Raw genomic sequence first — 142,365 nt, forward strand, 5'->3', positions numbered from 1 at the left:
ATGTTGAATTGACAGGGCTTAGCTCAAGTCAAGTCAAGTCAAGTCTCTCTTTTAACCGAAAACATTGAACAATTTATTTTGGAGAATTTATCCTTCTAGTATCCTTCCCGCTCTGGCATAGGGTCATTCGTTAAACATGCTATCCTTTGTTGCATTCCGAGACCATGTAATACTCGCTCAAAGGGAAAGAATCCTAATACCATACACTATTTATCATTTTTGTCTTTTTTATTTAAATACACATTTAAGCATTAAGATAGAATAACAAAAATAACAAATCACATGTTACTTAAATAGATATGTGTAGTGTAAGACTTCCATATAAAATTTCTCCTTGCTCAAAATGGCAAAAAGTGTTTAAAAGATAAAAGTTCACAAAAATTTAAAAAACACCAAAAGAAAAATACAACATAAGGACGGTTGGAGGGGAAATTCTCTCCCTTTGCGCCTCTCTAGGAGAGCGGCCAGCCATCTCATGAGGGGATGGCCTGCAACTCACCGGATGGTTCGCCACCCCATGGATGGTTGGCGTGTCCATCCCTCATTGGTTGGCTAGTTCCTCCAATTTGGTGTCTTTTTTTAAAGATTTTTTCTTCAATAAAGGTAATGTGAAGATTTTTTACCCATTTATTCTCTATATATTAGCACGTATTTACTTGGTCAGGTATCGTGCGACCTTGGGACACATTGAAAACTATTTAATTAGTTTACACAATAGACTATGGACGAAATGAGCTTATCGAAAATTCAAAACACCCTGGATAAGCAGGGAGTAATTAGATAAAAGTAAAACTCTAGGGGATATTTTGATAACAACGTAAAAATCAAGTACTACTTTACTATTTTTAACGGTTACATTGCTAAATGAGAAGTCTGCAAAATGAACTGACCAAAGTGTACGCATAAATAGGATTTCTCTACAAAAGCATTGAAGTGCAACATAAGTTCACCGTGCTCTGATTTTTCTGTTCATATTGTTGATTTGTTCATAAGCACAACATCCTCGACTAAATTTTCAGTTAGAAGTCCATCAAAATGTCCAACTTTAATCTACCTTGTCTCCAGGTCCATATTCTCTACTTTCAGCCTCAGACACTGAACTCCTAGCATGATCAACTTGGTCTCCAGTACCAACCCTGAGAGGTTCCTCTCCTCTGATGGTTTGGATGAGCATCACGACCACAACCACAAAAACAAGCATGTACACAGTGTTGATTCCAACTAATGAATTGATATAACCGAGAAGCGATGGACCGCGGATTCTTTCCTTCAATGTTCTTCCTTCCCTATATCCTATAATGAATCTTGAGATTTGAGTTGCCTGATCCTCCTCATTCATCATTTCTGAACCGAAAACCTAATAGAAAAAAAGGAACATCTGGTGTAAAAAAAGTCAAAGGACAAGAAACCGAGGATTCAGAAACACCCCAAATGATGTCATATAGGTATGTATATTATGATAAATTCTACAGTACAGGCATTAAAAGGATTTAGCTGATTGCATACGCAATGTAAAACCAAAACTGCATTCCATTAGCCATTAAATTCAGACTTGATACACGACAAATAGTTTGTGGTGAAGCGTCTAGGCAAGGAAGAAGATGACAAAAATACTGCATTTCCAAAACTCGAAGATCAATAGTGATATTCATCATTCCTTATCTTTTTCAAAACAGGGGTAAGTAGTAAAAGAAATAAGTTCAAAGATAGAAGGAACACAAAATCAATAATGGACAATCTAAACATAGACATACCACAAATAGGTAATATGGCCAACTGCCATGCGATATGCATTACGGAAAGGGCATAGAATACACTCCTCAATAAAGAAGCATTTACACGTGATTTGATGATGCAAGTAACATGAATTGAATCAACATAGCCCAGATGTATTTTTCTATGATAAGTTTTTGATTGGCACGGGGTGTCCAGGAACAGTGTCCCAACTAATCTTGAGGGTGCACAGGCACTCGGTAAGGAGTTTCCCGCAAATACATCTCAGGTAATTCAAGGGAAAAATCCCTCAGTCCGATGGCTCCTAGAGATTATTTGTACCCAAGGGGATTTGAACTTTAGACCTGGGGGAGCATACCCCCAAGCCCAAGGCCTTTACCACTTGAGCCAACCCCTAGGGGTTTTTCTATGATAAGTTGATACTTCCTTGTTGAAAGAAACAAATCCTACAGAGTTGATAAAGTTATCCGATAAAGTATATATCATAATAGTCATAGAAATTAGGCTGAATATGAAGTAATATAGTTTAATATTAGCAAAAAAGAGTATAAACATAGATTGAGGCTAGAAACTCATGTATTTAAGGGAAATGCTTTCAGAGTAATGAGAAAAAGGGAGTCATTGAAGGCAAAACACGAACTTTACAACAAGAACCTTGAGAGGTTGGTTGCAAGCCAATAAAGGATTTAACTGATATAAATGTGGGGAACATGATAGTGAAAAAGGGGAATTATTACGTATTTAAAATCCCATGTTGAAGCAATATAAGCACATACATGATCGAGAGTTAAGCATGGCAGTAAACAATGTCTTGCTGCACCCATGACCAGCAATATATTCACTCAAACTTATGTCATGTTATACATTTGACACCTAAGATAACATGTAAATTATGTTAACAGATGCGACCAAATATTCTCTGCAAGCTAAAACTAATCAAAAAATTTCCAGAAAAATTAAAACTTACTGAGAAGTACTCCTCATCTCCATCCCAAACCACCATTTTTGGTAGCACTGTCTTTTTGTTAACCCCAAATGTGTCAGTGAAGTCCTCATACTGTTTGACACCAACATAACCAAATACTAAGTCACGATTTGCAGATGCAGCAGCCTTCAATAAGTTTATAATTTTCTTTGACTTCTCCTCTGTCTCATCCTCCACAATTGTCAGGACAATTTTCCTCTCATCTTCTTCCAGGGACTTTAATGTGTCCGGGTTTATTGGTATGGCCAAAGGGAACAAGTTTAATTTAATAAATTCCTCCAAAAATTCCTCTGCAAAATGAAAACAGGAAGGTATAAAGAGCCTTTTCTTTTTAAGGCCAATAATAGATATACAGAAGATGAATGAATACTGAAGCATTTAAGCATTATAATTTGATGAAATGCAGAAGAGATCCATAAAGAAAAAGGAATATGGAGTTTTCATAATATACAACAAGAAACATCCACTGAACATTTGGTTGCTCACGGTTGCTTGATTAATCAGATTAATGTTCAAAGTTCGAAGGCCTTACAGAAATCTAAATGTCAACCCTTAAGCTAGGATGGCATTTATCATGTCAAAACATAACTGATATCCTTGAGCCAAGCCAGGGGCATCAAGCTCAGTTCATTTAAAAGCTTATGTTATTGGCTCAATCTGCCGTGATCATGCTGGAATTAACTTGAACAAGCTTATAACAAGCTAACCCAAAGAAAATCTGCATGGTCTGGTTCTACTTAGATAATTTGTAGCTGTTAATTTAAATTCAGAACCTTACAAAAATTAGAGTGTACGTCAGACTATGATTTTGGCTGGCACAAAACTAACACATCCTTTCAAGAGCAACAAGATCCCAACGAGCAAGCTAATTATTGATTCTTTGTGGTAACCACGGGAAAGGTGAAAATGCACAGTTGTTGATACTAGAATAAATCCTACACATTAGCATTCAGGTTAATTTCAGAGGTGGATGCCAACTATGCAGTAGAGAAGTAACAATTACAAAAACCGAAAGGACAGAAGCTTAAGATTACTTCAAATCTCTTTAGGAGCTCAGATAGCTAAAATATACTTCACTTCAAGTAGTCCCATGAAGTTAGTAATGTCCCTTATAGATACTGACAATCTATTTCTGCTTCAGACAGCATTCTGTTTTAAAGGATGCTATGAATCAGGCTACTAAATCATGCTAAACAAAGTTATCAAAACCTATACGGCGGGTTAGTATATTTATTTGAATTGAAAATTAGCTATCTTGTTTTTGTGGTTTGCAAGTTTTAAGAACCTTTAAAAGGCTTTTCTTGACGAGTATAGATAAAATACCACAGAATCCCTGAAACTTGCTGGTTTGGATGTTGATTCTCCACTCATCCCATTTCATCTCAACATCCAAACATCACTCAAACAAAAACACTTTTCAATTTCAAATTCTCAACTTTTTCATCTAATCATTACTACTTTCTCAAACTTCCAAACAAAACAAACAAAAATCAATTTAACTTTTTCAAATCTCAAAACAAAAATAATATTAAAAAATAATATTATAACAATATTATAACTTTATAATATTTTTATTCAACTTTTTTTCTCTCATTTTCCAAAATCCCATAAAACGTCATAATTCAAACCATTTCACTACTATTCACAAACCATCTCATCTCATCTCAACATCCAAACGAGGAGGCCTTAATCTACCATTGTGTCTGTAGACGGATACTATTTATCGATATGCATCCTTATGACTAATAGGTAAACGAATGTAAACAATGGCTCTAATAGATCAATTGTACCAATCTACCACAAAGGATAAGCACACACAAACGGTTCTCTTCCCTTGTATTCCAAGAAGGATCTTAACCTCTAACAAGTAATGTGTACTAGAACAGCAAAGAAGGTGCACCACCCTAGCACATGGATTGAATACAAGAGAAACACAACAAAAATCAGATCCAGGTAACACCTGAGTTTAAAAATCCAGAAAATTGGAAAAATCAACAAGATAAGGGCATTTTGGTTTTTCCAAAATCAACAATATGTTGCTTCCTTCTCAATCCTTCCAAACAATATGTTGAATTTATATTCTGTGAAGCTCAATAGACTGCAAGGTGATAGGATGTGGTGGACTCCAGCAGGTAAGGGCATTTTCTCAATTCGATCATTTTATAAGTCTCTTTCCCAAGCCGCAAACATTCCCTTCCCATGGAGGAGAATTTGGAGAAATAAGGCGCCGCCTAAAGCGGTCTTCTTTACTTGGACAGCAGCGTTGGGGAGGATCCTGACTACCGACAATCTGAGGAAGCGCCGGATAGTTATTCTTGATTGGTGTTGTATGTGTAAGAGATCTAGCGAGACAGTGGAACACCTCTTGCTACATTGCGAGACATCTAGAGCCTTGTGGGTGGAAGTCTTTAGCCAGATTGAACTATCTTTAGTTATGCCTGCTTTTGTGGTAGATCTTTTGGCCAGCTGGACACTTCCAAGTGGAGTTCAACAACTCAAGACGGTATGGAAAATGATCCTGATCTGTATTATGTGGCGTATATGGAAAGAGCGCAATGAACGGACTTTCGAAAACAATGAGCGGTCTCCAGAGGAACTTCGAACCCTATTTTTCAGCACTTTATTTCTATGGGCCATTGCTTTAGATTTTAATGGCATGAATTTTCATGACTTTTTAGTTTTCCTTATTTCGAGCTAGATAGGTCTTATCTCTTGTATACTATCTTGTGTACTTGGGCTTGCCTATCTTTATTAATATATTATTGATTACTTATAATAATAATAATAATAATAATTGAAATACAAAATTTTTAAATTAATCATTATAACTTTTTCAAACTTTCAAATAAAAAATAAAAAATAAAAAATAATTCCAACTTTTTCAAATCCCCAAATAAAAATAATATTATAAAACTACATTATTACAATATTTTAACTTTATAATATTTTTTATTCAACTTTTTCTCTCTCATTTTCCAAAACTCAGAAAATACTCAACTCAAACTATTTCACTACTATTCACAAACTATCTTACTACTATTCACAAAATTTTCATCTCATCTCACTCCCCAAACAAGCCAGAATATCTCAAAATATCTATGAATAATAGTGAAATGATTTGAGTTAAGATGTTTTATTGGATTTTGGAAAATGAGAGAGAAAAATTGAATAAAAAAATTATAAAGTTAAATATTGTTTGAATATAAATTTTTAACAGTAGCTTTGTTTTGAAATTTGAAAAAGTTGTATTGTTTTTTGTGTTTTGTTTAGAAGTTTGGAAAATTTGTAATGATTAGGTAATGATTCGATGAAAAAGATGAAAATTTAAAATTGAAAAGAGTTGTGTTTGAGTGATATTTGGGAAAGAAATATATGAGAATGCTTGTTACACAAACAAGGCCATAATGTTCTTTGCATATTTAGCATTAGACCCAAAACCCCCTTTTTTTTTTTTTTTGCTTTCTATGGGTAGCTTTAGATCCAAAACTGAGGTCTCAGTAGGATATTTTCTAAAGAAATGGCTTAAGCAGCCAATAGTCTTTGGATCAAATGGTATATATCCCCATAAGAATTAAGGATGGAGGGAGATAAGGGTTCCATTCCCCTTCAGTGCTGAGTCGTATATTTCAATGGGGTTAGGTGACCACCTCTCAGCCACCTTTTTGATAAGTAATAAAATTTTATCTAACCAGGCTAAGTCTGTTTTTCACAGATGTAATCCTCTATAGGGACAACAAAAGCTTGAATACAAAGCAAACTCTCACAGAAAAGGGGGGGAAAACTACCAAGTGTACGACAATCATCAAAATATCGTATGCTATGGAAAAAAGTTCTGAGAAGCACCAGGATCAACGTGCACAAGCATGAAGGAAACTGAAAAGGACTAAAATATCTTTCACTTTTAAGAATTAGCAGCAAACTGGACTAGCTAAACACATTAAAAACTTACCTTCAAAGGGGCCGTAAAAAATGTTCCGCTCACTGTAAACTGGATGAAGGGATACTAAAGCAGGAACCTTGTCAAAATCATATGATACCATGATGTCCTCAGAGAAATCCTTTGCCACAGAAAACCATGCCTTTTTCTTGTATTTTACAGCTAAATTTGATATCATCGACTCTTTCAAGCCAAACCCTATATATATGGGAAAGAAAGTGCCAGCTGCTTCAACAAAATCACTGATGGCAGAGTCTGAATCAAGAACCGAAACATCAGAAGTAACAAATTTTTTCAGATAACGAACAAGCAAATCTGCTTTCCTCGGTCCATTATATTCTACAGGGACGCCATGCATAAAGATCTTGAGGGTGGGATATCCACTACATCATAGAAATTCGATAGTTAGCAATTACATAAGAACCATTAGCTATATTTGCAAACTGAAAATAATGTTCTTTTGGAAAATGGGTTATGAAACATATTCTGTGCAAAATTGGACTACTACCACACTGTAAGCATCAATATGGTGTCCTAAGTCAATCCCAAAGGAAACCCCTATCTCAAACAACTAGAAAAGTAGACAAGTATGATTAACATCAAAGGGGATGGGGATGAAGTCCCAGGAAGCATACTCAATATCATGTTTTCGAGCCAAGCGGGTATATTTATCAGCATTTACTTTTGCTATGACAATGGGCTCTTTCAAGCTGGCAAGTATGGGGGCAGCTTCATCCAACTGCAATGCAACCATTAAAGTTGTTAGTGTTCCAAATTAAAATACCGGCTGTGATTAACAAAAGGTCAAAGATTCAAATGAAAATGAATATTGAAAGAAATTCCAACAATCCATTCTAAGTCTAGGGTCTAAATATATGATCAACTTTTAACAGGATTATCGGTGTAAATTACAGAATTTTTTTTAAGACAATGACTCACACCTCCAGCCCAACCCTGATAAGAAGGATGAGATTATGGGTGACGTCAAGAGTTCAAGTCCCATGGGGTGAGTGAGTTTCTCAACAATCATACAACAAAAGGCCCATTTCTTTCACAAGCATTGGACCATATTCTCCAAAATCTTACAAAATAAAAAAATATCCTCATAAAATAAGGCAAGATGCACACTCCAGCAGAATTCAAGTCCCATGGGGTGAGTGAGTCTCTCAACAATCATACAACAAAAGGCCCAATTTTTCATAAGCATTGGACCATATTCTCCAAAATCTTACAAAATAAAAAATATCCTCGTAAAATAAGGCAAGATGCACACTCCAGCAGAGTTCAATCTCCAGAGAGTTGGAAAAGGATAAAAATAAAATTTAACCAAAAATACCCTGATGAGTATAAGTTATAACCCAGACAATGGTTTTGGCTAGTATTGTGATAGTTTAGAGAGAAAAAAATTTAAGGCAACGCTTATATCTTCGACAGTATGAAGTAATATTTTCCTTACTGTTACATATCATTTTCTTCAGTAGATGTATTATCAATTGAACATGCTGTCAAGTTCTTAGGCGGGAATTCAAAATCTAATCCGAGTCTGAGTAATCGACAATCTTTATCCTCAAGCCCAAAAAAGATTAATGATAATACGAAATCACAGATCTATAATTACCATCGATGAATTAAAGAGAAGACAAGATTGAAAACGCAAACAATCATTTATTGAATCAAGGTTTCAAAAGTGAAATCAGTTGAGAGAGAAAGAGAGAGAAGGACCTGGGGAGAGAGACGCTTGCAGTGGCCGCACCAAGGGGCGTAGAAATCAACGAGGATGAAGTCGAAGGTAGAGATGGCGGAATCGAAGTTCGATTCATCAAGTTCCAATACCTTCCCATTCGCCGTCAACGACTGCTCGCCACCAACAGAAGAAATCGGTATTATAAACATAAAAAAACACATGAACAGCATCATTAAAACACGATTCGTCATCCTATATTACGAAGAAGATGATCCGAAGAATCTGGTGTGTGTTTCTTTGTTCGTTTCTCGTTACGTTGTTGAGCTGCGAGTTTTGTTTCTGTTATGCAAGAAGCAGTGCTTTTCCATGAATTTGTATGAGGACTTCTCACTTTCAGTAGTCAGTCCTCTCCTTTGAACTTTTGCGTCTCACACTGTATAACTCTATTTTATATTATTTAATTTGAAAGATTTAAATTTTATTTTTTATTTTTTAAATTAAATTAAATTAAATAAATATTTTATTTAATGCGTTATATACGCAAATTTATAAATAAAATTTTTATTAAATATTTTCTTAGCTTGGAGTCAGAGATAAGTTGAAATGATCTGTGAATAATAAAATAAAAATTAAATTATTTATTATATTTTATGTGAAAATTTGAGAAAATTATTTTGAAATTTAAAAAAATTTAATTATTTATTATATTTTGTATGAAAATTTGAGAAAATTGTAATGATGAGATGAGATAAATTGATGTGAATTTTGAATGCAAACAATAAAAAACTAGGTCTTAGACTCTTTATGCTATTATTGAACATATATCTATCTATATATATAAAGTGGTCTAACAAAAAAATCTTGTTTTAATAGTTTTTTATTGTTTTTCTATTAAAGTTAATGTTGTCGTCTATAGCTATATTATCTAAATGCAGTAATTAATTGTGGGAGCCCCTCCATGCCGGACGTGGTGTAGTTGGAGAATGTTCACCCTCCAATAGGAGAGTAGTACGTGGCAGGTGTACTGAATTTACAATAGATGCAAAATACATAAGCATATTAAATAATTCGCCCAGTTCCATTCTCACTCTTTCTCCATTCTCTCTGTCTCTCTCTCTCTCTCTCTCGACAATCGACAACGGCCCCATTGCCTAATTGCAAATAGGGATAAAGGATTCCGCTAGAAACGAAGGAATTAATCAAACAAAGCAAGCTCTTGAACCATCGATTTTCCAAAACCTCAGAGTAACAAATCAAAACCAAAATCATTGCCCCGTAAACTTACTAAGTAAAACACTTTTTTCAAAGAAGTTTTTCCAAGGAAAAATCTTCCTAGATAAACAGAGATGAAGAACTAACTATAAAATAGAAAATAAATTGAGAAAAGTCCCTAATATGAAATTTTGAAAAAAATGACTAAACAACCTCCAAAAAATAAGCAAATGCATTCAAACCCTAAATCTATAAAATTACATAACAAAATTCAAAGAAAATAGTGAAAAGACATTATAAAAAACAAACAAAAAACCTTCGAGAGTTCAAGGCCTGAGAGCGCTTAAGATTGGCAATAGATGAAGCAGCAGCAGCTAATGACGCATTGGAGAGGGTGAAGTTAAATATAAGAGGAGTGAAGTGGCACCCTGTCAATAGAGGGTGAGAAAAGAAAAATATTTATATCAGCCTACTATTTATCACACACTCAACACACTTAATGTATTGAGTTAAAAAAAAAAAAATTGAATGCATGGTGTGTGAAGAGTGTAGGCTGATGCATAGAATTACTCGGGTGAGAAAATCCAAAGAGGAATAGAGTGCGAGGCAGTTCACGGTAAGTTTGATAGAATTATGAAGTGGCACCCTGTCAATGGAGGGTGTAAAACGTCCAAAGACACCACGTCCTGTTTTAAGATAAACTCATTAAGTATAAGGTCAAGCAAAGTGGGCTAGATTCTTGATGAATTTCGTGTCCAATTAAGTTTTGTCTATCTATCAAGAATTAATGTACGTCATAAATAAATGTGGCAGGCATGTAGATTCTTGAAATTCTCACAATTAAAACTCTTCAAATATATGCATGCCATCAGTTTAAGCAGGTAATTAATTAAGTGGTCGGCATGAAATTAGTAGCCTCATGCATGTATTATATATATATATATATCTTAAAAGTACTATAATGTGAACAATAATAAACAGTGATTGAAAAAATTAAGATTTTAGATTTTAAATTTTAACCATTCATCTTGAATTTTCAGAATTGATCTAATAGTAAATGTTAAAATATTAAAAATAAACAAACTTAAAATAGATAATTAAAATATAAATTTAACTTTAATTTATAAAATACTAATCTTTTATCATTAAATAAAAAATAGATTTTTGTTAAATATTTTTAAGAGAATAAAATCATATAAATAATTAGAGTTTTTAATATAATTTAAATCTCATAATATTCTTAATTAATTAAAATCATTTAGATAAAATGATTTTTTAGTGCTCCTTGAGTAGTGTGGTTAAATTCTACAATTTATATATTTTGTTAAGAAACTATTGCTAAAATATCCAAAATCTTTTAATTTTTATATTACTCATATTATTGTAACATTTTGTTATCATTATGATGCTTGTTAACATTTATTTTTCTACTTCTGTATATTAAATTATTGACTAATTAATTTTATTTAAAAAAATATATTATTTTTACATTTTGTGAATATTAGTCACTAGGAAAACGTGCATTGCACGTCACTCACTGTTAGTATATACTATATATATATATTTGATGAAAATAAACAGGTTATTAATCAAAAACATTAATTTTAATAATATCAAAAATATTATTCATTAATTTTCTATATTTTTTTGTGATATCAAATAATTGAAAATAATGATGATTATCTCACTTATATATCATTAGTTTAATTATGCAGAATAATTAAATAATAATGGTTAAAAGAATCACTAGTAAAATCACTTACTTGACGCTATTTACAGCATGAAGTCATAGGATAATTAAAAAGAACCAGAAGTTCGTCCCGTTGTTTATCAAATTACATATCATCGACTCAACGCACCGTATCAAGGCTCATTAATGTGAATGACTGCAGCCACAGCCGTCTGCATGGGAAGCCCCATATCCTGAGGTGAAGAATACATATATATATATATATATATATATATATATATATATATATATATATATATATATATACGCCGTTTCCCCTTTAACGTCTGTACTGCTTCTGTCCATCTCCTTTCTGAATTCTCTGCATTATTTGCTAGAGGGAGAGCCTATGGTTTTCGTGGGAGGAGAAGAAAAGCCTTGCATACAAGGAGGAACAAGACCTACAGAAGAAATAGACGATCTTAGAAGAATTGGAGTTTCTTAGGCTTGCCCATTTTTGAATTTCGTGAGCAAAATTAGAGAAGGTAAGGGAAGGAAATAACTAATTTCTTGGCAGGCTGAGATTATGTGAAAACCAACCATATCAGATGACATAGATGAAATGTTTTTTTATTTTTTTACGGCATATATAGTCTCACAGTAAGTTGTGAATTGATGAATGTTATGCATCAATTATTATTCACTTTTACATTCTATATTTTAATTTTTTTTTATAGAATGTCGATGGGTGTTCTCTTGGTAATCCAGGTCCTTCGGGTGCTGGAGGTATCATTCGTGATGATAAAGGTGATTTGATTTGCAGGTTTGCTGAAGTCTCTGGGCATAATTCGAACAACTATGCCGAACTGATGGGTCTTCTTCATGGTCTTCGGTACATTGGTTTGTTGGGTTTTTTATCGGTGGAGATTGAACTTGATTCTATGCTTGTGCTTAATTGGTTGAGGACTCAGAGATGTGGCCTATGGTACATGGAAGATTATTGGGATGAAATCCAGAGTCGCATTGCTAGTCTTAATGTTTCTTTAGCTCACTGCTATAGAGAATGTAATTCGGTTGTTGATGGATTTGCTAAAATGGGTGCTAAAGGTCATAATGGCTCTTGGTTTTCTTTATCTGAGCTGTCTGTTAATATTAGAGGTAATATCCGGTTGGATAAAGGGGGCCTTCCCTATCTCCGGAAAACTCGAAGACGTTGATAGTTGAGTCAAAGCGTTGGTTTCTTCAGGTATGTTTCTTCCTTTGCTATCAGTTTAATTTTTTCTTATTCTATGCTTGTGCAGGTTTCTTTTGCAGGTTTTGGTCTTGTGTTTAGCTTTTATGTTTGTCTCTTGAGGCCTTATGTTTTGTGTTTGAGTTTTTGTGGTTTTTTTGGAGACCTGGTTTTGGTGTTTTCTTGTAATCCCAGGTTTCGGGCTGTAACCACGGTATTCCTCCGCCACAAGTGAGGGTTTATTAATAAAATTGGGACGGGGCTGCTATGTGGGTGGCTTCCGGCTCTTGATAAAAAAAAAAAAAAAAAAGTAAAGAAATTTTTCATTGAGTATGAAAGTATTTTTTATAAGATGTATGATGTGGGATATTAAATAATAACTAATGACATGAATAATGTGTAGATGGAAAAGTGGAGTAATTTTTTTTTATTTAGTGATTAAAAAAATATTATTTAATAATATTGTAAATTTTTTTCTTCTTTTAAAAATAGTTTTTTTTATTTTTTTTTCACATAATTTTTTTAACACTTTTAAATATTAAAAAAAAAAAGAAAAATTTTACAATATTATTAAATAATGTATTTTTAATCACTAAGTAAAAAAAAACTAAAAATAAAATAAAAAAAGAAATCGATTTTTCTCCGCTAATATAAAAGAGCGGTGCTACTATGCTGCCCGAGTAGCATCGCTTGGTGTTACCGTTAGTTGCAAAAATAACTTTTTTTTTTCATTTTTTTTATTTACATTTTTTTAACATATTTAAATATTTTAAAATATATATATATCAATATATTTAAAATTACTTTCTTCATCATTAAGTAAAAATAAATAAAAAATATTTACCGAGCGGTACATTCGGGGCCGCAGACTAGTCTTTTTCATTGGATTGGAGCGTTCATTTTCTTCTGGGAATTCAATTTGAATTGAATGTGTCTATTGCAACATTGAAAATTTTCATCGCATGCATTGCCTAAGCTTTTACTTGACCAAAAATCAAAAGAGTACCTCTTGAATGTAAATGGCACAAGAATCGGCTTCTTATCCTATTGCATTTCTCCCACCTCTTCTGCTCACAGTCTCACACAATCGGCATGGCAATGTGTCCAGGCTCAGTGCACGGGTCTTTCCATAGTTACCCAGCACGCCACATCTTCTCCAAGCATGGTACTCTGAATAGGCAACTGGGTCATTAGCAAGGGTCTTTACGTAAGAAGCCAATCTCTCCAAGGAGCTGAATTTAGAGCCATCTATTATCGAATGCGGAGGGACAAAGTCCCAGACATTGGGTGCACCGAAGTAGATTGGCACCGCACCAGAGCCCAGTGCATAAAATAGCTTCTCTGTCACGTAGCTCTCTGTCATGGTGTTTTCAATGGCAAGAACAAACTTGTAGTGTGACATGGCACAATGTAAATGGTCCCACCATTTCGGGGTGGCGCTGCCATCGTAGGCGCATTCGGGGTAGAAATATCGGGCCACGTCCGAGCCGCCAACATTGTTCAAGCACTTGCCAAATGAATGGTGAGGCAGCAGGCTGAGAAGCTGCTTGGCCAGCTGATTTCTTTGAGGAAGACAACGTGACGAAGACCAATACACTAGCGTATCCTTGAAATGAAAAGGCCTCATATTACAGCTTTTTTTTTCACCTCCACAATGTTTTATGGACAAAAAATAGATGGAAGGACAAAATTACTGAAGTGTCGTATATAAAAGCATCAATACTTACACTGTTCTTCAATGAAGACACATGATAATTTCGACTATTACGAAACAGCCCACCCGCATAGGTAGACTGAACATCATCATTGGCATGATAACTTATAAATATATCCTCTACTCCTGACCGCTTTCTGCCAGCCTCAAGATCCATGTATACACGAAGTGGATCTCCAAAGCGTCTCTGACAAACGTAAAAGGAGGTTTACAATGATGCAGGCCAACATGGAGTTGTACCAAAACAGAGAGGAATTAGGCAAAGAAGAATATACCAGGAAACAACCACAAAGTATTTACAAATCATAAGATCAAGAACTACAATCATTACGTCAAATGAAAATCATACATAGGAATCAACTTGAAGATTATCAGAAAGCACAAAGGAATCAAATAGAACTTTTGTTTGATTCAATTCAAATAAAAATAATAGGAAAAAAAACCTTGTCCCATTGAAATTCCCAAAACAAATAGTTTGTGCTGAAAAGATGAGCAAAAATATATTACCTGACTCGGAGGAGTAACGGTCTCGAACAACAATGCATCAGGCCTGTCAGCAAGAACAGAAGACTTAGTCCACAAACAGCTCAAGCCGCAGCCGCATGAGTATAGCTTGTCCAAATTATCAGGAATCCACGTCCACTCTTTCACCAAAACGCTGACATGCTCCATTTTCAGCTCACCACATTTAAATTCATAATCTTGCAAAGCAGAGGACCCATTTGACTGAATTGGGAGCAACGCTATGTGCTTCTCCCTGAACCGGACACAACCCACCTGAGAGTCCCACTTCCGAAAGACACTGATCAAATCGGTAAATGGGTCGGGTCCGGATATTGTCTCCGACGAAACTGTTTGGGTGATGAGTTGGATGGAGTTCGATACAGAAGGAAATTCGAGGATGCCGGAGAAGAAGAAGAGGATCATGAACGTGAAGCCCAACAAAAACGCGACGGCGAAGGTGTTGAGGGGCTTCCATGGCATGGTGGGCGCCGAATATCAGAATCCTTGTATCAGAGAGAGAGAGAGAGAGAGACTGAGGGAGTTAATAGGTTCGAACTTTGAAGCATCAGAATCCAAAAGTCGCGACTTTAGACTTGGTTAGACGACAAACAGGCAAAGTTCTTCCTTTCTAGCATTCTCCGTCACATAGATCATTGATGGATCGTCGGAAAAGGTACAAAAGTTGGGCAGTTAAGAGCATCAATTATGCTGGGTAACGGTAACCTGAAACTGAAAGCCCACCCGAAGACACCCAAATTAGAGAAATGATACTTGCAGTTAGAGTGTGTAAATACTACACAGTTGATTTATAAAAAATAAATAAATATAAAATTTATATAAAAAGAAATTAATTTTTTAATAATAAATTCTATTATTTTTTAAAAAGACTATATGATATTTACGCACTCTACGACTGTATGTAGAATTACTCTTCAAATTAATGGTTTTGGTTTGCCTCAAAAAAAACTTTCGTAAAAGTTTTAGGTATCTAATTTTTGTGCACATATTTTTTTAAAAAAAATGTATAAATCTGAGAGCACATAAAAAGTTATTTTTTTAATAATAAACCACATTTTTTTTAAATGAATGTGTGCAGCTTGCAATCTTAAAATTGTATTTAACATTACTTTTTATCATAAAATTGATATTTTTTTTAACAATTTGAGCAAGTAAAAATATTGCTAATGTATTGAGTTTTGTTACACATAAACTAGAGTGTTAGTACACTATTTATAGTGGGACTCATTATAACTTTAAAAAAAATCAATCATTTTTTAGCATAATTGATGTGAAAAACTTCTAATCAACAGTGTGCTGATTGTGTAAAATATAAGGTTTCTAAATAAATTTTCTCAATGTATTTCATTTCTGACTTGTACTTGTTTGTGCAATTAAAAAATGGAGGATAAGTTACCAAGAGCACTGACTACCTGTATAATTATTCCAAATTATTTTGACAAATAAACATATTTTCCATCGAGCTGCAGTTCCACTTCCATATACTACATGACCCCTTTTCCCTCTCGGCTTGCATTACATTTTTTTTTATGTCGACTCACATTGCATTGATATGAATAAATTTCACACAATAAAGCACCTCTTCCTTTGTGTGTGTGTTTTGCTTACAGAAAATAAAGAAAGATAAGATTATATGAAAGTATCAGGACAAAAGATTACACAAAACTCTGTACAGTAACAGTGGAATATGCATTCTCTTGTTTCCCTCAATTTCACCTTTGCTCCATCAGTCACAGATTTCCATTCAGAATATAGGACCAGCTGCAAGGATCTCCTCAGTCAGATTGTTGTCCTTTCCAATCTTGTAGTTCAAAAATCCCTCAAAATTCTTCTTGAACAGACCCCCTAGCTTTAATAATGTATCTTTGTAGGCCTTCTTATCTTGCCACTGCAATTCAAGAGAATCGTGTGCCTCATTAAAACAAATCAAGTGCATGCCAAAAAATATCAGCAGCATCATAATTGAAAGAAATTTAAGAGCTAACTAACTGTGTTTATTGGATTTAGGATTTCTGAAGGCACGCCCTCAATTTCAGTAGGGATATCAAGTCCAAATACTTCAGTCTTGGTGTGGCTTGCCGTCAAAAGGGTCCCTGAGTGAATGGCATCAATGATCTTCCTGGTATAAGCTAACTTGATTCGGTTACCTGATCCAAAGCTGCAGAAAATGTAGATGTCCATATTTACTTAATAAATCAGATGCATCCATAAGACAAAGCATTACTACTTATCCAAAAAGGAAAACAAAATGCATCTTAATAGAATGTTTACTGTCATTTAGCTTTTACAGAAAGTGTTGATTTATCACTAGATAGTGTATCATACCTCCCTCCTGACCAGCCTGTGTTAACTAGCCATCCTGTAGCCCCATGTTTTTGCATCTTTTCAGCCAGCATTGCTGCATACTTTGTGGGATGCAGCATTATAAATGCTGCACCAAAGCAGGCTGAGAATGTAGCCTGTGGCTCCTTGATACCATCCTCTGTCCCAGCCACCTATGTTCACATGCAAAGTTTGATAAATAAAATCATGAATATCTCCATATATAAGTATACTAAAATCATTTTCTCGAGAATGTTTGAAAGAAAACAGTAGGTTTATGTAGTACCAGAGCGGTGTAGCCGCTGATAAAATGGTACATGGTCTGAGCCAAGCTCAGCTTGCTCACAGGTGGGAGCACACCAAAGGCATCACAGGCTAGAAGGATGACATTCTTTGGATGGGGTCCAACACACGGTAATTTAGCATTGGGAATGTACTCTATTGGATATGCTGCACGTGTGTTCTCTGAAACAAAGCATATATAAGTCGAATCAGCATGAATAAGTTTGTATCTTTATCACATTAGCGGTCAAATTCTACTTTCTAATTCATGGGATATGGATGTTATTGGTTTGTTCTTTGTCGTTGCAGAAGTTAATCTTGACATGCTCTAACTGGTAGATGTAGATCCTAGTTACTACCTATTTTTATCATATTATGTTGTACAAAATTACCATACAAGTAGAAAAAATATCAGCCTCTTGATTGGCAGGTTCCAAACATGGAGCTTATTCAAATACGTGTAATCTTTACCTGTAACAGACTTGTCTGAGTAGTCCACTTCCCTAGTATGCTCATCGAACACGACATTCTCCACCACTGCCAAAGACGAGCAATAATAGAACTACTTGACGCGATTCTCTTAAGATTTAATAATATAGCTTTCAACTTTTCAAAAGAATTTTAAAGATAATCCCAAAATAAAGTATAAACTTAGAATAATGTTACGTAGAGTCATGAAGTACGTAAGTTTCACGTAGTCGTTTTGAAAAATGGTGAAGTTAACGATTAAAAAATTAGTTTTTTTATATAGATTCCGTATTTACTCACATTTTTCAAAATGATTATTCGGCACTTGCGCATTCCACGATTATAAATATAATTTCTCATAAAACTTAAATATAAATAAAATGCCAGAATGTTACCGGTCCCAAACTTGATAGCATTCCAAATATCAGGCTCCTTTTCCCTCGACAAATCAATGCACTTTGCGTAGCAACCACCTTCAATGTTTGACACACCATTCTCACTCCAGCAGTGCTCATCATCTCCGATTAAAAACCTGTTATGATCCGTGGATAGAGTTGTCTTCCCAGTACCTAAGACAGTCACAAATCCAAAGGTTAACATCAATGGCATGGTCATGCGAATATAATCTTAAAACACATTATGGTACTGATCTTGACCTGATAATCCAAAGAAAAGGGCAACATCACCATCTTTGCCCATATTGCAACCAGAGTGAAGGGAGAGGATTTGACGCCTAGGCATGAGATAATGCATTACGCTGAATAGACCCTTCTTCATTTCCCCAGCATACTGAGTGCCAAGGATGACCATTTCCCTCCTAGCAAGATTGAGGTCTATGCTGGTGGAGGAAGTCATGTGGTGAGTGTAACGATTGCATGGGAACTGCCCTGCATTGTATATCGTGAAGTCCGGAGTACCAAAATCCTCCAGCTCTTCAGGAGTTGGCCTTATACACCTGTCATGCACATGAGGTTTTATATGTATATGTATTCTGTTTCAACCATTCCATGTATCCTCCAGCTTAATATAGCATTCGTCAGGACAGATTCTGGCAATTACTTTTAGTTAGTACTTACATGTTGTGCATGAACAAGGAATGGTAAGCCCTGGCAGATACAATTCGGACTTTGATACGGTGTTCTGGATCCCAGTTCAAAAACTGATCATTCACGAATACCTGAAGCATGAATTTACCATATCAGCCTACTGTTCCTCACAAATTTGTGCTGATGATGAAGGTAATCATGAGATTTTATAAGATCCTTAAACAATATTGGAATCTGATCAAAGTTTGAAGCCATGTAATCATCTTAATTAATTGGTTCTCTTGAAGTCTGGGAGTGGTTAGGTTTCTAGCAAATTACTTTCAAGTTAATGGCGAAAACGGTCACTACTTGAAATGTTACAAACATTTGTTGTTGGAGAATGAAAAAATTGGTCTAAATCGATGTATCTCATCAACAAATCCAAGTGTATGGTTGGACAGTTTTATTTCTAAGTATGGAAACCGGCTCCATTAAAAATGAAAAATCATCTTATCATTATAATCTTTTTAAATTCACACATAAAATATAATAAATAATTTAATTTAAATTTAAATTTTTTAAAATTTAAAACAATAATAATTTTATAAAATAATCTTACGCATACTCGAATTATAATTTGCTTCAGGGAAAAAGGACAAAGTGGGCCCATATTTGTGTTTGAAATTTTGAATTTCGCCACTTCGAAATTTTTGCCTACCCCTAACTGCCCAGCTGCCTAATATATATGGGAAGTGCAGTCATTTTTATATATTTTTTTAATATGATTGATTACATCACTTTTTTTAATATAAAATAATTAATTTAATCAATCACATTAATAAAATATATAAAAAATATATAAAAATAATTGTATATAACAAAACTCTATGAAAAGAGAGTCACAATTTTCCTTCTATATTAATTATTGAGTTTTGCTATTAACAAAAAAATATCTTTCTTCACATATTATATATTATTTATTTTTAATTTTTAAATTTTATTCTTTTTAAATTAATTAAAATTTTCTATTTATTATTCATAGATCACATATTTAATAAGAGAAACAAAATTAAAAATTAAAAATTATGTATAATATATAATCTGAAGATGATGAAAATAAATTTTTTTAATTATTCTATTGGAAGATTGCACATCTTTTGCTTCGATCTTGGGATATTGAAACTTCGGACACTTGTCCATAAACCCTGCGTAGAAATAAATCTAAAAAAAATAGAGATGGGTGAGTCTAACCTGCTCACGCTGGAAGTCTCTCTTTAAAATATTAATTTTATTTTAACATGATGTGATATATTAGAAATTATAATAAAAATAATTTTATAATTTAATATTATATTAAATTACGTTAAGCTCTTATTAGTGTACGCACGCACCAATCACTAAAATATACGTATTTAATTAAGCTGTCATAAATTGACACGTCCACCACACGACCATCCATATCCAGAATAGACTTGGAGGAAGGCCACCTGTGACTTAGCAAACAGTTGACATTTTGTATTTATTTAAATGTTTCTGATGACTTTTGACCACGAGAAGAGGGAATGATCGAAATACCTTATCCAACGAGTTCAAGTAATCGACAGCTCTCTCTCTGTTAACTAGGAAAGTATGCTCGTCCATCTCGATGTTGGGTGAGCCACTAACATATTATATGTAAACTCATCGTCAACTTCCCGTAGATAATAGCAAGAAATTACGGGAATTGAGAAGGATATAATAACAGCGGGGAAAAAAAACAAGAACAAAAGAATCACTTACCTTCCCCACCAAAGCTCATCTTCAGTGGTTTCGTCCCTGACTACGCGTTTGTCTCTCGGCGCCCTACCTGTCTTTGCTCCGGATAGAGTTGCCAACGCACCGGTTGATGTTATAAATGTTCCTTTCTCATACTTGATAGCTTGCTCGTACAGTTCTGTACACGATAAATTTGACTAATTAACGTAATGTTTTTTTTTTATTGGTTTAAAATGGCTTTGAGCAATGACGTACCCAAAATCCTAACGATAAGGGCATATAAATTTAGTTACCAGCGGGTGAGAGGTTGTAGAGGATGTGTGTGAACTTGAGCGCACTGTCACTTATGCCGAGGGAGGGAGCATAAGTGTGGTGCCCAACATGCGTCACCCTCGGGCTTTCTGCCATCCTCGCCGGGTCCCCTTTCACCACCTTCGGTCCTGTCTCCCTCGTCAGCGACGCCAGCGAAGCGCTACACATGCCCAGCAGCCGAGTCAATATGCGATCGATATCCAAGCAATGAGCAGCTAGATCAGTCAACGAGATCGTTCGGTCATTACCTGATGGATTGGAGTTGCTGTTTATGGCGTTCTTCTTCGGACATGGCTGCAAAAGCTCCATGAGTTCCTCTTATCGGAGTTGCCGGCGCTGACTTCTTCTTCTGTAGAGAATGAAGCTCGTCGATCGTCTGAGCTCTCACCGGAGATGCACTGTCGTCGTGGCACACCTCCTTGGTCTCCTTCTGCGTCTGGATCTTCGGCAGCCCGTACTTACGTCCGCCGGTGCTTTCGCTTCTAGCTAAGCTGAACGCTCCGTTTTCCGTTCCCTTGTTATCCATCTTTTCTTTGCCTACAAATATTCTATATTGTTAACGTTAGAGCCCAACCAATATGCAGAAAGCGGACAAACTCAAAAATATCACAAACAACTGAAAGAACAGAAAAGAGAGAGAGAGAGAGAGATGTCGAACGGAACTTTTTAACTGTGAACCCAGATCAGATGAGGATCTGATGGAAGAGAAAGGCGGCCAGCTGGGAGAAAACGAATTTTTATGGCAATAAATGCTTCGAGATCCGACTCCAAGAGTTAAGAAGCAGGAATGAATACATAGACTAAAGTAACGGTAGAAATGAGTGGGGTGTGGATTCAGGGCACCCAAGGCTCCCTTATAAAGGCTTCATTCCAAAACCGAAGCTTTAGGACCCTGCCTTCACTGCAGCGTGCGTAACCCAGAGATATGATCCACTAAGTTAGGACGGTGCCCGGCCACGTTTAAATTCAAAAATATTTATCTACTGTGTGTTATCCAATATCCAGGAAAAAGCTTTTAATTAATTATTTTTAGGTAATAAACTAATTAATCCATTTAATATACAGAATCCAGATTTAAAATTTTATATATTCTTTTAAATTCTTATTCGAATTCTGGTGTAAATCAAGTAAAAGATAAATAATATTATAATAGTGAATCTGCAACATTTATTATTATATAAATAAAATTTTAAGACAATATTAAATTTTCTTAAATGAGACAAAACCTCCTAAATTACGAATTTATCTCTGTTTTACTTTTACTTGTATTTAAATTTCCAACACTATTTCTGTTGATCAACAGGAATAAGTACTTATCTTTTCTCGTAGTGGCCATTAGTGGATCAGCTACTATTTTCTGTCCGAAATATCATTTATTTACAGTGTATGTGTCATGTATATATCATATATAACATATATATATATATAAACAACTCGTTTTGTTTTGCCGTTTAATTATCTTTTAAAGACTTGGTCAACACAATTTTTTTTTTTATAAAGTAAACAGTCTGTTTCAAACTCTTTCTCAAAAAAAAAAAAAAAAAAACTGTTTCAAACTCAAGGGAGAGCTGCGTGTGCTTTCATTTTGCCAACGTCCTTAGAAAATCTTGAAAAAAAAAAAAAAATTTGTCCTCATTACATTCCGTACAACCGAATACTTCTATTTAACAAATGAATTAGAATACTCCGGACACGAAAGAGACGACTTTAAAATCTGCAAAATTACGTTACATTATTATTCTGCCAGAAAATCATGGGCAGTGGTTAGATTTTAGGGACCATTAATATATGTTTTCCATGATATCATGGCCATGATATAGACCGGCTCGATCGTAGAGTTGATGGTCCTAAATCTACTTTATTTTGTGTCAACATTTTCCTGTTTTTCATTTGTAGAAACAATAGCGGTCAAGTTATATAAATCCACGATCCATCTAGTGGATGCTGATCTAACCATCAATTAAGACCGACAAAAACTACGTACTAAATATAAACTTTTTTATTTATTTATTATTTTAGTGGCAAAGAAGATTGTAATTATCATCATCATCAGCACCAGCACAGCCACGACAATCTTATTGGCATAGTTCGTCAAACAGATGGCCTCCTTGATTGATTAAGCAATGTCAAAGAAGCCAGCCAACCAGCCACGTCCTCGATATATAATAGAAAAATGCTATATCTCCCGCTGGGAGCTCCCGCTGCTGGAGATTAGTATATTTTTTATGTGTTTTTTTTTTAAATTATTTTTTATATAGATTTTTTTAATAATTTTAACTATTTTTAAAAAATAAAAAAATTCAAAATATTATTAAAAAATATTTTTTTTAATCACGAAGTAAAATAAAAAATCATATTTCTTAATCACGAAGTAAAATAAAAAATTATAAAAAAATATTTTTTTATTTAAAATATTTTTTTATTTTACTTCGTAATTAAGAAAGTATATTTTAATGAATTTTTTTTTACTTTCTAATTAAGGAAGTGTTTTTAATGATGTTCTAAATTTATTTTATTTTTTTAAAAATATTTTTTATAATTTTTTATTTTACTTCATGATTAAGAAAGTATTTTTTAATTTATATTTTTTTACATTCTAATTAAGAAAATATTTTCTGAATGATGTTTTAAATTTATTTTATTTTTTTAAAATATTTTAAAATAATAAAAGATCTATATAAAAAATTACTTAAATAAAACACATATAAAATAACACTACACTCCAGCGGGAGTTGTAGCATCACCCTATATAATATCTATATCCCGGAAATTGCTCCTTTTTTTTTGGGATAATATCCGATCGACCTCGTCCATTTTTGTTTAGCAGCGCCCAAAAAACTATTTAAGTAAGAAGCTATAATTGTATAATAAATGCACGGGAAACAGTGCTCCATCACCATGCAAAAATGAAAAAAAGACTGCAATAAATTTCCATCATTTTGTCGCCATAAATGCTGATCCGATCCCTAACTCCGATCCGGCGGTGCAACCAGTACTGACCCCTTAAATTATAGGCATTTAATCCCAAAAGTTAAAGTTTAACTCTTACTATTTATGCTCACTAGATATATATATATATATATATATTTATATATATTTTAGTAAAATGATACCTTCCAATTGGTTAACAATCACTTTACAACTGAGATAATAAAATTATTTTATTTATAAAATTATAAAATATATTTTACATCGCTTATTATTATTATCTTTAATTGTTTTTATTATCTAAATTGTAAACTGGTTGTCAACCAGGGTGTCATTATTCTATATTATATAGTACTACTGGATCTAATCCTTCAGGACTTTTTGGCAAAATACGTATACAATATTCCAAGAGAAGGACTAGATCAAAATTATGATGAAAGCCAGAAATTAAGGTTATAGTGGTAGCTAGGTGATGGGATAGGATTAGGATAGCATCTTTGATGCCATTATACAGATATGACTTTGTCGCATTCATGACTTGATCCGTCGGTGGATGAGTTGGATTGACATGGTTTGGGATCATGCTTTGAGGCTGATTGTCATTGCACTCTCTTTTAAATAGGCCAGCAGCATGTGCCGAGAAAATGATAATAATAATAATGATATTAGTACGAGATATTAGTATGAGATATCACGGAGATTTGAGATTGAGTATGTCCCTCTACTCCCTCGGAACTTTTGGCACTTGATTCAGGTTCAAGGGATTGGAATTCACTTAATTTTACACAATAAATGATAGCAAATCCCAAAGGGGAGCATTAAGGCCCATAATTGTGTTCAACGTCGCTTAAAAGGAAACGATATATATATATATATATAATAATAAAATAAAATGATTAAAGGATAAATTAGTAGTATTTTATTTCTCTCTGGTATAGTGTATCATCTTAACATATACGTGGATGGTCCTTGTGTCCGCCATGTCAATTGCCATACTCTGCTACAGAGTTCAGCTCAATCTATAATAGTCTAGCCCAGTCCTGCATAATGTGGGCTTCGGATATATGGTAGCCCAGGTTTTACTTTTGTCTCATCTTGGGCCTAACACTTTACGATTCAGGCTTTTGAATCACAGCGCACAGCTCGCCTAGTTAAATTAATTTACAACTCTCCAGTAAATGCAGGATACTTTTGTAAAATTTAATTCATTTTTAATTAAGTAGCAAATTTGCATTGATTTATTGTAATATAAGTTATAAAATAATTACAACAGAGTTGTAGGTGTATTAATATTATCTGTGAGTCTCACATGCTTACACGTAGTAGTAATATGTAGAATCAAATGACTGTGAGGTTTGAGCGTCTTTATCATTCTCTTCTTCAAGCTGGAGGACGCGAGTGAGACCTGCACCAGTTATGCATGCATTAAATCCTTTGAATGAATTATATAAATATAAACACAGCTGAAACCATACTTAAAGTTTGAACTATGCCAGGAACTGCTTAATTAACAAATTTCCAGAAAGATCACGCAAAAGCATTAAAAAACACAGTTAATTTGCGACAACATGGCAATCTTTACTTTATTTTTGCAGAAATATAGTGATTTTCTACGCGTGGGATAGTGGTTACACCAATCACAATGTCCTCATTGGTTGGAAATTGGAATAACGTAGCTTTTTGCACTAAATTCAACTCCTAATTCTGAATAGTACTGTTTGGAAGAAAAAATAATTAATAACAATAAGACAGGGACGGCCATAGCCCAAGAAAATGCTGGCCTGGAACAAGTTGTGCTGTTATCTTGGAATGCACCACAGTCATGTACTGATATGGAAAGGATAAGAATTTAAGTCAAAGATTGTCCCATGCGAAAACCCTAATCCTAGCGTTGTGTTAACACAAATTAAGGTGAGAAACTAGCTAAACCGAATATCTGTCAGACACATGCTCTAGTTTGTCGTTCTTTCATTGTAATTCACAATGGAGATCATGCCTACTCGATCCATAACATTAATTAATTAAAAAAAATTAAAAAAAAAATGTAGCTAAAGCCTAAAGCTGATGCTCTTCTAGGCATTATTCAGCATCACGGCAAGATTACTATTGCTTGTATGTTTGATAATTGAAGTACTGCACAACCGTTTCCAACTGATGTATTTCATTTTTTTATAGTTCTTTTAGAACGTAATTGTTTTTTGTTGATAGTTTGGTAATTTTTCTCGACTAACCAGATGAAGTAACTTGTAATCCAAATCAGGATAAATAGAGCAAGATATTACAAGGGCAAATTGATCTCCTTTATACATAATTACTAATTTTACTAAATCTCGAGACATATATAGAATTATTTATATCGAAGGATTACATTTACAGGGTGTAAATAAAATGCAGTAGCAAAAGATAACAACAAAAAGGAGTAGCATGAAGCAGTACTCATATCTTAAAAACCATAGACAGTTGGATCCATATCCTAAAATGTGGGTGTATTTCTTCTCCACGACCATCTCATCAAAGTTTGTGGCGAACAGAGGCCCTGAAATCTTAATAGGCAATCTCTATCACAAGATTCACGTCCCCACCTCTTCCCACCTTATCTCTTTTTTGACTTCACCTTTCACTTTTTTTTCACTCAATTCTTTTTAGAACATAATATATATATATATATATATGTATATTCACATAAATATTTTAATCATAAAAAAAAAAATCTAGACGTGTCTTGATGTAATATATTAAATTATAAGATAATTTTTTATTATAAAATAGATTTTATCTTATAAAGTTATGTCAGTTTGTAAATTTACTTTTTAAATTAAAAAATTTGTGTGGTTATAAGTCTTTGCATATTTTGAATCAAATACCAGAGACTCTATTTACAAACGGTAACAGAGCCTGGTCTGTGGCACTCTCAGGACCACTATATTAGGTTTTGTCTACATCTCTTTAGAAATCTAATGGACGAGAGAGGAGAGACTACCGTAAGAATAATGAAGGGAACATTTGGTATATAGTTTGATACTCTCATTTGATTTTAACAGAAGTTGATCTGCATATTAACTGTTACCTACTAATAATTAATATATCTCAAATAAGATAATAAATATATTTTTACTAAATTTATTAATGAGATTCATACTCTCTCTGTATTATGAAAAAAAAAATTGAATAAAAAAGTTATAAGATGATCTAAATATAAGAGAGTTTATTTTGCCGTTATTGAAGTCTATGATTTTTCCATTCTTGAAGGAAGAAAAATTCAAAAAAAAGCACAAAATCTTTCGGACTCCATGAATGATGAAGTGGGGCCGAAGGAAGACAAAGGACAGGCTGACATTGAGAATTTGAGAGAGAGAGAGAGAGAGAGAGAGAGAGAGTGAATTGGGGGAAGGGAGTGTGGATAAAACGTGCGCTTCCATTGGCCAATCAGAACTCGAAGAGATCACAAACTCATCTCCCCCCAAAATCCCATTAATATTTCCCCGTTTTCTTCTCATATTTTTCCGTTTTGGACCATCATTAGGACCAGAAACTAGAGAGAGCGCATTCGCAGTTTCGCACCAAGTCCTCTTCAATCTCGCGCTCTTTCTCTGCGAATTCTAGGGTTAGGGCTTGGCCTCGGATTCCTAGCGATGGCTGTCTCTACCACCAGCTTTGCGGCTGCCAAATTGGAGGCTCCGTTACTGAAAGCTTCGCCATCGTCCAGGGCCTCCTCGCCTGCTTCTCAGCTTCCAATTCTTCTGAAGCCCATTCGGAGCAGGAAGATCCTGATTCAAAGAGGAGTCAGGTGCGAGGTTGCAGCCTCCGATGCTTTGGTTCAGACCGAGAAGCTTTCCGCTCTTGAACAGCTCAAGACATCCGCAGCTGACAGTACTAGCCCCCGTTTCTCCTTTCTTCATTTCTTATTTATAATATCTGTTTTCTGGATCTTTGCTATTATATAATTTCATTTTTTTTCCTTTCTTTGTTTTTTTTTCCTTGAATTGTTCTCTTTTCTGTTGCTTTAGTCAACTGCATTTCTTAATATTTGAGCGTTTTTTAACAAGTTGCAAGTGGGTATACTTGTTATATTTGTTACTTGTAAAAAAAAGTATACTTGTTGTATTTGTTAAACATGAATTTCGGAAAAAAAATAAATCTTCTCTAAGATTGAATGCTCGTTCACAAACATCTACCTTTGCCTAAAATTATGTAGCGATATTAATATAGGTAACGGTCATTCTTTAGATTTTACAAATGAAAAAAACATAGGTAACAATTAGGGAAATTGATGATTATATTACTTGTGTAGAAATCATTGGGATGCTAATACTTTAGGCAATTAAATATAGTATACTTCTGCATCCTTCTCGGTTGCTGATAACATTAAACATACACATTATATTTGCCTTGTTATGCCCTCAGATTAAATATAAAGCCGAGATGGAGGTGCATGGAAATGAGTTAAAAATCCAAGAATTTTTTGTAAGCACTTCCAATGTTTGTGATGAGATTCACTAAATATATTATCTCTTTCAAAATGATCAATGGGGCTATGGTGCTTAACTCTTAATACGAGATTCTTTTTGTCCCAAAGGCGAGGCTGATTACTTTTTATTTTCTAATTTTTTATTGTGAGTTTCATAGTGTTATTGGGAATACAATATATTAAGAACTTTTTAATTATGTACATTTTCTGAACTGCCCAATTCGTTTTTCTTTCCAGGATATACAAAAGAGAGGAGTAGCATTGTGGTTATTGGACTTAGTGTTCACACTACCCCCGTTGAGATGCGTGAAAAGCTTGCCATTCCAGAAGCAGAGTGGCCTCGGGCCATTGGGGAGCTGTGTGGTTTAAATCATATAGAAGAAGCTGCTGTTCTTAGCACCTGCAATAGAATGGAGATATATGTTGTGGCTCTTTCACAGCATCGCGGTGTCAAAGAAGTGACTGAATGGATGTCAAAGGTGCTCTCCTTCTCTTGATCAACACTAGGATTGGTTTATAGACCACCGAAATTGTTTCTTCTTAGGGGATTTCTGTTGAATTGTCAATTACCTGGTGGTTAGTCTCTTAACTGAGGTTGTTGACTTGCATTGGTCAAGTTAAGAATGTTGGTAGTGAAAGACTAGTTGTTGATGGATTTCTGATTGAGATCTGTCATGCATTTGGTCTATTTAATCCAATTTTCCCTAGTTCTTTTTTTCCCCAAATCATATTATTTTTGCTATTATTTTTTTCCTCTTCCCAGTAGTGATTTACTGTTCTGCATGTTATTTGTAGTCTTTCATGCATTGAATTTGAGACAAAGTGTAAACACATTGGTTGTCACGTGACTCTGTTCTGTAGTAATGTTCCATATCCTAACATATTTTCATGAACGCAATTATATTTCTCAAAAATATTCTTGCTTCTCCTTGGCAGACAAGTGGGATCCCAGTTTCAGAACTTTGTCAACATCGGTTTCTGCTTTATAACAAAGATGCTACACAGCATATTTTTGAAGTTTCAGCAGGTCTCGACTCTCTTGTCCTCGGGGAAGGCCAAATTCTTGCTCAGGTTAAACAGGTTGTAAAAGTTGGGCAAGGAGTTGTTGGCTTTGGGAGGAACATTAGTGGGCTGTTCAAGCACGCTATAACTGTGGGAAAGCGTGTTAGGACTGAGACTAACATTGCTGCTGGGGCAGTTTCTGTTAGCTCTGCTGCTGTTGAACTGGCCTTAATGAAGCTCCCTGAATCCTCACATGCTTCAGCAAAAATGTTGGTTATTGGAGCAGGCAAGATGGGGAAGCTTGTGATCAAGCACTTGGCTGCAAAAGGTTGCACAAAGATGGTGGTTGTAAATAGAACCGAGGAGAGAGTTGCAGCCATCCGTGAAGAGTTGGCGAATATTGAGATAACATACAAACCCCTCACAGAAATGCTAACTTGCGCTGCTGAAGCAGATGTCGTGTTTACCAGCACTGCATCAGAAACCCCATTATTTTTGAAAGAGCATGTTAAGGGCCTGCCCCCTGTTGGCTCAGAAGTTGGGGGCTTGAGGCTCTTCATCGATATCTCAGTCCCACGAAATGTAGGCTCGTGCGTTGCAGATGTTGAAGCTGTGCGAGTTTACAATGTTGATGACCTTAAGGAGGTTGTGGCTGCCAATAAAGAGGATCGCCTTCGGAAAGCAATGGAAGCACAAGCAATTATTGCCGAGGAATCAAAACAATTTGAGGCATGGAGGGATTCATTGGAGACTGTTCCTACAATCAAGAAATTGAGGGCTTATGCTGAAAGAATCAGAGTTGCGGAGCTAGAAAAATGCTTATCCAAGATGGGTGATGATATACCAAAGAAAACAAGGAAAGCTGTGGAGGATCTTAGCCGAGGAATAGTGAACAAGCTCCTTCATGGTCCGATGCAGCACCTGAGATGTGATGGGAGTGACAGCCGGACCCTGAGCGAGACCCTTGAGAATATGCATGCTCTTAATAGAATGTTTAGCCTCGAGACAGAGATATCTGTGTTAGAACAGAAGCTTCGAGCTAAGGTAGAAAGCCAGAAGTAAGATCCTTTGTCAAATTTCATTCGGGACACATCTTTTACGTCCTCAAATTTGAATAAGGGGAAATCTCCTCATACTGTCATTTCATTAGAGTGTTGGCACTGTTGTAGCCCTCCAATTGGGTAGATAAACAGTGTTGTTTGCTGTTGGCTGACCCTTGAATTCATTCATCAGCATAAGGCAATGTCTCAGCCTCTTCTTTAGCGGCCATTCGGCTTTTAGGATACAAATTGAGGGATTATGAAGTGAGCTTAATCCATGTAACGATTGTTCTCCTTAGAGTTTATGGTCTGTATCCGAAATTCAGTTAATCCTTGTAATTAATATGTTGATTATTTCAATATGGATACAACCTTGTAATTGATGTACACGTTGGGGGGTCTCTATTGTGAATGTGATTTACATTTTGCCATAAGATGCCTTTACTCTATCATAAATATTGTGATAACTTGGTTGAGACTTGAGGTTTCCTTCAGCTTGCAAATCATGAAGCTCTGATTCTATACAACAAATCATCATTTTTTATTTTATTATTATTTTGCTCTACAAGGTCATGGCTAGAGACAACAGGATGGCCTTCTCAGACTAAGCCCATAAATCAGGGCCCATAATCGCCATGAACAAGACCCTCTACATTTGATGGGCCTGAATTTCGTAAAATGGTCAATATTTTGCACTTAGCTTGACATTTGGGCCTCATCTTGGCAGTGAACAAGACCCTCTAGACTGGCTGAACCTTGTCAGGTCAACCTTGAGATTATGATTAAGGTGGCCTCAAGTCCATGCAGCAAGGCAATTCCAAATTATTCTGATGCTCTTGGCTGTCCTTAATAAAAACACTGATCTGTACATGGATTGAGACGTGACATGACAAAGAAAATAGACTGACTTGTCACTTGCTTCGTTGGCAAATAGTGGAACTTGAGAGAAACCATGAAATTATCTAACAACGGACAAAAGAGACAAACAAGTATTGGTAGGGAAGGAAGCCATAGGAATCCAGTTGTTAAAAGTGACAAGTCCCTTCTCTTCAAGTGTTACTACAATAAGAAATACAATTAGGGATGCCCGGAACCATGGCTTGGGAGCAAAATTAAAAAACAAAAAATGTATTACAATTATTATTATGTTTTTTATTAATAAGGAAAAATAATTGAACACGAGGGTTTACCGTTTGGGGCAACCGAGCAATTTCGATAAGAGAGTAATGATAAGGTGTCTCTCTTCTGTAAGAGGTGTTCTCAGTCTCAAGGAAGATCATCAGCTAGCTATCTCCCAAAACCCAAACAACTTATTAGCCTCTTTCCTGCCAGGCATATTGGCCCCATTTCTAGTGCTTGAAGTTGACAACACCTTTCTTTTATTTATATGACACCTTGAGTCAATGCACGACACGAACCAAACCTTTCTTCATGTTGTTTGTGGCCTCAGGCATTCTCCACAAATGTGTTGTTAACAAGCCGCATGCAAAGGTGGACCTCTTTCCTCTCCCCACATGTGGTGAAGACTAGCTCACATCATGCTTCACCATTCCTTCACAAGACTTCATCTACATTTGTGCCTCTCTCTCTCTCTCTATATATATGTCTGAATTTTGATCCTTTGGATGTTGTATCCCCATTGTTGGTCGGTGCAGTTTTTGATTGATGTTTGTGGGTCATGTACTGGGACGTGGACGAGACGATCACTCACCTGCTTTCAGTACAGCCGAGAGAGAGAGAGAGAGTGGCAACAAATACATATAAACAGCTAAAAACTGGTTGAGAGCTGATACAGAACTAGTTAGGCCCAAGCACTTAAGGACGGGAACGCATCAACTGAGAGATGCCGATGCATGCCTGATAGAGTGGACAACAGAACAAATTGAGCAGGACTACTATCGTCTGCAATCCCCCATATCGAATTGCATACGATTCAGACAGAGACGAGGGGGCATCTTCTGCTGAGATGGAAGTTGGTACGATGTAAGGTCCGCATGTGCTTCTGTACGAGCACCTTCTTTCGTGTCCCTGCCAGCTCGGATCCTTCATATATGATCATGCCCATCGATTGTAACCCTTTATGCCCTTAGAATTGATCGGACGGCTGTGAATAGCCTCGAATTAGGCCTGATCATAAACTCCCAAGGGTTTTAGTTCTTTATAGGTCACATAATTGGGTGAGAATTGCATGCAATGCGTCAGTGGACTAACAACAATGGTCAGTAATTCGATGAATGGATTTTCGAACTAACATATATTTTAACATCACCACCGCGAATTATCGCGCAAGAGAAGATGGTCATCCATCCACACCGGCCGTGAGCATTTAACCGTGACCCGAAAATGCATCAACATTATTCATGTTTGTACAAATCCCATCGAAGGAAATCCCCTTATTTTTGTTTTCCTTACAAAGAAAAAATCATCACTACAAGAAAACTGCTTATTTGCGATAAGTTAATTCTAGCAAAATGATTATTTACAAATAAAATTAGTTGCGAATAATCTTTTAGTTACAATAAATTAATCATAATAGCATGTTTTTCTTGTAGTGCGATACAATTCTTCAATTGACTTGATGACCATCTAGTTGGTCCAAGAATAAAGCAAGCTTTCAACACACATTTCTGTATAAACGCAAATTCTTACATTGTTTTTCTAAGCCGTCTAGATTCTAAACTGAATAGAGAATTTCATTAATAACTTGTAGTCTTGTACAACTCAATTTATATATATATATCCTCCCTCGTCCTAGTCCAACAGAAACAAACATGAATAGTCCAGCCTTCGAAATAAGAAAGAGACATCATATAAGTTTAAAAATGTGAATCTTTGGAGTGCCAACAACAACAAAAGTAAAACAAACGTGATAGTACTACAAGGATTGACCAAACTATATTATTTGATTTTAATTACTCCAATCATGGCTAAGCCAATTACAAAATTAAGCTCACCATGCAAATCCTGATCCCCTTATAATTTATCTCTAAATTTAAGAACTTCTTAGATTAAAGGGATTTAAGTATACATGGAGTGATTTCTAAAATGTTTAAGAAAAGGGACTTACATATATATATATATATATATGTTATATAATTAAGATTATAGTACTGGTCCCTCACATGGGGGCTAGATTGCAAAAATTTTGATACTCGGTAATTAGTACAGACTGGCAACTCAGAACAGAGCCAAAACTCATCAAGGACAACTCATCCAAACATTTGACTACAGTGCAAGGGTGTCTTAGGCGTAGCAGACATTAGAGCAGCAGATTTCTTTTAGCAAAGGGACAAAAATGTTGAATCCTGCGATCGAAATTCTAGTGAAACAAAGGTAAAGCGCACCCAAGAGGTATTTCTAAAGATACGTATTCATGGCATGCATCGAGGAAGGATCATCGATCTAACAAATACTCAAATGCAGCAACTCATATCAAATGAATACAATTATATATATATATATATATAAATTAGAAAATAATTCATCCAAGTCAGTCTCAAAGTTTTCAGCCACTTTTGTTGAAATTAAAGTTGAAAACTATACTGCTGCATGCAAAACTATACATCCCCCTCTGAATCAAACTCATATATATTCTTCAACCCAATAATATTCACGAACGGATATATAATTCAACTCCTTTGATAAATAGAAAAAAAAAAAAAAAAAAAAGAGGGAGGTAATTCATCGAGTAGGACTACATTAAGCTATTAAAATGTTATATATAGTTATATACTGCATGTCTCCTATTTATTTCATTCCTAGCTATATATCCTACTCAATATCACGTTAATTAATATAAAATTATTTTAAAATTAATTATTAAAAAAAATAGAAAAAGAGAAACAAGACATTAATTAACGAGGAAATAGTAGGAAAATACAGTACAAGTTATCCAAAAGAAAGGACACTTTTGACGGGATGAGAAATGCAAATGCATGAATATTAGTTACAAGATATCTTATCACGTACTCTGGCTCCTTACACTGCTTCTGGCTATATTATGGTCTATTCATAAAGTAAATGTGTACAGAAGTGGCAATGCTATGCCCACTCTACTACTCTACTTCTCTATCACCTCACTCCTTTATTGACGTGATTGATAGCATATGGTACCACTTCAGATAAATTCTTATAAAAAGATAGATTTTTATAAAAAAATATAAAAAAAAAATTATTCTTTATAAGTATTCCTTGATTTTAAATATATAACATCTTTATTTTATCCTAATTCACTTTTTATAAAAAACTAGGCGTAATTACATTACTCTTTCCAATATATTGATTTTTCAAGACCCTCAGCTCTGAACAAAATCTTTTATCTCGCTCATTCAATGCACAACGATAGGCTCGATCGTTCTCTAAAAACTAGGTGGCTCTATTGTTTGAGGTTTAAATAATAATTTCAGATGGGTCCGCTTCCCACCCACCATTAATTAATTAAATTAACGTGGAGGAGAAAGAAGAAGGGAGAGAGGGAAAAGAAAACTGAAAAAGGAGCCCATATACCTGTAGCCGTGGGTGCAAGCTTCTTCGAAATCCTCAATTGATCTAAAGATGCTCGTTAAAACTATAGAATAACCAAAAGGATATTGATTTGGTCATCATTCAAGTCCTCCTACCTAATCCATCATGCTGTCCTACTCTCTTTTTTTTCTTTTTCTTTTTTTGTATTTCCTAGGAACAGTAAATTTATTGGGCATCCATAATCTCTATCCTATTCCTCTCACTAGACCACCCCACCTATCAAAACCTAAAAGAGCATATGGCAATAAGTACTGTAATAATACTTCTATGTACTCACACGTGAAAACATACAGGGCAAGGATAGAATGTCATTTTTCATCCAAACATATATTGAGGAGGAACTCCATTAAAGCTAGCATTTACAACCTTTTTTGTTTTTCCAATTTCTGGGTCATGTTTGTTCATCACAAATCCCTACCAAACTCCGAATGGGAGAGTCTCTCCAAAACAAAGAGATGTGGATTCATAAACAGTTGAATTGCGCTAATTAAGACAAAAAAAAAAAAAAAAGACATGCATGCTTCAGCAAAATCAATCCCAACCTACTAATCAACTGTTCTGATATGATCTTCCACTGCAAAAGGGGCATCGCCGTCTGCAACCTGCTTGTTCCCCAACGCCACCCACTTCTCCTCTCTCGATTCCTTTTCTTCTTCTTTTTTCGGAGTAAAACATGTATAATTTCTTTTAATACTTGGCATTAAATTATTAAAATCTGGCGTTTTCGAACCCGTGCAAATCACTGACTCGATTCAACGACTTCTTCATGATGGCTACTTTAGCCAGCTTCTCAGCCGCTCTCCAAGCCGACGTCGGCGTCAGCGGCTCCCCATTCTCGTCCACTATAGCGCCACCCATCAAGTCCCTCTCGTGGCCTCTCTTTCGTTGAATCATCATCAACATCTGCTGCTGTTGCTGATGCTGCATCCTCCAGAGAAGCTCTGCCAGCTCGGCCTCCAAGCTGCGAACGTACTCTTCAGCCCATTCGGAATTCGACTGCAATAACAATGCTCGAGCCGACGCGAGCAACTGATGGGCACTTGAAAACTCGTCGTGCTCGATTAGTCGCCGGGACTCGGCTATGGCCCGTGTGGTGATGAAGACGTTCCTCAACCGTTCGATCCTGGGAGCCGATGATCGAACGGCTTGCGGACTGGGTACAAGCAGTGCCTGTTCTTTGCCGTACACAACCTCTTGTGACGCGGGGTCCTTGTAAAGGCACCGAACGGACATCACGAGGTGGGCACCTAAAGCTACCGAGGACGGAACCCTCAGCTCTACGAGTAGCTCCCTCTCTTCCTCCGCGTACAAGTCACCCAGCCGAACAGAACCGGAGCCGAGAACTGTGGGCCGTCCATTGCAGGAATAGATGGCTGAGATCTCCGCTGGAGAAGGAAACCTAAGCTGAATCCTCAGGTCCTGCACCACTACGCTCAATAACCCGCCAACGCATTTGACCAAGGCGGCCTCGTCCGGCTCGTGCTGGTGGTTCCAGAACCCGAACTTATGAACCGGGATCTCAATGTGAGCGAAACGGGTTGAAGACACGTGGCTGGAAGCTTGGCGTTGATTTGCGCGGACCCTACCATCCTCCTGATCTTGACCATCGGATAACAAAATGATACTGGCAACGGGATTTCTCTCCCTCCGATCTTCAAGCACCTTGGTAGCTTTCCTCAAAGCTTCTCCCACGCTAGTCCCTTGACCACAGGCGAGCCGGTCAACGATGCGCCGAGCGGCGCGCTGACCTTGAGCCGTCATTCTCCTCAGGGGCAATAACCTTCTGGTAGTAGCTGAAAAGGCCACAATGGAAAGCCGATCGCCCGAACCGAGCGACGAAATGACTAGACGCATGGCGCGCTTCAGCATCTGCAGCTTGGCACCGGTCATACTGCCACTGACATCGAGCACCGTCACCAAGTCGATGGGCGCCCGGTCAAGACGCGTTGACGCTCCCGAATTGCGAGCCGGCGGAGCCTTCACTCTCAGAGCAACCACGTAGGTGTCGTGGGACCTACCGGACGATACTAGTGCAGACTCGGGTAACAATCTCACCCGGACGTTCCTCTGATCCCTGCCGTTGATTGGCGCTTCATCGGAATACTTGATGGATGAAGATGGAGGGTTGGGATTATTGACGAAGAACCCCTGAAACTCTTCTTCCGCGTCGTCGTTTTCGTCCTCTACGGCATTCTCATCCGCCTCGGGGATTGGGCTAATCCGAGAACCCGCTGTGGGAGATAGAAGCGGCTCGTCGTCATCGTAGGATGGTTTTGATTGCTGCTGTAGTATTTCGGGCTTGGGTTTGAGAGTTCTTGGGGACGATTCTAACATTTTCTTCTCTTCAATCTTTGGTTTTGCTGTGAGGTCGTGACTTTTGTGTTTGTTAGTGTTCTCCTCCACTTCGTTCTGTTGCTGGGATTGGGAGCCAAGGTGCTTGTGGACGGCGAGTAAAGGTACGTCTTTCCAGGTGGTGTTGCAGACAGGGCAAACAAGGCTGCCATTCTTGCGCACATGGTCAGCGATGCACGGGAAGTGAAATGCGTGTGCGCACTCCGCCGTGTAAATGGCTGTTCCCTGACCCGTCTTCACACTGTTCAAACAGACTCCACAGCTACTCTGTGAGAGGAAAAACCAGAAAAAGAGTCAGATTTCTGCATGATGATTAATACCATTCTAGTTAGTATTTCGGTCTTGCTGCGATTGATTCAATGGTACTTACTCTGAATTTGAAACTGTTCTTGAAGAGTGACAGCTTGAGAGGGGATCGTGGAGAGGTCTGGTTTGAGCCAAGCAGTGTTCTTGGGCTCTTGGAACGGGTCTTGGGAGTGCTGGTATTGCATTCAAGTCTCGGACTTTCGTTAACATTAGGCGTTTGAGAAGCCTCTGATGTACTTGTTCGGCAACGCAGGCTTGGGCTTTTGACTATTGCTTGAGACTGTAACCGAGGCGTGGAAGGGTTGCTTCCACCTCCACCGGAGAGGAACCCCAATCTGGTACAGCTTCTGGGGCTTGGGCTGGAACTAGGACTTCTTTGTTGCTTGTCAGATAGTGAAGAGGAATCTGAGTCTCGCGGGATCGTAGTGCAAAAGGCTCTTCTCCAACCAGTACCCATTTTCAGAGACCAAATGATAAGAACGACGCGTAACGTACTGAAGATACTTTCTGTGGTTCTTTATCTTTCTATGTATCCACTTTGTTTATATTTTTCAGAGATGAAGAAGATGAAGAAAAAAGAGGTTTTGTTTTGATGGATCTGAGGAGGCTGCCACGGAAGACAAAAAGGCACAGGATTGGAGATAGCGAGAAGAGCATGGGATCAAATGAAACAAAGCAAAGTGACAAAGTTGTGGTATTTAGAAGGATAGAGCCCCAGACCACCCAGACCTTTCTCTGTTATCCTTACTCTCTTCCTCTATGGCTCCCATTCCCATTTTTTCACTTTCTATAATACTCTCTATCGATAACCCCGAAAAGATCTCTGCAACAAAAAGGCTTGAGATCTACCGCCTCTCTCTCTCCCGTTGTGAGATACAAGGAGATCCTTTCTTGCACTGGATATTTATATTCATTGGAAAGGTAATTTGGGAATTTACGTTGGCAACCGGCACGTGTTTCTTCTTTGTTGATTCACCGATCTGTAACCTCATCACTACCATTTTCTCTACTATAAAACAACGTAGAGAACGGATGAGGTACTTCCCATGCTCACGAAACATAATTAAGGTAAAAGAAGAATTTTAATGACATGGCATAAGTGTGAATAATTCAAAATTATCTAATACTTAATAATAAGAAATATTTGTAGCCAGATTTCATAAAACTTGGCAAAAAGGGAAAATTGTTAGAAATAGATGAAAAAGGTCTATACTCATTGAGATGTTATCGGTGTTATCGGTGTTGAGGAATGATCTTACATCGTTTGTGGATAAGGTATTGAGTATGTTTATAAGGAATAAATTATCATATTTTGTAGAACCGATTTTATGATATGAATTAGACCTATCAATTTTTTCATGGTACTAGAACTTGCCACAAGATGAATGGAACCCACACTACTTATTCCGTGATAAGGATTAAGAAAAATACTGGTCTGCACGTGAAGGAGGGTGTTAAGGAATAATCTCACATTACTTATAGATAAGGTTTTGGGCATGTTTATAAGGAATGAACAATCATTTATTGTAGAACCGATTTTATAAAATAAGTTAGGCTCGTGAATTTTTTCAATCAGAACTATTGGTCGCTGCCATAGTTCAAGACAGAGATTGTGTTATCGACCATGAAGGTTGACAACAAATAAATATAAATATAATGTAAGGTGTTAGTTTAAGGCTGATAATTATAGCTATGTCAATATTGGTGTTAAACAGAAAGGTTGAGAGATAAGTAGAAATGGTTCAATTAAGTACTGTTGGGTAGCAGTCAGTAGTTCACAAGTTCCTGCACTAGTTTGTGTGATAGACGCACACGTGAGAGAGGAGAGGTGGCGGTTGGATTCGGAAGAGTCGAGGCCAAGGACTTATACAATACAACGCGTGCTATATTTGGCATGCAGTGCGAGGGCATGGTTGCGCATGAGATTCCATTGCTACCTCTGATCCCTTCCTTTATCCAAGCATACAGATCAACAACTTGTGGTTCAAGATTGCTGCATGTCGTGCAACTTAGAGGTAGCCAACATACAATAGATTGGGCATTCATCATCCCTAAACTTAGAAAAAAATATATAAGACAAAACAATGAGACGAGGGAGAAGAGGCCGGGGCCGTTGAATCACATCACATTCATCATGCAGTTTTGTGGGAAAGCTTCGAGAGAAAATTTCTCAACGTGTACATGTAGAGCATGGTTCAATTCATTTGTGATGGCTTATTTCTCATCACCCAGTTTTTTTTTAGTCCTAAAATTCAAATGAAAAATAGTCATGTCTTTTATGGTCCACTCTTAATTAATAATGTTCTAACACGTATTATAATTTAAATCCAAACTCTTGACCGTATATATATATAATATCATTGGGTAATTTTATTGAGGTAATGTTTTTATTTTCAATCGGATTGTGATAGGCTTACTACTTTATTACTATTCATTCACTATTCAAGTATATTGCAAAGCTTTTTATTTTTTTATTATTATTTTTTAAATATTTTTTTAACATTTTTAATCATTAAAAAATATATAATTTTATTAATATTAACTTTTTTAATCATTAAATAAAATAATAAATAATAATAATAGAATAGTAACTATATGATTATTCTTTTCGATCACTGGAAACATCAAAGAAAACTATTCTTTTACCCACGCGTTTACAAGTAGCGTGAGATAAACGGTGTCGAAAATGGGTGCAATGCAATTCTGTCAGTGCTATTAGAGAGGGGTATCAGAGCGTACTTGAAATTTGGTTAGTGATAGCATCATTAGCCGTGGATTAGGTAGGTCCAGTGCGTCATGATAGTCCCAATCAACCGCATGTACGTTCACGGGAATCTTATTACTGTACCCAAAAAAAAAAAAAAAAAAGCGTGGTCAATTACGAGCACCCAAATTTCCATGCAGTCGAAAATTTTGCGGCATGGGAAGTAGGAACCAGATAGGACTGCAGCCTCCCTACCTAGACTGGTAAATTTTCACTTACTGGCTCGGTAAATTCTCGAGCTACCAAAAAAATAATAATAAGTAATGAAATTAAGATCGATGGATGGATGGATAGGTCAGGGTCCAGCTCTGCATATCTGGTGCTGTTAATTACGGTATCATCAGATGTGCGTGCAAAGCCGAAGGCAAATTAAATGTGGAGGAATTAGGGGATCCAGAATATAAGAGGGCAAAGGGGGCTCAGACTCCCACATGAGGGCTCCTTTTCCAGTTGTACATGTCAGTGTTTCGGAGACCACCATGCACGGTCCCTCCCTCCTCCTCCTCGCTGCTTCAAACCACATATCATGTCCCGCCTTGAGTGTCTAGTACTGTTCCCAACTTCCGAGTGGTTTTGGCACTTTGCATTGCCTTGGAGCTGAAATGAAAGTCCCATTTCACTAGACTTACCAGTCCAACCTCTTCACTTTGTGCACCGTGGTTTGCATGTTCTGCTAAGTGTGACTTCTCAAGAAATTCTTTAAAGATAGTTAGGAAATACGATTTATTATGATTCATCATGGCATTCAATCACACGTCGGTTTGTAACATTTATTTTTATATGTTTTTTCTTATCAATCTAACAACTATTTGATGTATGGGAATTCGAGACTACTGAGGCTCAGCTAATAGATGTGATATTAAAAGTACTAGACTACTTCAAAAAGGTAGATCATTACAAAATTGACAGGAATAGATAAATATTCTTAGAATTTGGATGAGAAACGATAGATTTAGGGCGATGATACTTATTCCTAGGTTGGGCGAATAGACTTGCACCTTGGTTGAGCGAGGAGACTTATTCTTGAGTTGATCGAGGAGATGTGACGACATCATTATTTTAATTATAATTTTAGTTATAGGTGTCAGAATCACGCATATTACCCCAATCTGAAAAGCTCTCTTCAGCGTACATGTTTTGGTCACCACGCTTCACCAGGTGGGCCCCTTGTCAACCCCAAAATTAATCGTTTTTACCTCTAAATCGTCAATTTTAGCTAACTCTTTCATTTTTTGTTAATTTTCTTTTACAGTAATGTTTATCTTTAGTAACGATTTTATTCTGAATTTTTAGACTAGATTTTAACCATAGTTATCTAATTATATATTATATTGTTTCGCCTTAATTAGAATTTAGTCATTTTGCATTAGCTATTTAAGCCTGGCTTGTGGGCTTCAAAAGAGGATGATTAATTTATTTTATAGTAAAACCTTAATCTCAGAGTTTATCTATGTTTACGATTTTTCTCAATCACAATCTCTAACTTCCGTTGTTTAACTAATTGTCAAAATAATTTTATATTCTGGTCTGGGGTCACTATCTTTATTTAATTATATTTTTTTATTTTCATGTCTAAGTCCCAACTAGCAAGGATTAACACACTACGAAATATTGTCTGTTCTATGATACATTTGGTTTTTTTTCCTGTTCATTATGTCATGATTCAAATAGTCTAGTAATAAACTAATTTTAAAAGCTTCGTAATTGAAAGCATACAAAAACAGTGTGCTCAAACTTTGTCACATTACTGAACTAATTATTTAGTAATTATGTGAGTTATATACTATATAGTACACTACAATTTGAAAGAGGATGGGGATAAAGACAAAGCAAGAGCATGGCTCCTAGCTGGCTAGCTCCTTGTTTTTTTAAATTACAAGGCCAACTCCCCTCGTTGAAAACCTACAGCAAAGCTTTTCCATACTCGACCCAGTTTGAATTGCAAACCCAATTTCAAAAAGATGAATTGGGAGATTCACACGGCTATGGTACCTTCCCGAAAAGAGAATCAACAGAGTTGATTTTGACAGCAATTAAGCTGCAGCGAGAGTCCTGTCTCTCTGTGTGTGTGTGTCATCAAGTCAATAATTCCGACACTCACGTGGGGTCCTTTATTTTGGGTAGGTTTCTGATTCTAACGCCGTTACCTAAGCTGTGCTCCCCATGCTGACGTTTTTCACTCATAGGGAACGGCCACTGCTGAACTGGTTTTTCTGAAATGTCAACTCCATCCGCGAATAAAGTATGGAAATTATCGGCCTAATCATTTTTTAATTACTAGCTCTATGACTTTCTTTTTTTCGTTTAAGTTAGGTTAGGCAGAGTAAATCCGCTTTAACTTCCCTTTTTTTTTACTAATTTCGTTAATCTTTTGGCTTCATCGGAGAACGTGGGTAGAAGAAGTAGGATTAGGCATTAGCTCTGTTTTTCCAATTTTTCTTCTAATATTTTAAGAGAAATGATGGTTATAATAATAAATATATAAGCACGGTATAATCACATAAAAAAATATATAAAATTTTAATTTATTTTAAAACGATTATATAATATTTACGTACTTCATAACTCTATATAGTATTATTTATATTTTTATATTTTAAAAGGCAACACTCAACTTCTTAAAAAGACTTGCTGCAACAAGTTTTATTGTCGTTATAACTCAAAACAGTGATTTGTAAAATGTCATTAAAATAAATAAATTCTAGCAGTTTGTTTCCCTTTAATTAAGTCCAAATAATAATAAAATAAAACATTAAAAAGGAAAAGAAATAAAAGTGGGCAGTGGCCAAGACCAGTGATTAGACTGGACTGAGACTGGGTAACCATTGGGGATGCATGAAAATGAAGGAATTTGAGATGGTGGGCACTTACGCATATATAATGTGGCGTGGTCAACTAATTAATACGTGCATCAACAGTATTGAAAGTACCGAGGTTGCTTTGTCATGTGGACCCTTCTGTTTTGCCAACGTGGCCCTAACATCCCATGTGGGATGCCCATGTCACCATCTTCTCGGTTGTTTCACCTCCACGTGGCACCACGTACGCCGTTTAGTCAAAGGTGTCGAATGAGGCGAAATTAAGGAAGAAGAGGAAGATTCTCTAAGAAAATCGTGGGATGTTGCATTTTTATATATATATATATATAAATATATTTTTTTTCTGTGATATGACCTGATGCTATCCAAAAACCTTTCTTCAACACTTGAGCGAAGAAAACGGTCCTGTACAGTAATCTCTACGAGTTTTATTTTTAATTGTTTTTATTTATTATTGGAATTCAAAGAAGGTGGAGCTATTAAAAAACAAAAAATCTACTCAACCTCCTACTATTCACACAACCTCCACACTCCACATTATTTTTAATTTTTATTATTTTTTTCTTTTATTAAATATTTATTATATGAATAATGAATAAAAAATTTGAAATAATTTAAAAAGAATAAACTCAAAAAAAAATATTAAAAATTTAAAAAAGTGTGGAGTGTGGAGTGTGGTGGAGGTTGTGTAACAAAACTCATTAAAAAAACGGATTTTAGGTTTCTTAAAAAAACCAAAATAATCATTTTCATTTGAGTCTTTCTCATAAAAAATTTTGGACAATTTGTCCAGTTTTGGTACCTGCCCCCTTTTTCTTTACACCGGAACTATTTTTTTTTTATCCTAAATTTTAGAAAGAAAAATTATATTTTTTTCATAGAGTGCGTAAGTACCCGCACTTTTTTTTAAAAAAAATAAATATGAGATTTCTATAAAAATTTAATTTTTTAATTCATGATTTTATTCTTTTTTAAAAATAATAATATGCGACACTTGCACATGAATTCATGACTGTATCTAATATTATTATATTTGTTTCTAAAAAAAATCATATATAATTTATAAAAGACAAGGTTGTAACATGTAAAATAAATATGTCTTTCGAGCCCCTCATTTAGTTTGAAAAATCAAGCCGAGCAAAATACTAGTAATTAACTAGCATCTTCAAAGTTTGACATGATAACAACAATATCTGATCGATCCAACACTTTTCATAACATGGTACACAACCAGTTCCGTGCAGCCAAGTTATCACAACATTGGATGATTTGCAGACTCAAGCTTCACATCCCTCATCAATTGTAGCCTAGCTTTCAAATAAAAATTCAAACCATCTATGAAATACTTTACTTATCCATGTTATTAGTCCCTGGCCTCCTCATAATGAGAAACGTACGGCACTATAAATTGTCCATGTCCATTGCATATCACCTCATCCCTTGCACACAGTCCCCCCATGCATTTGTCAAAATCGCTATCATCCATGCATATAATCGAGTTTCAAGTTCTAAGCTTCAAGTCTTACCAACAATATAAATGACACGGTTGATGGAAATAATATCAGTACCAGTACTTATCTACAGACAAGCTAGACAGCCTTAACTCTAATAATTATTGAGATAGTCTCAATTTATCCACAATCAGTAGTATCTTTTTTTTTTTTTTTTTTAAGAAGAGGACGGTACTCCAAATTTATTGATTGCACTCACTTGTAGTGGAAGAAAACTGTGCTTACAACACAACACTTGGTGGGTACATAAATCCAGAACCCAGACATCAAAAACCAAACTAAAGGAACAACATTGAGTAAAAGGACAACACTTTTGATAACCTGCAATGGGAAACACAACAAAACAAAACTAGCCAAGTACATGGTAACCAGCAAAACAAAACAAAACAAAACACAACCAGTAGTACCTGATCTTAAAACATGACGTTGCTTATTTATTTATCCTCAGCTTTTGCTCTCTATGCTTCAAATATCGTATAAATTCAAGTATGTACTTGAAATATTTTCATGCAAAACGCACAAATTATGTTTAACTAAGAAGTATGAAAATATTTAGTTCAAATTTATTTTTGTTACAGATTTATTAATAATTGTTGAAATGGGTCTGATTAAAAAGTATTGATGTTTGAATATTTTATAATTATAATAAATCCTACAAGTATCGACGTACCAAATTTATAAATAGCAAAGCTAACGATTTCAAAGGGCAAATTAATTAACGATCATATATATGAGATCAGATACGTACCCCCATGCAATTATATGAACCTCAAAGGGTTGTTAATGGAATTCCAATCGAGTGGTGGGGAGAGCGGTTCCTATTTAAATATCATATATAGGGTCGTCCCCATCCAATCAGCACCCTTAAAATTTAGAAGTACGTAGTTTGATCACCATGTTTCAATTTTTTTTAACTCAATACACTCGTTTGTATTTGTAATCCATCTCAACCCACCTCAACTCATCTCTTCTCATTATTATAATTTTTTTAAATTTTTACATAAAATATAATAAACAATTCAACTTTTTTAAATTTCAAAACAACTTTATTAAATTTTTATATAAAATATAATAAATAATTTAACTTTTATTCTACTATTCATAAATTATCTCAATTTATCTCAACTTAACTCTAAATCTAAACCATTCCAAAATTTGTTGAGATTGATATTATAAATAGTAAGTTGATGTAAATAATTATATATATATATATATATATATATGTCAGCCTTGGAGGACGTTCGGAATTAGCATAATATGATAATGAATAATATTGGGGCAGTTCTAAGGTGGGGTCGGCCTGTTGTTTTGATCCATCACAGGTTCACTGCGGGACCCAGTGAGTGAACATAAATCATAGTCGTTGCCGGCCCTTTGGTTTGGGAACCCATCCCACGTCCCAGGGCAGACCCCCTTCCCTCCCTAACCCATCCACATGCATTATTAATATATATAAATCCTTTTTTTTTTTGTCTGTTTATTTATTGTTTTCTTATTGATCGTATCTTTATATAATTCAAAGAACTTGTTTCTTAAATAATAGAAAATGAATCAACATTCAGAACAACCATTTTATATTCAGTACTCATCATCCTCAATATCATCATCATCATCATCATTATTATTTATCGATCTGACAAATAAACAATCTTTAAAAGCAAACATGGCCAACCCTTTTTGACCAGCATGCATCAAGAAATTTTTGGTAAAATTATCTCCCTTCTGACAGTGCAAGCAACAAGTAAGACAAATGACTAATAGATTGAACACATGGCGCTCGCTGGTCATGCATTAATCAAAACATATTAGCTAGTTTTGAGAAGAAATTTATGTTTATTTCTTTTTAAAAAATAATAAACACACCATACTTTTTACAATATATTTCACAATCATATAAAATGAGAGGTATTATTATAAAATATTATATAAAAGTAACATCACTCTACAAAAATACCATATGATCAGTGATATGGTACTATATGATTAATTCACATAAAAAATAATTTTCAACAAAATAAAATAATTATAACAAACAATTCTCGTAGAGAATTAAGCAATCGCAAAAAGAAAAAAAAAATTTAATTTAGAAGTCCGCTTGATCGATGAATTAAAGGTTTGTTCAAAAATACTGATGATTTAATTTGTAAATTAATGACTTTGATCTGGAGTTTAGGAGATGCCCGCGCAGAGCAAGCACATGACATGATGAATATTTGGACACCCCATATGGAAGAGATCATATCGATCCCATCAGGGCATTGATCACTATATATGTTAAAGTACTACAAGTTGAGGATTGTTGCAGCAATTTGATAATCATTAAGATATATATCGCCTCAAAATGTGTCCATGAATGAACATGTGAAGCAAGCTGCAGAAGCCGGCCAACATATGGGCACGTAGTGCTATCACATGATAAACTGATTTTTTATTTATTTGTTTTAATGAATTCGATGATCTTAACTGTAATTAACAGTGTTATCATTTTATTGAGCTTTAGTTTATGGGATGCTGAATCTCATAACCCATTTGTTAATTAAGGTAACTCAGATTCGATGATGTCATCATGATGAGAAATTTTTGACATTCCTTTTTGTTCAATAATTCAGATCAAGGAGGATTAATACAGATTACTCCCCCTAATAATGCATGTCCAAATTTATTTAATTATGACAAGTTGAATTTTAATAACAAGAAAAGCATGCAATAAAAATAAGCATATATATGATCATAATATAAAATAATAAATAGATCAGGTTATATATAATTAGGAGATCATGTATAATTTTTCGTCCAAATTACGTACTAACATTAATTGGTGGGTGAGCTCACATGGGTGATGAGGCTTAGAAAAAGGAAATTAAAAGGAAATTGGTTCAAAACATGAGAGAATATCCTTAAAAAAGGCTTAAAACAATAATAAATAAGGACATTAATGGGCACGAAAATGAAAGCCTTCCTTCTGATCATCGATCGAATGGTCGTTGAGATGTAGCCATTATTGGGGCACAGGCTCTGAACTGATTAACTGCTAGAAACCCTAACGACCATATATTATATTTATAACATAGCGTGGCTAACATGGCCATATTACTTTCATGATATTATTTTATATATATTGTTGTCAGTCGAGAAGTAGGAGTCATTTTAATTAGTGTACATAGAGGGGACATGATGTACATACCAACCATTTTGCACTTTGCAAAAGGCCATGAGTCAGATCAAGAAATTGAGATTGATTTATTTATTTCCTTTGAAAATGAAGACTGCCCTCAATTAATGGATATGGATTGATGAGGATAATGCATGGATATATTTTAATTATATGAAATAGATACAAATATCAGCACTTAATTAGCTTCAGGGAAATTAATGTGACCAATCAGTGTCATGTCTGTTCAAACGACGGACAGAAGGTCAAATTAGCCTGACCAATCAATACAAATGCCATGAAGTTTTGTTCACAACTACATGCACTGTATATATATATAAGTGGTGATGTCAATATTAATAAATGGTGGTCCAAAGCCGGCAATTTAACGGCAATATTTTGTCGTCGCGCGGCAGATCGATACGATGTCGACGAGCGTGTCGTGATCAACCTTGACATTGGCTAGCTAGCTAGCTGCACTCTTGACGCTATATTAATGCATTTGCTGTGTTCTATTCGATCCAAACAAAAGTTGGAAAGATGGATATATAGTACTTGACGTTTGGTTAATAAGTAATGCTCCATCTGCAGGAAAGCAGGCAGGCATCCCCGCAACTCTATATATATGTATATTTAGAGCTAAAAAAAGGTAAATATATATTAGCGAAAGACAACGTGGTTTTAAACTCATGTGAGAAACTTATTTAACCTGATCAGCCCTTTTCCAGTACCTCTCTATCGCCTGATGATGATCACCACTAGACAGAAAAAAGGACAACTATGTATGGCTCTTCTCTAGAACCAGAATGTCAAGTGTATTCTAGTGTGATGGTGACGACTGAGTACTTATATATATAATGCAATATAATATAAATTATATTATATATTATATATATATATGGTTGTTAGAATTTTGTTTGAAACCAGCTCAAGTCAAATAATACATGCTTCATTTGTCAAAAACTAGGGGGAAAATCATATACCTTTTTTTAAAAACTAAAAATACATAATTAATTGTTGCGTTTAAAAATAAACAATCGAAAAATTAAGAAAGGCCAGCTGAATTAATTTATCACGAAACAATGAGAAGGGAGATTGAAGAGTTGATCTATGGGTCAAAAAACCATGTCGATCGATTTCTGGCCCACTACGATTGGATCATATATATATATATATGTCAGTTCCACATGGCAGCTCGTGTTTTGATTGGATAGAGCACAAGCCTGCAGTCTTGCAGAGGATTTACCAGCAAGATTGAACGTACGGACGTTTCTTGCAACCATATATGAATATTCCAAGCTGTGTCTGCCCGACAAAACGATCGAGTAGTTCTACATAACTTGTGATTACTGTTACTCCCAAGCTGGGAGCCTTTTTGTGTTGCTACTGTTAGAAGATAATTAAAATAATTAAAGTTTATCTCCTTTTTTAATTTTTTAGGACATGCAAGTCCTAATTATTTGACTTACTAGTGCTAAACTAGCTAGTTACGTTTCTGTGGAGGGACCAGAACCAGTGCATGTTCAAAAGTAATGACTACTTTTAGACATAAAATAAAAGTGAAAAGATAAGGCTCTGATGCCAATCTACTACTCAATGGTAACGTGTTCAAGAACTACAGCTTGCTCTTCCCACCACCTTTAATTTAGTCGTGAAAACTTGACATGCTAGTCATCATGGATCATGTGTTGGATGATAGGGACACGTCTAAGTTTGTCTTGGAATGATTAGAGTAATTCAGACTAGTAGCAAATAATTTATGAATTAGTAAGCAACTGTTTGTAAATAGTAATGAAATAGCCTAAAAATATTAATAGAGTCAATTATGCTCCCAAACAGAGCCTAAGCTTATCTGGGATTGACAAGAGTGAATTACTATGTGTAAAATATATGAAAAGGCGACAGAAGAAATTAATTAATGAATAATTGTATATACCTTAATATATCGATGGGATGATTGCTATAAGAAAGGAGAAAACAAGCTGATACAGTACTACTACTGACACACACACACACACATAAAGTGAATACGCTCCAGATTAGGTTTTTGTAGCTTTCTCACGAAAAAGTATATTAATTTATTGGTAGATCTATTGACCTGATCAGGATGTAATGTACGTTGAATGTACATTCTCATAAAATATACCTACGTTCAAGCATATCTAAATATCACTTTAAATATTTCACTTTATTCCTTGCTTCCTCCTTTCTAATCTTGCAAGATTTCTTCTGTAGTACCCGTCCATTGTAGATATTTTCCTATTTTAATTCAAACACAATAAAAAAAAAAAAAAAAAAAAAAAACAAAAACAACAACAACAACAACGATATCCAATATGAACGCGCTTTAATTATGCTTCTTAAGACTTGACATTATAATCTCATGCACCTAATAATATGCAGGACATGATAGCAGAAGGTTACAACGAACAAGCTGCATGGTCATGTGGAATGTTTTTGTAGACTGATTAGGGTTGCAGACATGATGCATAAAACAAGTCAAGACCCCATTCATGCATGTTATAATATATAGTACCACTACTTTGCCAGCTTTGGATTGAAAATCGTTTTTGCACCGAAAGCTAGGGTAAATTAAAGCTTCATAATATACAAAGGTCCATGTCGATCTAGTTAATTTAATAGTAGCTTTGTGTTTTGGACTTTGTAAAACTTAAACAGACTACAATTGTCCTTATCTAGTACGTACCTCTGTTTACAGGCAAGCGTGCAACGTGTCTTCTAAAGAGCTAGGTCGTTGTTCACATAAAATTAGTCGCATGCATGCATCGATCATCGATCAGACCCATCATGCAGGAATGTAACGAGTTGGGGGGGAATTTTGTCTTTCCTAGCTGGTAATTAATATATTATCTAGACGACTTGTATAACATATACAAGTTTCATGTTTTTCAAATCCACCAAAAGCAACTACCCCACTATATATAAATATATATATATATATATATATATATATATATATATATCCACTCCAACTTATCCAAGCGTTACAGCAATTCCAAATCTTAGAAGTAATTTATAGTAAAAGAAGAACACAAAAAAAGTAGTTGCGTGTTAGCCTAACTATTAGCATGAGTACTCCTTTTGATCACACACATGCAGATCATGCACATATATATTCGTTCATGCACTTCTAAAACTAGGGCATCATGTGTTTGAGTGATTGAAGGGGGAAGAGAGTTGGATTAATTTGTAAAAGGTTAAGCGATTTATCAACGTAGTTTAATACGTATAGATAAAGTGAATAGGTTAAATCATGCATTCAAACAAGTTAGTTTATGTTTTTCCTTTACTGGTCTTTTCAAAGATTGTTATCTCCTCTGCTTTCTGGTCACTGGAATTGTTTCATCGACACTAGTTTTTGAGAAAGTTATTCCACTATAGCCATTCCTTGCTGCTCACTCTGTTGCAAACTCTCTATCCGCTGCCACTTTAGCAGGAGATTTTCCGCTTTTTGAGGAGAGTAATTGAAGGAATGGGCATAGATTTGGATCGGAGGCAGGTCATGGGTTTTGATCCCAGTAGGTATGATGCAGAGAAACAAATGTCTGCATTTGGCTGGGATATATGCATTGCACGCAGAAGAAAAGAGGACGAGGCAAAATCCAAGGACAGAAATGAATAAAAAAAAAAAACAGGTTAAGAGCTACAACCAAGTCGTTCCCTAAAGCAACCGATCGATAAGGTTCCAGTTCCATATTCGAATGTCACATTTGCAAGTTCAACTGTGCATGCAATAATTTGCAAAAGAAATAGTCACACGAAATTATGCATATTCAAAAATTTGCATAATTATAAACATTGTTTCTACAAATTTGAAGATACACTCATGTTCACTCTCCAAATCTTCTTTTACTATCATTTTTCTCTTATCTCTCTCTCTCTCTCTCTCTCTCTCTCTCTGCCAATGGAAACAAACCCTCTCTCAAAACATTTATTTCTCCTTGCTCTCACTCACTCTCTCCACCAACGGAAAGAAATCCGAAAGAAAAAAAATAAATAATAATAAAATAAGATTATTATTATTCGGCTCAAAGATGCATAATCCAATATATGTGTGAGTTTTTCTTGATATGTAAAATTAATCTCTAAAAAAATATGATATTGTATATGCATATAGAGAAAACAATGTTAGTGTTCTAAGGTCACGACAAATCATGTTTATAAGCTAGCTAGCTGTACCAAAGGGATAATAAGTCGATCGATGCCAATTAATGTCAACTTAATTAGGTGATACGAATTTCAAAGGCCTAAAACTTGGCAAACTTTGGGTAGGGATATGGGGACCAATAATTTACAATGATTTATTAGTATCTGATGACGGGACCAAGATGATAGTGGCGTTGAAATGGCTAATCAATAAGACAGTTTAAAATCATTGCTCTCACCTGCTTAGATTGCACTTTGGATTATAAGGTTTATAATAATACTGCCATGCGTTAGAATTTTGACTAAAGAGAGATCTAGAGCCTTTAAAATAGGCTTTGTAGACATTAAAGTTGATTCTAACTAAGACTGGGAGCTGATTCGTTCTGGCGAGGAAAGAAATTGTTAAGGAAACAACAAAAGCAAGTCTGGATACCTCGGGAAAGTTGGTCGCTTAGCACGTTTATTGCTATCATCATTTGAGCTGCTATAACATGCATGATTGCCATTAATAAAATAATAAATGTATTTATTTATTTTTCATTGATTCTATTCAGAAGCTACCTTCCTCCGATCGAATCGCACCCATACACGTACATATTTAGGATGCCCTGCTTCATCTAAAAGATGTCTACAATGTTGGGTAATAATGATATGATACATGTAAGGATGAATAATTGTCAATAATCATGAAGTGATATTGACCAATAATGCCTGCTATTGACAGATGAATCTAAATTGATCCTCGTAGGCATAGACTGCCAAAAAAAAAAAACCCAAAGAAAGATTTAAATTAACTTATCTTCAGCAGCAATGCTTCAATTTGTTAATGTGACAATAAAAAATAATTAGCTTTTAGCTGTAGAGGCGATTTGATAAGTAGAAGGTATGCAAAGTTTATGGCACAAGGGTTCGGGGTTAAGATTGGTTTTAACTTTTAGTCTTTTATGGCTTTCTTGAGTTTTAATTTTTTTTTAAGTGTGTTTAGTTACACACTTCAAACTATCTCATCTCATATAATCATATTACAAGTTTTTTAAGTTTCACACAAAATTATATTCTAATAATATTTTATTCAACTTTTAACTTTTATCTCATTCTATCTCATTTAGGATTGAAAATCAATGGGTTCGGCGCGATTTCGATGCCAAACTGACGTCTACCATAAGAGGAAAGAACTGGCCGAAACTGGTCGATTGGGAGAGAGAAAACCGATAGAGAAAACCTTAGGATCAATTGGACTTATAACCCACAAAAAACAGCCCCCAATAGTGGATTGCCACGTACGCTGCACATGTTACTTTATGTGAAACCGCACTACATACAATCTCCAGCCATTCACTTCGCCCCCCCTCTCTCTCGCACGAAAGGCCCCGACCAACCCCCTGATGCGAACTAGATCAATACTTGAGAAAAACCCTTATCCGTGAAACAAATTCTCAATTTCTAAAAACACATGAGTAAAGTAAACAGAAAAATGGAATTGGATTAGATTAGATTAACAAAAGAAAAAAGAAGAAGAAGATGATGATGGTCTCCTGAAAAATTTCTCAATTTCTCTGTTTCTATTTTGATGGATTGAAGTATTAGGTTTTATGTTGGAGGTATGAAGGTTGGTTGTTTGTATCAAGGAAAATGATGATGGAAATGTAGAAGACCTGCTGCAATGGAGAATGCATTGTGCATGCAAGGTGTTTGCTAAAATGTAGAAGAGAAAATCTCAAGTGTGTTGTTTTGCTACGGGATCTGAAAATGCCATCGATTATCTTCCCCTTCCAATATCACAAGTGCAGAAGCAAGACTTGGTCGTTCTCTTCCCCTTCCAATATTAGTCTTGTCGATTTTTTTTTTTTAATGGAGGGCGGAACCTCTGAATACTATATAGAACCCCTCACTTTTGACGGAGGAAAACCATCATACATAATTCAAAAAGTAACAAACTATCTTTTCCTGCCTACACTTTCCAAGCCTATACAGTATTCCAAAAAAACTAGCCAGAAAACTATACAATGACTATCGCTTGCTTCTAACGTAAGCTGTGCCCAGTATATCCAATCTCACTAAGCCTCTCATCAATCTTGGAAGCTGCGACCATACCAAGCAGGTTAAGGACTCGCCCAATGCCCCTCGTCTCGCCAGTGAATTTGCCACTTGGTTTCCTTCTCTGTATTGATGTGCTATGGAAAAATCAAACTCCTGTAATAGACTTTGTAATTGATCCCAGTATTTCCAAAGGTAACATACCGTATAGAAAACTATATAGATGATGTAAATGCAAGTTTACAAATAAGAAAATGAAGCATAAACAAAACATAGAAGACGAAAAGGAAGTCGTCATGATTTTAAAGGAGAAGGAAACTGAGTCAAGCCCAAAATCTTAGAAGAAATCGTACAAAAAGGTTTCAATCTAAGTTGCAAAATCTCATAAATTTGTGAGGGACTTTTACTTTAATTCTTTTTCTCATAAGTTTTTTTTTTTTTTTTTTTTTGGGGGGGGGGGGGTTTACTACAACCCACTCCAGGTTACCCTTCCCCTTTTCTTTTCCTTTGGTGTTGCTCAGATCGAGGTCATATTGAAAAAATGCTCCAACTGTGCTCATGTCGAGTCTTTTCCTGCATAATTTGGTCATCAAAGAGCTCGTATATGTAAGTCGCATCAATCTGGGTGGTTTGTGATTGCGTATGGGTGCATCTACTCTCTATTTTGTATGATGTCTGATGTAGCAACCGATAATAGGTGGGTTGCTTCTCTAGGAAAACCAGCCGGACCGCTTAGAAGCGGTTCTGAAACCGATATTATCAATCTTGACGTGGTGCGGTTATGTTTCTCGGTTTGCTGTCAACGTCTCTATGACTAAGGAAGGATGTCATCGACGTTTACCATGAGAGAGCATTAGAAAGTTGCAAGTGAAATGGTGACTGAGGAAGGAAGAAGACGCAAGGAAGAAGAAGAAGAAGGGTAAGAGGGTTTATTAAATCCATTTTGAATCAAATGGCACTGTTCCATTTTTTTTTAAGTTCCAAGGGGCAAAATGACGTCGTTTTACTTATTTTAGTGAAACAACGCCATTTTATATATATATATTTAAATATATGTATATATATAAAGGGTTAGCCGCTTCAGCAACTTTTCAAGTGTTCGAACCGATGCTGAATTGGCTGATATTGGTTTTCATCAATTCCTACCGCCTGCCGACCGATTCCTTGCTCCGGTGGTCGATCTGATCAGTTCCCGGCCGGCTTAGGTTGTTCCTGTACACCCTTAATCTCATCTCATATGTGTAACCAAACGAGGTTAAAAATCTCAGATTTATTTGAGCTGTTAGAAATTGGATCAAGCTTTTGCCTAAGCCATGACCCATAAGGGTAAATGGGGGCCTTAATTTATAAATAAGATAATCCTATTTGAATTAGCAAAACAGTGGGTTAATTTAAAAGAATCTTTAATTTATATGAGTATATTTTTTTACAACGTGATTTATGTTCAACTTGCTTGGGAAAATTTATATTTTAATTAAACTAAAGAATTAACTATCAAGTACTCTTTTGTATTTTCCACCTTCGTGAAAAAATGTACACCTTAAACTCATTAAATTTCAATTCGTTTCATTAATTGCAGTAACTTTTCGCACTTTGAGAAAGTGCGATAGTTCTAATAAAAAAAACTTCAGAAAGAAAAGGTAAACATGACAGAGAAACCCTTGATTGATGGTTAAACGTCGACCTCGTTTATCTCGTTTTATGAAGCGTCACCATGATTTAACTGAAACAGAAAGCATTTTAACTACCGACAATTACCTTTGCGGTACCAACTCCTTTATCATGGTCAATGTTTCAGGCTATGTGCGGCCCCCCCTCCATAAACCCCCAACTGCACTGCCATATATATAATTTAAATACATCAATAATGCAGCCAATGATCAGAGCAGCACATGCCCGGCTCATGTCTGCTCCGACAACCATATCCAAAGGGCTGGGCGATATCTCATTAGTTTAAGAACATGCTACAGAAAACCTACAAATTATGAATCTTGGCAGAATAATGTCTTTTTCTCTTTCTTTTCTGTTTCGCTTGTGACTTCAATATTATATAATATAACACACGCATGTTAATGCTAAATGTAAAGCTTTCAGATATGGTAATAGTATGCCATGGATGATACATACACACAGGAAAAAGGTGCAAACGACATGAAACGGAAGGAACTCAGGCTGACAGACAAGTTAGAGGTCTTCGATCATTCAGACATTACATTAAGCATTACGTTTCACAGGAAAATTAATGCACTTTACATACAAAGCATGCAGTATAGGAACAGGAAACTGCAAAAGTACTCCCACATACATAAGGTCTTAGGAGTCTTACAAATATAATAAACTAGAAACAGCTCATACAAGAACATTAGTTCCATGGCAACCAATAACATAAAGATAGAAACATAGTACAAGCAGCCAACACATGATCTCCTACCCAGTCCGACACCCTACCATTTCTCATCCTCCTCCCCACTAAATCTGGTTAATTTGCCTTTCTGCCCTATCCTGATCTTTTGGTAGGCTACTGGAAGGATAGGATCATGTCCAGAGCTAGCTAGTTCCTGTTCCTGCACTTTTCCACGGCCCTTGGAGCTGTGCACAAAACCGAAAAACTTCTCCATGAGAAACTGATCTCCACACGTGTAAAAACCATATGCTAAAATACAGCTTATGAACAAACATTTTCCAAAGTATCTTCATATCCAATTTATGATGTTTCAAGTCATATCAGGTATGAAACTTATAGGTATTGCCGTTAAATCTCCATTTATCCCAAAAACTTGAGTGACAGAGATAAATGTAATAATTTATACTATATCTTAACGATTACTGTCTCCAACAACTTGGAATGAGACCCAAATCTTCTCACGCCCACCACTTGGTTCCATCAAGTCCCATACCTTTACTTTTTAATATCGAGATTTTATTCTAATCTCAATATTAAGTGAAAGGTTCTGGATTGGATGGCTATCAGCCATTGGCAAAATATGTGGTTGGCTAGACCTGGTTTAATTTATTGGTGCTTTCACTTATATATTACAATAGCATTACTACAAACCACTCAAGTGAAGTGCATTAGTCATCATACGGTCCAAGTAGTAAACTAATCATTTAAGATATATTAATGTGTTAGTTCAAAAATGGAGTAGTTGAGAATCATGCTGACATTGGCAAAGCATAAGAGATGGTCACATGGATACATAATGTACGCACCTAGGCCGATGGCATCAGAACCCTTCATGATTCTCAACCTCTTGCATGTATCAATAAACATCCTGCAATAAGTTAAAAATTGCCTTACATACCACCCTGAAATTTAGAAAATATTCTAGTAATGAATTTATGGTGCAAATAGCTGTTAATTAGAGAGGAACACCATTGAAGAGCATCATAATCCTTATGTAAATGTGAAATTCAAATTATAACAAATTGACTAAAGTGCCTGTATCTAAAAAAATCTGCAACTATGATATAGTATGTCCTCAACAGGGAAGATTAATGGTGGCGAAAGGGGAAAACAAAACAAAGCAAAAACAACTTCATATATACAGGTAAAGGAGCAGCTTCTCAAGAGATGTATTTTTATTTCATACCCATGCCAATACTGGTAATGTTCTCTCATTTGCTATGAGTGACAGTTCATTTATAAAGTAAAAGATCTACCAGTTAAAAAAGCAGTATAATATATTAGACCTTCACACTAATTTCACAAAAATCATTGACCATAATACATATGGAGCTATATATGCACAATTGAACCAAACTAACCACAACATGTCAGTTCATTGTTAATTAATACGAGATACAAAGGTAACATATTGTGGAACTGTCTCAATGTATTTAAGTTGAAAATTGATACAGAGGTAAAGTACCATTCGCATCTTGCTGTCTGAAGCAATGTTACAATATGCAGACATCATCACAACACCTAATTTCTCCCATTGGAGAATACACAAAAGTGTAATATTAAAAGCTGTGTATAAAGTCAATAAATATATTTGTGATGGCTAACAATGCAATTGACAGTCAATAGGTTTTATGGAAACATTGAAGTTTTAAAGAGTTGAGAATATCATGAATAAAATGGCTTGGACAGTATGACCTGTGTTCTGAGATGTACAAATGTGTGCCCCAATACTTATCCAGATAGCTAGATCACCACTTCTTTGGCTTATGAACATTTCTCAACTAATTATAACTGTCATTTTCATTAAATACAACTCCAATGTGTCTATACATAACACATCAACATGTCCTTAGAATGGCATCATAACCCAAGGTGACTTTTTAAGTTAAAGAATTCATTATATTATCGAGGAAATTCAATAAAAGAGGGAAACAAGTAAGGTGAATTGGAGCTTACTCCCACGGGACATCCCCCATAAGCATCCAGTCACCATCTTTATCTTCGTAAGTAAGAACATATTCTGAGCCATGAAGCAGATCCTTCAGTTTGCTCTCACTCAGCACCTCTCTGCCCAGAGCACCATGAGATCCGTATTGACCTGACATCACATCACAACAGCAGTGTGTCCATACAAACCACAATGTGTAACTCTAAAGTGCAAAAAAATATATGCTCCGTGATTTGAAACTTTGGAATGACTCACCAATGGTAAAACAGCTGAACATCTTTTCGAGGGCTGAAGACAGTTCCTTGTATGCAGAGTAATTTTTTAAGTCCACTTTCCTCAAATAAGGAGCACCATCCATGCTGACCTTGATAAACATAGCACCAGGTACTGATTTTACATCTACTTCTTCAGTGTTCTTCGAAGTAGAAGCCAGTGAATTCTTCCTAAACGACCTTATAGGTGGCCAACCCACAACCTGTGCCCTGCCACACAAGGAATATTAGAGAAATTCTAGTGGTTAAGCACAAACATAAGACCACAACCCTCTTCGCACTCACTTGGTAGCAGGTGCACTGCTATTACTATTTGCAAAACCATTATGATTTGGTCTGGGTTCATCAGCAGCACGGGGCCTCTCTTGTATTATCTTTTGTGGCTCTTTGGCATTAGCCGGTTGAATCACAAGTTTCTCGAGCACAGAACCAGATTTTAGTCCCAAATTCGAAGAAGACCTTGAGGACAGCATCGCAGTTACCTCTGATTTAGCGAGATATTTCCCCTGCACAAAATATATGGTGGTAAGCAGAGCTAGATCTAACAGTAAACAAGATCCAAGTCCCTTTTGTAAAAGCAGTGATTTTTCACCTCTGAGAAACCATCCATAGCATCAGAGAATCCTCTCTTACTGCCTGACGGAACACTCTTCTGTGTAGAAGAGCAGTGACCATCATTCAATGGATGCAAAGGGAAGAGTGGCTTTTCATCAAGCTGAGTTGAGCTTAGCAAGCAGAGTTCAGGATCTCTTTCAGGAGACTGGGATCCAGGAAGTCCAAGCCTCAGTTCTGTAGCCTTTAGATTCAGACTACTTCTTTTAGCCTCATCAGACACACTGGATACCACTGAGCTGTCCACTGACGAACAATCAGATAAACCCATATAGTTACGCTCTTTCAATTTAGAGCTGTTGCAGCATAAACTGTCAATCGAGGTGGAGGAAGTCACTAATGTGACATTGCTCTGACCCTCCTCTCCAACACCGAGAAGTGGAGACATTCACACTAAAAATCTCCTGCAAAATTTTGCAAAACACCTAAATTCTTTCTATTCTAGATACTCGAAGAGTGCATCAGAATTATGAAAATCTAGAATCTTTGAACAGATAAAGAAGTAAAGAGCAATATGTGCAACAACGGCTGGCCACCTGAAGACAAATTCAATAAAATGCAAACCAATGATCGACTATAAAACCTCCTTAATCTAATTAAGCATCCCTTAGATCACAAAACATTGTCCGGCTCTTGCTTAGAACTTACGTTCCATGTAACAAGACCAACATAGATTCCAATAATAACCAATGGTTGAACATGTATTTGAGGATCTACTGTAGTTAACAGAAACTAATATAAAATATCCTGAAGCTAATCTCATAGCAATCCCTTTGGCACAAAAGCTGAATAATATCAAGTGACAATAAATGAAAAGAAACCCTACAGAGCTTCAGGGACTAAACTATATCCAGAACGTTGACCAAATAATTAAAAAGAAGTAATTACACCGCAGATCGAACTCAGAAGCAGAGACGTACTTGGACTAATTGTGGGCCTGTGGCCTACAAATTTAGATGCATAAAAAGAAAAAAGAAAAAAAACAAATTATAATCGCGAATGCGAAAAAAAATGAAAAGAAGAGAAAGGCAAAATTTATGGTTTGAAGGCAAAAAAAGTCTATTAAAGTTATCAGCATATGGTTTCTTGATTGGAAACAAAAACTCCACTAACCACAGCATTCAAATGTGATGTTCATTGTACGGAAAGCGAAAGAAAGGCAGCAGTAGCAGCAACAAGAAGAAGAAAACGCAATGACCTCAAACTTATATTACCACCTTCTTTTATTCCTTCAATTCCTCGGCATCACAAAAATGGAAGCCAAAGATGAAACAACAAAAAAGTAGAGTCACTAGAAAATGAAGAGCAGCCAAAAACTGAGGAAAGAAAGAACGAGTCTTGGAAGCAAAGCTTGCAAAATCGAAGAGTTCAGTGTTAGCCAAGAAAAAACCAAAAAAAAAAAAAAGGAGCTTAGTGTTTACCTTAAGAAAGTTGTGAATCAGTGGCTGACGAAAAAGATTGATTTCAGGGTTTGGTTTAGCAGAGAGAAGAAGCTTAGAGAGAGGGGAGGGGAGAGAGAGCTAAGGACCCTCCATTTGGCAGAAAGTAACAAAAGCTTTTGCTGGCCAATGTGAAACTCTATGCATTAAAATAACTCTTGTAAACAAAATGAAACATAACAAAAGAGAATTTTGTCTTAAAAAACAGCCTTCTTTTACAAATTTGATAATACAAGAGTACAACTTTTTCGTTTGATATTTCCTTTTATATTTAGCACATTATATTCTGTTCCCCATTTTTATAATCCGCCGAACAACTTGAGGGGAAGTTTGAGACGTTCAACGCAGGCCGTTGATTTTTCTTCCACTGTACAATGTCCTTCAAAACTCAAACTTTGTTACTGGCGTGGGAATTTCGAAGGTTAGTAACGTTTTCGAGGGCATCAGAGCAAATAGGTCTGCGACCTCGTCTTCAAATGCACACGTTACTTTTATTTTCTAAGAAATGCTTTACTTGCAAATAAATTTTATAAAAAAAAAATATTAGTTTGTCTTTTTATTTTGTCTATTTATTTTGACCATTTGTATATTTAATTTTTTTATTTAATAATTAAGAAAATGATTTTTAATGTATTGATATATTTTTTTATTTTTTTAAAATATTTAAATATGTTAAAAAAAACATAAAAAATGAGAAAAAAAAGACCAAAATGGCCTAGCGGTCAAATGGTACGTAAATAAACTCACAAACTCATATGATACATTTTAAAAATAAACTTTTGTTGACGTTTATATGATAAGTTAAACTGACGTGACTTAATATAGTATGTTAGACTGTAAATATATTTTTATTGTAAAATAAATCTAATGTATAATAAGAAACTATATCAATTTATTAGTTTATTTTTGTAGGATCTCTTTATAGGTATAACATTTTTCTTATTTTTTATTTCATAATCTCCTGCTAATATTACCATGAAAAATGTTTTATCCATAAATAAATTATATAAAAAAAAACTAGAAATTAACGAATACGTCAGATAGTTAGATTAAAGAATAGATCTAATATATCACAACAAACTATGTCAATTTACAAATTTAGATCTAGCAATTCCCTATTAGTACTATTATCACGCAAAGAGAGGGTATATGAAATTAGTGTGCAATTGGAATTAGCTTAAATCTTGTTTTGGACAAAATTGCAGGCAATTTAAACAATCCCATGCAAAGAGACGAGGGTAGAAGTCTTCAATCTGGACTACTCTATAAGGTGTGCCAACGTTTTAAAGTTTGAAATGGCACCAACTGATGATCTTTGATTCTTTAGGGACCGTGATCATATCCCTCAACAAATTATCACAAAAGTGGACAACTTTAAAACGGATATATCAATTTCACAGCAGAACGTTGTGTGCAGAGAAATAATATGAATGAAATTTATAAAAGAAGTCATTATGAAAATCAAAGTGCTGAGCGAGAAGGAGACAATCGGATTTCTCAAGGGAAGCCATTACACAAGCACATGCTCCAGTGTTCAAGTGTTTGATGGGATTGCGCATTCACTGTAACAGGAATCATGGTGGGAAGCTTGTCGTTTCAGCCCAACATCCCATCAATCAAAAACTAGGACGTGTCCAAATCACTTCCCCCTTCCCTGTCGTTTTTTTCCAACTTAGTTCAAGATAAGGCAATATAGAGAATCATATCGTGTCCTAATCTTTTTGGGCAGTGATTCCTGTGTTCTGTCGTACAAGACGTGGAAGGAAGCCCCTCACCCTAAAGACCATATTGCCCCCATTTAACCTTCTTTTACTCATATTGCGCATTCCTTGGATGCAATCATGGTGCTTTCCCCAGCATAAGTAGTACGTTCATGCGTGAGAGTATCTTTTAGGATTTTTCTTTTTTAATTTTAAGTAATATTCATAAATTATATATATATATATATATTAATAACTTGTTATCATCTTTTTATTCAAACGCTGATGTTTTATATTTATTAATGTTCACTTTTTATATAGATTCTTTTTAAAATATCAAGAATCTCTCTAAGGTAGGGCCATTGGGACCCACCCTTAAGGATGGACAAGGGGACCCACCCCTGCTACCCCACCCTAGTATGGACGAGCGGGCGGGCTACCCTACACCAGCCATGCGAGGGTGGGGGGCAAGGGGCGAGGTGGATGAGATGTTCGCCCCCGCCTCCTGGGGGCGGGGTGCGGGGGTTAAAACATTATCCCAGCATGTGTGGGGGCGAGGAAGGGGAAGGTGTGGCGCCCTCAACCCCTACGTGTTACTTTAGTGAAGTTTGTGACACTTAGATGATGACCACATGGATTCACACCCCAACGATAAGTGCTCAGAATGTATACAACATGCAAAAAGTGTATAATAAAGTACTTGCAGCGGAGAAATAAAAATTTCATTTTTTATTAAGTACCAAAAAGTTTAAAATAATAAAATATTCTTTACAAGAGTTATACAGTTATCCGACAGATAATTACAGTAAAACAACATAACATCAGGGAGACAAATCTCATATCGCCGAACAACATGTCAGTAAGTCATGCCTCCGGTTTATACTCGGCCTCTGCGTCAAAATCTACGGTACTATAAAACGGAATCGTAAGGTAATACACCACAATAAGATTATGACATTTCAACAAGTAATCAACCAAAACCACATCCAAGAGATTTAAAATACATTAATACAACCAACACGACCACATACGGTCAAACATGAAGGAACAATTTCAACATCTTTCCCAAAAATACATATTTAATCACTCACGCCAAAATCTCATTTGGCCCATATATATGTATATCCATTATTTTCTTATGCATGCACCATGGTCTCCTCTATGAACCATCTGCACACCCTGACTCTCATCGTCACACCACGGGTAACTTCCGTGCATGAGACTTCGTAATGAGCGATGCTCAGTTCTGCGCCCGGCTCGTACATGGCCAAGCATCATCTATCCCCGCCAACAAGGGACCACAAAATTGGTATGAGAGCGTTACCATTTCGTCCGTTCCCCCGTCTTCGCCTTACGACAACTCATGGAACGTCACGTTAGTCTGTTACGCTCTCAAATGATCAGAGGAACTCCACCGAGATAATGCATCATCTCGACTTGGGGTCGTGATACACACGCACCCACATAATTAATACCATCAATCTCAGTTTCCAAACAGACAACGTGACTTCATAAAACAATTTATTAAAGATGATAAATATGCATGACAACAAATATTAGATGACATAGTAATTTGCTCATTTATATTAAATCACATCTATTACAAATATACAGTTTCACAACCAACTACACGTGTAATCCCATCCTCCAATCCGGCCCAAGGCCCAAATCCAACATCAACTGAAATTTAATCCCAACACTTCAACGGCCCAAGGCCCATCTCAAACCAACAATCTACAAATAAATACTTATTATAATAAAGTCATTTTAAATCTCACGGGTCGCGTTGAAAAATTACTTACATGAAGATGAGAAATTTCTGGAAGATCATACGAATGGGGTGTTGCCAAAGGGTGGCGGCAACAGTGATTCAAGGGCAAAACAACAGCAATTTTAGTAAATTTTTCACAAGGAAAAATTTGGTCTAGGGTTAGATAAAAGGAAGGGAGGATTCTGTTGTGGTGGTGCACGCAGCGGCGCAAGGCAGAGCTCACGGCGATGCACGACAAAACTACTATGAATATCTCAGATTTACAACCAAAATTTACAGAATAAAACTTAAACACAAGAAGCAAGATGGAAAAGCTTAAACAAGAGGGGAGGAAGAATCAATGGAAGGTTTAATTGAGGGAACCCGTGGCCTATTTAATAGGCCAAGTATGGCAGTTCAACCATTGGAGCTTCCCACTACGATTGGTTTAAAAAGGGCGATAGCAGGTAGTTGTGTGGCTCACGGGTAGAGAAAGTGAAACCGGTAGTGCAAGCCGTGGAGGAGAGAAAGGACGCGACATCGGAGCGACGGCATGATAGTGTTGTTGCAAAACACTTACCGAGTGACACACAGAGATGCCATGAGGTGGAGGAAAAGAGGTGGTGGCAATGGCAGCAGGTGGAGGAGGAAGAACCCATAAGAAAATAGAAGAAGAAAAGAAGGAGGAGGAGGAAGAAGCTTACACGGCACGAGAGGAAAGAGATGAAACCTTAAGGGATTATTCCAAAACGGTGTCGTTTCACACGGCTGGAGCTAGGCTTAAAAAACAGAAGAGCCGAGTCCCAGCTCGTGTGGGTCCTCACCTCACACGAGCTGGGACCCTTTAAGCCACACGGCTGGGCCACATAAAACACACACACACACACAACCCAACAAAAATAGAAACACTACAAATCAAAAGTCCAAATCGAAAGCACATGAAAATAAATTAAAATAAAATAACACATTTAAATAAATAATAAGGAATTAAAACACATGAAAAATTAGGGATCTCACAGAAGGGGTGACCTCACTCTTGCATATGCGGGTATCACCCATACCCACCCTTGCAGAGTAAATTCCAGTCCCGTGTACCGTACTCTTGAAAGTTTTTCTACACGAAATTGGTTAAATCGTTAATTTTTCACTAGAACTTGTGGTTCCAAATGATTGTTTGCACCCATGAAATTCATTTTTTATAAAAATATTTTTATTTTATCATCTTTGTATTTCATTATAGGCAGAAATTCTTTAAATTAGTTTTTTTAAAAGAAAAAATCGGATCTGAGTAACTTTATTTTTATCTTAATATAAACATAATTTAAGTAATTCTTTTTTTATTACTTTTACATAAAGGAAAAAAAAAAGATCTCTATCTTTATCTTAAACGTGGCACCAGCACCAGAGGACAATATCAAAGAAATATAGCAGCAATGTGATTATGAGGAACAAAGAAATCAGGTATTGTTTAGCCAAATATATCAAATTCAACAACTCCACTCATTACATTTCTATTTTTCTGGGCGAGATTCCCTCTTCGTTGCCCCATGTTACATGCAAGATACCTAATCTAATGCTACAAATACCCCCTACAGTCACATGCGCAGTCCCTAAACATGGATCCCACCTAGTATTTTTCACATGCTGTAGGGCACCCCCACCCCTATATTCCCTCTTTAAACCACACCCACCACCCCAAACAAAAAGAAAGAGTGTGGATTTACTCTGTTAGATGGCCTAGGCAAGGTTGTTAAAGAAAAAAAAAGAAGTATATATATATATATATATATATATATATATATATATATATATAATAGGTTGAGATATCGCTGGGAAATTAGGATTATTAGAGTAGAATGAGCCGGGAGCATGAGTTTGGGGGCGGTGTATTTCAGCTTTAGAGGGGACAAGGAAAAACATGGGGAAGTAATACGATGTGCGTGTTTGCAACTATAAATTTGTGATAAAGTTTATTGATGTCTATTTTGTGTTTGTATTTGTAAAATCATATCTTCCACTGAAAATATAATTCAAATAAAAACGATTGAAACGTGTACTTTGAACATTGGTTAAGACACATATAATACAACAACTTTATATGATTTTTTTAATGTCTTTTTATTGGTGATCTCAGTCGAAGTGGTGGGACAAGAAATGGATTTTAATTTTTGAGTTGTTGGATCTCTACCAGATATATAACTTCCTTTAATATTGGCATATACATCGCAAATCATATATTATCTTTTAAATCAAATTATGATATATAAATAATATATAGTCTAAAGACCTTAAAATAAAATTATACATTTTAACATTTGTCTTGAAATCGCTCACCCATGGACCATCGTCCAATCAAGGACGAAAGTGAATTGCAACTTAGTTGAATTTCCAAAATCAATGAATGATGACTTAGGCCTGGTTTGGTTATATAGATAAAATTATTTCATCTTATTTCATCTTATATAATTATTATATTTTTTTAAAATTTTTATATAAAATATAATAAACAATTCAAATTTTTTAAATTTCAAAATAAATATAATATTAAAAAATAATATTATAATAATATTTTATTAAAATTTTAAATTTTATTTCATCTTATCTATATAATCAAAGGAGAACTTATAGTACAAAAGTGTGAGGGACGCGTGAGAATATGAAAGCGAATGAATGGTCTTATGACATATTTTTCCTCGAGGAGGAGATTGACTAAAACCATCATTAATTGTCACCACCTTCACACGCTTTGCCCTAAAAAACCATACATTGACATATGCACAACATCTTATCCATGCTTTGTTAGGCATTGTCATCATGTCTTGTTTCATATTCGCATGCATCATTAACACCCTATCACCTTGGACTTCGACAATGAAGAGTAAGGTTAGCCATTCAAACAATCGAGATTTAAATGAGTGATGTCTCGTATTAACTTAAATTTTAAAATTTTATCAACTTGTTTTAATTAAATAAATAGAAAATAGAGACATATTATGAGTTTTGTTTTTGTAAGAAAATTATAAATGGATAGATCTTGTGAATTAATTCCACGTCACTAATATAGTAAATACATCTTTAATTGTACTCTTGAATAAAAATTATGTTCTACACTCCTCTAAGTTCTAACTAGGTCAAAACAGGGTAATAGACTGATATTGTGGGATTTGCCACCGTAGTGGGTCCAAACCTGGCGGAAAGCCTAGGCTAAGGTGTGGCCCTACAGCCAATGGCAAATGACAAAATGCTGGGGATAGGGCCCAATAAGCAAGACTTGTGGGCCTTAGCACCAGAGAATGGTCAACTCCTGCTGCATAGTTTTTCACTTCCTTCTTTCGTCCAATAATAGAATGCCGCGTCATGTATAAAGCCCGACAAAAGCAAATTATTATAGACCCCTCTGTCGGCCAAGCGACATGCAGGCCGATTAGCTCAAGGATCACGGCCTTTGTCACGGGCCCATCCTAGCAAGCCCACGTGTGGAATATGACTTAGTGAAAGCTACGCCCTACTAACTGCAAACATAAATAAATTATAAAGAAAAAGAAAAAAAAAAAAAAACTTTGATTAAACACACTTGTGAAGAATGGTTATCAATTAAATGGTTGGTCTATGATGTTCTTTAATGATGGCCAATGTAGCAGATGCACTCATGCACGGAAAGTGTGGGATTAATTAAAAGTTATCATTTTCCAAGTGGAGAATAAATATTTTAAGTGGATATAGGCCGCCCTTCAGGAGTTGAAGATGCTATGCATGCACGCATAGTTTAGCACAAATGCTTTCTTTTTATTAATTTTGCAAACAAGGCACGAGTCCAAAGTCTTTAGAATAATTATTCTTTTTATTTTTATTTTCATCATTCTCAATTATATCAGTTGATGTAATATATTTTAGATAGTTTTATGCGATAATTATTTAAAATGCACAAGTGTGATTGACAATAAAAAAGAAAATTACGATGAAAAATAATCTTTTTTAAAGTCTTAAATAACGATAAATTTTAAGTCTTGTTTGGAAATAGATCTCATTTCAAAATTTTTATCTGATGTCTTTACTAAATATGAATGGGCTGGGCTAGCTTAAGCCCAAACATTGCTCGTCACACCAAGTTTTATGGCCTGCTCCGAACAAACAAAAAAAATACGATGCCGACGTTGGTGAAAGGTTTCTATTCATGTGCATCGTGATTCACGAAGCCAACAACAAACGTCGCACCATAAACTAAAAATGCAAGCATGCGTGCGCATGCACTACTACTAGTGCATTTTACAAACAACTTATTGCATGGTGCCTTTCATTTGTGGTACTTGCTCTCTTGATCAGAGGTAGCAAAATGAATGCATTTTAGATCATCGAATTTTGAAGTTTAAATTAGTAAGCAATTACGAGTAGTACTGACACTTTGGCCTCTTTTATATTTGTTTTCCATTTCATGTACTGTTTTTCCTGAAAATGTGATAAATAATCAAATAAATTAAAAACTTATGCAACGAATACATACAGACATGCACTATAATAAAAATATGCATTCAAAATGATCAAAATGGGTAAATGCGTTCGAAATGAATCTAGCTCAATAGATATATAGATAGTATCAGAGATTAGGATTCTTTAGAACCGTCGAGTATTTCCATGGTGCTAATTCTTTAAAGTCCTAGCCTGTTATTTATCACATATGTATTGGAATTTAAAAAATTACAAGATGGTTGTTAAGGACGTATTTCACAACTTTTCACAAGCGATCACTTGCAATGAAAGAGTAAAGGGGCTTGGAGGGTTTGATGGGACACCTTCAATGTCTAAGTCAGGGAAGAGTAATATGATTTCTCCTGCCAAATATTTAGATAAGATCATAATTGTATATGAAACCTACAAATAGTTGTGATTTCTTCAGATAATATTCGATAACAGTCCCATCTGTTATTTAAAATTCAAGCCTTAGATATATTAAAACTTATCTTATCTCCAAATGAGCCGATAACCTATTCATCTCGAAATACTCGGGCAGTTAGTGGTCTAGCTCCATTCAGATTAGACTCGTATGAGGTTAAACCATGTATTCATTAGCTTATTGGACCATGTCATGACCCAAGTTCATGATAATACCCAACGGGTCCTTAGAAGAGGATTAAGCCCCTTCCAATGGTAAATGATGGGTTGTTAAAATTCCTAAATATGATTGCGGGCAAATAAATTCTCATTCTTGTAATTCGATAACAATAATTCGGATTTGAAAAAATGACATGATATAGTGTCGTAACTATTGACGCCTCACCATCGAGCAACCACAACAATCAAGCAACGGCTCCAAAGTCTCATAAGGAAAGCATGCAGAGCAACAAAATCAACCAAGGGACTCAACGGCTACAAATTCCAATAAGGAAAGCACACAGCCTGTTGAGGACCTAACGGCTACAAAGAACACCAAAGGCAACTACACATGAATCAAAACCGAAGATGGCAATCACAGAAATAAGCATAGATTCTAGAATATTTTACAACTTGCAATTTTACTTCATTTTCTGTAATTATTCATGTTCTATATAAATAGTAGATGGGTCTCGATATGCTCTCACGGTGTGTGAGACATTTCTTCAAACACCTGTGATTCAATTTCTTCAGTAACAACTTTACAGGATCTTAATTATAGTGGCAATATTTTTTTTCATAGGAAAAGGGAAGGGAGAGACAACGGAAACGAATACTATCTATCTAGACGTTATCAAAATAACATCTGAATAGTCTCTCTTAATAAACAAATTATGGAGAACCAAGAAAGAGGGATCGATGCGGGGGGGAACTGCATGCAACCACTGATCTCCAAAGACAGAATTGAGTCATGAATCATGATAGTCCGTCCTCAAACCCATCAAGGACATAGATACTAAATGATGAACGTACATGGATAATCGTGATCTAGCGGCATGATATGATTTGCTTTCAAATAAACACACTTGTACTCATGTTGTGTGGGCTTGCCGTGCGAGTAGGGATAGAAACTTGTCAACTGTACACGTTCATGGCCCAAGAAATGCCATGTCGACATGGACATCCTTGAATTAAAAGCCATAAAACTCGACTCTGAAGTCAGAACCATACAAAAACCTGAAGGCGTCCTGCCTATAATTTCATACATGCAGTTGTGTCAGGGGAAGACCGGATATTTGCGAGGCAGCTTGTGCACTCCAATTTGAGCCTTTTGTGTGCAGTGGAGGTCGACATGGACAAGCAATTGCTATGAACTTTGGAACCTGATCTCCGGGCATCAACACTGAGAGGCTTCGGTTTTCACCCTTTTTCGGCATCTGTTACGACAAAATTAATAAGAAGATAAAGCAAAAATCTAAATCCGAAGAAATCTGAATTTTTCTTCTTCTTCTTTTTCATAGTTCTTACGTATGTAAAACGTACAATATTAAGCACGATTATTGATCTTAAGTACCCAAAGAAAACTAGGTGCTAGATCCAATACGGAACATGCAAAAGCTTGGATAAGGGAGGAAAAGTAAACATCTACGTACCTTGTGTGGAGATGCAGGTTTACGAGGGGAGTTGGGGCTATTCGTTTCTAAATCGGAGGTGACATCCGGAGAAGATTGAAGGAGGGATCTGAGTTTGTCCCAATGGAGGCAAGCAGCGTAGAAGGCAACCATGCAGAATAACATGATCAAAAGAAGACCTAAACCCAAAGGAAACCCTATGGATGGCCGATTAGAGCTGCTTTCCTCATCCTCCATTGTTATTGCTTAGCTAGATAGCTCTTCTCCTTAATTTGTGCTAGGCTGAACGTATTTAAACTTGAGTATAGAAAGTGGACAAATTAGCTAGGTCGTTGGTGGTATGCACCTAGTATATATGATGGTGAGTGGAGGAGGTGGCATCTCTATAGAGACTGGACTAGTACTACTTAATTCTGAGTGGTTGGGTTGGGTACAAGTCGGACGTACACTACGTTTGGTACGGAGAGCGGCTGCTTCTTTTTGTATGGGGGCACCACCAATTCAACTAATCTACGAACAATCAATTAATGTCTTACTAACTTAATTACCAAAACCATAATAATATATAATAAAAAGATAGTGTCTTACTAATTGCATGCTAAACTCCACAAAATAATCTAATGGATAGTCAATTCAAATATGTCACATCGACAAGCATAATTTAAGATAAAAATATTATTTATCTATTATTTAAAAATGTTAAAAAATCTAAAAATCTAGTTCTTCTATTTGAAAACCAGACCATATGTCATCTATTCTTGACTCTTTTATTTCAAATTTGATAAAAGAATGATGACTAGGATGGCCTTATTTGTTAAAAAACTTCTACACACGTACGTGTTAATTAAAAGTAGAGACAGCGCGCCAAATACAGGAGATTGGTCGGAAGAGATCAGAATCAAACAATAAGCAACAGAGTTGTGACAAACTTTAATACAATTTAAAAGAAATTAAACCCAATTAGCGAAAGTTGGGATGAGCTATAGCCACCAAAAATTAAGCTTTATTTTATACAGTGCAATGCTGTGCGAAATTCTCACCAAAACACAAATCAATTCAAGTCCCATTATCTAGCCCTGATCATCAGCTCATGATCATGATCGGACTAATCATCAAGAATCGGCCTTATGCTTGAAATGTTTGAAAACCCACACCCAAACCACCCAAAACCTTTCTCATCGATCCACATGGCTAGCTAGATTTGCGCAACATGTATCATTCTGTCCTAACTTTACTGTTGTATGTTGATGTTCAATTGCCCCCACCATGCACCTCGCCAACCCTCTAAACAAAAGTCTCCCACCTTATGATGTTATGACACTCACAGACGCCATCTTCAAGAACCCTCGTTAGTTTTCGGGACGTTTTTCTTCCTCAATAATCATGAGGCTGTTAAGCACGGGTGCTTATAAAGGGTAATTTCAAGGGATGTTCGAAACCCATGTCCAGACATGCATGCATTAAGACGAGTACAGTACGTCTGCACAGAGCCACACGTGGCAAGATCTTCGTTTTAACTTTAACATTACATTACAGAGCTATTATTATAGATAAAAATAACAATACGTAACACGACTCTTTAATCCAACAAGAATAAAACACTATAATAATAAGTTTGAATTTAGTCTTAACGAGTTCTGGTCAAAACGGGTCAACCCGTTAAGATATAATCGCTTAACGGGTTGATAACGGATTAACCTGTTTTGACCCATTATAATCCATTAAGAAATTTAAATTTATAATTATACCTTTATATCTAAAAGTAAAATTGTTGTGGTTTTAATTTTAATACTTTTATTGTTTGGATTGTAATTTTAAACTTGTAGTTAGTTTTATATTTTTTTTATATAGATATTATGATTTTAATATTTATATAAAATTATGTTAAACTTAATCAGGTCAAACGGGTTAATTTTGGATTTATTCAACCCTTTACATAAACGGGTTGAAACAGATTGAGTAGTGATGTGTTAAACTATTTTGTAGTATTCACTAATGGGTCAAAATCAATCGTGTCGTGTCAACCTGTTTTGTTAATAGGTCGTATTAGGATTTGAGATTTTAACACAATAAACTTAACGGGTCATGTTCGAATTGATGCATATAATATAATATCTATATCGTGACACGACTCGTTAACACGACAGACGTAATTACCATCACATTATAGGCTTCAAAACCGTTGCATCGTATCATGCTTGCTTATGTACAAAACTTTGAATTGGTCAAGACTCAAAGCTAAACCGCTGCTGTATATAATGTCCAAAGTTTTGTAGGGATTTGTTGACCGCTGCTATAATAAAGATTTTCGAAGACGAAATAATTCAATTGTAAGTGGTCATCGCAAGATCCATGTAGGTGAGAGTTCTAGAAAGAGAGTGACAGCATAGACAGAATGAGATTCAGGTCAAGTTGTGTTGAGCAGATTTTGCAGATCAGCTCTCAAAGCCCATAAAAAACAACCAGTACAGTCCAAAAATAAAGATGGATAAGGGGGGAAGTGAGCTTAATTTAAGCCCCACGATGGGCAAAGAAAATTAAGAATATCGAGCCCGCATGAGCCTCGACGCGATAAGTATGATCAGAAAAATAAAACGATGTACGTAACTTTTTAGCAGCGATGTTATTGAAAAAACCGCTGTAATAGAGATTTCTATAATGGAGGGTCGCAAACGCCAAAACCTCGGGTACGTACAACTTATACATGACAGTACTAATTCTTCTTATCGCTACCAGAAAGAGTACGTACAGTCACGAAAAACGTCATGCCATAGTGCAAGGTCCCCCACAATGGGGCATAGTGAAAAACGTATGTATGAATGCAAGATCAAGTCTTTAATGGGGCATAGTATGGCAGTTTCTATTACGCTTATCTCAAAACAGATGAATGCATAATGATGTGACAAGCTACAATGTCTATATTAATTAAAGTGATCCTGAGATGTCAATATTCCAAATATTAGGTCTAGGTCGTTTTCAATCTCTTCATGATTCCACTTACTACACAAAGTGGAGAGCATTATAATTTATGACCTAACATGGCTCTAAGATAGATCAGGAAAACTGGCCAAGTGCATGGAAAGAGCTAGCCAATAGAAAGTTCGGTTTGAGTTTTCAGCAAGATTAGTACTTCTGAATGAATCCCTTTGAAATTATAAAGAAGAATAGCTGGCTGCTGGTTCTATCTTCTTACCGGGTAAAGGCAACCCCACGGCTGCTTAGAGCACTCTAGTTTTCAATGTAGAGCACGATCCCGGCCTGCAATTTGCTGCTAAAGAGTTCTTGGTTGAATAATTACTTCTGAGCAAAAGTCAAGAACACTTCCTTACGTATGTAACACCAGAAACTGACTGAAAAGACGTATAATATATATAATTGGATGGTGACGCAAAAGACTAAACTCTACCTGTGACCTCGATCGACGATCAATCTATTCAGGTAGGTACTTTCAGAAGAAAAAAATTTATTCATCGCAATTTTTATTATCCTCCCGATGATTATTTTATTAATATGATATTAAATAATAAATTTATAAATAAAATATAATAAATAATTTTAAATTATTTAATAATATAATAATTTATTGATTAATTTAAAATATCTTCAATTATCTGATTTATGAATAAGATGATTATTAAATTATAGCGAAAGAACCCTTGCTCTTTATGCGAAAGTGAAATGCAGGAACACGTACGTACGCATGCATGTAACAGCTTCTTTTTTTGATTTTATCCGCAGAAAACAAAAGGGCTTCTTTATCTGTATTTAACATAGAAAATATTATATACTATACATCCATTAAAAAAATACAAATAAATAAAAGTACGAATCGGTGTGAGATGATGATCGGTAAATCTCGAGTTGGATTTAATTTAGGTCTTGTTTATTTTCAAAAAATATTTTATCTCATCTCATTATTATAATTTTTTTAATTTTTAATATAAAATAAAATAAACAATTCAATTTTTTCAATTCTCTAAATAAAAATAATATTAAAATATATATTCTAACAATATTTTATTTAATTTTTTAACTTTAATCTCATCTCATATCTAAAAACAAACAAATCCTTAATATCAAGATCCCCACGCGCCTGCGCATATATATATATATATATTGACAATAATGAGGCTAATTATGACCATTATTTTTGCGGATTTCATATCAAGATTAATCATAATAACGCGCGCCATGGCGCCCACACAACTATAGTGATTATAATGAGGTCATGATAATCATTCTTTCAGATTTGTGTTTCTTTAAAATTTCTGTTCCAACTGATCTAAGAGCATGTTAGGTTACAAAAAAATGTTGGAAAATTAATATTTTGAGAATTTCGAGAACTAGTTTGAGATTAGGTTTTGGGAAAGGAAAGAAAAATTTTTGAATAAAAATATTTTTTCTCAAAAAAAACTATGTATTAAAGTGTGTCTTACAATATTTAATCAATATTATATTTAATGCGCATTAAAAAATGATATAATGATCACCTTATCTTATGATGACTACTCTTTCACTTCAAGCTTTATAATTTGGAAAAAAGGCGTGATCTCATTTTATTTCATTTAAACGTTTTGCTTATTTTGTTTTAAAAGCAATCAATCCCGGCCGTCAAAATTAAGAAAAGACGTATGGGTGGGGAAGGTTCCTTATAATCTCGTGCTTGTCGTTGTGATTTTAATTATCTCAGTTTACACTCTAATCTTGATAAAAAAAACTATTAAAATTGGAATTAATTTAAGTATCTGAAAACGGATTTTAATTTCCTTAAAGATATGTGGGGTTCCACTAATTACTAATTAGTTTTCTGCAGTTCTCCACCCCTAATTGGAATTCTGACACTACCGGTAAAATAAATAATTAAATAGATCTACGAATTAATTTGGAAGAGAGGAAAGAAACATAAGAGTGTATGGATTGAACTTGTGTTTGCATTCCCATGGTGGGCTTATTGTAGAATTCAAGGCCCAATAACAGTACATTCAAGACGAATTTAGACAGGCCTCTTTGATTTTTGGGAGGCCCATGCCAGTAGACATTTAGAACAACAATCACCATAGGAACTTAGAGAGTGGAAAACCGAAGTTTATAGCAAACAAACATAATGATATAAATAAGGATTTTCTGCGTTAGTAGTCAGGTAAATGCTGTTGAAAGGAATTAAATATCTTAGCATTTTTCCGGATCAAGAGAAATGTTAAAAAGAAGTCATTATAACAGTGTACGCTTTATATTTACTGTGTAGTTATTTTTAATTGATTATTTCTAACACTCATTTAGAGAGATATATAATCTAGATGATGTCACATTATATATACAAAATAGATATTCTCAATAATAATTTCTACCTATATTTATTTTTTTAGAAATGCCTCAACTTCTTCCTTTTGCTGGGGGCTTTTTATTGTAGCATAAATGGAGCTTCTTTTTTTTCCAAAAAAGCAGGATAATTCTCAGTCATATCAAAAGATTCCCATCAATTAGACAATTAAAAAGGATCCTAGCTGTTATACAAATGAGACCCGATCCCATGAGAACAAAAATAACATCAGAAGAAAAGTTGTGGGGCAAGATTGTGACATTACACCCAGAAAAGAAAGCCAAGCCAAGCATATTACAATATCCTCAGATCGGTATATTATTAATTTTTTTTTCCTTATATTTGAGCACTACGATACATACTAATTTAAGTAATAATAGTACTGTCTTTAGGGTGGTTGGCCTGCTGGTTCTGAACACTTCAGGATAACATGATGTAATTTGAAGTTCTGAACTATGCGTGCATATGGCATACTATCCGGATAGCACCTGTACGTACTTCCCTATACTAAACAGAAACCTTAAGTGGCAATTGTTTGCATGAACTAATGTGTTCGTTGCCAAGGACAGTGTGAATAGACGTAAGATTTAGGTTGCGTTTGGATGTTGAATTGAATTCAATTGAGTTGAGTTCTTTATAAATAGTAATGAGTTTAGTAGTAGAGGAAGTTATGTAAGGTTCATCTAAACTGAGTTTAAAGTATATTTAGATGTTAATATGAGTTTAATACTTTTATAGAAAATTAAAAAAAATTATGGATCTCACATGTAAAGATGTTTGAGGTTAAAAAATGTTGCGAATCCCATGTGTAAGAATGTTTTGAGTTGGGATGAGTTGAGTAATTTTACAGTCGGATGTTTATATATTAGATTCAGTTAAAAATTAGATTGAACTCAGCTAAGTTTGAGTACTAAACGGAGCTTTAATGATGTATTTGTCCTTTTTGGAAACTGCCTCCTCCAAAGATTTAAGCCTTGTTTGGGTAATGATATAATATAACTCATCTCATCTCATTTAATTTTCATTACAATTTTTTGAAATTTTTAAATAAAATATAATAAATAATTTAACTTTTCAAATTTTAAAATAAAAATAATATTAAAAAATTATATTCTAACAAGAATAGTGCTACCATGTCACCCAAGTTTGTGTACTCTTGTGGAAATTGTATTTTTTTTTTTTAAAAAAAATCAAACTTTTTTTAAACATTTTTAGAAAATAAAAAAATATTAATATATTAATAGTCACTCTCTTAACTATTTAATAAAAATAATATTAAAAATAAAATAAAATACATTAATGGTCGCGCGTTGAAGGTACAAACTCAAAGGCATGAGATAATTTTACTAAGTATAAATATAAATAGAAATTACTATTGAGAGTATCCATTTTGCATCATATAAATCACATATCTCTTCAAGTGAGTATTAAAAATAATTAACTAGAAGTAGTCATATAGTGAATATAAAGTATGTACTGCTATAATGACTTTTCTCTAACATTACTCTTTTCCTAATGATTTATGGTATTCTATGACTTAAAAGAGAGGCGCTTCAAGTGAGTTGGGTGTGAAATTAGTTTTCACACAGGCCAATCATCAAATGCCACTTAGGCATTCCAAAAGCAAAAGAGTTGGACCCGCATGCACTCGATCAACCTCTCCCTCTTATTTTCTCTCCCTCCCCCTCCCCCATCTGCACTCAACCCAGTTGTTGGCATTTTCATCATTCTCGGTCTTATTGGATGTATGCTTTGCATCTGTTTTCACGTACTTTTGCCTGGGTTTGTGAGCTTTCCAAGCAAGTGGTTTGCCAGCGATTCTGTCGGCACAATTTTTCTATCAGAATTCGATTTCCCCAATATTGTAACTATTGGCCATAAACCTTTCAATGGAATTGAGTTTTCCTTCTTGTTTGCAGCTTGGTAGGCCATATTGTGGACAATGGAGCTGCATAGAAGTATTGGATCCGTGGCCTCCTCTAGTGTTACACTTCTTGACTTACTTCCATCCTGACAGTCTATCATTACTGTTGATTCCTATATAAAAAATATTAAAAATTCATTAGAGAGTTAGCTAATACATGCTAATATTATCTCAAAACATGGGTTTAGAACATCATAAATATGATGTAATATTATCTTTCATTCAATCGACGAATGCTTCTGTGAATACCTCTGTGGACGCCTCCGTGGATGCTGAAGAAGGAGAGGGAGACTTTTTTTTGGGGTTTTTGTCGATTGAGTGCAGATGAGAAAGGGAGAGGGAGAGATAGTTTGGATGTATGCGGGTCTAGTTAACTTGCTTTTAGGATGTCTATGTGTCACTTGATAATTGGTCGCCGACCCCCAATGTTTTTCCAACTTAAAAACATCATTATTAGTCAAGCAGCAGAAAATACATGACAGTGTGATCTCGACTTCAGAACGCTTTACAACTCATCACTCATTGAAGTTAAGTTTCTGGTTGGCAAATTCTTCCACTGTGCTTTTATGAGAAAAGTAAACCTTTTCAATGCAAATACGTGGAAAAAAAAAAAGAAAAAAAAAGATGTTTACAATTTGATCATTTATGTATTTTATTTTATTTTTTATTTTTTTATTTAATAGTTAAGAAATTTATTATTAGTATATTAATTTCTTTAAAATAAATATTTAAAAATCTTTAAAAAATGTTAGAATTAAAGAAAAAGCAAAAAGAAAAAAAAATTACAACTTTGAATTGTGCAACCGCCGTATAATCGTTTTGAAAAAAATGAATAAAATATGAAACTCACATGAAAAAAATTAATTTTTTAATAGTGAACCTTATTATTTTTCAAAACGATTATGCGACGTTTACACACTTCACGATTGTATATATAATTTACTTTTATATAATTATTTTGTATGTGTAGAACTGTTAAGAATATAATACAAATAATAAAATCTATCTATTCTTATCGGCTTAAACTTTGGGATAAGTAGTGATCTCACATGGTATCAGAACAGAGATATTGAGTTCAAACCCTGACTCTACATTCTACCCATTTAATTAAACATTCCACGTATTGGACCTACTCATTAAGAAAGAAACTGGCCCACACGTGATGAGGAGTGTTAAGAATATAATACAAATTAAAATCTACCACTTCTCAACATATAGAGTGGATGATGAATGGTGATTTCACAAGCACTTCTAAAAAAAAATAGAGCGGATCATCATATTATTGTAGTGGAACACATTGGAGTTTTGAGCTTTCAAGTATTTGTTTGTCAAACAGTCTGTCAATGCAATTAGGGGTGTAGTGGAGCCAGGAACTCAACTATCTTTGGAGGTGGACCTAATAATATTTTGCTAATATTAAATATTATGATGTAATTCGACATATGATTATCTTTATCTGTTTTTTCGTTTTAATAATCTAGCTATGATAGATTTTCTAGGGATTAGAGGGTTATGTCAATTTGTTTTTGGGCTTGAATATATATAATTTTTTAAATCTTCTTCAGAGGATAAAGGGGGAAGGAATAAAAATGTATAGTGGATCAGCAAGATGTGAAGAAATCTTAGACTTAACGCGCTTGGCAAAGCCATTAATTAGAAAATACAACGATGTTAATGTTAGTGATCAGGATTGTGAAGCTCCTTGACGACTTGACCTTGCTGCATCTTACTGATCATTCATTGCATATTATTTGTAGTACTCATGACTCCCTGTAAAAAAATAAAATATATAAAAGACTATCTATCTATGGTACTCATGTATTGATCAAACATCTTCTTGTACTACAAGATGGAGAGTTCCAACATTAATGTTGTGAAAGTTGTTTATATATATATATATATATATAGATAGATACATGCTCTGAATATGAATGAATTCAAAACTAGCCTTTTGGCAGTTCCACCTGTCTAGTCTACGAGAACCATTTTTACCCTAAAGCAAAATAAGCCACTTTTGGTCCAACCAGCCTGCTGTTTACTGATCTGAATGCTTCTGAAGCAGTGAAGCTTCTTGGAGAAACCTTGAAATTCTGTGCCATCATATCATTTCTGAGTGCGCTTTCTGGTTCAAATTCCTGAACTCCAAAGTGGCAACCTTAATCATTTTGCTTTAATTACCATTTAGTGGCTGAAAGTCATGGATTATAGCTTTAGGCTTTAGACAAATGTACAAAGGAAAAACCAAGACAGACTCCCAGTCCCAGGCCAAAAGCCAAAACCCCCGGCCCCTGCTTCCCTTTTCTCTAATATATAAAAAATAATAAGAACAACAACGATAATAACTTGCCGTGTATATTCCAGCTCCTTGTACTGATGTTATAATCAGAGAAGATTTAAAGGCGACAGTTATCTTTTTTCCTTTTGACATATTTTAGCAAACTATATATGATTACTAGGAAATTTAAGAACCACAGGATGGAACTTGGTTCGTGGTGGAGCCAAAGCACTAATCACTATTGAGACAGCTTTAAAAAAAAAAGCATAGGTGTGAAGTCATGTCCCAGATGATCTCAAAATATTCTCACCTTCATTATGGCGATTGAATGTAGAAAAGGCAGTTTCATTAATTAATAGACATATTCACTTTTTAGGTAAAATTACATAGATCATGATAGCTCTCAAGGAATAGAAATCTCTTATTCAAACGTTGATCGGAAAACAAAAAAAAAAAAGATGAAAACTTGAACATCTCACTTGACAAACCTCATTGAAAATACAGAGATTTGAAAACCAATCTCTAAAAAATTTGAACCCCAATTCCTTTTTCTCTTCCTGTTTTTGATCCTTAAAGACATCTTCCCCCATATCCAGCATTTCTGAACAACGTTTGTTTTATGTCTTCAGAACTTAGTAGGGTTCCCTGGTCCATATCCTATAATTTCAGGAGTGAAGACGGTATTAAGATCACTTGTTCAACAAATTGATTTAAAAAAAAAAAACAAAAACTTCCACCATAGGGAAATTAATTAAATTTGGTACCTCTGAGCAAGAAGCTTGCATTGCAAAATCATTGAAACAGCTAATGACACATTGTTGAATCTCAAGGCCTAATGCTTCTAAGGTATTCACTGTTGATAGCAGCAGCCCTGGCTTCCCTGCACAGCAAATCTCAATCCTTGTATCCACATTTCCCCTCTCCACATCAAACTGCCAAGGCAACGCGTGGAATTACCACATTCAGAATTTTGGTAAGTAATTCATGTTTGACTTCAATTTTGAGGATCTTGCTGAGTAGAGCGAGCAGAGTTCTTACCTTTGGTGAATTTCTAACCAAGACTTCATTTGGTTTTACATTCTTGAAAATGCCCGTAATGTTTGAACTCCCTTGATCAATTTCTAGCTGCAAACTGTTGATTTTCTCTAGGAGTTCTTTCATGTACTCTATAGTATCTCCAAGTATAGACGTCCTGTCCATCTTTCAATTCAAAATCCAAACAAAGCACATCAGATTCCATATAAATATGAACCACTCATTCTTAGAGTGTTGTAATCCAAGTAATTAGAAATGAGTCTCGCTGCTTTACCTTGCTTATCTTAGGGACAATGGATCTTAACATTGAGAGGCGATCATTCAATCGCTTTCTTCTTCTTCTCTCAGCCATAAGATTCTTTGATGGCTGGCCCTGCAGCTTCTTAGCTGGATTCTTTACTTCTTGGCAATTACCGATGTTGATAACCGGGACTTCTGGGGACTGGATTGGCTCGGCTTTGCAAGAAGCTTGCACCTCAAGATTGTGAATTTCGTCCCCAAGTATACCCAGCTCTTCTTCCATCATGGAAAATGGATAGTCTTCTTGCATAGGAAAAGGCGGTGTGTCCAGCGTGTTAAGTGATGAATCAGTAAGCTGTGAAGCTGAGAATGCATTGCCAAATGGGCAATAGACTTCATTGAGAGTGTAGGAGGAGGTATCAACGATTTGTTCAAGCTGCGGAGAGAATCCTTCGCAGCAAGAGTTTGGAAAAACCATGGCTGGGTTTTGCTCAAAGTAATCAAAAGTCCAGCCATTAGAGACGAACTCGTTCATTGGTGTTGGAATGGTTCCCGAAGTGTCTACTCTTAGAGCAAGTAATTCCTCTAAGAAACCATGCTCATTGAGCTCCATATCCCTTCGATCTCTTGCTCTCTGTGTCTGTGTGTTTGTGCGTGTGGGCGCCTCTCTTGGGAGCGTTAATACCTTGATAATATGATGTTGCACCAAGGGGAAGAATATATAGGAGCACAAAACAATAGGCTTATACTTGATCATTATATAATATTACATTATAGTATGAGTTATGTTGCATCTATATGCACCTAAAACCTAAGATTGAAATGGAATCTGCTTTTTCCTCTCTCTCTCTCTGATCTATATGTGGGGGATGGAGAGTGATTTCATGTCTTTTTCACCGAAATCTCTGAAATCGTACAAGCTTGATATTTAATTGCATATATATATATTCAGAAAACTTTGACCCAAGCATCTGTCTGAACCGAAAAGGATCCAGTTAGCATCATAGAGATCCAGTTAGACATTGTCAGGTTCTTTGTATGCTTAAGCTCTGTAATATTAATTGGCCATGAACAGAAAGGGAAAAAATAAATAAATAAAAAGCAAACAAACAAATTACCCTCTCTCTCTCTCTCTCTCTCTCTCTCTCTCTCTCTCTGTATAAGAAAAATTGCTGAGTTGGGTCCCATTCCTTAATGCCTCCAAAATTGAGCTTAGCTCACGAGTTCAAATGAGTTGGTGCGGGCCTCTTTTGTTCCTTCTACGTTTTCCTCAATTTTTTGACAAAAGAAAAAAACGGAACAGTACTAGTTTTGTCTTTGATTTTTTTTTTACTATATATTTAATATATCTATATACAGATTTATACCAGCTGCAATTTTTCTTTCATATTCTATTCCGGGATCAAGAGGACATGATGATCATACGGCGCCTATTTTAATTTATGTTTTCGCCCCCTCACCTGGCGCGCGCGGCCACTTATATATAACAATGAACTATACTTGAGTCTAGCTAGGAATATTAGTGTGTATATATATATATATATATATATCTCATTCCAGAACAACATACACATGAGTACACTTAAAACTATCTGTTAACGTAGAATCAATTTGGTGTGGTCAGAGAGGTACGTACTACATTAATCTCTAAGTACGACTGTTTGGCTGAATATATATGCAGGCAGGCAGCTTAAACACGATCAGGAGCATTTTGTACGTCCATCATGTCTGTCATGAGTTAATACGCATTTCCTGTAAATACCAATTAGATGACCTTATTTTTAATGCATATATATGCTTTTGTCATTACCATGATCATATATATAAAATATATATATACTTAATTATAATTTCATGCCATATTTGTGTATTTATTTTTGCCGGTAGGTAAGGTCGAATCGAATAAAAGCTATGTTTTTCAAGGTCGCGACATGGAGCCCCAACCAAATGGAGGTACAGGTTTGACTCCTCAGCCCTTATAAGTTATAATGTATGTCTCTAATAATTGTATGATCATATATATATATATATATATGTCTGTCCGTACGCACAAGTCTAGGACGTGACACAGGAAAAAAGAAAAACATTCACAGAAGAATATATATCTTCTTTTTTCATACGAAAAAATCAAAATTTCGAAGGCTAGTGATTGAGAATTTATATAAATTTATATATAAAGGAGAGAAGGAAGCTGTCTTAATTTTACATTATAAAATATATAATGGAATGCAACCTTTTCTTATCTAATTTCATACTGTATATAGTACAACTCTCAAATATTTATCGTAGTACGCTAAATAAATTTGAGTTATTCTATTAACCATAATTAATAACCCTAGCTGTTGATCTGACATTGTCCACCTCGATCCGAAATCATGTGCTAGTTACTGTTCCTTTTGGGACTGATCTATATATAAGAGTGATAGATATATGCATGCACACTAGCCAATGACAAGGGCTATTTTTGGTTCCTGAATCTTTTAGTAAAATATGATTCGTGGTAACGTGTGTGTATATATATATTATATGTTACGTACGCGGGAATAGATTTGAAAGCTGTTTGATCAGTGCTTAAACCAGGAGGCAGGAGCTTGTTAGCTTTTGGATCAACTTGAACGTGAAGGAGAGTACTCATGATCATCATGAGGAATGAAATATATATATATATATATATGTTAAATATTTGTATCTAGAACATTATATATAGCTGTGAACGCAAGCCCTATTACGAATCTGACCCACATGCATGCTATACATACGTGTGTGTATGTATGTATACACACACGTACGTATGTATATGCAATATATATATATATATATATAAGCAATTAGCAATATAAGGAAGAAAACTCCTCACACGCGTGGGATTGAATCTACTAATTACCTTGTGTCTGAGCGTCAAAGGCACACATGATCATGAATGAACATGGTGTTGTCTGGCGACACACGTGTCCTTTACATTGATCAGAAGCTGGTACGTGTTGTTTGCATATATAAACTACTAAGCTTAAAGAAAATAATATAGATCATGATCAAGAAAGGAACTGAATTTAAGCTAGCAAACAACATAATTAAAAACCAGGAAATATTAATTCGGTCAACAGAGTTCCAAAAAGAATTTAACTGTGATAATTGCTTTATGCAAAAAGCTTTCCGGACAGAAAATGTTCTAATGAATTGAAAAAAGGGAAAATAGGATTACTATTTTCCTTTCACTCATTTACTATTTTTTTTAATTTGATTTTTTATTAATTTTTTATTTTATTTAATGATTAAAGAAGTGACAATTAATAAAATTAGATATTTTTTTAATATTTTTTAATAATTAAGAATGTTAAAAAAATACTTAAAAAAATGATAAAAAAAAATTTAAATATAGTATAAATAGTAAAAGAACAGTGAATCGGTTGCAAGCGTATCATTACCCTGAAAAAAAATAGAGAAGATATATATATATATATATAGTTAATTAATTTGGTGTTAGGGATTTATTTATTGTTTTTTTTTTTTTTTTTGGTGATCTTGATATATGTAGGGATTGATTTGTAATTAATTACTTGGATATACTGTGGGGATATAAAGGTGTTGTGACTGAACTGGCTGTCTTGCATTTTTTCTCAGCAGCCACCGGCAAATTCTATGCACGAAATGATTAAGCATGGAAGTTGATGATAATGATCATTAGATTATTTAACTACAAAATGAAAGTTTATAATATAGTTTCATAATTAAAAAGCTACTGATCTATATATGAGGAACACCCACTAATTCATGACGTGTCTCGCTCGCCATAATGAGCTCTCATAGAATTTTTAAGGGTGTGACCATAGAATACTTTAATTAATTATTATAATATTGTACGTGTTGGAAGTTACCAATTTATCATCCCATATAGTAAATTAATCAATGGTAAATATATCCTTTCTCCCTCACTCAATGTTTGGATTCAGATCGATCGATCTCTCTCGTCCAATTTACCATTTCTTTCTAGACATTATAAATTTTAAAGGTCTTCGGTGTGACTGCACTGGAATTCGTCGAATCTTACGTGTACCTATATATATAAAATAAAAAATAAAAAATAAAAAATAAAAAATAAAAAATAAAAAGAAGTTGTCCAGTTTTTACGTGTCTCGACAGGACATGAATATTTAAGACACATATATACGAACTCTAGAATGATCTTTCGTACCAAACAGCTAGTTGTTGATCATTACTCCATCGATCGTAATTGTTTTTGTTTTCACTTTTGTTGAGTTAATTAAGTTAATGTTCTACTCATGTGTTGGGATTGCCGTTTGGTTCATAAATGAGGAGACTTTTAACTGCTTTTTTTTTTCTTTAAAAAAAAAAAAAAAGGATAAAAAGTATTAAAAACAAACGAACGTGAAAGCTATGTGGTATAACTTTTCTTGTTATCTGTTTTCCTTTAAGCGACACAGCTAAAGCACGTGAATTTTCTTCACCACGTACGTGTCGATCGTAGGGCGGACTGGAATCTCCTCGTAAAATCGCGAGGTCGAATTATTCCGAAACTCGTGCTCCTCGTTAATTTCGGGATTGTGTTGGGTTCGTACGTGGACCAAAACCTTTTTTTTTTCGAAAAACAAAACAAAAATTACTAAACGGCGAGCTACGGAAACGTCAGACCCGAATGCCAACCTTTGCTTTAACATAAACCGAGAACCACACGCTACCCAACACAACTTGCATGTTTACAATCTATATTTTGCATCAACCAACATGCTGCGTAAATTTTTTGTGATAATTTATTTTATATAATTTTTAGCGATCGAGATACTTATAAAAATTAGCTACGGACCTCTCTGTCTTTCTTTCTTTTCTTTTCTTTGTTTTCTTTTTTTTTTTCTAAAAAAAACAACAAAGATACATACATATATTGCACAGATTTTTCTCTTATTTAATATATATAATCTCTCTCTCTCTCTCTCTCTCTCTCTCTCTCAAATAATGATAGCTGTAACTCTGTCCATGTTAGTACTGTGGGATGTGGGTCAACTTTATTAGCCTTTTTCCTTGTTTAATTGCCCAAATTAAGAACTTCGTTCTTGTTTGCTCTCCTAAAAAACTTCTTCCGCTTCATGATGGTGGTAAGTTTCTGATTAATTTTCATAAATGATGTAAAAAAAATACGTCTGATCACAAACATATATATATATATATATAACAAAATTTGTTAGCTGTTTTTTTAATAATTTTTAAATTTATTTTTGCATCTCTATGGGCGATTAAATTCAAAACCTACACGGTGCATGTGTTATATGCTAGACCCTAGATATATAGCACTTTTGTATTCTTGTTTTATTTGATCCTTTATATATATCAACAACCTATTTTGTATTCTTTTCCTCCAACTAGACTCATTTTTTCTATTTTCCCTTGATTTGGAACTCCATATTCTATATGAGTTTTACTATATATCAGCTATTATTCAGTGGGTTTCACACTCCACACTTGACAAGTTTTTTTTCATAGAATATAAAGTGTAGAGTAGTGAATAGTAGCTGATGGATAAATTGATTCTATTTTATATTGATCACAATATTAGTTTAAGTATTAACATCCTACAACTTGTCTCAGTTTCTCTATTTTTGTTTTCAATATGTTTTTCTCAGCATATATTTTCCTCAATATGAAATAAATATTCTACACTCTGGACATCAATTAAATATTAATGACCTGCAACTTGAATTTATATTAGGGTATCTTTATCTCGTTTAAGCAGACAAATACATATATATGGTGGAAAGAACCCTAACTGATCATTCAATATAGTACTTTAGCGACAGTTACAACTCTTGGCTCAATAAATGCATGGAAGTATAAAAAATGGAGCTCCCATGCATATGATCACTATAAATGTTAATTATTAACAAAAGAAATGTAGCAACTTTCGGGATAAATGATTCGTTATCTTCATTTATATGCACATGTATATGTGTATATATATATATATACGAGTATCACGTAGAAGTATATATACCTAATATATATATGTGTGTGTGTGTTTGTAAACATATATGCACGTACACATCAGCATACTTGTACGTCGATCTCATTTTATAGCTAGTACTATATATGTGTGGATGCGAAGCTAGGTCAGATATTGGCAATCCTCGATGGCGATTAGCATGAAAGAGAGAAATCAGAAGCTAATTAAAGACAAACGACGTGACAGACCACGAGAATCACAGGCTAGTTGGGAGAATCGGTGGTGTGAGAAAACCGCGGTGGGTTCTCCCTACCCTCCCGACACACAGCGGTTTCTCAAAAGCAGTTTTCTTCCCCTTCTGTCTCTGTCTCTCTCTCGAACGCGCGTAATACAGCTTGCCAGCCCACAATATCTAAATATGAGGTATTACGGTTATCTTCAAAACCGCTGTTATGTGTCTCTCTCTCTCTCTTCAAATTTGTCTGCTAATGCTTTGTTTGATAGCTATCACCATTAAAAGTAGGGGGTCCAAAATCCACAGTAAGCAACAGTACTGCTGAAGACAGCCTTTTCTTCTTCGTGGAAGAGTAGGTCTTCATTTTTGCCTTTTTAAGACAGACCTCGCTCGTGTCGTACGTGTATGTATGTAATATTTTATCAGTGACCCACGTGAGAGATCGAGTATCCTTTTTCTGATGTCCTCCTCTTCTTTCTACCTTCTCCTTCCTCTCCCTGCGCTAAAGTCGCTGCTGGTATTGGCCTATCCCGTACGTACTCTTTTGCTTGGAAGAAAGGAAAATGTGAGGCATGCCCAAAGGGACACATGCAGCTCGTCACAAGTCTTTTCCTAATCAGCACTAAAACGGGATGGCAACCCCACACACTTTCATCCATGAAAAGACGTGTAAAAGCTCCAATATAGCACCCCCAATAATAAGAGAAAGTTCCTAAAAATAATAATGCAACATTATAACATTGATGGTGCAATTATCACTGACTGTAGCTTCGTGGGTCTTTACTGTTCGCCCGCATTTTTTAGTAGCTGCTAATTGCTGAATAATTAATTATATAATGGTAGCTAGGTTTGACATTGAGCTAAGCTTTGTAGCAGTAAATCGCTTAATTAATTAGGGGGGGAAAGGTTTTGTATTAAACAATGAACTTGCCCCGGCATGACTCATTATCTGAATTCACACTTGGCCGGCCAATTACTTTCTCTTGCTAAAAGCTGGCATACAACAAGTTGTTAATAAATGCAGAACAGGAGAACTCATTCATGTTGATTTTGTCATCTTAAAGAAAGTTTTTTTTGCTTTCTCACTCTATACAAGAATATTAAAAAAATTCAAATCGTTAATACGATTGATCTCAAATTAAGCTCTCATAAATCTGTATAGATGCTGGTGAATACCCTTGGGCGACTAGCTAGCTAACATCGAGGCTTCATATATGGAAAGCAATATAAGTTAATTTCAGTGGCCTGTACCTGGAATAAATCAATTGAAAAGCTTCAACACGTATGATAAATGGCCTATTATTGTTAAATTAAGTCGTACTTGTCATATAAAATATATTAAAATTAGAACTACTTTTCTTATAAGGTTAAAACTTGTGCTGATCAACGTACGTAAAAATTACAGTTTTTTTTTTTTTTTTTTGTTGGGGGGATCAGATATATATATATATATATATATATATATATATATATATATATATAGATGAAGAAAGCTGACACAATATGTTCAAATTCTAATTAAAATTAAAGTGGACACAGCAATGTAGAAACTTCTAACCTTGGATAGGAATTATAGAATATCTCGTTTTATTTGATGTAAGAGATCAAAAGACAGCTTGTAATAAAAGATCATGATATTCCAACCACTAAATCGTAGGATATTATGTAGGTAAGATAAATCAAATCTCACTTAAGGTAGCATAAGATGTGCAAATTGTACGTCATGTGATTGGGCAAGAAGTGATCTAGTGGCCAGGGAACATTAATGCATTATCATTTCGACCCAAGAAAATGCTTTGTTTTATATATAGAATCATAGATGTCCAAAGAACAAGGTAATGGCCAATCAGATTTATAGTACTTTTGTTTTGCGTTTCTTTTTCATGTGTGATCTTGCAGCTAGCTTTCTTGTGAAGTACGACACTACGTACATATTTGAAAAGCCATCCAGCATTTCACTTTTGACCTATATTATATTGTCCATATATAATCATGAGTGAAGGTCGATCGATCGGAATTATGGATCGGGGCCGGGGGGAGACGACTGCCTAACACACTTTATAACCTCTTCCGTACCCTAACTTCCCAATCATTCTGGAGTCGAGAATGGAAGGTTAACTAGACGTACGTGTCGACCTTCAATTGCATATAATATATCGGGTTAATGTCGATCGAACGCTTTTATAACATGAATTATATATAATATATATATAGGTAGCTAGGTTCAATCCCGTTCTTCGAAATTTGCTTAATTTTTAGCTATAATCGGTGTTAATATATAACAGATCGAACGTTTGATATATTTTTTTAAATTTTATTGGAGAAGTTTCACAATTCAATTTTGTTCGACTATTCCGGATCTCACGTACAAGACACAGAAAACATTTTTGAGCGGTGGAATTAGAGTCTGCCTGCAAAGGGCAGCAATAATATTTCGAGGCCGGGGGGCCCTTTTCTCCGTCATGTGTATTGCATGCATGATGGATTATTGACCTCAATGATGTTGCCCTAATATTCATGTTGAACGCCATCGAATCACACTTCTTAATTAACTAGCATGCATACAGCATTGCTAATTTGTAGCCGAATATATATGCATTAATATTATTTATATATAATTTCGGGCAGTATCGTGGGAACATTGTGTTATGATTTTATCTGGCTAGCTTCTAGCTAATTATGTGACAAATTAAGAACGCTTCGATACTCTTTCACGCTACAATAAAACAGATTATATATACATTAATTAATTCAATCAGTACCTAATGCGCGCGATCGATCCTTACAAAAACATGATAGGTAATTAATAATTAATTAATTATAATCAAATAAAATTAACAATCTATTTCATTAGCTAAGATTCTCTCAAAGATCGTTCATTATATATATATATGGTGATCTCCCCAGAGATCGGTTAATATCATGAGTACCTACCATGCCACTACTATACTTTCATTAGTTCTAAGACGTACAATCTATCCATGATCGAGTCTCTTCCATGAAAAACTATTCCAATTGTAGCGTTTTTTGCTGGGCAGTCAGACTACAATCAAATCTCTCCTTTGTCTTTTTGAAGATTGATCATCAGAATAATGCAACTAATTACGTTGAAAAGCTGGACCGAGTACTTAATAGATTTTGGACTTTTAAGCATCTCAAAGATACACACACACACACATATATATATATATATATATACGCGTACTAATACTTGTACAATTATATATATATATATGGCCGTTTAGAGGATGCTTTTCATGTCAGGAAATTACTAATTTCATACAGATCATCACTATTTAGAAAATTACTAATTAGCTCGATCTATAAACATGTTATTTCTTTGGGTCTATATCATGATTGGAATGAAGATATATTAATTACAGGGTGATTTGTGCTTGAAAAGACAGCGCTCTAGCTACCAAAAAAAAAAAAGTTTAGAAATATTCTGGCATCCAGTACTGATTCATCTTTTTCTTATTCACTAAATTAATTAATTTGTTGTCTTACAAAGAAAGCATCTAATGTCAAACTAGTTGCCAGTCAAATGAGGTAGGGGCGCCGCTTAATTCCAAGAAAAACAAAACACGAAAAACTACTGTTGTAGCTAGATTAATTATAGGTTGATTGAGGATCAAATTTAATGCTTGTTAGCTAGATTGTATATATATATATATATATGTGATATTTGAAATCCAACTTGTTCATCATTTTGTCAACCAAACTAATTAATTTGTGGACAAAAACGTGCTTCGTGTTTACATATGACTACGAGTATACTTTGATCAATCGCCTGCTCATCATGATCAGCACCCATCTCATGATTTCTTGTGGCTATAAGCTGTACGTCTGAAAATAATTTTAGAAGTGGTTATAAACTACTTGTAGTTGGGGACAATTAAATTAATTATCTGTATACGTAATTTATAGACGAGATCGATCGACGAGTAATGGATCATCGAGGATTTCATGAACAGTAGTGTAGATGGTCCATGCATAGATGGGGCTAGAAGTCTAGAACTCATTTTTCCAATTAATTCATATATATATATACCAATTCAAACTAAAGATTTGAAGATAGATCGAAATTAATTAAAGCCTAGCTAGCTAGATGGAAACAGACAAATCAAATCTTTGGATCAAGCTGGAAAATCTACTGGCTGGCCTGTTCTATTTTTTTTTTTTTTTTTTGAATAGCTTTTATTACAGTCTTAATTGCTTTTTATTTTTTTCCTTTTTTTATTTCGTGCGAGTTCATGGGCTGTATATTCATGAGTCTCATGATCTGCTTACTTGAAGGAAGGTGGTCACCTGATAATCATGCCTAAGAGTCAGCTCGATGATCTGATTGTGTTTGAATGTTGAACTGAGTTGAATTGAATTGAGTTGAGATAATAAAATATTGTTAGAATATTATTTTTGAATATTATTATTATTTTAAGATTTGAAAAAGTTGAATTGTTTATTATATTTTGTAATGGAATTTGAAAAAATTATAATGATGAGTTGAGAGAGATTTAGTAACCAAATGAAGCCGATTTTTTTACTGTTCATCATGTAATTTTTCGACCTTAACTTACTAGATTTTTTTTTTTTATTATTATTATGAACCTATTATCCCATGTAAACTCTTCAAATAATTTGCTCCTGAATTCTGGGCCGGCCATATCACTGAAGAACACCAAAAAAAAAAAAAAGAATTTTTTAAGGAAGCTCTGAATAACACCCAAAAAAAAATTCCATGTAGGCTGCAGTAAACTGATTGAAACTCCTTCATTTACATTATATTCATATTCCCCATTGAATATATTTAATTATTTGCTGAAGTCAATATATACGCTATTTTTGTTACATGATTATCATTAATATATAGGTAATCTACCTGTCTTGAGAAGTTTCGCAGCACCCATTATCACCAAAAGCGAGAATGCCCACTAGCTAGCAGCTTTAAGCCACAACATAAGTAAACAAAATAGTTTCGTAACAGTTCCGTCTCAATTATATAGAGCAGTCAGTACATGCACATGTGCTCTAGCTTTACTACTCTTGTGGAAAAAGGAAGAGGAGGGGCACTGTAGCGCCAGTTCCAACTCAAACCATATCATGTATATGGAGTAGTTTCCACCTGATCAATCATATAGCAGTCACAAACATGTGCTTCTTAGTTTAGTGTTCAGAAAAGGAAAAGAGGGAAGGAGCGGGGGATTGAAAACGTTTGAGAAATACTAGAATTAGAACGTTGATCCACACCTTACCATTCAATATATTAATGCAGTCGTACGTGTATAAAGGACGCATTATATATCTGTAGAGATGACTCTGCAGGCTTCTCATGCAGATGAATAATTTGCACTCGTTTTCTCATAATCCAAGTGATACAAAAAAGGAGTCCAGGTGCGCTCATTTGTGGAAAATGGGCCTCAAGATGCTGCAATGATCAGCTCGGCTCGTTAATTTTAGCAGCGCTTTAATATCTTGGGCTAAGTAAGCGCGCATCTTGCGTGCTTAGCTTAGCCCAGTGGCAAATACCGCTCGTGATTCGAGACACCGAAGGGTACTGGGTTTTGAGTTTTTGACGGAAGAAAATAAAAACAAAATAGAAGTAAAACAAGAGGATAAGATAAAACATAAAAATTAGAGAAATAATTTTTGTAATTATAGATTGTGTAAGTTTTACACACTCTTTTTAAAAATAGTAAATAAATATAAAATCTACATGAAAATTTTAAAATTTTAATGTTGGACTCTACTCTTTTTAAAATAAGTGCACAATACTTGCACAACTCATTATTACATCTAGCATTATTTTAAAAATTAACTTATCATAAATAGATCTTATGAAAATAAAATTTGTTAGTTGATCTGATGTAACACCCCAATGGAAATCCCTAACCACATGACCTATACTCTAAAAGAACTAATCAATAATACAATTGGAGTCACAATTGAACCTTATAAAGAGTAAGAATTTATCATTCCCAATGAATGTAGAATCTCATATACCACCTGCCCTTAGTCTTATCATATGGGGTATCACAATCTACCCCCCTTAAATTTTCGACGTCCTTGTCGGGCCAATCTTTCATAGGTGGTACGGCTCAAATCCTACATTTTTTGTTGAGATAGGCTCTAATATCATTTATAACGCCTTAATAGAAGGTACAAACCACATGACCTATATTTTAAAAAGACTAGCCAATAATAAATTGGAGCACATTGGAACCTTATAAAGAGCAATAACTTTTACTTCTCAAACAATGTGAGATCTCATACACCACCTATCCTTATCATTATCATATAGAGTGTCACATCTGGTTTGTTGTGGTGTATAATATCTTAATTTATTTTAATTATAAATTAACGTAAGATATTTAGTCACACCAATATATTAATTTCACTTTCGCTAAATCATTTTAAAAATTTTATATTTATCAAATGAAAAGAATGCAAATAAAATACAATAAAGATTGCATTTTGAGATAAAAGTATCAAACCAATCGGCCCACTACCATCAATATATGTTTTTAAACTTCTATCAAATATAGATGGGATTGAAATTGAAAGACAAGTTTTTTTTAATAAAAACAATCTAGAAGGGATATTTTCCTCTACAGAATTCGGACTCTGTCTGTAGGGGTCTGGGCCTCAAACCGGGTACATCTAGTTTGGCTTGAAGAGAAGGCCCTAGCCCAAGTGCTGCACAAGAACCATGCCACATTAAATGTAGGCATAGAACGCGAGCAGAGGATTGCATTTTGAGACCAAAGTATCAAACCAATCACCCCACTACCATTAATATATGTTTTTAAACTTCTATCAAATATACCGATGAGATTGAAAGACATTGTTTTTAATAAAAACAATCTAGAAGAGATATTTTCCTCTACAGAATCGGGCCTCTGTCTGTAGGAGTCTGGACCTCAAACCAGGCACATCTAGTCCGGCTTGATATCATGGAGAGAAGGCCCAGGCCCAAGTGATGCACAAGAACCATGCCGCATTAAATATAGGCTTAGAACGAGAGCAGGGGATTCCCGCAATGTGACAGTGTGGCAGTCTGAGCAGACAATACCCTAACGAAGGAAACGAATAATTCTTATTTGATAATAAAACATTCATTTGTCCCATTTAACATGCCTAGAAAAGAGAGACTTCAAAGTTAAATAATGACTATCATGTCAATTATTTTTTAAAGAGTAGTTTTACATATATTTATAATTTTAAACATAATATTATACCGTTAAATAAAATATTTATTTCATCAATTTCTTTAATTCAGATTTTAAATTTTATAATCTTCCATCTATCAATACTGAGTTATAAACATGTATTATTACATAAATAAAAATAAAAACAATATAGACATAAAAGAATCCCACAAATATACTAGCACGCAAGTTAATTTTTTTTTTCATCTTACTTCCCCCGCCTCGTTTCCCACCCCTTTAGCCCGATTGAGAAGAGAGAGAGAGAGAGAGATCATGCATGTCGATGAAGGGTGACAGCAGCAATGACGGTGTTTCGACAAGGTGAAGGGTGACGTCGACTAGGGGCGAGGAAGGTGAGGGGTGCTAGAGAGAAAGGGGAAGATGACTGGGCAGCGGTGAAAGGTGACGTCGACAAGGGGTAAGGAAGGTTCGGCTGCGATTTGGAGCTGCGACGGCGACATCAATAAAGGGTTGTGAAAGGAAGAGGGAAAGAGGAGGAAAAGAGAAAGAAAAAAAAGACATGGCACACTGACAATCTGGCACGTCAATTTATAAAATTACATTTATAAAATCTTTTTATATCTCTAACTTTCCTCAATTAAAAATTCTAAAAATAGATAACATCCTCTTTTTATATAGAGAAAAACTTCAAACATGATGGGTGTTAAGAATACATTTACACCCTCCAATAATACTGTGGCACGTATGTTTTTTCACAAAAGATATACAGAACTGACTGTAGGCAAGTATTCTCTCATATATCTTCTGCATTGCTCTCTCATATATCTTCTGCATTGCTTTCTCCCTTTCTTTCCCATCTTTCCTCTCAAGCGGCTGCGTATTTTCGTCCCTCTCTTATCTCTACCATATGAGAATTCCTCATTTACTCTTATTAAAGCTTCGTTTTCATTTATAATTTTTTTTTTATAAGTAAGAAAAAATTTTATAAGTAAGAAAAAAATAATAGTCAGTAGAGATCAATTCACAACAAAAATCACAAAAACAAAAATAAAAAAATGTCAAATGACAGCTTTTGTATAAATAATCAAGGATGGAAGAGATATACCAGTAGGGACAAACCCAGATCTGGATTTTTTTCGCACATCTAGAGAAAGCCATTAAAGTTCACATCAAGCCTTCTTAGCATCCTCAAGCAGCAGGGTTTGATGTTATTGAACTCATTGAGATATGAAAATCTTGTTAGGTTGAGAGGTTTCTGTTGCTCAAGGACTAGCAGGGGTGAATGTTTTCTCATATATGATTTTGAACTAAATGGAAACCTGTACTGATACCTTGACTTAGACGATGGAAGAAACATAAATCTTAACTGGTCCAAGAGGATTTCTGTCATTAGTGGAATTGCAAAAGGTTAGTCCAAAAATGCAGCAATGCGGGGAGAGAGAGGGCAGAGAGAGCGACGAAAATCACTGAGGAGAGAGAGGGGAGAGAGAGCAATAAAGAAGTGTATGGGAGAGGTAAGCTGCTATCAGTTTTATTTTTTCACTGTGAAATGCAATAAGTGGCATAATATCATTGAAGGGTGTACATCTACTCTTATCACCCATCCAGCCCCAAACGTTTCTCTTTTACATGCATATCTTCAAAAAAATAAGAAGAGATTGGCCCGTTTGCTTTGAAAAGACATATCTAATAGCTGAAAGCCGACACCACCAACTAATCATAAAACGTTGTCCATCATAGGACCACGTGTCCTTCAAAAAGCTCATCGCAAAAGGTATAATTATTTCAATGGAAAGCCTGCGCCCAACCGCCAAGTGGCTTGCGTGCGGCCGTGGGTGCGGTCCAAGGTCTAAGGGCAAGGCGACGACTCCGGCTTCAAGTACGCCATGTGCGTGCGCAGCTTTAGAGGCAAAAAGAGTTAGGCCCCTTCACGCTCTTCAACGAGCAACTGGCAAGCCAAGGCGCAGCCTGCCTGGTGGCCATTCTTTGGCATGTAATACGTGGAATAGTCTGGTACATAGCATCCTTCCCATCCTCCAATCTTAGACCCTGCCCAGACCGAATCAGCAGCACCACACTGCCTCGGGGGGCTTAAATTAAATTAAATTAAATTGGAAAATGATAGCCATGCCTATTCAGACCGTTATTCATATTTGTAACCCTACTCTTTACCTCAATTCCTCCTTTGTCCCCACTCCCATTTCAAAGCTCTACGGTACTCCGCCTCCACCTCCACTTCCCCAGCGTCCTTCTCGCTTTCGAACTTGCTTCTCTGCTCTCTTAGGTCTGATTCGCAAATCTCTCTATGTTTGGATTGTTAGCGCCGATTCGCTTCTTTGGCTATCGACTCAGTTCTGATTTGTTTTCCGATTATTTGGTGCTTGAAATGTGTTTGTGATTAGGGAATTTACGGTTTTGGCTTGTTATATGCGTGACGATGCTTGTGCTAAGATTTGCCTGAAGGTTTACCAAATATTTTTCTTTTAATATCATTTATTAATTTGATTACGTTGTTTGGATTTATATTTGGAGTCGCTGGTGCTGGATTTCATTAAGTTCGTGGTTGCTGGTAGTAATTGATAATTATCCATGCTTTGTTCAAACCGATTAGTTTATCCAACTATGATATGATCCCCGCGAATAACCTCGATTCCCTTCCTCGTTTAGCTTGATTCTGCCTTGATTTTAAAGTTTCCTGGATTGCTAGGCTCAGTCTTGATCTTGTTTCCATACTGATATAGTTTAGCTTCCATAAATTCCCTGTAGATGCCGTATGTCAAATCATCCTGAAGATTATTTTTCACTCGATTGCTATGAGCAAGTTGTGGAGGCAAGATCTCCTCGAAGTGCTCGACCCGCCCCCTGTTTTTTTAAGCTCGATAAGATCAAAATGTTTATCTATTTTTACTTTTTACATCGTTAATCTTGACGTTATTGTTATTGTTTTATTTGTCCTCCTTTTTTTTTGTGGTTTCTACCTCAACGTGGTCAAATTGTGAACGCTTTTGGAGATTATTTTGGTATATGCTTTTTTATTAGAACCTTTCTTGGGATTATTCTGGCATATATACATTTGATGCCAAACTCGTTCCGTTGGAATCTTATATGGATCACTTGTTGCGTATGCTTTAGGGGCATCACATGGATATCTTTTGTTAGCTTTTATCACATACCAAAGCATCGATTCCAATGTTGCCATTGTAACTTTTGCCATTGCTTTTGGGCTCTATTCTCGCCTTTGTTAAAACATTGTGTTATGTAGTACTTGAGCACTTGTCTATGAACAATATTCTTGATTAGCTTCTTCAGGACAAACCTAGTAGGCACAAATTTGTCACATGGTTATCACCTTTAGTGGAGGCCACATTTTTTTTATGTATTTTTTTAAAGGGGATGATCTTATGATTTTATGTTGGTTGCTTTCTTTTATGACCACAGACATGGATTCCACTGGCGGTCAAAGTCTCTACCCGTTGCATCGTTGCAAGACTCTTCACCTGGTTTGTGGAAAATTTTCCATTCTATTCGTTATTATTAGTGGAGAAGATTTATGGTTGTACGCTTGACACTTGTATGCATTATTTTTGGACATTATTTATTGTCTTATTTGTTCTTTAAAAAGCATATTAGTCTTATCAAGCCATGTCTACAGGTAAGGCATGCCCAAGGGATTCACAACGTGGAAGGGGAGAAAAACCATGAAGCATACTTATCTTATGATCTTTTTGATGCACAACTAACTCCTCTTGGCTGGAAGCAGGTAGTTGCTGATTAATTATGTTCTAATTGTTAGTTCATTGCATCTATGTTGTCGATGAAGTATTCTGATATGGAAACTTTTATATAACTAATTTTTAGGTAGAAAGCCATGGTCATCTTGTATTAACTTTATGTGCAACGGTAAAATAAAATAAGAATTACTCTGATAGGAAATTGTATAAAACTTGTAAGTTTTGTCGCACATAGGCTTGATTTTTAAACTTTCTTGTCCTGCTTATATCTTGTATTAGATATCATATTCTCCCATATAATAATAAAAGTGATGTCATGGAATGATTTCGTGGTGCCATGACAGGTTCATAATCTTCGCAAGCATGTTCAAGCATGTGGGATTTCCAAAAGCATCGACCTAGTCATTGTTTCCCCATTGTTAAGGTAAAAGTCACTGCAATTTTGTTGCCTCCATTTTTTTTTTTTTTTTTTTTATATCTTCTCCTATCTGCTTAATGCCGTGCAAATGGTGCAGACCACCTCCACTAAGCTCACCACTGGATTCTGACGCAATGTATAAGCATTATTATTACCGCTAGAATCAAGTGGGGAAGAATTAGTGCGGTTTCAGTGATCAGCTTCTCTAGGGTTATTTGTCTATGAGAGCTGTTTAACCTGCCATTATTAGGTCGAGGTTGTGCTAAAAAAAGAAATCAAGGTCATTCTAGCACCAGTAGGCAGATTCTAAAAAATATTTTCAAGTAAAAACCCATTGCCTCAGGTTCATGACTCAAACCCCTGAGATATATACATACGTAACATATCTTGTTGTACATTTCCAGCCCTATGGCTAATCAAATTTCTATGTGATATGCAAACCATTAAGATGCTTGTCTGGCTTCTAACTTGAATACTATGTATTTAAAAGTTCTGCCAACAGCCATATTCCCCCAATCTGAAACTAAAAATATTTATTTAGTGTACAAGCATGTATCCAGCCATTTCTAAGTCCATCTCCAAGGTCTTTTAGGTATTCATGCTTCATAACTTTTAAGACGCACGAAGAAATGATATGTAAAAGGCCAAAGGTCATTTATTATTTTTAATCGTTTTCTGAATCTCTATTCCCCGAGGGGCTTTTGGTTTAGATGACTTGGCATGTTCCTCACAAAACAAATTGGGTCTACATGTTTAAATTGCTTTAATTCTTAATTATAATTCATGAGTAACAATGGTTCACTGCAGGACCATGCAAACAGCAGTTGGAGTCTTTGGTGGTGAAGCATACACAGATGGGGTAAATGTACCTCCTCTAATGGTTGCAAATACAGGGAACAGTGGCCATCCTGCAATTTCAAGTCTAAATTGCCCACCGTTTGTAGCTGTAGAGCTTTGCCGTGAACATTTGGTATGCCACATTACATATAATGGATATTGTGGGGCCCCTTTCTGCATGTATATTGGCATGAATGTATACAAAGTTATCGCATTTGTAATATACATCTTAGTCCTTATCCAATTATTAACAAGAAGTGAATCAAAATTGCGGCAAATGATAGTCCCTCCCCATTAATTGGTTATTAGTTGTCATCTCAATTTGTACTTGCATGTGTTTTCTTTTCACTACAGGGAGTTCATCCATGTGATAAGAGGCGAAGCATTAGGGAATATCGCCCACTTTTTCCTGCGATTGATTTTTCACTGGTAAGTAAATTACCAGAATTGGGGCTTTATAATGCCAACGGGTGGCTTTTGACGGTCATTTCCAAATGCTATTGACTTGTTTACCTGGTCTTCAATTCAATCATGTTTATTATTTATTCATGTTGTAATTCTTGTTCAGGTGGAAAATGATGATGACATTTTGTGGAAGCCTGACATTAGAGAGACGAATGAGGAAGTTGCTGATAGGGGACAGAAGTTTTTGAAATGGTAACTGCCTTTTTCTTCCGTTTCCCAGAAAATTGAAGTTCTGTTAACCAAAGTAACATCAACAAGCAATGCTTGTTGAGATTTTGTATGGCCAAAAAAGTTCCAAACTTTGGAATTGCCGTCTTTTAAAACTAAAGAAGCACTAATTTGTGCTCATTCACCTTACAAATTACTTTATCATGTTTGAGATCGGCCATGGGATTTCAAACATGCTCTTATCTTTCGACAAAATTGGTTTATTAAAAGGAATATTCCGTTTTTTCTTATTAGCTGGCATGGTCGTCCCATGTCAATGGGATCTTGATCTTTCATGGATCCAAGCTCACCTTCTTTTAAAAGGAAAAAAAAAAAGCAATATTGTTTGTGTTCTGCAATGAGTCCCAATACGTAATACATGCATGTTAGTGTCTTACATACATATGAAGTCACTTGTGTAATATTATCTTTCTATTTTTTTCACTTAAAATATACTAGTGTTTTCAGATGTATGGATCAATATTTGGGATGATTCCCTTACAATGGCAAATAAACGCTTGGTTATTGCTTATGAGATCAATTTTTCCACATGGGTATATCCTTTCCAGTTTCCACCTTTTATCCTGGTTGAGTGGGATTTCTGTAGACATTTTGATCGCTTTCGCTATCATCTGGTTGCCGGTATGGCCATGAACATACCCCAAAATTATTTCTTTTCTTTTCATTGTTTCTCAATTGGCCCAGGTTGTGGACTCGTGAAGAGAAGGAGATTGCAATTGTCACCCACAGTGGATTCTTGTTTCATACCCTAAGCTCTTTTGGAAATGATTGTCATCCAATTGTTAAGAGTGAAATATGCGCAAAGTAAGTACTGCATTCACACACGCGCACACACATATATAAAACATTTTAGTAGACATATTTCTCGGGTTTAAAATATAACGCACTATGCCTTCTGCTGAATTTGCTATCTAGCCATGTATTCAACCCCCCCCGGTTCTCTCTCTCTCTCTCTTTATTTTTTCTCTATTCACTTGACGGCATTTACATGAATTCATTTTGCATTTTTTTTTATTACATTTCAGAATTAGAGATGATTTCTTTCAAACATTTTATTGCTAATCTCTTTGAGTTAAAAAAAAAAATCTAAATTCTTGAGTCATTTCTTGAGTATGAGAAACTTCTATTTATCTATTTGTTCACTTAACTTTCTTGGTTAGATTTTCTATTCTGGTGAGACATCCTCATGGCAGGCATTCTTGTCCCTTCAGTAGTATGGTTTTACTTGTATGACTTGGATTGTGAGTTCTATGATCATTCAAAGTAGATCATATTTTCTAGAGCAATGGTTTTCCCCTAGTTATCGAGATTGGGTTTAGGTGATATCATGTTCATACTTCACGTCTCAGTCTCTCTCGGGTTACTTTGACCTTCGAACTCCCTTCATACTTAATGGTTATAAAGATTTTTTTACTAATAGAAACCTAGTACCGTGACTAATTACATAAAAAAATACAATGTGATTGTGCAGTTTTGCCAATTGTGAGCTCCGTTCAATGGTCTTCATAGATAGGAGGTGAGCATATTCGTTTTCAAATTGTAGCATCCATATTCTAGCTTTATCATCTTCTGACTCTTTGTTTCTGCAGTATGATGGGGTCAGCTTCCTCGACGACTAACTATCCTGGAAAAATACCTAATGGACTTGATCTTCCCAGTGATGTTGCCACTGAGAAGCTTCCAGAGGAAGGACTTGCAAACTAACTATAGCGTATAAGAACAATGACCAAGAAGGAATAGACACAATACATGTGATATATGATTCAAGTGTTTGTTGAGGCACTTCCATAGTTAATATATTTCTACAGAAGACAAGGTATCCATTTTTAGCAAGTTCGATGGCTCTGTTGGATGATTTCATGATTCTTTTTTCTTGGAATAGGTAGATCTAAAGCCTATACCAGAGTTGTCATGCCGATTCTTTTTCAGATGAAGATGTGAACACATTGGGTTTATTATACTTTATTTAGCTTTCTATTGGGGCCATGGAAGATTGCTGTTTTTTACTTCGGAACATGAACATACAGTGAGGTTTCTGTTTCAATATCATTTATTTGTTATGTAGTCTTTTATCGTTAAACATTGGGCCTCTCCCTCCCTGTCCCTCACTTTCTGATTTTTTGTTTTTTCAAAGTGACGCTGTTCTTCCTTGGTTTCCACTTGTATGGATGGCATGCTATGTCGTGTTTGGGGCAAGCAACCTTTAAGGCTCGTTTGGACACTTAATATTTCAGAATATATATGAATAATAGTGATATGATTTGTAAATAGTAGTGAAATGTTTTGAGTTAAAATGTTTTATTGGATTTTGAGAAATGAGAGAAAAAAAATTGAATAAAAATATTATAAAGTTAAAAAATTGTTTGAATATAATTTTTTAAATATAATTGTTGTTTTGAAATTTGAAAAAGTTGTGTATTTTTTATGTTTTGATTAGGAGTTTAACAACTGAAATTAAAAATTATTTTGTATTTGAGTTCTATTTGGATGTCGAGATGAGATGAGAAAAATTTTATCTCATCTCAACATCCAAATGGGGGGTCTTAGGCCTTGTATTGATTCGGAAAGTATCTCCACTCATCCAATCACATCTAATAATTACAATTTTTCTAAATTTTCAAATAAAATACAATAAATAATTTAACTTTTTTAAATTTAGGAACAAAAATAATATTAAAAGTAATATGCTAATAATATTTTATTTTATTTTTAATTTTTATCTATTTTATCTCATCTCAACTCAATTTAATGAGGAAAATTGAAAGGATGCAAACAAAGTGTTTGAGAAAATGCCTCTTTGAGTATTCTACTCTGAAAGAATTTTCGTGTATTAGTTTTCTTCTCTTACAATACAAAGACCCTTTAAGCCCTATTTATACAAATTGTCTCAAAGCATTTGAAATTACATTTATAGAAATTTCATTTGGAATTTACAAACAAACTTTGGACCACTAGAACATATTCTGTTATTTCAGAATCAGTCCAAAATCTTCTAGACTATATGCGAGCTGCTCCTTCTTATTCTTCTAATTTGGTATTGCAGCAGCTATTGCCTTAAAAGTCCCCTGCGATTCAAGCACCACATGACATATTGTGAGACTTGATCGTAGTTGAATAAATCGAGCTAAAGTTAAAAGCTTGGTGAAGATTTATACAAGTTGATCTTTACTAGAGACAAATGAAACTTGAAGAGATTTAGCTGCCACACGGTCTCTAACAAAATAATAATCCAACTCAACATGCTTAGTACATGAATGCAAAATAAGATTGACAGTTAAGTAAGTACCATCCAGATTTAGCGATGACAGTGTTCTGATAGCGAGAGAGATCTCCCGAGCGTCCTTCTTGCTTTATGTTGGTATTTTTTAATAAATAGTTTTTATCAATAATGTTGATCTCTTTAAATTGGTTGAATTTAATGTTTCAGTTGCTCAATTGTTTTTTAAATGCTCATTATCATCCGCTTTACCATCAAGCCGTTTGAACTTTAAATTTTATCAGTTAATTTCTTACCGACTCTTTGGTCCATAAGTTTCAGCCATTGATTTTTTCTTTTTAATTTGGTAGTGGCTGATTGTTCATTGTGCCGTTTCTTGGAAATACGTTACTTTATTCACCATTTCTTTGCACAATTACGAGTGTATTTTGAATTGTTTTAAATTGAATGGAGGCTGGCATCTAGTGAGTGGGTGTGATCCAAGGGTAGTACTTTTTCTTTCCGGTACATACGAAGTTAGTATATTTTTCTTTTGAAAAAGAGAAAGATAAAGTGTGTATATATTTTTTTGAGAGATCTTTTAGATAATAGAAATATATTTTTTGAGTGGAACTTTAGGCTCAATTATTTGTGCAGAATTAGTTTGGGCTATACGACGATTAGTTGAGCTGTTATATCTTGAATGAGTCAAGTCAAGATAAGTTCTGTTGCACCGGTTAATTTGAGACTTTGTACACCACAAAGAGCTTGAATCTCCTTAAAGAGAGTGATATTTCCGTGTCTCAGTCCAAACTGGCTTCGTTTTAATTTTAATTTCATTGTAATTTTTATTATATTATTGTATATTTCACCAACAATTTTAAGGAGATTTAGACATGGAGCCTACAACTAAAAAATCTACGGAAAACATTGGAGATCTCAACAAGTTCTTCTGGTTCAAATGAGCTTATTTCAAGAGATGGAAGTGCAAGGTGCTCTTCTATCTAAGTCTTCTCAACGTTTCTTATGTTCTCACTGCAAAGAATTCGAGCAAGATTACTACCGAGAACACGATTGAAGCACAAGTTAATCACACGTATTCGTGTAGATGAGGAAGCTAGAGGTCAAGATGATTTGGTGTTTCAAAATGGTAATGAAGATACCATGAAAAATATAAACTTAATTTCTGAAAATGGTACCTTGCCCAAATGTCAAAATACAAGAAATAGTTTTTTAAAGCCGCAAAGAAAATATTTCAAAAAATTTAGTAGACCTCACAAAAAAGGCTTTCAAAGCCAAAATGATAAGAACAAGGAACCCCTTCACAAAATCAAGCTTGTTTTGTCTATGACAAAATTGGACACTTTGCTCGAATTTGTAGGTTCCAGAAGTGAGAAAATAATCTTCAAGTTAACGTAATGGAGGAGCCATTTGTAGCAATGATCACAGACATTAACATGGTTCAATTTGTTGAAGGGTGGTTGGCAGATTCTGGTGTCAATAGGCATGTCTGCTATCACAAAAAGTGGTTCAAAAATTTTACTTCCTTTGAAGAAGAGAAAATTATTATGCTTGGTGATTCAAGTAAAACAAATGTTTTTTAGAGTGATGAGGTTGAGCTGAAATTCACCTCTAAACGTGATTCTTAAATTGAATATTGTGGGCAATTTAAACATACTATGTAATTACAAAAAATGGAATTTTGTGGGCAAGAGCTATGCTTGTGATGTAATGTTTAAATTGAATATTGAGAATAAAGCATAGTATGTTTCTTTTTATGTGCATTATTTTAAATATTTTGACACACATGCTTATGTCTTTCATATATATGGAATAAAAAAATAGCAGTCCATTTTTTTTGTCATATTGGAATAAAGTGTTTTTTGAGTAAGTTTTTTTTTTTTTTCTAGAAAATTTCTTTTTAATTCTAAAAATTAGTGGGGGTCAAGTTTTTAAAAAATAATATTTAAAAAAAAATATTTGGCTCCAACGTTTTTTCAATTCTTTTGGAGGTGAAGTTATAATTGGTTGACTCCCCGGTAACAGATATACCTTTACGGAAAAACTTTTCCATTATTACATGAGATGCGTCTAATCTATTAGTTGCCATTTGGTTTGTCCAAGAAACGTTTGGTATTAATTTGGGTTTTAGTACCATAACCGAAAGTTTTTAATGTTGAGATTTGGTTCACTACAACACAATTACGTTTTAGTGACGGTTGGGAAATTGTGACAGTCCCTAGACCGTCACTAAAATACATTTTCTGTGACAGTTTTTAGAAACCGTCACTAAAGATAGAATGAGATTTTTTTACATTCGAACGTATGGGAAATATGCGTTCGAACGTCACATATACGTTCGAACGTTATGTCTGTTTACGTTGGAACGTAAAATGTTTTGGCGCAACCGTTCGAATGTTATTAATTTTACGTTCGAACGTAAAATGTTTGCACCAATGTTCGAACGTTAAGTAATAACATTCGAACGTTCATTGTAAATTTAAATTAAATGACTTTAATTTAAAAATTATGTGATTTTTATTGTGCATAATTTGTGAACAAGTCTAAAAAATTGAATTGTATATATTTATATATACACACTTTGTAATATATAAATATATATTATTGATTTATATATATTTGAAATGCAGTGATTTAGTATTAAAGTTGGAAATTATAACATCAAAGAAAATTAAAAATTGAAATTAAAAAACGATAAAAATATTCAATAATATTTTTCGTTACAAATATTAAAAATAAAATACAAAATTTGATAGAATGTAGTAAACAACAGTCAGATGATAACGTTATCCGCAAAAATCGAACTCCGTACTTCCTCAGTCAAGGTATCAACCTTGTCGTTGAGGATAGTTACACGATGGGTGAGTTCGGCAACAGACGCCGATATAGCCTCGAGCGATCGATCGATCTTATGATCAATATGCGCAGTCAGCTGTGAGATGACCGCATCAACCCAAGCAGGCCGCACATCTCCTGCAGATGTACTCGGCGTATGCTGACTACTACTCCCGACATGACCTGGCTCAGGCTGCGTCGGAGGAACTAGATCCTCTACAGGGGGTGGCTGACGTCCCCTCGCCTGTCCAATGCTACGCCGATGCGTGGTCATGTCGAGGGGGCTCATCTGATCTTTGACCCGCTCCTCTGGCTGGGTCGGCACTCCCCGTGCAAGTAATAGTCGGCTGATGAGGACACCATATGGGAGATTATCCGTGGAGACGATGCTCGCCTCGTAACGGATCCTCTCAAAAATGTGCAGTGGCAAATCTATAGGATCTCCACGTGCCACTCGTATCAAAAATTGTGCCCGAAGCCGACTAAATGTGGTTTTATGAGCCACATGATCGACATTTGTTGCAACAATAAGGTGCAACATGCGGAAGAAATGCAGCAGATGGTTCTGGTTGAAGGCGTTCTTCCGCTCGATCTGCATGCGATCCCTCCCGGTGAGGATGTAGAAATCCTCGTCTCGGTCATCATCCCGAGCGTCGACGCCAGTATCCTCAGCCTCTGACTGGCCTGCATCTCTGGCTGATGCTGGCTCACATCCCCGGCCAGTAGATGATGTAGAAGTGCCTACATCCTCACGGGGTGTTGAGTGTGTAAATGTCTCAACTCCTCGATGAATCCCGAGGTGCTCGCCGATGACATCTGCCGATACCTCAATGGAAACACCGCGTACAGTCACGGTGTGAGAGGATGCATCCGGAGGCATGTCACACATCCCCATATAGAATTCTTGAACCATTGAGGGGTATACCTTCCCCCTCAATGTGCAGATATTTCCCCAGCCTCTACTGAGGAAAACATCTCTTAGGTTCGTCTGCTGCCAACAGAGTTCGTCGAACTCATTAATTAAGACCTCTCTCTCTACCATAACAGTACGAGCTCCGATACGGGCAGTGTCCGACGTGGCTCCTTCCCTCCCTCGTTTTCGTGTATGCAGTGGAAGAGCCATATCCTGAAAATAGAAAAGGAAAAAAAAATTATTTACAATAATGCATTTTTTTGTATTAATTTTAAGATGCTCTGAATTAACGTTCGAACGTTTTATCTTTAACGTTCGAACGTTAAAGATAAAAACGTTCGGACGTTAATTTATACGTTCGCACGTAAAATAATGTAAATAAATTTACGTTCAAACGTAAAACAAATACGTTCGAATGTACAGATGTACGTTCGAACATAAGCAGTAAACAAATACGTTCGAATTTAAGTTCGAACGTATTTGTTTTACGTGTGAACGTAAATATGAACGTCCGAACGTCGAAGCATGAATAATGTAGAAAATCACTACGTTCGGATGTTATAATTAAACGTCCGACCGTATGTGATTTACGTGCGAAAGTAAATATTCACGTTCGAACGTATGTCGTTTAATAATATTCACGTCCGAATGTAAGACGATTAACGTTCGAACGTGGAAGCCGTAACGGCTCTGTAATTTAAACGTCGTACGTTCGAATGTCTTGGTGAAACGTTCGAACGTTTCGACGCAGAATGGCTGAGTCGACTCAGCCATTATTGAAATCTCGAAAATTTCTCTACAAGGTTCTAAATGCCGAAATGTCACCATGTAAATGAAGTATACACTTCAAGAAACATTTCTACGGTGACTATTCGGCCAATGACTGGCCGTGGTGGCCGGAAAATGAAGTTGAAAATCCGGTAATACTTATCCGGTTTTAAACAAAACTCAATCCAAATCTCAATCTAAATCTCAATAAAATACATGTTATTTGCATAAAAGATGAATGCCTACCTTTTAGTGACGGTTGTGGCGGAGTTGACGGCGGCGGTGACGGAGGCGTGGCGGCAAAGAACGGAGAAGACGATGGATACGTAACCGAATGTCGTTTCGACGTTCGGTTTTGGCCTTATATACACAGAACGTTCGAACGTACTTATTATTACGTTCGAACGTTTGTCAATTTAATTTCCAAAATTTTATCTATAATATATTATATTATAAATGTTTAAGTTATATATTAGGATGTTATATAATATTATTGACAATTAGATTATTGGTTTTTTTGTGAGTGCTTGTTATATTTATAAAGTTTAGCAATATGTTTATACATGTTGTTGTGATTTTATGCTTACTCTTGAAATAATTGTGATTATTGTTTGTGAATTTTGTGAATAGTTTATGAGTTTATGGTGTTTATTGATGAATTAATAAGTAACAATTTAATATAAATTATTGATTTATATATATGGTATAGTTTATATATTATATACGTTGATGTTCTCATTTAAAGTATATTATGCTATCATACTATACAATGTTATTGATGGTTATAGATATATAAAATGTAGTATATATATTATACTATAAGTTAGTATATAATAAAGAATTTAATAAGTAACAATTTAATATATATTATTGATTTATATATATGGTATAGTTTATATATTATATACGTTGATGTTCTCATTTAAAGTATACTATGCTATCATACTATACAATGTAGTATATAGTTATAGATATATAAAATGTAGTATATATATTATACTATAAGTTAGTATATAATAAAGAATTTAATAAGTAACAATTTAATATAAATTATTGATTTATATATATGGTATAGTTTATATATTATATACGTTGATGTTCTCATTTAAAGTATATTATGCTATCATACTATACAATGTAGTATATAGTTATAGATATATAAAATGTAGTATATATATTATACTATAAGTTAGTATAGTAGGAATCGTACGTTCGAACGTTTCAAGTTAACGTTCGAACGTTAAACTAAGAGGCGGGAATTTTCCCGCTCGATTAAGGTATCTGTGTGATTATTCAGACGTTCGGACGTTTATACTATACGTTCGAACACCAAATCTGTTAACGTTCGAACGTTAGTTAAATTAGTGCGGGAGATTTCCCGCTCAAATATGGTAACACTTTCATGAAATGTACGTTCGGACGTTTAAGTTAAATGTTCGAACGTTTATCTATAAATTTACGAACGTTCGAACGAAAAATTGTGATACATTCGAACATAAAATGAGGAAAGTGCGGGAACTTTCCCGCTAGATTTTATGTTATATCATAAGAAGGGTACGTTCGAACGTGTATTGTAAACGTCCGAACGTGCTGGGCGGGAATAATTTTAGAATATAACGTTCGGACGTAAAACTTAAACGTTCGAACGTTTAAACTAATAATTTTAGAACTTAATCAGTACGCGCACGGGAGGAAGTGCATCATTTCTTCTTCTCCCGTGCGCGCAACAGAAAGAGAGGGTCCTGCACAGAGAGAGAGAGAGAGAGAGAGAGAGAGAGAGAGAGAGAGAGAGAGAGAGAGAGAGTTAGAGTTAGAGAGAGTTGAGTTAGAGAGTGAGAGAGAGTTGAGTTTTGGTAAGAAAATATTTTTATTTCTTGTCTTTATTTAAATTTTATGATATTTATAGAATGTGTTTTTGTTATAGAATATTTCTAATAAGTTAGTGTTGTATTTTTTTGAAGGATTGCTTGTTTTGGGAAGTTTGAAGATTTTGATTTGTAAGAGGATATTGTGAGTGCTAGGTATATTTCTAAACTTTATCAATATGTTGTTGTGATTTGATGCTTACTCTTTATCATATTGTGATTATTGTTTGTATAGTTTGTAAATAGTTTGTGAGTTATTTTAAATATGTTGTGATATAAATTTGAAATATTGTGTTTATTATTAGAAATATATTGTCATTAGGCTTTGTTAATACATGTTTATTGCTTACTCAAGTTTAGAAATATGTTAATACATGTGGCATGTTATTTTGTGAATATATTGTGAGTTATTGTGAATATGTTGTGATATGGATTTGAAAAATTGTGATAATAATATTTGAAATTAAGTAATAACAAATAAAAGTAACTCTTTAAGAATTATAATAATTAAAATTATTGTATAACCATTGAAATTTAAGTATGATAATTAAATATTTATAATAATATTTGAAATTAAGTAATAACAAGCATAAAAGTAACTCTTTAAGAATTATAATAATTAAAATTATTGTATAACCATTGAAATTTAAGTATGATAATTAAATATTTATAATAATATTTGAAATTAAGTAATAATAAGCATAAAAGTAACTATTTACGAATTATAATAATTAAAATTATAGTATAACTTTTGAAATTAAGTATATCAATTAAAATTATACTTTAAGAATGATGATCTTGTACACAACGAGGGAATATTATCTTGAAGAAATGTTGGAATTTTAATTTAATTGCTTGACTGTCATAGTCTCTCCGGCCTTGAGAGTTGTCAAGGTCGGACAATTTGTGACGGTTAAGTAATTAGACTAAAATTTAAACATTTCTTCAAGATAATTCTCCCTCGTTGTGTACAAGGCACGAAACTTAGGGTTACATAATTATCTTCCATCTCTCTTTAATTTAACAATATAACACTACTTGAAGGTGACATTGTTAATGTAAACAACATGGAGACAATGTTAGTATGATTTTTTGCTAGATGCGTGTGACATTGCATAAATACCCTTAGACCCGTTTGGGAATCAGTGTACATTTATGTGTCCACTGATTCCTGAATTGTCCAGTGTGGACAGTTTGAGATTATATTATCTGTATTACACATTTTTGTTACTCGCTACTTTCCACGTTTAATATGAAGTTTCGGTATCTTCTTCTACTGTTCTTCGGGTATACTGTTCGTAGGGTCACAATCCCGATATTTGAACATGTATACTTGGAGAATTATGGGGAGGTGCTGCCGGAATTTCTACTAACGTGGAAATTAGTAGAGTGACGAGATTTGTGTAATATGGAGAATATAATCTCGAATGGGATAGGACCAACTACCTTATCAAAAAAGTAATGAGAATTGGAGCATGACATGCATGTGAATTTTCAATGTACGTGTTATTAATATATAGATGTTTTTAGAAATGGACAAAAATTGGATGCGTCTGGACGATAGACTTGGAAAGGATTACGTACCCTATGCATGTGGAGTAAGAACTTTCATTGATTTTGCACGGGCCTCTGCTGATAGTCGTGGTTACATTAAGTGTCCATGTCGAGGGTGTAAAAATTTGTGTGCGATAGGATTGGATGAAGTAGAGCGTCATATATTTGTGAACGGTATGGATCTGGGGTATACGCGATGGGTACTGCATGGTGAGCCGTATGAAGGGTCAGCAGATGTATTGGTCGATCATCACAATTATTTACGGCACATGGATGATGATTATGAGCATGATGAGATGGAGGAGATGTTGGGTGACATTGGAGCTGGGATGTTTATGGATGAGGTTAACGACAATGCCTCAAGTGGTGGATCAGAGACTGATTGTCAAAATTTTCCTTCACTGTGGGAAGATGCAAAGCTCGAGCTTTACCCAGGTTGTACAAAACATTCCAAAATGTCGTTTATTGTGCGGTTGCTTCACATAAAATCATTGTGTGGGATGTCAACGAAAGCAATAAACATGGTATTGGACTTATTTAACGAGGTGCTTCCCGAAGGGTCTGCATTGCCTAAGAACTTTTATGAAGCGAAACAGTTGAGAAAGGGATTAGGATTTGAGTACAAGTCCATACATGCATGCAAGAATGATTGTGTATTGTTCTGGAAGGAGAACAAGGAGAAACAAGCATGTCCTGTATGTGGAGAGTCGAGGTGGAAATGTAAGAAAAACGTGCCGGTTAAGGTGTTGCGGTATTTTCCCTTGAAACCTAGGTTGCAAAGACTATATATGTGTAAGAAAACAGCTCATGATATGAGGTGGCACGAGGAGAAAAGAGTTAAGAATGACGGGTATATGAGGCATCCAGCTGATTCACTTGCGTGGCAGTCTTTCGATAATCAGTATCCAGAGTTCGGGTTAGAAGCTCGGAACGTGCGCCTGGGACTCACAACCGATGGATTCAACCCTTTTGGGAATATGAGTACAAGTTATAGCACTTGGCCCGTGGTATTGATTCCGTACAATCTTCCACCATGGAGGTGCATGAAGGCGCCAAACTTTTTGTTAACTTTACTCATCCCTGGCCCTAGATCACCTGGAAATGATATTGACGTATTCATGCAGCCGTTGATTGAAGAGCTGAAAGAGTTATGGGAAACAGGGGTTAGAACTTATGATGCATCTAAGTCGACATCTTTTCAGATGCATGCTGCGGTAATGTGGACCATAAATGATTTTCCGGCGTATGGGAATCTTTCCGGCTGGAGTACGAAAGGGAAGTTAGCGTGTCCGACGTGTAATAAAGAAACTGCTAGTGAGTGGCTAAAATTTTCTCAGAAGTTGTGTTTCATGGGTCATCGACGTTATTTACCAGCAAATCATGCATGGAGAAGAGAATGTGCCAAGTTTGATGGGAGAGTAGAGGATAGGATTGCACCAAAAGAGTTGTCTAGAGAAGAGATAGTGGAACAACTGCAACATGTTAGAGCGAACAATTTTGGCAAAGGTCGGGGAAAGAACAAGAGAAAACGAGCCGTATCAGAATTGAATTGGACAAAGCGTAGTATTTTTTTTGATTTGCCGTATTGGTCGTCATGCAAGTTGCGACATAGTTTGGATGTAATGCACATAGAGAAGAATATTTGTGATAATATACTGGGTACATTGATGAGTATTAACAAAAAGACGAAAGACACGATCAAGACGAGGAAAGATCTTGAGAGAATGAGAATTAAACATAATCTGCATTTGCGGGTGGAAGGCAACAGGGTGGTCATGCCGCATGCATGTTTTACGATGACGAGGGAGGAGAGGATTGATTTCTGTAAATGGTTGCAAGGTGTGAAGTTGCCAGATGGTTATGCTTCAAATATTGGTAGATGCGTGAGTCCTGATGATTGGAAAATCAATGGATTGAAAAGTCATGATTGTCACGTATTTTTGCAGAAGTTATTACCTGTGGGAATTCGTGGGAAGCTGACATCTAATGTACGTGTCGCCATATCTGAACTATGTATGTTTTTCAAGGATTTGTGCGCTCGGGTAGTAAATCGAGATGTGTTGTCGAAATTGGAAGAAGACATTGCTACTATACTATGTAAATTCGAGCAGATCTTTCCACCATCATTTTTTGATGTCATGGTCCATTTAGCAATACATTTACCGCGAGAGGTACTTCTGGGTGGACCGGTGCAGTTCCGTTGGATGTATCCAGTTGAAAGATATTTGGGTCGATTGAAGCGCACTGTTGGGAATAAAGCCAAAGCTGAGGGTTCAATAGCAGAGGCTTATATACACGATGAATGGTTAACATTTTGCTCTCTATATCTTCGTGGTGTTGAGACACGATTTAGTCGTCAAGAGCGAAATGCTGATCTTGCTACTCCGCCTCCTCGTGAGCTATCAGTGTTTTCCCAGAATGTACGACCCTTGGGTGCACAAACAGGTTACGATTTAATTGATGGAGAGTTGGGTAAAGTTCGGTGGTATGTGCTAAATAACTGCCGAGAGATTGATGATTATCTTAGGTATGTCATTTAATTTATTTGAATAATTATAGTTTTCTTTAAATTAATTAGAATTGTTGTGCTCAAAATATACTTCTTTTGCAACATGTTATAACAGTGACCACATGGACAAACTTAGAACGGAAGGCGTAGAAAATATAGAGGCAAGACACGAGGAAGAATTTCCCGGATGGTTTGAAGAACGTGTATGAACTAAAATTATATATATGTTATATTGTGAAATTTTTAACTCTGGATAATAAAATAATAAATATATACTATTTCAATTTTTAGATTTTGGAACAACGTGCTCGTGATCCCGGATCAATTTCTTCTGAATTGTATGCATTGGCCCGTGGTCCCTCAAATAGAGCACTTCGATATACTGCATGCACGGTTCGAGGTTATAGATTCCATACTTTGGACCGTGAACGTAATAGAAAGACTCAAAACTGTGGTGTGTTGGTCGAGGGGAGTCATGGAACAGATGATATTGACTATTATGGTGTCATACGTGATATTATCGGATTGAAATATCTGGGTGGGTCTGTAACATATGTCTTCAAATGTGATTGGTGGGATCTAGGCGGTGGTCGGGTTTCGATACATAGGGATAATCACTTTACGAGTGTCAATACTGCATCTAAATGGTACGAAGATGATCCATTCGTATTGGCTTGTCAAGCTACCCAAGTCTATTACTTGATTGATCCAATGAAAAGTGCTGATGAAGATAGTGGGGAGATAACTTGGCGAGTCGTACAAAAATTTGTTCCTCGAAATATATATGAAGCAGGAACGAGTGCAGATTACGAGAATAGTGGAGATGAAGATGACAATCCGATTGTTGAGGCATACCAGGAAGATGGAGAGGGTATTAACTTGTTTGTTGACCTCGGTGCACTCGAGTTGCTCCCCTTGTGTAGAGATGATGTCCCACCCGTACATCTCGACCCGTCTGTATTAAATGATCATTCAATTCAAGTCAGTTTGGAGGAAGATGAAGAAGACGAGTCAGAAGATGAATACGAATCAGAATCCGGGCAGGAGGTGGATAAAGATGATGAAGAAGAGGTGCATGATGATGATGAAGATGTTATTGATGGAGATTCTGAAACAAGCATGGAAAATTCATCTGAAGAATAAAAGTACTAATTATTTTATTTATATAGGTGACTATAAAATATCTTAAATTTTCATAATTTCTTCTAATTAATTTTCTTTGATATAATTAATTATTTTAAAGAATGCCGCCAAAACAACAACGAAGAAATGTGCCTCCGCCAAGTCCAAGTCCTGAATCCATTGAGGACTCCCCACTCGAGGAATCCATTCCTGAAGATCAAGCTAACACAGAAGAGAACAACAGCCAGTCGACACCTACCAGTAAGGAAATATTGTCGTTGATAATTATATATATAGTTAATACTTTTTTCTCAATAACTATATAATTATAATTATAGTATATCTATTATTATCATGTAGTTCATGCATCTGCACGTCGCGGTCGTGGCTATACACGTGGAATCTCTCTTGAAAAAAATAGAAGGCACGGTAAACTGAAGATCACAATTCCTGATAATTCCACTGGAGGAGTGGATGATAGTGCAGCAGCGCTTTCCTCCTATATTGGCACAGTAGTTCGAGCTTATGCTCCATTTTATGTGCGCTCATGGCGAGATGTTCCGAATGAGATTAAGGAGCACATTCGAAGTCGTGTGCTGGTGAGTTTACTTTTCAGTACATTTTTTTCACTTAGATTAATATATTATATTTTTTACCTGATTCCCTTGTTAGGATGAATTCGACCTCGACTTTGGCCGTAGCGAGGATTTAAGAACCGTGAATGAGTTGATGGCTACACTATTCCGACGTCACAAAGGACGATGTCATGACCACTTCAAGAAGTTTGAGACGTTGGAAGAGGCTGCGCAGTCTCCTTTTCAGCAGATGAAGTTAGATGATTGGAGAAAGTGTTGTGATCTTTTCGCATCTCCAGATTATCAGGTATTTTACATTTATATCTTTTAATTATTTACATTCATATTCGTTTTATACATTATATGTATACATATTACAATTAACATTTTTAATATATTTTGTAGCACTTGAGTTCTACAAATGCACAGAATAGATCCGTTCTGACTGTCCACCATCGTGCCGGTTCAAGGTCATTCCACCGTCTTGCTGAAAAAATGGTAATTAAAAAATTATAGAATTCATTTATTTTCCTGATATTCTTTCTGATAAGTACTAACATTATCTTTTTAAAATTGCTAATATTGTCGCTTTGTTAGAAACGTGATGATCCTGAAAACTTTTCCCTCATTCATGTCTATGCTGCTGCTCACACTAATGAGCATAGTGAGTGGATGGATCATGTCGCTGCAGATAATTATGTAAGCAGTGTTAATTTTGTTAAATAAATTTTTTATAGAACATTTTAATAGTTTATTTCTTATTTCTATTTCTTTTAATACGTTACTAATTATTTACGATCATTACCTTTTAAATTGCAGAGCAAAATGTTGGAGATGCAGTCGACTTCTGCGGAATCCTCTCCTAGTGACATAGACATATTCACCCAAGTGCTCGGGCCGCAGTCTAGTATGGCAAGAGGTTTGGGACGATCTATCAAGCATAAATGTTCATCCTCCTCAACCTCATCGGCTTCACAAATTAATAATCTTACAGCAGATTTAGAAGCTGCACGGCGTGAGAATGAGTATATGAGGTCGAGACAGCAAGAGTTAGAGTCTCTCTTAGAACGACAGTCTCATTTAGAGACGCGTTTGCAGGACCAACAGAGAGACCAGGAGGAAAGAATACGCAGTGAAGTGCAAGAGCAAGTGCAACGAGAGATGATGGTGCAAATGGAGCGTGTTATGTCGTTGCAACAGAATCCCCGTGGGCGAGGGAAAAAGAAGAAATAAATTTTATCAATATTTCTGACTAGTTTTAATATCTAATTTTGTACTTTTATAAGACATTGTTACTTGTTAATTGGGTATGTAATATGATACAATTGGTATTTTGTTTTTAAAATTTATTAAAATAGAATTTCTGATCTGTACGTTCGAATGTAAATAAAAATCGTTCGAACGTTGGTTCACACTATAACAAACGTTCGAACGTAAATACAATTGAATCGTTCGAACGTTAAACCGACTAACGTTCGAACAAAGAACTTGCATTCGGACGCTCCTTCGTTTACATTCGAAATAACGTTCGAACATTAAACGCGCTACGTTTGAACATTTACGTTTACGTTCGAACAAATATTCGAACGTTTATTGTAATTAACGTTCGGACGCATTGACATTAGAACGTAAATATGATACGTTCGAACGATATCCAACAAACGTCAACTTCTCTCATTCGAACGCCAATCGGTTGGGTATAACGTCCGAACGTTTGATTTTACGTCCGAACGTGATTTTCTGTGACAGTTCATAACCGTCACAAAAAAGGAACGTTCGAACGTTGTACCGAACGGAACACTTCCAACCGTCACTAAAAATATTTTTTGTGACGGTTGAACAGTAAACCGTCACCAAATGTTTTCTGTGACGCACTTTAGGTGACGGTCATGGTGACGGTTTCAAACCGTCACCAAATATGTTTAGTGACGGTTTGCCATTTTTTTGTGACAGTTTCCTCTGTCACAAAACACACATTCTGTTGTAGTGGTTTCGTTATCCTGAGATAAATCATAAGTTTGGATGCATGTATAAATATTAGCATTTTAAGATTTTATTGATTATCGCTTTAAGCTGCCGTATTTTTTTTTTCTCCAAGTCAACGATGAAGTTGAACTGCTTTGGCCTCAATAGAAAAGCAAATTTGATGAGATTTATTCCCTTGCGGAAAAAATTAATTAATTTATTGTGATAATACTACTACAATTAGTAGAGTACAAAAAAAAAAAACTGTTATTATATTGATAAATCCAGATCTTTTAGAAGAAAAACATAGTACTGTGAGATTTTTTTTTATTGAAGGTATTGTTAATGTGGATCCACTAAACAAAATTTTGACAAGAAAAATAGTTTGGAATACATCGAGAGAAATGAGATTAAAACCCATTATTCAAGAGTTATGTATGAGGATACTCAACCTGGAGACCAGAGCTCCTGAGATTTGGATTCAATGGAAAAAATGAATAATATAATGGTAGTAAAAAATGCTCTATTTATTTTATTTTTCATTCTTATAATGTGAGTGCATTTATCCTGTAATATTTTAGGGGATGAGTTTTTTGAGAAACTCATAATGAAATTCTATAACTCTTATGAGTAGGGTGTAAAAAATTATAGGAGCACCCTTGACAGATTTCACCTATGTGAGCATGGGAGTAGGGCCGCTCTCTAAGAGATTTGGATTTATTCTTAAATACACTTGTGAAACCGGGATTAATACAAGGTTGTAATGTGCTGACTTATAAAACTCATGTTAACACATGTTTGATTAATGTGATTAAAACTCATTTCTCATAAGCAGTCATAGTTTAAGTTTGAGACCACTATTGACGCTAGAGTAAAGGTTATTATTTCACTAAGTGAGAGTTTAATGCAGAGCACACTTTCATGATACATAATAATCATTTTTTTATCTAAAAGTATCTCTCTTATTTATTTATTTTTATTTTATTAAAAACATAATGGCGGAATGTTGGTATTTTTTAATAAATAATTTTTATTAATAACGTTTATCTCTTTAAATTGGTTGAATTTAATGTTTCAGTTGCACAATTGTTTTTTAAATGCTCATTATTGTCCGTTTTACAATCAAGCCGTTTGAACTTTAATTAATGAGCAATGCTACACAACCTCTCATCATCCACACATCATATTTTTTTAAAATTTTTAATTTTTTTTTGAGTTTATTATTTTTAAACTAATTCAATTTTTCTATTCATTATTCATATATTAAATATTTGATAAAAGAAAAAAATAATAAAAATCTAAAAAAGTATAGTGTGTGAAAGTTGTGTAAATAATAAGAAATTATATAGATTTTTTGTTAATTTTATCAGTTAATTTCTTACCGGCTCTTAGTTAACGGTCCATAAGTTTCATTCGTTGATTTTTTCTTTTTAATTTGGTAGTGGCTAATTATTCATTGTGCCATTTCTTGAAAATACGTTACTTTATTCACCATTTCTTAGCACAATTACGAGTGTATTTTGAATTGTTTTAAATTGAATGGAGGTTGGCATCCAGTGAGTGGGTGTGATTCAAGGGTAGTATTTTTTATTTTCGGTACGTACGAAATTAGTATATTTTTCTTTTGAAAAAGAGATAGATAAAGTGTGTATATATTTTTTGGAGAGGTCTTTCAGATAATAAAAAAGTGTTCTTTAAGTGTAGTTTTAGACTCAATTATTTATGTAAAGTTAGTTCAAGTTATATGATAATCAGTTAGGTTGTTATATTTTAGAAGAGTTATGTCAAGATAAATTTTATTATATCGATTAATTTAAGACTTTGTTACTTAAATATTTTTAAAGAAAGTGCTATTTCTGTGATTCAATCTAAACTGATTTCGTTGACTTGGTTTTAATTTAAATTTGATTGTAATTTTTATTATATTATTGTGTGCTTCACCGACACTTTCGAACTTGCTTCTCTGCTCTCTCAGGTCTGATTCGCAAATCTCTCTATGTTTGGATTGTTAGCGCCCATTCGCTTCTTTGGCTATCGACTCAGTTCTGATTTGTTTTCCGATTATTTGGTGCTTGAAATGTGTTTGTGATTAGGGAATTTACCGTTTTGGCTTGTTATATGCATGACGATGCTTGTGCTAAGATTTGCCTGAAGGTTTGGCAAATATTTTTCTTTTAATATCATTTATTAATTTGATTACGTTGTTTGGATTTATAGTCGGAGTCGGTGGTGCTGCATTTCATTAAGTTCGTGGTTGCTGGTAGTAATTGATAATTATCCATGCTTTGTTCAAACCGATTAGTTTATCCAACTATGATATGATCCCTGCGAATAACCTCGATTCCCTTCCTTGTTTAGCTTGATTCTGCCTTGATTTTAAAGTTTCCTGGATTGCTAGGCTCAGTCTTGATCTTGTTTCCACACTGATATAGTTTAGCTTCTATATGTTAGAAGGTGGCTTGAATCAGATGGAACAGTGCATGTGTCGTAGGTTCGCTCGAGCGAAGTTTCACTTGGCTCGAGCGAAGTCAGTCAGAGAGCTTCGCTCGACCCTCGCTCGACAAGCAGCTCGAGCGGTATCCAAGTCAGAGAGCTTCGCTCGACCCTCGCTCGACATCCAGCTCGAGCGAGTTCAAGTCAGAGAGCTTCGAGAGCTTCGCTCGACCATCGCTCGAGTGTTGGCTCGAGCGAAGTGCAGAAAACCTACGTTCGCTCGACACTCGCTCGAGTGTTCGCTCGAGCCAATGTTCACAGAAGTGAACATTACTGTTCCTATAAATACCAAACGGCGCCCACTTCCCTTTTAGAACTTCAGAAATCACTTTTTTCATTTGTTTTTAGTGTTTTCTTGAGAGAGAAGTTATAGAGTGAGTTTTGAGAGATAACTTCCTTGTGAAGTTTTGTTGTATTCATCTGTACTCCATCTTTGTTGATAGTGAAATCTCCGATACCGACCCCACCAGTGGACGTAGGCTCATTTTGAGTCGAACCACTTAATTCTTGGTGTTCTTTCTGTGTGATTGTCATCTTTTCTTTCGTTTAGTTCCGTTACTATACTTCGAGTTAGTCTTAGATATACAGTTATTCCCAACACTACAAATTCCCTGTAGATGCCGTATGTCAAATCATCCTGAAGATTTTTTTTCACTCGATTGCTATGATCAGCAAGTTGTGGAGGCAAGTTCCCCTCGAAGTGCTCGACCCGCCCCCTGTTTTTTTTAAGCTTGATAAGATCAAAATATTTATCTATTTTTACTTTTTATATCGTTAATCTTGACGTTATTGTTATTGTTTTATTTGTCCTCCTTTTTTTTTTGTGGTTTCTACCTCAACGTGGTCAAATTGTGAACGCTTTTGGAGATTATTTTGGTATATGCTTTTTTATTAGAACATTTCTAGGGATTATTCTGGCATATATACTTTTGATGCCAAACTCGTTCCGTTGGAATCTTATATGGATCACTTGTTGCGTATGCTTTAGGGGCATCACATGGACATCTTTTGTTAACTTTATCACATACCAAAGCATCGATTCCAATGTTGCCATTGTAACTTTTGCAATTGCTTTTGGTCTCTATTCTCGCCTTCGTTAAAACATTGTGTTAGATAGTACTTGAGCACTTGTCTATGAACAATATTCTTGATTAGCTTCTTCAGGACAAACCTAGTAGGCCCAAATTTGTCACATGGTTATCACCTTTAGTGGAGGCCACATTTTTTTTATTGAGCCACGATTTCCCATTCCATCACGGTATACAGTGATGCGAGATTGTATGAAGAGGCATGCGAAGGACAAGGAGGAGATGAGGAAGATGTTTATTACCACTGGCCAGAGAGTGTCTTTTACGACTGACACATGGACTTCTATACAGAACGTCTGCTACATGTGTATCACAGCACACTACATTGACAGTGAATGGATTTTGCATAAAAAAATTATTGGTTTTAAAGAAATTGTGGATCATAAAGGTGCATCCATTGGGGCGAAGATGGATGATTGTTTAAAGGACTGGGGAATTCGAAAAGTGCTGTGTATTACAGTTGACAATGCCAGTGCGAATGAAACAGCAATTGATTGGTTTAAGCGGAACACGACGGTGAGAGATGATGTCATTCGGGCCCACGAGTTTATTCACGTTCGATGCTGTGCTCATATCATTAACCTCATAGTTGTTGAGGGATTAAAAGAGGTTCATGATTCCATAACCCGAGTCCGCAACATTGTACGATATGTGAGGGGTTCCCCTCAAAGGCTTGCCAAGTTTAAGGCAATAGCAGAAGATTTGAAGATTGAATGTTCTAGTATGCTGTGCTTGGACGTTCCGACTCGATGGAATTCTACATACATGATGTTGGATGTGGCACAGAAGTACCAAAAAGCATTCGAGCGGATGGAGGTCGAGGATGGGGGCCTGAGGTATGCTTTGTTGGAGCCAGCAGGACAGGGGCTCGGTGCGCCAGACGCACATGATTGGACCAGTGTGAGTTATTTTGTTGAATTTTTAAGAACTTTTTATGAGATAACCATGCGACTATCTGGATCCAAATATACGACTGCGAACTCATTTTTCAGTGAGCTCTCGGAGCTTCACTTCCAGTTGGAAAATAGTTGTACTGACTCTGCTGGATTGTTATCTTATATGGCTACGAGAATGAAGATCAAATATGATAAATATTTGGGGAATATTGAGAAGATAAATAGATTGCTATTTGTGGCTGTGATCCTTGACCCCCGAGTTAAGTTGGTCGTTCTAGAATTTTGGATAAATTCCGTCCTCGGGGCAGTGAAGGCTGGAGAGTTTATTAGATTGCTAAAAAGTGATGTTGATGACTTATATCATCACTACAGTACTAGTGCTCAGCCTTCATCCGCAGTTGGTAGCTCCTCACATTCGAGGCCGACAGGATCGACAGTTTCCTCAGGTGATACTGACCCATCTGTAGGGGTTAGAGGCAATCGTGTCATACGGCAGTATCATCAACTCATGTCAACAAGGAATATTATGCATTGTACATTTGAGGTTGAACGATATTTTATGGAAGCTGTCGAGGCACCTAGTGATGTATTTCAGTTATTAACTTGGTGGAAAGTTAATTCCACCAAGTATCCAGTCCTTTCCCGTGTGGCCCGAGATGTGCTAGCCATTCCTGTCACTACGGTTGCCTCAGAGTCGGCATTTAGCACTGGAGGTCGCGTGTTGGATGCTTATCGGAGTTCATTGTCACCGTCAACCGTGGAGGCCCTCGTTTGCACACAGAATTGGATAAGTGAAATGCCCATTGGACTAGATACCGTTGGCGTTGATGCCGAGAGCTATAGGCTTGAATCGGGTAAGTTTATATGCTTTTAAATGATGATTTAATTATTTTTAATGTTTCTAACTTCTACTTTTTATGATTTTATAGATCTAATTGTGAACCCTAACATAATTACCGATGATTGAGAGTTTGGAACGGACGCTACTTGAGAGTTGGGATGGAGTTGAGAGAACCTCCTTTCTTGGTAAGAATCAAATTATTCTTTTACCGTATATAATTTTTTATTATCAATTTTTTTTCATCTATTGATTGCTACTTTCTATCTTCATTTCAGGCGTGACCAATGGAACATTGGGGTTTGAGTGAAACCCGTGTTTAATTTTTATGTAGTTATATTTCAAGACTGAGTCATATTGTTATTACGTTATAAATGAGACTGTTATAACTTATGGCTGCATCATACATGTTATTTACTTTTTAAACTATTTATATAGTTATATTTATGTACTTATATCCCGAGCAAATACGTGGGATAAGTACTCTTTATTCTATAGTTTCTATTAGTACTTATCCATCCTCTCTCAAAAGTTTATAATTTATTATCAAACTGAAATTAATCGAATTATACAAATTCGTACCATCATTCTTTTCTATAAAATTTTAAATTTGTGTAATTTTCAACTCATGAGTCATGAGCACTTTTAATGCTAAATTTCAGGCGGACATAAAACAAATTAAAGATATAATCAAAATTCAGTAACAAAATCAGAACGAATATTTAAATTATTGAAAACTCTTATAAACCAAATATTTGTAGATGGTTCACTTTTAAAAAAATATATATATGTTGCCCACTATCTGAAACGAAATTGAACAACAAAATTTAAATAATAATAAATAAAAAAATCTGAAATTGAGTTCGGAGTCGGAGCTCCGACCTCCGTTCGGAACTCCCTCCGACCTCCAGTCGGAGTTCCGATCGGACGTTCGGAGTTCCGATCGGAGGTCGGAGGTCGGAATCGGAATCGGAATCGGACTCCGACTACGTTCGGAGTCGGAGTCGGAGGGGAACTTTGGCTCCGACTTTTGTTGGTGTCGGAGGTCGGAAATGACAACTCCGACTCCGTCGGAGTCGGAGGCCACCCCTACTTTCTAGGGATTATTCTGGCATATATACTTTTGATGCCAAACTCGTTCCGTTGGAATCTTATATGGATCACTTGTTGCGTATGCTTTAGGGGCATCACATGGACATCTTTTGTTAACTTTATCACATACCAAAGCATCGATTCCAATGTTGCCATTGTAACTTTTGCTATTGCTTTTGGTCTCTATTCTCGCCTTTGTTAAAACATTGTGTTAGATAGTACTTGATCAGCACTTGTCTATGAACAATATTCTTGATTAGCTTCTTCAGGACAAACCTAGTAGGCCCAAATTTGTCACATGGTTATCACCTTTAGTACTGGAGGCCACATTTTTTTTATGTATTTTTTTAAAGGGGATGATCTTATGATTTTATGTTGGTTGTTTTCTTTTATGACCACAGACATGGATTCCACTGGCGGTCAAAGTCTCTACCCGTTGCATCGTTGCAAGACTCTTCACCTGGTTTGTGGAAAATTTTCCATTCTATTCGTTATTATTAGTGGAGAAGATTTATGGTTGTACGCTTGACACTTGTATGCATTATTTTTGGAGATTATTTATTGTCTTATTTGTTCTTTAAAAAGCATATTAGTCTTATCAAGCCATGTCTACAGGTAAGGCATGCCCAAGGGATTCACAACGTGGAAGGGGAGAAAAACCATGATGCATACTTATCTTATGATTTTTTTGATGCACAACTATCTCCTCTTGGCTGGAAGCAGGTAGTTGCCGATTAATTATGTTCTAATTGTTAGTTCATTGCATCTATGTTGTCGATGAAGTATTCTGCTATGGAAACTTTTATATAACTAATTTTTAGGTAGAAAGCCATGGTCATCTTGTATTAACTTGCAACGGTAAAATAAAATAAGAATTACTCTGATAGGAAACTGGATAAAACTTGTAAGTTTTGTCGCACATAGGCTTGATTTTTAAACTTTCGTGTCCTGCTTATATCTTGTATTAGATATCATATTCTCCCATATAATAGTAAAAGTGATGTCATGGAATGATTTCGTGGTGCCATGACAGCTTCATAATCTGCGCAAGCATGTTCAAGCATGTGGGATTTCCAAAAGCATCGACCTAGTCATTGTTTCCCCATTGTTAAGGTAAAAGTCACTGCAATTTTGTTGCCTCCTATTTTTTATTTTTTATTTTATATCTTTTCCTATCTGCTTAATGCCGTGCAAATGGTGCAGACCACCTCCACTAAGCTCACCACTGGATTCTGACGCAATGTATAAGCATTATTATTACCGCTAGAATCAAGTGGTGAAGAATTCGTGCGGTTTCAGTGATCCGCTTTTCTAGGGTTATTTGTTTATGAGAGCTGTTTAACCTGCCATTATTAGGTCCAGGTTGTGCTAAAAAAAGAAATCAAGGTCATTCTAGCACCAGTAGGCAGATTCTAAGAAATATTTTCAAGTAAAAACCCATTGCCTCAGGTTCATGACTCAAACCCCTGAGATATATACATACGTAACATATCTTGTTGTACATTTCCAGCCCTATGGCTGATCAAATTTCTATGTGATATGTAAATCATTAAGATGCGTGTCTGGCTTCTAACTTGAATACTATGTATTTAAAAGTTCTGCCAACAGCCATATTCCCCCAATCTGAAACTAAAAATATTTATTTAGTGTACAAGCATGTATCCAACCATTTCTAAGTCCATCTCCTAGGTCTTTTAGGTATTCATGCTTCATAACTTTTAAGACGCACGAAGAAATGATATGTAAAAGGCCAAAGGTCATTTATTATTTTTAATCGTTTTCTGAATCTCTATTCCCCAAGGGGCTTTTGGTTTAGATGACTTGGCATGTTCCTCACCAAACAAATTGGGTCTACATGTTTAAATTGCTTTAATTCTTAATTATAATTCATGAGTAACAATGGTTCACTGCAGGACCATGCAAACAGCAGTTGGAGTCTTTGGTGGTGAAGCTGAAGCATACACAGATGGGGTAAATGTACCTCCTCTAATGGTTGCAAATACAGGGAACAGTGGCCATCCTGCAATTTCAAGTCTAAATCGCCCACCGTTTGTAGCCGTAGAGCTTTGCCGTGAACGTTTGGTATGCCACATTACATATAATGGATATTTTTTTTTGTAGGGCTTTACCCCAGAGGGGAGCCCTTCCAGAACCCAGGCCTAAGAAGGGGTTTGGAAATAGTTTTCAACCAGCAATAGACGCCCCTCGGTTAGAACCTCACTAGCTGCGTCATTGCCCCAAGCGCAAAGATATTGTAGGGCCCTTTTCTGCATGTATATTGGCATGAATGTACACAAAGTTATTGCATTTGTAATATACATCTTAGTACTTATCCAATTATTAACAAGAAGTGAATCAAAATTGTGGCAAATGATAGTCCCTCCCCTTTTTTCCCATTAATTGGTTATTAGTTGTCAGCTCAATTTGTACTTGCGTGTGTTTTCTTTTCACTACAGGGAGTTCATCCATGTGATAAGAGGCAAAGCATTAGGGAATATCGCCCACTTTTTCCTGCGATTGATTTTTCACTGGTAAGTAAATTACCAGAATTGGGGCCTTATAATGCCAACGGGTGGCTTTTGGCGGTCATTTCCAAATGCTATTGAGTCGTTTACCTGGTCTTCAATTCAATCATGTTTATTATTTATTCATGTTGTAATTCTTGTTCAGGTGGAAAATGATGATGACATTTTGTGGAAGCCTGACATTAGAGAGACGAATGAGGAAGTTGCTGATAGGGGACAGAAGTTTTTGAAATGGTAACTGCCTTTTTCTTCCGTTTCCCAGAAAATTGAAGTTCTGTTAACCAAAGTAACATCAACAAGCAATGCTTGTTGAGATTTTGTATGGCCAAAAAAGTTCCAAACTTTGGAATTGCCGTCTTTTAAAACTAAAGAAGCACTAATTTGTGCTCATTCACCTTACAAATTACTTTATCATGTTTGAGATCGGCCATGGGATTTCAAACATGCTCTTATCTTTCGACAAAATTGGTTTATTAAAAGGAATATTCCGTTTTTTCTTATTAGCTGGCATGGTCGTCCCATGTCAATGGGATCTTGATCTTTCATGGATCCAAGCTCACCTTCTTTTAAAAGGAAAAAAAAAAAGCAATATTGTTTGTGTTCTGCAATGAGTCCCAATACGTAATACATGCATGTTAGTGTCTTACATACATATGAAGTCATTTGTGTAATATTATCTTTCTATCTTTTTCACTTAAAATATACTAGTGTTTTCAGATGTATGGATCAATATTTGGGATGATTCCCTTACAATGGCAAATAAACGCTTGGTTATTGCTTATGAGATCAATTTTTCCACATGGGTATATCCTTTCCAGTTTCCACCTTTTATCCTGGTTGAGTGGGATTTCTGTAGACATTTTGATCGCTTTCGCTATCATCTGGTTGCCGGTATGGCCATGAACATACCCCAAAATTATTTCTTTTCTTTTCATTGTTTCTCAATTGGCCCAGGTTGTGGACTCGTGAAGAGAAGGAGATTGCAATTGTCACCCACAGTGGATTCTTGTTTCATACCCTAAGCTCTTTTGGAAATGATTGTCATCCAATTGTTAAGAGTGAAATATGCGCAAAGTAAGTACTGCATTCACACACGCGCACACACATATATAAAACATTTTAGTAGACATATTTCTCGGGTTTAAAATATAACGCACTATGCCTTCTGCTGAATTTGCTATCTAGCCATGTATTCAAATTTGCTATCTAGCCATGTATTCAACCCCCCCCCCCCGGTTCTCTCTCTCTCTCTTTATTTTTTCTCTATTCACTTGATGGCATTTACATGAATTCATTTTGCATTTTTTTTTATTACATTTCAGAATTAGAGATGATTTCTTTCAAACATTTTATTGCTAATCTCTTTGAGTTAAAAAAAAAAAAATCTAAATTCTTGAGTCATTTCTTGAGTATGAGAAACTTCTATTTATCTATTTGTTCACTTAACTTTCTTGGTTAGATTTTCTATTCTGGTGAGACATCCTCATGGCAGGCATTCTTGTCCCTTCAGTAGTATGGTTTTACTTGTATGACTTGGATTGTGAGTTCTATGATCATTCAAAGTAGATCATATTTTCTAGAGCAATGGTTTTCCCCTAGTTATCGAGATTGGGTTTAGGTGATATCATGTTCATACTTCACGTCTCAGTCTCTCTCGGGTTACTTTGACCTTCGAACTCCCTTCATACTTAATGGTTATAAAGATTTTTTTACTAATAGAAACCTAGTACCGTGACTAATTACATAAAAAAATACAATGTGATTGTGCAGTTTTGCCAATTGTGAGCTCCGTTCAATGGTCTTCATAGATAGGAGGTGAGCATATTCATTTTCAAAATGTAGCATCCATATTCTAGCTTTATCATCTTCTGACTCTTTGTTTCTGCAGTATGATGGGGTCAGCTTCCTCGACGACTAACTATCCTGGAAAAATACCTAATGGACTTGATCTTCCCAGTGATGTTGCCACTGAGAAGCTTCCAGAGGAAGGACTTGCAAACTAACTATAGCGTATAAGAACAATGACCAAGAAGGAATAGACACAATACATGTGATATATGATTCAAGTGTTTGTTGAGGCACTTCCATAGTTAATATATTTCTACAGAAGACAAGGTATCCATTTTTAGCAAGTTCGATGGCTCTGTTGGATGATTTCATGATTCATTTTTCTTGGAATAGGTAGATCTAAAGCCTATACCAGAGTTGTCATGCCGATTCTTTTTCAGATGAAGATGTGAACACATTGGGTTTATTATACTTTATTTAGCTTTCTATTGGGGCCATGGAAGATTGCTGTTTTTTACTTCGGAACATGAACATACAGTGAGGTTTCTGTTTCAATATCATTTATTTGTTATGTAGTCTTTTATCGTTAAACATTGGGCCTCTCCCTCCCTGTCCCTCACTTTCTGATTTTTTGTTTTTTCAAAGTGACGCTGTTCTTCCTTGGTTTCCACTTGTATGGATGGCATGCTATGTCGTGTTTGGGGCAAGCAACCTTTAAGGCTCGTTTGGACACTTAATATTTCAGAATATATATGAATAATAGTGATATATATGATTTGTAAATAGTAGTGAAATGTTTTGAGTTAAAATGTTTTATTGGATTTTGAGAAATGAGAGAAAAAAAATTGAATAAAAATATTATAAAGTTAAAAAATTGTTTGAATATAATTTTTTAAATATAATTGTTGTTTTGAAATTTGAAAAAGTTGTGTATTTTTTATGTTTTGATTAGGAGTTTAACAACTGAAATTAAAAATTATTTTGTATTTGAGTTCTATTTGGATGTCGAGATGAGATGAGAAAAATTTTATCTCATCTCAACATCCAAATGGGGGGTCTTAGGCCTTGTATTGATTCGGAAAGTATCTCCACTCATCCAATCACATCTAATAATTACAATTTTTCTAAATTTTCAAATAAAATACAATAAATAATTTAACTTTTTTAAATTTAGGAACAAAAATAATATTAAAAGTAATATGCTAATAATATTTTATTTTATTTTTAATTTTTATCTATTTTATCTCACTCAACTCAATTTAATGAGGAAAATTGAAAGGATGCAAACAATTTAATGAGGAAAATTGAAAGGATGCAAACAAAGTGTTTGAGAAAATGCCTCTTTGAGTATTCTACTCTGAAAGAATTTTCGTGTATTAGTTTTCTTCTCTTACAATACAAAGACCCTTTAAGCCCTATTTATACAAATTGTCTCAAAGCATTTGAAATTACATTTATAGAAATTTCATTTGGAATTTACAAACAAACTTTGGACCACTAGAACATATTCTGTTATTTCAGAATCAGTCCAGAATCTTCTAGACTATATGCGAGCTGCTCCTTCTTATTCTTCTAATTTGGTATTGCAGCAGCTATTGCCTTAAAAGTCCCCTGCGATTCAAGCACCACATGACATATTGTGAGACTTGATCGTAGTTGAATAAATCGAGCTAAAGTTAAAAGCTTGGTGAAGATTTATACAAGTTGATCCTTACTAGAGACAAATGAAACTTGAAGAGATTTAGCTGCCACACGGTCTCTAACAAAATAATAATCCAACTCAACATGCTTAGTACATGAATGCAAAATAAGATTGACAGTTAAGTAAGTACCATCCAGATTTAGCGATGACAGTGTTCTGATAGCGAGAGTAAGTACTACCCAGATTTAGCGATGACAGTGTTCTAACAGCGAGAGAGATCTCCCGAGCGTCCTTCTCGCTTTATGTTGGTATTTTTGAATAAATAGTTTTTATCAATAATGTTGATCTCTTTAAATTGGTTGAATTTAATGTTTCAGTTGCTCAATTGTTTTTTAAATGCTCATTATCATCCGCTTTACCATCAAGCCGTTTGAACTTTAAATTTTATCAGTTAATTTCTTACCGACTCTTTGGTCCATAAGTTTCAGCCATTGGTTTTTTCTTCTTAATTTGGTAGTGGCTGATTGTTCATTGTGCCGTTTCTTGGAAATACGTTACTTTATTCACCATTTCTTTGCACAATTACGAGTGTATTTTGAATTGTTTTAAATTGAATGGAGGTTGGCATCTAGTGAGTGGGTGTGATTCAAGGGTAGTACTTTTTCTTTTCGGTACGTACGAAGTTAGTATATATTTCTTTGAAAGATCTTTTAGATAATAGAAATATGCTTTTTGAGTGGAACTTTAGGCTCAATTATTTGTGCAGAGTTAGTTTGGGCTATACGACGATTAGTTGGGCTATTATATCTTGAATGAGTCAAGTCAAGATGAGTTCTGTTGTACCGGTTAATTTGAGGCTTTGTACACCGCAAAGAGTTTGAATCTCCTTAAAGAGAGTGATATTTCCGTGTCTCAGTCCAAACTGACTTCGTTTTAATTTTAATTTCATTGTAATTTTTATTATATTATTATATATTTCACCAACAATTTTAAGAAGATTTAGACATGGAGCCTACAACTAAAAAATTTACGGAAAATATTGGAGATCTCAACAAGTTCTTTTGGTTCAAATGAGCTTATTTCAAGAGATGGAAATGCAAAGTGCTCTTCTATCTAAGTCTTCTCAACGTTTCTTATGTTCTCACTGCAAAGAATTCGAGCAAGATCACTACCGAGAACACAATTGAAGCACAAGTGAAAGCTCACGAAGAAAAGATTGAAAAATATACCAAAGATGAGTATAACTGTCGATGCTATCTTTTAAATTGTCTTGCTGATCAATTTTATGATTACTACAATACTACTTACACATCTACAAAGAAAGTTTAGAAAGCTTTACAGAGTAAATATGATGCGGAAGAAGCCGTAGCGAAGAAATATGCGGCAAGTCACTTCTTTCGATATCAAATGGTAGATGGAAAATCCGTTGCAGAACAAGCTCAAGATTTTCAAATGGTTGTAACTGGAGTTAGATCCAAAGACATTAAGATTGGAGACAATCTAATTATTTGGGGCATCATCGACAAGTTACCACCTTCGTGGAGAGAGTTTCAAAAGTCGATGAGTCATAAACAAAAGGAGACATCATTGGAGACGTTAATAACACATATTCGTGTAGAGGAGGAAGTTAGAGGTCAAGATGATTTGGTGTTTCAAAATGGTAATGAAGATACCATGAAAAATATAAACTTAATTTTTGAAAATGGTACCTTGCCCAAATGTCAAAATACAAGAAATAGTTTTTTAAAGCCGCAAAGAAAATATTTCAAAAAATTTAGTAGACCTCACAAAAAGGGCTTTCAAAGCCAAAATGATAAGAACCAAGAACCCCTTCACAAAATCAAGCTTGTTTTGTCTATGACAAAATTGGGCACTTTGCTCGAATTTGTAGGTTCCAAAAGTGAGAAAATAATCTTCAAGTTAACGTAATGGAAGAGCCATTTGTAGCAATGATCACAGACATTAACATGGTTCAATTTGTTGAAAGGTGGTTGGCAGATTCTGGTGTCAATAGGCATGTCTGCTATGATAAAAATTGGTTCAAAAATTTTACTCCCTTTGAAGAAGAGAAAACTATTATGCTTGATGATTCAAGTAAAACAAATGTTTTTTGAAGTGATGAGGTTGAGCTGAAATTCACCTCTAAACGTGATGCTTAAATTGAATATTGTGGGCAATTTAAACATACTATGTAATTACAAAAAATGGAATTTTGTGGGCAAGAGCTATGCTTGTGATGTAATGTTTAAATTGAATATTGAGGATAAAACATAATATGTTTCTTTTTATGTGCATTATTTTAAATATTTTGACACACATGTTTATGTCTTTCATATATATGGAATAAAAAAATAGTAGTCCATTTTTTTTTTCATATTGGAATAAAGTGTTTTTTGAGTAATTTTTTTTTTTTAGAAAATTTCTTTTTAATTCTAAAAATTAGTGGGGGTCAAGTTTTTAAAAAAAAATATTTAAAAAAAAATATTTGGCTCCAACGTTTTTTCAATTCTTTTAGTTTTTGGAAGTGAAGTTATAATTGGTTGACTCCCCGGTAACAGATATACCTTTACGGAAAAACTTTTCCATTATTACATGAGATGCGTCTAATCTATTAGTTGCCATTTGGTTTGTTCAAGAAACGTTTGGTATTAATTTGGGTTTTAGTGCCATAACCGAAAGTTTTTAATGTTGAGATTTGGTTTCGTTATCCTGAGATAAATCATAAGTTTGGATGCATGAATAAATATTAGCATTTTAAGATTTTATTGATTATCGCTTTAAGCTGCCGTATTTTTTTTTTCTTCAAGTCAACGATGAAGTTGAACTGCTTTGGCCTCAATAGAAAAGTAAATTTGATGAGATTTATTCCCTTGCGGAAAAAATCAATTAATTTATTGTGATAATACTACTACAATTAGTAGAGTACAAAAAAAAAAAAAAAAACTGTTATTATATTGGTAAATCCAGATCTTTTAGAAGAAAAACATAGTACTGAGATTTTTTTTTTTTACTGATAGTGTTGTTAATGCAGATCCACTAAACAAAGTTTTGACAAGAAAAATAGTTTGAAATACATCGAGAGAAATGAGATTAAAATCCATTATTTAAGAGGCATGTATGAGGATACCTAACTTGGAGACCAGAGATTCTGAGATTTGAGTTTAATGGAAAAAACGAATAATATGATGGTAGTAAAAAATACTCTATTTATTTTATTTCTCATTCTTATGATGTGAGTGCATTTATCCTGTAATATTTTAGAGGATGAGTTTTTTGAGAAACTCATAATGAAATTTTGTAACTCTTATGAGTAGGGTGTAAAAAATTACAGGAGCATTCTTGACAGATTTCACTTATATGAGCGTGGGAGTGGGGCCGCTCTCTATGTGATTTGTGTTTATTCTCAAATACACTTGTGAAACCGAGATTAATACAAGATTGTAATGTGCTGACTTATAAAACTCATGTTAACACATGTTTGATTAATGTGCTGGCTAGATTAAAACTCATTTTTCATAAGCAGTCATAGTTTAAGTTTGAGACCACTATTGACTCTAGAATAAAGTTTATTATTTCACTAAGTGAGAATTCAATATAGAGCACACTTTTATGATACATAATAATCCTTATTTATCTAAAAATATCTCTCTTATTTATTTATTTTTATTTTATTAAAAACATAATGGCGGAATGTTGGTATTTTTTAATAAATAATTTTTATTAATTACGTTTATCTCTTTAAATTGGTTGAATTTAATGTTTCAGTTGCACAATTGTTTTTTTAAATGCTTATTATTGTCCGTTTTACAATCAAGCCGTTTGAACTTTAATTAATGAGCAATGCTATACAATCTCTCATCCTTCACACATTATATTTTTTTAAAATTTTTAAAATTTTTTAAAATTTTTTTTGAGTTTATTATTTTTAAACTAATTCAATTTTTTTATTCATTATTCATATATTAAATATTTGATAAAAGAAAATAATAATAAAAATTTAAAAAAGTATAATGTGTGAAGGTTGTGTAAATAATAAGAAATTATTTAGATTTTTTGTTAATTTTATCAGTTAATTTCTTACCGGCTCTTAGTTAACGGTCCATAAGTTTCATTCGTTGGTTTTTTCTTTTTAATTTGGTAGTGGCTAATTATTTATTGTGCCGTTTCTTGAAAATACGTTACTTTATTCACCATTTCTTTGCACAATTACGAGTGTATTTTGAATTGTTTTAAATTGAATGGAGGTTAGCATCCAGTGAGTGGGTGTGATTCAAGGGTAATATTTTTTCTTTTCGGTACGTACGAAGTTAGTATATTTTTCTTTTGAAAAAGAGAAAGATAAAGTGTGTATATATTTTTTGGAGAGGTCTTTCAGATAATAAAAAAGTGTTCTTTAAGTGTAGTTTTAGACTCAACTATTTATGTAGAGTTAGTTCAAGTTATATAATATAATGATTAGTTAGATTGTTATATTTTAGAAGAGTTCTGTCAAGATAAATTTTATTATATCGAATAATTTGACACTTTGTATATAATAAAAGACTTAAATATTTTTAAAGAAAGTGATGTTTCTGTGATTCAATCTAAACTGACTTCGTTGACTTCGTTTTTATTTTAATTTGATTGTAATTTTTATTATATTATTGTGTGCTTCACCGACACTTTCGAACTTGCTTCTCTGCTCTCTCAGGTCTGATTCGCAAATCTCTCTATGTTTGGATTGTTAGCGCCGATTCGCTTCTTTGGCTATCGACTCAGTTCTGATTTGTTTTCCGATTATTTGGTGCTTGAAATGTGTTTGTGATTAGGGAATTTACCGTTTTGGCTTGTTATATGCGTGACGATGCTTGTGCTAAGATTTGCCTGAAGGTTTGGCAAATATTTTTCTTTTAATATCATTTATTAATTTGATTACGTTGTTTGGATTTATAGTAGGAGTCGGTGGTGCTGCATTTCATTAAGTTCGTGGTTGCTGGTAGTAATTGATAATTATCCATGCTTTGTTCAAACCGATTAGTTTATCCAACTACGATATGATCCCTGCGAATAACCTCGATTCCCTTCCTTGTTTAGCTTGATTCTGCCTTGATTTTAAAGTTTCCTGGATTGCTAGGCTCAGTCTTGATCTTGTTTCCACACTGATATAGTTTAGCTTCTATAAATTCCCTGTAGATGCCGTACGTCAAATCATCCTGAAGAGTTTTTTTCACTCGATTGCTATGAGCAAGTTGTGGAGGCAAGTTCCCCTCGAAGTGCTCGACCCGCCCCCTGTTTTTTTTAAGCTTGATAAGATCAAAATATTTATCTATTTTTACTTTTTATATCGTTAATCTTGACGTTATTGTTATTGTTTTATTTGTCCTCCTTTTTTTTTTTGTGGTTTCTACCTCAACGTGGTCAAATTGTGAACGCTTTTGGAGATTATTTTGGTATATGCTTTTTTATTAGAACATTTCTAGGGATTATTCTGGCATATATACTTTTGATGCCAAACTCGTTCCGTTGGAATCTTATATGGATCACTTGTTGCGTATGCTTTAGGGGCATCACATGGATATCTTTTGTTAGCTTTATCACATACCAAAGCATCGATTCCAATGTTGCCATTGTAACTTTTGCCATTGCTTTTGGTCTCTATTCTCGCCTTTGTTAAAACATTGTGTTAGATAGTACTTGAGCACTTGTCTATGAACAATATTCTTGATTAGCTTCTTCAGGACAAACCAAGTAGGCACAAATTTGTCACATGGTTATCACCTTTAGTGGAGGCCACATTTTTTTATGTATTTTTTTAAAGGGGATGATCTTATGATTTTATGTTGGTTGTTTTCTTTTATGACCACAGACATGGATTCCACTGGCGGTCAAAGTCTCTACCCGTTGCATCGTTGCAAGACTCTTCACCTGGTTTGTGGAAAATTTTCCATTCTATTCATTATTATTAGTGGAGAAGATTTATGGTTGTACGCTTGACACTTGTATGCATTATTTTTGGAGATTATTTATTGTCTTATTTGTTCTTTAAAAAGCATATTAGTCTTATCAAGCCATGTCTACAGGTAAGGCATGCCCAAGGGATTCACAACGTGGAAGGGGAGAAAAACCATGATGCATACTTATCTTATGATTTTTTTGATGCACAACTATCTCCTCTTGGCTGGAAGCAGGTAGTTGCTGATTAATTATGTTCTAATTGTTAGTTCATTGCATCTATGTTGTCGATGAAGTATTCTGCTATGGAAACTTTTATATAACTAATTTTTAGGTAGAAAGCCATGGTCATCTTGTATTAACTTGCAACGGTAAAATAAAATAAGAATTACTCTGATAGGAAACTGGATAAAACTTGTAAGTTTTGTCGCACATAGGCTTGATTTTTAAACTTTCGTGTCCTGCTTATATCTTGTATTAGATATCATATTCTCCCATATAATAGTAAAAGTGATGTCATGGAATGATTTCGTGGTGCCATGACAGCTTCATAATCTGCGCAAGCATGTTCAAGCATGTGGGATTTCCAAAAGCATCGACCTAGTCATTGTTTCCCCATTGTTAAGGTAAAAGTCACTGCAATTTTGCTGCCTCCTATTTTTTATTTTATATCTTTTCCTATCTGCTTAATGCCGTGCAAATGGTGCAGACCACCTCCACTATGCTCACCACTGGATTCTGACGCAATGTATAAGCATTATTATTACCGCTAGAATCAAGTGGTGAAGAATTCGTGCGGTTTCAGTGATCCGCTTTTCTAGGGTTATTTGTTTATGAGAGCTGTTTAACCTGCCATTATTAGGTCCAGGTTGTGCTAAAAAAAGAAATCAAGGTCATTCTAGCACCAGTAGGCAGATTCTAAGAAATATTTTCAAGTAAAAACCCATTGCCTCAGGTTCATGACTCAAACCCCTGAGATATATACATACGTAACATATCTTGTTGTACATTTCCAGCCCTATGGCTAATCAAATTTCTATGTGATATGTAAACCATTAAGATGCTTGTCTGGCTTCTAACTTGAATACTATGTATTTAAAAGTTCTGCCAACAGCCATATTCCCCCAATCTGAAACTAAAAATATTTATTTAGTGTACAAGCATGTATCCAGCCATTTCTAAGTCCATCTCCTAGGTCTTTTAGGTATTCATGCTTCATAACTTTTAAGACGCACGAAGAAATGGTATGTAAAAGGCCAAAGGTCATTTATTATTTTTAATCGTTTTCTGAATCTCTATTCCCTGAGGGGCTTTTGGTTTAGATGACTTGGCATGTTCCTCACCAAACAAATTGGGTCTACATGTTTAAATTGCTTTAATTCTTAATTATAATTCATGAGTAACAATGGTTCACTGCAGGACCATGCAAACAGCAGTTGGAGTCTTTGGTGGTGAAGCTGAAGCATACACAGATGGGGTAAATGTACCTCCTCTAATGGTTGCAAATACAGGGAACAGTGGCCATCCTGCAATTTCAAGTCTAAATCGCCCACCGTTTGTAGCCGTAGAGCTTTGCCGTGAACGTTTGGTATGCCACATTACATCTAATGGATTTTTTTTTTTTTTTTGTAGGGCTTTACCCCAGAGGGGAGCCCTTCCAGAAATTCTCGAAGGCCAGGGACGAACCCAGGCCTAAGAAGGGGTTTGGAAATAGTTTTCAACCAGCAATAGACGCTCCTCGGTTAGAACCTCACTAGCTGCGTCATTGCCCCAAGCGCAAAGATATTGTAGGGCCCTTTTCTGCATGTATATTGGCATGAATGTTCACAAAGTTATCGCATTTGTAATATACATCTTAGTACTTATCCAATTATTAACAAGAAGTGAATCAAAATTGTGGCAAATGATAGTCCCTCCCCTTTTTTCCCATTAATTGGTTATTAGTTGTCAGCTCAATTTGTACTTGCGTGTGTTTTCTTTTCACTACAGGGAGTTCATCCATGTGATAAGAGGCAAAGCATTAGGGAATATCGCCCACTTTTTCCTGCAATTGATTTTTCACTGGTAAGTAAATTACCAGAATTGGGGCTTTATAATGCCAACGGGTGGCTTTTGACGGTCATTTCCAAATGCTATTGAGTCGTTTACCTTGTCTTCAATTCAATCATGTTTATTATTTATTCATGTTGTAATTCTTGTTCAGGTGGAAAATGATGATGACATTTTGTGGAAGCCTAACATTAGAGAGACGGATGAGGAAGTTGCTGATAGGGGACAGAAGTTTTTGAAATGGTAACTGCCTTTTCCTTCCGTTTCCCAGAAAATTGAAGTTCTGTTAACCAAAGTAACAATCAACAAGCAATGCTTGTTGAGATTTTGTATGGCCAAAAAAGTTCCAAACTTTGGAATTGCCCGTCTTTTAAAACTAAAGAAGCACTAATTTGTGCTCATTCACCTTACAAATTACTTTATCGTGTTTGAGATCGGCCATGGGTTTTCAAACATGCTCTATCTTTCGACAAATTGGTTTATTAAAAGGAATATTCCGTTTTTTCTTATTAGCTGGCATGGTCGTCCCATGTCAATGGGATCTTGATCTTTCATGGATCCAAGTTCACCTTCTTTTAAAAGGAAAAAAAAGAAGATATTGTTTGTGTTCTGCAATGAGTCCCAATACGTAATACATGCATGTTAGTGTCTTACATACATATGAAGTCACTTGTGTAATATTATCTTTCTTTCTTTTTTTCTCTTAAAATATGCTAGTGTTTTCAGATGTATGGATCAATATTTGGGATGATTCCCTTACAATGGCAGATAAACGCTTGGTTATTGCTTATGAGATCAATTTTTCCACATGGGTATATCCTTTCCAGTTTCCACCTTTTATCCTGGTTGAGTGGGATTTCTGTAGACATTTTGATCGCTTTCGCTATCATCTGGTTGCAAGTATGGCCATGAACATACCCCAAAATTATTTCTTTTCTTTTCATTGTTTCTCAATTGGCCCAGGTTGTGGACTCGTGAAGAGAAGGAGATTGCAATTGTGACCCACAGTGGATTCTTGTTTCATACCCTAAGCTCTTTTGGAAATGATTGTCATCCAATTGTTAAGAGTGAAATATGCGCAAAGTAAGTACTGCATTCACACACGCGCACACACATATATAAAACATTTTAGTAGACATATTTCTCGGGTTTAAAATATAAACGTTCTCTATCTCTATTTTTTCTCTATTCACTTGACAGCATTTACATCAAATCATTTTGCATTTTTTTTAATTACATTTCAGAATTAGAGATGTTTCTTTCTAACATTTTATTGCTAATCTCTTCGAGTTAAAAAAAAAATCTAAAATCTTGAGTCATTTCTTGAGTCTGAGAAACTTCTATTTATCTATTTGTTCACTTAAATTTCTTTGTTAGATTCTCTATTCTGACGAGACACTGTCATGGCAGGCGTTCTTGTCCCCTCAGTAGTATGGTTTTACTTGTATGACTTGGATTGTGAATTCTATGATCATTCAAAGTAGATCATATTTTCTAGAGCAATGATTTTCCCCTATTTATCGAGATAGGGTTTAGGTGATATCATGTTCATACTTCACGTCTCAGTCTCTCACGGGTTACTTTGACCTTCGAACTCCCTTCATATTTATTGGTTATAAAGATTTTTTACTAATACAAACCTAGTACCGTGACTAATTACATAAAATACAATGTGATTGTGCAGTTTTGCCAATTGTGAGCTCCGTTCAATGGTCTTCATAGATAGGAGGTGAGCATATTCATTTTCAAAATGTAGCATCCATATTCTAGCTTAATCATCTTCTGACTCTTTGTTTCTGCAGTATGATGGGGTCAGCTTCCTCGATGACTAACTATCCTGGAAAAATACCTCATGGACTTGATCTTCCCAATGATGTTGCCACTGAGAAGCTTGCAGAGGCTTGATCGTAGTTGAATAGACCTAGAAACCGAGCTAAAGTTAAAGGCTTGGTGAAGATATCTACAAGTTGATCCTTATTAGAGACAAATGAAACTTTAAGAGATTTAACTGTCACACGATCTATAACAAAATGATAATCTAACTCAACATGCTTAGCAAAATAGGATTGACAGTTAAGTAAGTAGCACCCAAATTGTCACACCACAAAATTGGTAGATCTCTAAGAAAGATGCCTAGTTCTTTTAAGAGAGATTGTAGCCAAAGAAGTTCACAAGTAGTGTTAACTACTGCCTTGTATTTGGCTTCAGTAGAAGATCGAGCAATTGTGGGTTGTTGAAAATATTTTCAAAATAATATATATAATATTTATTATTAATAATATTTTGGAGATTTATTTTGGAAGTTGTGAATTATTTTGGAAAGAGAGGAATTAAGGAAAGTTTATAAGCAATAACTTATGGTTATAATATTATTGGGTCTATTAGACTTCATAAGGCAATCACTGGCTTGGTGGTGTTAGGGCCATTGGATTACTCTGAAGGCTTGAGTTTGAGTCACCCCTTTTGACGAAACGGTTTTAATTTCTCTGCACGTGAGAAGCGAAGCTCCAAGAGGCATGCGGAAGGCAAGCAACGCATGGTCTACATGGGCGCGACGCACTGATGCGGGCGTGCACAAGGCGCTGCGATGAGGGGCTCCATGCGCGAGGCGATGCAACGCATTGGAAAGAAAAATTAAATACCCAATGCGCGCATGCAGTGATTCGAATTGGTGCCATCTAGTTGAAACGGATGCCAGGCGACCATTGGACTAAGTCCAACTGTTGTGTCGTATGGCAACAAACATAATATATGTACCTATTCCGAACAGTTTTCAGAATTACGAAAAGTAATAACTTTACTTTTCGTTCACAACCTTTGGTCACTATAAATAGACTCATTGGCCTGCTATTTGAAGAACACACAAAAAGAATTTCGAATTCTCTCTCTCCCAAAATTTTCACTTTTTCAATATTTGTTAGAACTTATTAGAATCTGTTTGTTCTCGAGAGAACAAATTTCTAATTTTTTGGTTGAATAGCAAAATCTGAGGGTATTCGGGGTCTAATTTCGTGTGTGCATAACGCAGTTAGACAAACAGACTTGTTTTGGGCTTCATTGTATTTTGGAGACAAATTCGCTTGTAACCCGTGTGCATACTGTTATTGGTGGGGGCGAATATTGTCTTAAGAAAAGCGACATTATAACGCGCCTTGAAGTAAACTTTTCTCTCACTATTGTTTCTGTTTTGCAGCCCATTTGGACCAAAAATCTTAAGACAATATTAGATTACTAATGGCACATAGTTTGAGAGAGTTTGCTGTAGACTTTGTTAAACTCGAACGTTTTGATGGAGCCAATTTTTGACGCTGGCAAAAAAAGATGCACTTTCTCCTGGCCAGTCTTAAAGTGGTGTATGTTCTAACCACTCCTAGGCCGTCTGCAAATGAGGATGAGACAATTGCTCAAAGTCGGGCAAGAATCAAGTGGGAACAAGACAACTAAATCTGCAATGCCATGTTTGACACATTGTTTGACGCTTACCAGAACAAAGCAACTGCCAAGGATCTATGGGACGCACTTGAGGCTAAGTATCTTTTAGAAAATGCTACAAGTAAGAAATTTCTGGTTACCAAATTTTTCAGTTATAAAATGGTAGGCTCTAGGCCTATTGTTGAACAATTCAATGAAATTATGCACATTCTTGATCAATTCACTCAACACAATATGAAGATGGATGATTCTATATCGGTTTCATCCATTATCGATAAACTTCCTCCATCATGGAAAGACTACAAAAGAAGTCTAAAGCATAGAAAGGAGGAAATGTTTCTGAAAGATTTAAGCCAACATTTTCGTATAGAAGAGGAAATAAGGCTCAAAGATGGTAAAGAAGAGCGTGACTCTTTGACTTCCAATATGCATATGGTAGAGGAATGGAAGACCCACAAAACTGGACAACCCAATCAATCTGGATATGAAAACCGGAAGAGAAAGAATAAGTTTGGAAGAAAATAAAGTTACTTTAGATTCCTAGTTGTGGAACCTAACGGTTTTGTTGATATTAATACAGTGATTGAATCCAGGGATGCTGAATTTTTTGAAAATAGATTCAGTGAAATTCCACTTTTTAATGATAAAATAGTGGAATTAGACAGATCACTTGAAAATAATGGTGAATCTGGTGAACCATTTGAACCAAGAAGGAGTAAACGAGTAAGAACTGAAAAGTCATTTGGACCAGATTTTATTGTGTACTTGGTAGAGAGTACAAGAAATTCATCTTGTAACCAAATCATGATTACACATAATATTGAGAATGATCCTATGACGTATGAAGAAGCTATGAAGTCTCAGGATGTAGCTTTTTGAAAAGAAGCTATTAACG

General features: G+C 35.2%; 11 protein-coding genes, 1 non-coding gene and 1 pseudogene across 28 annotated transcripts; 4 read left to right on the plus strand and 9 right to left on the minus strand.

Moving 5' to 3' along the window:
• Positions 1-746: 746 nt before the first annotated feature.
• Positions 747-8,747, minus strand: LOC108991373 (protein disulfide-isomerase 5-2-like). The gene is made up of 5 exons (XM_018965599.2): positions 8,379-8,747; positions 7,292-7,395; positions 6,669-7,039; positions 2,702-3,009; positions 747-1,357 (listed from the first exon to the last, which is right to left on the minus strand). Exons 1-5 carry the CDS (start codon positions 8,589-8,591, stop codon positions 1,046-1,048), a joined length of 1,308 nt encoding a protein of 435 aa, XP_018821144.1. The 5' UTR covers positions 8,592-8,747; the 3' UTR covers positions 747-1,045.
• A 2,837-nt stretch (positions 8,748-11,584) lies between these two features.
• On the minus strand, positions 11,585-15,411 carry LOC108991374 (alpha-(1,4)-fucosyltransferase). 2 transcript variants are annotated; one of them, XM_018965601.1, is made up of 4 exons: positions 14,674-15,411; positions 14,180-14,353; positions 13,459-14,058; positions 11,585-11,682 (listed from the first exon to the last, which is right to left on the minus strand). In XM_018965601.1, exons 1-3 carry the CDS (start codon positions 15,148-15,150, stop codon positions 13,492-13,494), a joined length of 1,218 nt encoding a protein of 405 aa, XP_018821146.1. In that variant the 5' UTR covers positions 15,151-15,411; the 3' UTR covers positions 11,585-11,682; positions 13,459-13,491. The 2 variants fall into 2 exon arrangements, with proteins under 2 accessions (XP_018821146.1, XP_018821145.1); XM_018965600.2 differs by lacking the exon at positions 11,585-11,682 and having other exon boundaries at positions 13,398-14,058.
• Positions 15,412-16,083: 672 nt separating this feature from the next.
• Positions 16,084-21,800, minus strand: LOC108991349 (phosphoenolpyruvate carboxykinase (ATP)-like). 2 transcript variants are annotated; one of them, XM_018965553.2, is made up of 13 exons: positions 21,516-21,800; positions 21,101-21,400; positions 20,834-21,012; positions 20,565-20,718; positions 20,361-20,445; positions 18,837-18,937; positions 18,417-18,715; positions 18,156-18,329; positions 17,764-17,829; positions 17,297-17,475; positions 17,014-17,183; positions 16,678-16,846; positions 16,084-16,576 (listed from the first exon to the last, which is right to left on the minus strand). In XM_018965553.2, exons 2-13 carry the CDS (start codon positions 21,376-21,378, stop codon positions 16,433-16,435), a joined length of 1,998 nt encoding a protein of 665 aa, XP_018821098.1. In that variant the 5' UTR covers positions 21,379-21,400; positions 21,516-21,800; the 3' UTR covers positions 16,084-16,432. The 2 variants fall into 2 exon arrangements, with proteins under 2 accessions (XP_018821098.1, XP_018821099.1); XM_018965554.2 differs by having other exon boundaries at positions 21,101-21,389; positions 21,516-21,787.
• A 5,254-nt stretch (positions 21,801-27,054) lies between these two features.
• On the plus strand, positions 27,055-30,724 carry LOC108991350 (glutamyl-tRNA reductase 1, chloroplastic-like). The gene is made up of 3 exons (XM_018965555.2): positions 27,055-27,650; positions 28,486-28,727; positions 29,185-30,724. Exons 1-3 carry the CDS (start codon positions 27,413-27,415, stop codon positions 30,310-30,312), a joined length of 1,608 nt encoding a protein of 535 aa, XP_018821100.1. The 5' UTR covers positions 27,055-27,412; the 3' UTR covers positions 30,313-30,724.
• A 4,401-nt stretch (positions 30,725-35,125) lies between these two features.
• On the minus strand, positions 35,126-38,413 carry LOC108991395 (E3 ubiquitin-protein ligase WAV3-like). Its single transcript, XM_018965633.2, has 2 exons — positions 37,537-38,413; positions 35,126-37,433 (listed from the first exon to the last, which is right to left on the minus strand). The coding sequence occupies exons 1-2, from the start codon at positions 37,927-37,929 to the stop codon at positions 35,523-35,525; spliced, it is 2,304 nt and encodes a 767-aa protein (XP_018821178.1). The 5' UTR covers positions 37,930-38,413; the 3' UTR covers positions 35,126-35,522.
• A 17,681-nt stretch (positions 38,414-56,094) lies between these two features.
• On the minus strand, positions 56,095-60,865 carry LOC108991361 (auxin-responsive protein IAA9-like). Of its 5 annotated transcripts, XM_035695600.1 has the most exons (9): positions 60,579-60,799; positions 60,271-60,386; positions 60,078-60,101; positions 59,138-59,561; positions 58,831-59,051; positions 58,529-58,755; positions 58,282-58,423; positions 57,132-57,193; positions 56,095-56,510 (listed from the first exon to the last, which is right to left on the minus strand). In XM_035695600.1, the coding sequence occupies exons 4-9, from the start codon at positions 59,543-59,545 to the stop codon at positions 56,473-56,475; spliced, it is 1,098 nt and encodes a 365-aa protein (XP_035551493.1). In that variant the 5' UTR covers positions 59,546-59,561; positions 60,078-60,101; positions 60,271-60,386; positions 60,579-60,799; the 3' UTR covers positions 56,095-56,472. The 5 variants fall into 5 exon arrangements, with proteins under 5 accessions (XP_035551493.1, XP_035551494.1, XP_035551492.1 ...); XM_035695601.1 differs by lacking the exon at positions 60,271-60,386; XM_035695599.1 differs by lacking the exon at positions 60,078-60,101.
• Positions 60,866-69,565: 8,700 nt separating this feature from the next.
• Positions 69,566-70,878, minus strand: LOC108991313 (uncharacterized protein At5g65660-like). The gene is made up of 2 exons (XM_018965494.2): positions 70,568-70,878; positions 69,566-70,351 (listed from the first exon to the last, which is right to left on the minus strand). Exons 1-2 carry the CDS (start codon positions 70,781-70,783, stop codon positions 70,175-70,177), a joined length of 393 nt encoding a protein of 130 aa, XP_018821039.1. The 5' UTR covers positions 70,784-70,878; the 3' UTR covers positions 69,566-70,174.
• A 9,534-nt stretch (positions 70,879-80,412) lies between these two features.
• Positions 80,413-82,052, minus strand: LOC108991342 (transcription factor bHLH93-like). Its single transcript, XM_018965536.2, has 4 exons — positions 81,375-82,052; positions 81,104-81,265; positions 80,830-80,997; positions 80,413-80,722 (listed from the first exon to the last, which is right to left on the minus strand). The coding sequence occupies exons 1-4, from the start codon at positions 81,951-81,953 to the stop codon at positions 80,636-80,638; spliced, it is 996 nt and encodes a 331-aa protein (XP_018821081.1). The 5' UTR covers positions 81,954-82,052; the 3' UTR covers positions 80,413-80,635.
• A 14,473-nt stretch (positions 82,053-96,525) lies between these two features.
• On the plus strand, positions 96,526-102,453 carry LOC109015845 (phosphoglycerate mutase-like protein 1). 4 transcript variants are annotated; one of them, XM_035682936.1, is made up of 10 exons: positions 96,526-96,978; positions 98,133-98,194; positions 98,347-98,454; positions 98,770-98,849; positions 99,651-99,813; positions 100,035-100,109; positions 100,249-100,337; positions 101,058-101,177; positions 101,845-101,889; positions 101,963-102,453. In XM_035682936.1, exons 1-10 carry the CDS (start codon positions 96,813-96,815, stop codon positions 102,075-102,077), a joined length of 1,023 nt encoding a protein of 340 aa, XP_035538829.1. In that variant the 5' UTR covers positions 96,526-96,812; the 3' UTR covers positions 102,078-102,453. The 4 variants fall into 4 exon arrangements, with proteins under 4 accessions (XP_035538829.1, XP_035538832.1, XP_035538831.1 ...); XM_035682939.1 differs by having other exon boundaries at positions 96,528-96,707; XM_035682938.1 differs by lacking the exon at positions 96,526-96,978 and adding an exon at positions 97,008-97,157.
• Positions 102,454-119,647: 17,194 nt separating this feature from the next.
• On the plus strand, positions 119,648-129,007 carry LOC109015397 (phosphoglycerate mutase-like protein 1). Of its 3 annotated transcripts, none has more exons than XM_035695763.1 (10): positions 119,648-119,671; positions 124,505-124,566; positions 124,719-124,826; positions 125,137-125,216; positions 126,017-126,185; positions 126,560-126,634; positions 126,774-126,862; positions 127,583-127,702; positions 128,399-128,443; positions 128,517-129,007. In XM_035695763.1, exons 2-10 carry the CDS (start codon positions 124,507-124,509, stop codon positions 128,629-128,631), a joined length of 861 nt encoding a protein of 286 aa, XP_035551656.1. In that variant the 5' UTR covers positions 119,648-119,671; positions 124,505-124,506; the 3' UTR covers positions 128,632-129,007. The 3 variants fall into 3 exon arrangements, with proteins under 3 accessions (XP_035551656.1, XP_035551658.1, XP_035551657.1); XM_035695765.1 differs by lacking the exon at positions 119,648-119,671 and adding an exon at positions 119,824-119,850; XM_035695764.1 differs by lacking the exon at positions 119,648-119,671 and adding an exon at positions 124,337-124,404.
• On the minus strand, positions 126,225-126,354 carry LOC118343883 (annotated as a pseudogene).
• A 5,670-nt stretch (positions 129,008-134,677) lies between the features above and the next one.
• Positions 134,678-140,251, plus strand: LOC108991318 (phosphoglycerate mutase-like protein 1). 6 transcript variants are annotated; one of them, XM_035695767.1, is made up of 12 exons: positions 134,684-134,748; positions 134,867-134,927; positions 135,231-135,294; positions 135,904-135,965; positions 136,118-136,225; positions 136,536-136,615; positions 137,409-137,577; positions 137,979-138,053; positions 138,193-138,281; positions 139,002-139,121; positions 139,723-139,767; positions 139,841-140,251. In XM_035695767.1, exons 4-12 carry the CDS (start codon positions 135,906-135,908, stop codon positions 139,941-139,943), a joined length of 849 nt encoding a protein of 282 aa, XP_035551660.1. In that variant the 5' UTR covers positions 134,684-134,748; positions 134,867-134,927; positions 135,231-135,294; positions 135,904-135,905; the 3' UTR covers positions 139,944-140,251. The 6 variants fall into 6 exon arrangements, with proteins under 6 accessions (XP_035551661.1, XP_035551662.1, XP_035551660.1 ...); XM_035695768.1 differs by lacking the exon at positions 134,867-134,927 and having other exon boundaries at positions 134,678-134,748; XM_035695771.1 differs by lacking the exon at positions 135,231-135,294.
• Positions 137,622-137,773, minus strand: LOC118343882. The gene has a single exon (XR_004797670.1). It is a non-coding gene; the product is annotated as a U4 spliceosomal RNA (small nuclear RNA).
• Positions 140,252-142,365: the final 2,114 nt, after the last annotated feature.

The sequence above is a fragment of the Juglans regia genome, chromosome 11 (assembly GCF_001411555.2).
Source record: "Juglans regia cultivar Chandler chromosome 11, Walnut 2.0, whole genome shotgun sequence".
In the NCBI taxonomy this organism is placed as follows: domain Eukaryota; kingdom Viridiplantae; phylum Streptophyta; class Magnoliopsida; order Fagales; family Juglandaceae; genus Juglans; species Juglans regia.

Excerpts from the sequence above, each read along its gene's own strand:
- LOC108991349 (XM_018965553.2), bottom strand. The coding sequence starts at position 21,378 with ATGGATAACAAGGGAACGGAAAACGGAGCGTTCAGCTTAGCTAGAAGC. Across the intron at positions 18,938-20,360 it reads ACTTGAACTCGTTGGATAAG|GTATTCGTGAATGATCAGTT; the intron begins GTATTTCGATCA and ends TTCATGCTTCAG. Across the intron at positions 18,330-18,416 it reads CCTTTTCTTTGGATTATCAG|GTACTGGGAAGACAACTCTA; the intron begins GTCAAGATCAGT and ends TGACTGTCTTAG.
- LOC108991374 (XM_018965601.1), bottom strand. The coding sequence starts at position 15,150 with ATGCCATGGAAGCCCCTCAACACCTTCGCCGTCGCGTTTTTGTTGGGC. Across the intron at positions 14,354-14,673 it reads CCGTTACTCCTCCGAGTCAG|AGACGCTTTGGAGATCCACT; the intron begins GTAATATATTTT and ends TACGTTTGTCAG. Across the intron at positions 14,059-14,179 it reads TGTCTTCATTGAAGAACAGT|GATACGCTAGTGTATTGGTC; the intron begins GTAAGTATTGAT and ends TTTCATTTCAAG.
- LOC108991361 (XM_018965582.2), bottom strand. The coding sequence starts at position 59,545 with ATGTCTCCACTTCTCGGTGTTGGAGAGGAGGGTCAGAGCAATGTCACA. Across the intron at positions 59,052-59,137 it reads CTATGGATGGTTTCTCAGAG|GGGAAATATCTCGCTAAATC; the intron begins GTGAAAAATCAC and ends TATTTTGTGCAG. Across the intron at positions 57,194-58,281 it reads ATGGGGGATGTCCCGTGGGA|GATGTTTATTGATACATGCA; the intron begins GTAAGCTCCAAT and ends AACTTATTGCAG.
- LOC108991313 (XM_018965494.2), bottom strand. The coding sequence starts at position 70,783 with ATGGAGGATGAGGAAAGCAGCTCTAATCGGCCATCCATAGGGTTTCCT. Across the intron at positions 70,352-70,567 it reads AACCTGCATCTCCACACAAG|ATGCCGAAAAAGGGTGAAAA; the intron begins GTACGTAGATGT and ends TTGTCGTAACAG.
- LOC109015397 (XM_035695763.1), top strand. The coding sequence starts at position 124,507 with ATGGATTCCACTGGCGGTCAAAGTCTCTACCCGTTGCATCGTTGCAAG. Across the intron at positions 124,827-125,136 it reads CTCCTCTTGGCTGGAAGCAG|CTTCATAATCTGCGCAAGCA; the intron begins GTAGTTGCCGAT and ends GTGCCATGACAG. Across the intron at positions 126,186-126,559 it reads AGCTTTGCCGTGAACGTTTG|GGAGTTCATCCATGTGATAA; the intron begins GTATGCCACATT and ends TTTTCACTACAG.
- LOC109015845 (XM_035682936.1), top strand. The coding sequence starts at position 96,813 with ATGATAGCCATGCCTATTCAGACCGTTATTCATATTTGTAACCCTACT. Across the intron at positions 98,455-98,769 it reads CTCCTCTTGGCTGGAAGCAG|GTTCATAATCTTCGCAAGCA; the intron begins GTAGTTGCTGAT and ends GTGCCATGACAG. Across the intron at positions 98,850-99,650 it reads ATTGTTTCCCCATTGTTAAG|GACCATGCAAACAGCAGTTG; the intron begins GTAAAAGTCACT and ends GGTTCACTGCAG.
- LOC108991350 (XM_018965555.2), top strand. The coding sequence starts at position 27,413 with ATGGCTGTCTCTACCACCAGCTTTGCGGCTGCCAAATTGGAGGCTCCG. Across the intron at positions 27,651-28,485 it reads CAAGACATCCGCAGCTGACA|GATATACAAAAGAGAGGAGT; the intron begins GTACTAGCCCCC and ends TTTTCTTTCCAG. Across the intron at positions 28,728-29,184 it reads TGACTGAATGGATGTCAAAG|ACAAGTGGGATCCCAGTTTC; the intron begins GTGCTCTCCTTC and ends TCTCCTTGGCAG.
- LOC108991342 (XM_018965536.2), bottom strand. The coding sequence starts at position 81,953 with ATGGAGCTCAATGAGCATGGTTTCTTAGAGGAATTACTTGCTCTAAGA. Across the intron at positions 81,266-81,374 it reads TTGTCCCTAAGATAAGCAAG|ATGGACAGGACGTCTATACT; the intron begins GTAAAGCAGCGA and ends TTGAATTGAAAG. Across the intron at positions 80,998-81,103 it reads TGGTTAGAAATTCACCAAAG|TTTGATGTGGAGAGGGGAAA; the intron begins GTAAGAACTCTG and ends TTGCCTTGGCAG.
- LOC108991318 (XM_035695768.1), top strand. The coding sequence starts at position 135,906 with ATGGATTCCACTGGCGGTCAAAGTCTCTACCCGTTGCATCGTTGCAAG. Across the intron at positions 136,616-137,408 it reads ATTGTTTCCCCATTGTTAAG|GACCATGCAAACAGCAGTTG; the intron begins GTAAAAGTCACT and ends GGTTCACTGCAG. Across the intron at positions 138,282-139,001 it reads GGACAGAAGTTTTTGAAATG|GTTGTGGACTCGTGAAGAGA; the intron begins GTAACTGCCTTT and ends CAATTGGCCCAG.
- LOC108991373 (XM_018965599.2), bottom strand. The coding sequence starts at position 8,591 with ATGACGAATCGTGTTTTAATGATGCTGTTCATGTGTTTTTTTATGTTT. Across the intron at positions 7,396-8,378 it reads GCAAGCGTCTCTCTCCCCAG|TTGGATGAAGCTGCCCCCAT; the intron begins GTCCTTCTCTCT and ends GTTGCATTGCAG. Across the intron at positions 7,040-7,291 it reads GCTCGAAAACATGATATTGA|TGGATATCCCACCCTCAAGA; the intron begins GTATGCTTCCTG and ends TCTATGATGTAG.
- LOC108991395 (XM_018965633.2), bottom strand. The coding sequence starts at position 37,929 with ATGGGTACTGGTTGGAGAAGAGCCTTTTGCACTACGATCCCGCGAGAC. Across the intron at positions 37,434-37,536 it reads AGAACAGTTTCAAATTCAGA|AGTAGCTGTGGAGTCTGTTT; the intron begins GTAAGTACCATT and ends TTCCTCTCACAG.